Source organism: Sinohyriopsis cumingii, chromosome 6 (assembly GCF_028554795.1).
Source record: "Sinohyriopsis cumingii isolate HCF-2022 chromosome 6, ASM2855479v2, whole genome shotgun sequence".
Taxonomy (NCBI): domain Eukaryota; kingdom Metazoa; phylum Mollusca; class Bivalvia; order Unionida; family Unionidae; genus Sinohyriopsis; species Sinohyriopsis cumingii.
This window is the reverse complement of record NC_142966.1, coordinates 147,721,578-147,861,603: the sequence shown is the minus strand read 5'-3', so window position 1 is coordinate 147,861,603 and position 140,026 is coordinate 147,721,578. Positions and strand designations below refer to the sequence as shown.

The 140,026-nt window shown below is 37.8% G+C and overlaps 2 protein-coding genes, 1 long non-coding RNA gene and 1 pseudogene across 3 annotated transcripts; 1 reads left to right on the top strand and 3 right to left on the bottom strand.

Moving 5' to 3' along the window:
* Positions 1 to 76,209: 76,209 nt before the first annotated feature.
* Positions 76,210 to 84,290, top strand: LOC149798231 (uncharacterized). Its single transcript, XM_089963341.1, has 4 exons — positions 76,210 to 76,465; positions 76,856 to 76,936; positions 82,179 to 82,370; positions 82,934 to 84,290. Exons 1-4 carry the CDS (start codon positions 76,219 to 76,221, stop codon positions 83,056 to 83,058), a joined length of 645 nt encoding a protein of 214 aa, XP_089819467.1. The 5' UTR covers positions 76,210 to 76,218; the 3' UTR covers positions 83,059 to 84,290.
* Positions 84,291 to 84,720: 430 nt separating this feature from the next.
* LOC149798230 (uncharacterized) lies at positions 84,721 to 89,982 on the bottom strand (annotated as a pseudogene).
* A 7,168-nt stretch (positions 89,983 to 97,150) lies between these two features.
* LOC149798228 (vacuolar protein-sorting-associated protein 36-like) lies at positions 97,151 to 139,096 on the bottom strand. The gene is made up of 13 exons (XM_089963340.1): positions 138,813 to 139,096; positions 135,058 to 135,126; positions 133,845 to 133,915; positions 127,786 to 127,900; positions 123,419 to 123,499; positions 119,925 to 120,041; positions 117,483 to 117,560; positions 114,264 to 114,398; positions 110,588 to 110,653; positions 107,950 to 108,014; positions 106,022 to 106,106; positions 103,776 to 103,852; positions 97,151 to 97,618 (listed from the first exon to the last, which is right to left on the bottom strand). Exons 1-13 carry the CDS (start codon positions 138,906 to 138,908, stop codon positions 97,528 to 97,530), a joined length of 1,146 nt encoding a protein of 381 aa, XP_089819466.1. The 5' UTR covers positions 138,909 to 139,096; the 3' UTR covers positions 97,151 to 97,527.
* On the bottom strand, positions 100,750 to 103,768 carry LOC149798229 (uncharacterized). The gene is made up of 3 exons (XR_016421988.1): positions 102,806 to 103,768; positions 101,958 to 102,120; positions 100,750 to 101,246 (listed from the first exon to the last, which is right to left on the bottom strand). It is a non-coding gene; the product is annotated as an uncharacterized LOC149798229 (long non-coding RNA).
* Positions 139,097 to 140,026: the final 930 nt, after the last annotated feature.

Here is a 140,026-nt window from a genome sequence, read left to right as displayed (position 1 = left end):
TCTGGCAACTAGACATCACCCTATCTGAATATCATAATTTATGGTACAGATAAGGTGATGTCGTTGTGGTCAGATTTTAAACATCCGACTCCTGTGATGTTATGCAATCCACAGAAGCCATGTTCTATTTTATCACCCATGAATACTATGATGAAATGATTATCTTCCTATGAAGGTTTAAGCATCATTCGCAACAAGTTATGAATATTTTTAAATCCCTAAAACATTTCTAAAATCAGAAAAGAAACCACAACAAAAAATAAACTACAACAATAAAATTGTCAGTTTCAATCCCAAGCATGATCACTATGAATGCTATAACATATCCATTCCCACCAAAGAAACTTACAAGAGTGAACACCTGACATTACAGTGCCATATATACAAGCATTAATTACCATCATTAAATTAAAAGAAGGAATTAAGAAACATACGACGCAGCTTATGTGCCCTCAAAAGATAATTCAGAATAAATGTTATTTAGTAAACAATCTCAAATGCCTTTCGAGTTGAGAATAAGGAAACATGGTGGGATATAAACCGTGGAAAAATTAGTTGCCACATGTACTGTAGCTTGAGACCGCATATTCACAACAAAATCAAGCATTGTTTATTTGCAAATCGATTGCTAGTGCTACACACTGTAGAACATGATTTTTTGAAGTATTTCGGAGGACCAGTCCTTTTCACTTGATAATTGCAATGACAAGGATTATAAATAACTGTTAATTAGTCACACTGGCTTTCTTGCTTGTTTACTTAATGCTAACCTTTAGCTCTTGTGAAGTTTGGTTACAGTTGACCAGAATATGAAAAGATGGCACATCCTGGGGGAAAAATAAGGTGCTTCAAAGGGAGAAACAACGCGTCTTTTGAAAATGTCTTATTTATTGAACCCGGAAGCATAGTCAATATTTAATGAAAAGGAGGCTTATCAAAAGCCACAAAAAACCTCTTGATTTTACGTCGCAATCTCCTTATTTTATTTATTCAGTCTCCCTACTTGGCTTTTGAAAAGTTTAACAGTATCGTATTAACATCTTTTATGATGGTGATTTCACTATGGAAGTTGATAAAGAGAAGTGTAACAGTGGTTCAGTAGATTTAGTGAAATAAGCGATGTTGGTTTTGATAGTATTGTCAAAGATAGTATCAATAGAGCAGCAGAGAGGGTGAACAGACCATAGAATTCTGACAAAAAAAAAATAAAAACAAACAAATAAAATCATCTCGTAGAAAGGTCCAGATTTTTACAAATTAACGTTTCCTTGAGATGTTTTGTTTCTGTAATGGCCGATTATATTAAGAAAACCTCAGTTCGAAATAGTAGCTGAAAAATAAAGTATTCTACGTGTTTATTTATTTTTTTTGTTTATTTTTTTGACGACCAACGTTGGTAGGTACCCTCTCTGCTGCTATTAATTTATGTAAATTTACCACCATACCAAGTTTGATGAATATTTCTCAATGCGTTCTCGCTGTCGTTTCTCCTCATCTGTTTCATCTTTATTTGTTCTATGTTTCAAGTAATATTCAAGTTCTGATGGTGGTTTTTCTATTTTTGGATTTATATTCTTTCTGTGTTTATAATATATCATCAAACTTCTGTATCGATCTCCACCGCAATTTTTGCAAATCTGATATAATCCTCTAACGCCGTTGTTACATCCAACACAACTTCGTGGACCAGCATGAGGATTTTTCTTTATAAGATAATTATGTTTTTTGCAATATTCTCCATGACATTTTTTATCACATTTATTAATGGTTCCTTGACGCAGCCACGCACAGTTGTTCATTATGTGAATGATATCTTTTTAATTAAATTTATTAATTTATCCAAATATTTTATCAAGACCCACACGATATCTTGTTCTAGGATCGTGTAAATTTATTGTTATAAATCGGTGCGGAGTAGCTTGCGCTCGTGAAAAGAAATTTTTGAATTTAATTATATCCATGTCACCACCACACCAAGTTTGATGAATATTTCTAAGTGTGTGTGTGTCTACGCCATTAAACACAACTAAAATGTTGCAGTCGTCTCTAATCACCTTCAGAATTTGTGTGTATCGTTGAGTAACATAGATCACGTCTGTATTTTTATGTCTTCCTCGGGGAAAATATTCAGGCTGGATTTGATTGTTTATCTAGCATCACATCGTCGTATACAACTAAATTATTAATAAATCCGTCTATGGAATCTACGGATGGTGCTTCATCAATATCGGTTATAAACTCTATAACATCATTACCTTCATCCAGTAATCGCGCTTTTTCATTGAAATCTTTAAGTACATCATAACATCGTTGATCATCAGCGGATGGTGCTACTAAATACAATTTATCCCATTTCAACAATCTCATTATCAGATTAAGTAATAACTGCGTCTTACCCGATCCAGATGGTCCTATGATAATCATTCTGATGGAATTTGGTAACGCAGGGTGGTGTTTAACTGGCTCTCATTTTCTTGTTGCTGAGAAATCAATTATATCCATATATATTATGTCATGAATTTATATTGCTTACGTTGTAGAGTTAAAACTCCAACTACTGATTTAGCTACGGTTACAACAAAAAATAAAAAAATAGCGTATGGTGGAAAATGTTCTGTGTGCGGTAGAAAGAAATTTTCTTTTTTACCTAATAAGCGCGGTGGTGATATTGCTAATTTGATGTCAAAGTTTCCAGGTACTCCATGGGCTAAATACAACGGAGAAAAACATCTACCAGGTTATAATTATTGCAGTCTGGTACCAGACTTGATATCAGGCTCGATAATCAAGATCACCCAAAACCAGGCGAGGAACCAATAAATGCTATTGATCGAGCTTGTCACGCTCATGATGTAGCTTATAAAAGTAAAAATCTACAAGATAGACATATTGCAGATGTGAAATTAATTCATGCGTTAAATTCCATAAAAAATAAAAATATTAGAGAATCATTAGCTAATTGGTTAGTAAGATCCGCGATGAAAGGTAAATTAGCGCTTGGGGCTGGTAATTAATAATGGAATCGATTTATTATTCACCAAGAGGATACTGGAGAGGCAAAGCAGCAATTGGTAAACTTGCTGATGCAGAAGTGGTTAAACATTCTACTGCTAAAACGTGGTTATCCAAACAAGCAATATGGCAAATTTATCTACCACCACCGAAACGAATTCAGTACGCGTATTTCGATGTCAGTGTTCCTAATGAAGTTTATCAAGCTGATATTCTGTTTTTACTGCATGATACTGTGCGTAGAAAAACATACAAATACGCGTTAACCATAGTTGATGTTGCAAGTAGATATAAAGAAGCAGAGCCGCTATCAGCGAAAACATCATCTGAAGTAGCCGATGCGTTTGAACGAATTTATCAACGAGGACCATTACGATGGCCACAATTATTGCAGGTTGATCCTGGTAAGGAATTTCTTGGTCCAGTATCATCATTGATGAAACAACATAATACCAAAATACGACGAGGTCATACTGCAATTCATCGTGATCAGGCAATTGTTGAGCGATTTAATCGAACACTCGCTGAGCGGTTATTTGGATATCAATATGCGAGGGAATTTATTCAGGATACGAGATCTCGTGAATGGGTTGCAAGATTACCAAGCGTGATAGCTGCATTAAATAATGAGATTACACGAACAACCAACATGAAACCCATTAATGCAATTACAAAAAAAAATATACCAACACAACGAAAAGATGTTGAAAAACAAAAAATATTGGGTGATGTTACAGATAGATATTTATATGAGCCTGGTGAACTTGAAGGTGGTAAAGCGAGAGCGACTGATCCTATTTGGAGTGTTACCACACACAAAATATCCACCATGACAAGATCCTCAGGTAGACCTGCAATCTACAGATTAGATTCGGGTGCTCCTCAACGTGGATTTGTACGTGAACAACTACAAATAATTCCCGCGGATACACAACTACCACCGTGATCACTTAACTAGCACTAGCGCCTCTACGTCGATTACACTCAAGACAGGTCAGCATGGTATTTTCTCATGTATGACCGCGACTATTATCCTTTCTATCTACGGTAAATTGTCTTGAATCATTACTCGAATACCTCCACAGCATTATGCAATTGCAACTGGCGCAATGATTATTCTGCTGCTGTTTCAACTCAATAATAAATTCAACATCAAGATCAAAGTCACGTTTATTTTTTTTATCAGATTGTTTGTATCCGATTAATTATTTTCCTATTATATCATCATCGATGACGTTAAATTTATCAACGATTTCAGGAATTATAAATTCTACGTAATTGAGATATTTTTCTGACCCTCGATACCGCTAAATAAACTAAATTTGACCACTCGATGCGATCGTCTACAATCCAGACTCGTGTGTCAGAAATAGTTAATCCCTGAGACGAGTGGATCGTCATGGCGTATCCCAACACCCATGGAGATTTGTCAGCGCGTAATGCATCTTCGACCACACTGATATCAACGGCGACAATATCATTTAATACGAGATTCTGTTTTTCAGTCTGTCCTGGAATATCAACATTAATATTCTGTTTTCGTGTATCTGATGGTCTATAACACAACGGTACGGGTAATTCTGAGTATTTTTCTTTATGTAATTGAAATAACTGCTGTTGTAAATCGTGTCTGATTATTTTTCTGCTTGCTACTATCAGATCGCTGGGTCTCCATAAATTTAAAACATCACTCATTGAGGTCTCTGAGATCACTCCACGTATTATTTCACACTGAATTTTGTTTGATTGTAATCTGATTAATTTTTTAAACTCCTTTAAATTTGCATCGAGAGCTCTATGATCATCATTTATTTCTTCGTAATAATCAACGAAATTTTTAACCAATCATGTGGAGATGGTCCAACAAAAGGCGGCGGTTGACCATGATTGCCACACATTATTACAGCGGTATTTTTCGTCAACAACCAATCAAGAAACGTTTTTAATGTATCCAATGACACCGTACATATCTCGTCCCAAATAATTATTTTAGGTATATATTTTTCTCCCATTCGTTCAGGAGTCCATGTATCCCCGCGCCATCGAAAGAAACTATGATACGTACACGATTGTAATTGCTGCTGTTTCATCTCATGTGCAAGTCTATGTGTGGGTGTCAGCACGATCATATCTGAATTTCTAAAAACATTAATTGCTCGAGTCGTTTTGCCGCATCCACCAGGTCCATTGAGATATACTGTCTTATATCTAGTTATTGGATCACTCAATGATGGCGCTTTCGACATTTCTGATATTTTATTACCCTTACGATAAAAATCTCATTGGAACATCTGCTGATTCTGTGTAATTGTGTAATAATTCTTTTGTTATTCTCCACGAACCCCATCGTTCATCATTACTTGTAAATTTCATAACAGATTCTAAATATTTACTTGAAATATAAAACGAATCTGTTGCGACTCTGACTACGGTCTCAGGAAATCTATTAATCATCGATAATAAATTTATAGAAACATAAGCCAACATGGAAGATCTTAGATGAGTATACTGTGGGGAGACGTCATTTATGTAACTAACGATCGTACCCAATTTTGTTCCGTCGGATAAATAAACACTTTCTCGATTTACAAATATATTTCTCGCTGTTGTATCAGCGATTATAAAATCGTACTCGGCATCATCTAAAATTAATCGTGCGTGATGTCTTTTATGATCATATGCACCACCTTGAGTAAATTTACCTATAATTTTTCTACCGAGATCTTTTGCGGTTTTGAGTTTATTCTCGAGAATTTTAGGAATATCATCTTCGGAAACATCAGGATATTTTTCCTTAAACTCGCTAATAACTTCAGAATCTGACATGGGCAACCAAACTTTCGTCTGTGCATGATATGATATAATCGCCTCACTGACCACCAACGATGTCAGTATCGCACAATCTAGCATATATCGTAATAAAACTATAGGTGCCCAACGTTTTTCACAAAAATGTCTACCAAACCAAACATAACAAATCTTGTGAAGATTTTCGTTAAACTCGAATGATTCAATACAGGCGAATCCAGTCAGATCAAAATCAGGTAATGGTCCATTAATTGCCACTCGCGTCATCTCGTTTGTTGGGTGACCAAATCTTTTAAAGTATACAGAACAATCTCCGTATCCTAGAAAACTTCCCGGATAACATGCAACCATATCAACCGAAATAACATCATTGTAATTGTATTTGGTATTCCATAATCCGCCATGTCCGTATTCGACGCAACTTGCGCGTATGTCCTCGAGTAAATCAAATCGTGTTGGTTTCCATTAATTTTTTTCTCTGGCGAAATGAGCCGCAACAGATGGAACGGTAAAACAATTAGTAATTTGTCAGTACTTTCCGCGTGCTTGCACTCTAAAAACTTCTCCGCGAGATTTTTCATCTCGTCATGGAGGGATTCTGTTCGATATATTTCACCATTTGGTCTGACAAACTGATCAAATTCACCTTCCTCATTACTTTTAAATAACCATACCGATACAGGATCGTTTTTACTTATTTCGTTAATAAAATCAAACATACTCATATCTGAGGGGTAAAATCTAACAGTTCGATCACGTGGAAATATTGTTACTGCGCTAATCCATGCATGCGCGTTATGATCAATAATATTTATTGGAGCTCCTTTCGATTTATATTTCGATTCGTACAGTACCTCTCCCGTTATTGTCGCTACGGTTATTGGAAATTTTAATAGTTTTCCTAACTCAGCAACATCTTTTATTGTAGCACCGGTATCCTTAACTGAATCAGCCCACGAGTTTATTTTTTCACGCCTTAAATCAGTTAATCCATTTCCACGCATCGCGTTTGTAAAGTGTTCTATTACTCGTTCGGCTACACAATTTAACCTTGAAAATTTCATCGGCGCTAGTTTATCAACGTTGGGTTTTTTATTTATCTCATAGATTCCATAAATAACCGCTGTTACAGGATACGCTCGCTCATAATACGGTTTGTCAATACCCGTCAGTAGACCCGGTCTGGAAGTTTTACTTAATATGACAGTTTTATTATTGCCAAGGACAGGATCATATTTGTCATGGATAATCCAACTAACTGTTTCTGTTAATACAATAAATTTTACTCTGAAGAAATATTTTTGATTGCCCTCATATTCAGCGATGTAGTTAATGATAGTTGCCGCTCGCTTGTCATTCATTGTGGCGTCCGTGACAGTATTGCGTATAATCTTGAACGTTGACCATGTATGAGATGCACCATCCATGTAAAATTCTTTCTTGGCGTCGTGAATTTTTGAGATCAGACTTTTATTTTTCGGATCAACCAAATCTCGCACTGGCAAGTCTGGAGATAATCTGTCGAGGTTGAATTTATATTTAACAGGCCTAGTTTGGGATAATCTCTCAAACTCATTCATATAATTAAAACAAATATTTAAATAAAGAAAATCATATATATACAATGTCTCAATGCAAATGGTTGATGATCGGCTTAGTAAATCGATGCAACAAATCCTGCAGAAAGGAATTTTGTTGGATGCACTCACAAAACATACGACGAGGAAGTCTAGGACCAATACCATGTTTGCAGTGTGGTATTGGAGTGCGAGGAAAAACAGGATTATGTGGAAAGTGCGGTGGAAAATGGTTCAGAGAACTTAAAAGATATTATGACAAAAAAATAATAATGGTGAAAACGCTATAAAATCCGTGGAGGATTATATATCAAGATTTCAGACAAACAATGATTTAAACAAATAATATTATTGTATATATGGAGCAAAATATATTTGTCCCACATCCCACAATAACAAACTATGAATCAGATATTAATGGTGTCATCAGACACTGCAGGTTAAAAAAACCAGTTGGTTATATTAATAATCATGGTTATCTAATGTTCACATACGAGGGAGGAAAGAAACATTATCTGTGTCATAGATTCACGAATGAATGTCATAATGGGATGATCAATGACGGTCTTGTTATTGATCATATTGATGGGGATCCTCAAAACAATAATTTATCCAACCTTCGTGTTGTCACGCAAAGCGTGAACTCTGCATGTGGTAATACTGGAAGATGTAAGACAGTTTCTAGAAAGGCGGTAAATTCCACAAACACAGAAACTGGCGAAGTAAATATATTTCGTTCAATATCTTCTGCTGCGAAATATTTTGATATTCACCCGCATTCAGTACAAAAAGTAGCAGAAAATATATATAAAACCGCTTTCTCGAAAAAATATAAGCAGAAAATTATCTTCCGATATCAATAATTATCATTACCACCTCGAATTAATTTTTTTAATTTATGTCACAGAGTTTCTCCCATACACTACTTATTTTTGACTCATGAAAGGGAGGTAATTTTATGATCCTCGTATATGGTCATAATTATCTACGGTTTTTAACTTACAAAAATATGCAGTTCGTGTATTTTTCTGTTCTATTCGTGAAATATTTAGAATAACACAGCATATACATTACATCTAAACTACAGAAAACCGACATTTATATGCCAGCTTACTGAGTGTAGAATCCAGCGTCTAGTATGTATCGATCGTGGCGGGTTAATTTTAGATCTACAGTACAGGGATCCTGCATGTATTTACTCGATTACAGAAATACGTGTATATAGTGTTTGTAATTAAAAATCAGTTGCATTTTCCTTGTTCAGAGCAAAATATATTTGTATACGTATGTGTGTGCGTATGTGTGATTATGTATTTGTGTGCGTATGTGTGGTTACTTTTTTTTTATCGAGTAATATTAACAACTAAATACTCCCTTGACCATTGTTCATGGATACAGATTTACGAGTGGGAAATCTCGTAATATATATTTCTCCATAGAACAGATATAGAGAGGACTGAAAATCTCGTATAGTCATAGGAAGGATGAAAACATTTAACAGTTATATTATAGGAAGGATGAAAACATCTAACAGTTAGATGATCTATCATAAATGGCGTGGTATAGTAAATAGGAAATTCCTTAATCCAGCTTTTATAAATCTAACTTGTTTGGTGAAAACGTATTTCTTGAATTCAGAATTGTATTGGTTCCTTAGCTATATATTAACTTCCGAAACATATGTTTGTAACAAGATTCGATGGCTCAGTCAGTATGGTATTGGACTGTGACGCTCGCGGTCCAGAATCGAATCCCCATGGCTGACAATTTGTCGGTGGTGCGCATAATTGCGATTTTTATAATAATGGGGGAACCGCAAAACCCCCCGCTCAGCAAAATTCAACCACAATATTGACCGGTGGTTGATACATATTTTCGTATCACCCACGGGATTAATTATTGTGGGTGGGATTTTGCTGAGCGTATATGTTTGTACTGTCCTTCATTCACTGTATATATCCATTTCATTGTATATATACATTTCCTTAGTTAAGTTATATGTTTGTGCCGTCCAGTGCATAATCTGAGCTCGCTAATACACTCGATAGGGGCTCTTCATTCATTGTATATGTTGTGCTGTCCTTGAAACATCCCGACGAACTCGCTAAAGACTCAATAGGGGTTCTATAGGGATAAATTTTTTTTTTATTTTAAAGATTTATATATTACATAATGAACCATGAAAATATCAATGATGTAATTGTTGCTATTAAAAAATTGAAAAAAGATGGAATTAATATATCCGATGAACTAAATCCTGAAAAAAATAGTTTCTGATTTTGAGATTTTACAAGAACGTAAAAACCAGGGAACACACACACTATCATCTGAATACAAGCTCATGAAACGGATTCAGGCGGCAATGTTTCAGTCGCTAGCTACCGTAGAAGATAATCAGGTGAAGGAATTCGCTCCTCTCTCTGCCGCAGTAGAAAGAATTAGATCGCTGTTATCCCACGAGTACGAGGCAAACAAAACGATTAGTACTCGTATAAGACAATTAAGAAAAATTATGTTAGATCGTGAAACGATCCAAAGTAAGCCCGTTACTGGTGAAACGATCCAAAGTAACAATTCTGGTGAAAATGAAAATGAAAGTTTTGGTAACTGGGGTCCCTATCAACGCTGACCACGTGTAGATCTTTGATGGGCTAGAATTATGTAAAATGATCAAATTTTCAGAAGAAAAAAAATATTTTGAATAAAAACATTTTTTTTTCTGAAATATTTTTTTGCAAGGCTGATTAATTTGTACCAAACACACAATCTGATTAATTTGTACCAATCACCATATCAGTAATAAAAAATATTTTTATTTATTTTGAAATATTATTTTTTTTTAAGTTGATCGAATTTAATACAGCAGTAAGTCTGATCTCTGTTACAAATGTTCTTCTAACTGTTAAGAAATCCTCGTGTCCGTGTTTTCAAGTGTATAAAAACACCCACGTGCTGGTACATTACAAAATAATTAAGATTTCACATACAGATTTATCACAAGTTCTTCTCCACGTATGTCAATTAAGCGATTAAGGTGGTCTGTGAGCTTAAAATTTATTCGTGTTAACATATTATTGTGACACCGCAGATACACAGGATTAGTTGGTTCTTGCACGATTAAACTTCCGGGGGGAACTTGTGGTGTAAATGTGTATAAAATATATCCTTGTTGAGCCTGATTTGATCTTCCGAGATCTATTTGAAAGCTGCCATCGACTACGTCACAAACCAGATTGACCACGAATGTCGATGTTATATTAACGATTCCCGGAGATACGTGTCTCCCGCCGCCATGTGGATCATTATCATATCTAAGAACGGTTGGATATGGTGCTAGTTTTTTCCACGCATCGAGTATTTTAGGAAAAAACTCATCAATGACATCATTGACAGATTTTCTTAATTTATCTGGATTATAATCAGGAAATTTAAACGTTACAATGTCAGCTTCGGATATTTTGTACTTGGCTGCGAAAAATCTTCTATTATCGCCCGATGATTCAAAAACCAGGTTTATGATTCTATTATGAAAATATTCAATAGTATCAGCTATATTATTTAAAATTTCTACTCGTTGAATAATTTCTTCACGCGTAGATGTCACATCGGACAAATATTCATAAAAAAGCATAGGTAAATCAACCAGTTGTTCCTTATGATCTGAATTTATGATATGAATGACATTACTGATATTTATATCATAAAATGAATTACCACCATCAACGTTGTGTAGGAGCCAGTAGTACTCACCAGTTTTCTCGACACGAAATTGATCCCGTTTATCCCATACACGTTTTTCTATGTTCCACCAGAAACTTGTATAATTCATTTTAATATTATGATGAAAACTTTTCGATGATGTAAAATCATCCCGAGTTGGTTCTGGTAGTCCTTCATACACCGGGGGGGATTTCAGGCCAGCCTAGTACAGATCTGATTGAAGATTGATAAATATCAACGACGTAATCGGGAGAATGTATCTCAATCGTCGAGGACAGGGTCGGTTCATGAACATTAATTGATATTTTTGCTTCTTTTCCCGTTATTGATTTTATTCTACGCTGAAATTCATCATTGATTTGTTCGATCTCATAACTGCCAGTTGGTATTCCAACAACAACCCAGTCAGGTGTTCCATCGGGTTTATTTTTACTAGCAAATACAAGCGAATTATTTGCTGGTGTACCATGAAATGATTTTGATCTGATATTTGGCCAGCTGTAATATACCCGTAATTGTGCTAGTGCTATTTCTTTTACTGGAATTGCAGTAGGAAAATTAACACTAAATTCAGGATTAGACGAACTTACCGAGATCATCGTTATCTTTGGCGGAGTTGTGTTGGTCACGATCTGCTGGAGTAATTCTGTCATTATTAATACTTGTATCTTTAATACCGATACCCTCGTCGTATATTCTAGTCATCATTGAAAAGTCGAAATCAGATATAATTCCATCACTAAGACTCGCTGATAACAACGAGGATAATTTCGAGTATGCTACCGTCGCTGTGTGTAATTTTATTATGTAATCGGATAATTTTTCGTTCGTGCAAGTACATATTTATTTTGCGATGATATTAAGCACACCTGCAATAGTTGTTGCTGCTGAAATACAAATAGTTACAGCTGCTGGTGCCATCATTGTCACCGCTGATAATATGACACCGGTTCCAGCAACAACAGCGGATACTGAATAAACAATTACATCAACGATAACTAATCGTCGTCGATATTTTTGTACTTTTACTGTATATTGTTCGACTCGATCTTTTAGCGCCGCCTGCCATTCACGCGCTTGATTGTACCTGTATTGTGTACCGTCCATATATATTTTTATGCAGTAACCAATTGAGGTGTTTCAGCTACAAATTCCAAACACCACCAGTAAGATGTTGCGGTTAATTTCTCATCAGCTGCTTCCAGAATAAATATTTCTTCGGTTCCGCTATTTAATATAACAGATACAACCCCCGAAAACCTATCGGTTGAATGACACCATGGAAACGTTGTAAATATTTCAAATTTTGCAGCACTAAACACAGACAGCCTGTACACGCCAGTTACTGTTGCGGTATATTTGATAGTTTTATTTTGCAGTGACCATGTTGCAAAACCCGATGATACCGTGTATACGATGTTTGTGATATGTCCGGGAGTTATTCCAGCTGGAATTTTAATCAGACTGGTTTTATTGACAATCTCAGGAATTCCCGCTACAATGTTCTGCTGTGTTTGTTTGATCGTGTCTAGGTTAGTTTTGATATCAACGAGTTTTATATCAATGGCGTGCGGAGTGCCAAAGAATTTATCAATGGATTCGTCGGTTTTTTGAAAGTTTCTTCGAACTCTTGCAAAAGCGCCCACGTGAACATCATACTCGGCCCGCAGCGTGGATAGTTTTCCATCCACGTTGTCGACGTATTTTTTGTTGCTGCGTCTTCGTCAGATGTTGGATCTCTTAAAACTACTATTTTATTTCCGTTCATGCTGAGTTCACCCGTCATTATGTCGCCGGTGTTTTTCACGCGATTAGCAACGCTTCTTGCAATTTCATTTCTAATTGTTGCTAATGATACACTTGAATCTCTGATTTTGCCGCTGTCAGTAAACACGGGAATATTATCCGTAACTGCACCGAGTACTCGTCGAACTATATCATTCCATTTGATATTGCTCGTTTTTAGTTTACCATATCGATCTTGAAAAATAACAACCTCATCTGGGTCAACTCCAGCCAGGTTCATGATATCAGCGAGGTCATCTTTAATCGCATACTTCGACAGATCAACGTCGGATTTTTTTTTCTTACTGGTAGATGAAGATCTTCCGTAAATATCAACCATTATAATAAGACTTGTTGTTTAAAACGCTTTACGCGCAACGAATCGGTTACTTGTATAATCATGCACAACTTTATGTGGTGGTTTGGATGATTTTGATATAGCGTCGAGTACATTAATTACTTCACGGCCACATATTGGCGGATCTGTCATTGTTTGTGTGGGTAGCGTTGAATACCAAACTTTATAACCAGATGTTCTTGCGTGAAGTGGTGCAACATACTTGATAAATTCAACGGGTGGAGCTAACCCGTACGAATCAAAATAAACGATTCCACGTGGATCAACCGCGTATGATACCCAATGAGTACCGGGTCCTGAATTCGAAAAATTAAGATTAATAATACCTGTTTCGAGTTTGTTTGGTTGTTTCAGTAATTGATCTCGCATAAAAACACCTCTAAAGGCTTTTATTTTTAATTTTTTAGCAGCATCAAGTAAATCAAGATTTGATGCTGGAACGTCTAACGTGGAAGCCTTAGACCTTTTCCCCAACGAGATCCTGGCAATCTTAAGCCGCGTCCCTTTTTTTGTATCCATTTTCCTGTTGCTTTCTCTAGTGCCATTCCAGCAGCTGTTCCAACAGCACCTAACGCGCTGCTTTTGCTACGGCTGGAGCAGCAGCAGCTATTAACACTGGAATAGCCGCAAGAAGTGGAAATATACCACCTATTTTAACCATGTCTTTGATGGCGCTCGGAGAAAGATGAAATTGAACTCCAGTTTTTGATTCCAGGGCTTTATTGAAATGTTTAATCTGATTATTTGTCAACGATAATTTGTTTGGACCACCACTAATCTGATCTCGTTTTAGTGATATTTTAGTTCCGCATTTGTTGGCGGTTTTTGGTTGAAGCTTTTTTACCTGACCAGGAGTCAGAGTAACATTAACATGACTATACGACATTTTTATATAAATAATATTTTTCTGAATAATTAAAGATTTTCCACTGGTGCATCAACGACTCTCATTCGACCACTACCACCTTCAAGTAACATGGCTTTATCGCTAAGTATGACCGCGGTTGCTCTGTAATCAACACCACCTGTATTTAATGTTGCTTTGAGATGTATATCAACGACAAATTGTTTTGATAGATCAAGATGTTCTAATGAAAAATAATAAATCGGATATAAAGTTCTGAAATCATGTTGCGATATTTGCAATCCAGTATCAACATTTTGATCACGTCCCATGAATGACATTAAACGATGATATGCACGTCCTATACGATTTTGTTCATAATTTAGTTGTATATTCTCTGTTGGTTCTTGCTGCCCGTTTATCCGTAAGGAAATATCTGTGACACATAGTTTGTCAAATATCATATGAGAGTGAGTTTGTGAGTTTAAACGATTAGTTTCCTGAAAAGCAATAAAAATATGTCGTGGTGCAGAAACACCCTGTTGTGATGCTATATGCCATGTAAACTGACCGTTAACGTTAGTTTGTATGCTATCCGTGCTTGTTGTTAACCATGACAACAAGAATTTACCACCAGTGTCCATGAAAGAAATCAAATTTTGTTCTTCTGCGATCGTTGGAGTCATTACCGGCATCCATAGTGAAAGTTTCGATAATATTACTTTACCATCATCACCAGCGGGTCTCCACAGAACATCATCATCATCATTTTTTCTCACAAGAACAACCGTGTGTCTAGCTCCTAAAATAACCTTTCTAACATTTCTACAAAAACCAAAAATATGCGATAGTGGAATTGTACACGAAAATCTTCTATTGTCTTCTAGCAACATATTTCTGCGCGTTGCAAATCCCAAGTTGAAACCTGGATTAGCACCATGAACCACTGGCGCCACATCAGCATCAGCGTTATTGGCATGATTTCTTGGTCGTCTTATATTATACGGATCGCTTTCAGGGTTATTAGAATTATCTTTCACAAACATCATTGTGGGACCTGCTGATCTTGTATAATCATCAGAATATCTTGCTAGACCAATTATTGTTGTAGCAACGTCTACATCTTTCTGAATTGATTCGATATTTTTTCCATCAATCATATACGTGGCGCTATCAAATAATGCCATGATCCCGTTGTTGATAAAACCAGCTTTTACTGGTTCTAAGTAATTAGTATTATCCGTTTTTATAATTGTACCTTCTACCTCAATAAAAGCATCAGCGGGTAAAAAGTATCTACTTGTGTCATGAACTTGTAGTTCAATTCTTTCACGTTGATCTGGTACTCGTGCGTCATAAGAATAAAACTGATAATCACGCACCGATTCATCCTTAAGGACGGGTGCTTCCATGTCAAATGCTGTGTCGGATACGCGCTTGAACATTTTATTATAATTATTTTCGTCTAACACGTTGATTACCGCGTTCGGGAAATTCCACTTCCGGATATCAAACTTGAGATATTATTTCCAGATTCACCGAGTCCTTGATCTGCTAACGCTGCTAGTTTTTGATTTGCAGCTTGATTTATTATTTTACTGACATCTGCAGGCATCACCTCAGTACTTGGTAATTTTACTGGTGGTTGTCGTTTTCGTCGCAATAATCGTGCTAGTCTTTCTTTGATCGCCGAGAACGCCTTACCAGCAACATTGACAATTGCACCAGGAGCTTTATCACGAACAATATCAATAGCTTTCATCGATAATTGTTTTGCAACGGGTGCTACTTTGGGAGCTATCCTTCTAAATAATCCCTGAATAACATCACCAAGTCCATCTCCGTAAGTAGCTCTGTAGATTGGTAATCGTGAGTTTACCGCTCTGACCTGTACAGGTTTGCGATGATTATTATGTATGATCATCTTATTTTTATTTACCATTTATCTAACAACTAGTCATCAACAAGTTCATCGATAAGTTCTCGGTAAACTCCGATATCCATGATACCACCTTGAAATAATCGCCGACAAATATCAGCTGCTTCATTAATTATTTCTGGTGAATTATTTCCGGCACGTTTTCCTCCTATGAGAACCTCTAACCGTGACACGTCATTGATGATATTATCAGGACATAAACCAGATCCTGTTTTAGGTTCATCTTGAGGTGTTTTAAATACTGGTGGTTGCATTACCGGAGTAGGTACTTCAGTGGTGACCGGGGGGGTGTCAGGTGAGTCACTTCTTCGAAGTCCAGGTGGTGTATCTATCGGTGTAAATGTCATTTCCGGCGCAGGAATTATTTTACGTAAGGGTGGAGGAAGTTTCCGCCGGGAGGGTTGTTCTAGTCTCTTTCTGCGAAGTATTTCTACTTCTTTATAAAGAATTTTATATTTCGAATTATCATTTCTAGCTTGTCCTTTATTTGCATGTATGCGATATATCCATTTAAAAAATTATCATCTTTTGTTTTTTCATGAAGGGGGTTTAAAACAGCAGATTTGTCAGATATATAATCTAATATTTTTTCGGGTAATTTTTCTATTTCAGTATTTCTAATTTCTTCAACAACCCCTTCCTTAAATTTTGCAATTAATTTTATATTTTCCTTTACTGGCTTGAATTTAGGTGCATGTTCTTTTTGTACGTCGGCGAGTTCAGTACGAAGTTCTCCAATTTCTTCAAGTATTTTCTCACCAACAGGTGGAGGCTGAGCCGCAGCTATTCCCCTGGCTATACCAGGTGGAAGATCTCGTAAAATCTCCATTGTCTGTCTAGTTCCTCTTGCTATCTCCTCAGTCTGCGCTGCAGTTTGTTTTGATACCGGAAGAAGATCCTCTTTGATGACAGTTGTAACTTTCTTAGTAGCTGCAGTGACGGGCTTAAACAGTTTTTTAGTTTCTTCTTCATACTCAGCTTGTGCTTCTTGCTGCGCTTGTAGATTTTTTCTGAATGAGTCTCTGACAGGAAGAAATTTTTTAATTGCTTCTAATCGTTCTCGAGCTATTCTTGCACTATGAGATTCCGAATGTACCATTATTTTTTAATATAACAATCTTTTAATTGATATCAGCAGAAGAGGTGTAAATTTAATTAAAAAGATATCATTAATATAATGAACAACTGTGCGTGGCTGCGTCAAGGAACCACTAATAAATGTGATAAAAAATGTCGTGGAGAATATTGCAAAAAACATAATTATCTTATAAAGAAAAATCCTCATGCTGGTCCACGAAGTTGTGTTGGATGTAACAACGGCGTTAGAGGATTATATCAGATTTGCAAAAATTGCGGTGGAGATCGATACAGAAGTTTGATGATATATTATAGACACAGAAAGAATATAAATCCAAAAATAGAAAAACCACCATCAGAACTTGAATATTACTTGAAACATAGAACAAATAAAGATGAAACAGATGAGGAGAAACGACAGCGAGAACGCGTTGAGAAATATTCATCAAACTTGGTATGGTGGTAAATTTACATAAATTAATAGCAGCAGAGAGGGTACCTACCAACGTTGGTCGTCAAAAAAATAAACAAAAAAAATAAATAAACACGTAGAGTACTTTATTTTTCAGCTACTATTTCGAACTGAGGCTTTATTAGTATAATCGGCCATTATAGAAATAAAACACCTCAAGGAAACGTTAATTTGTAAAAATCTGGACCTTTCTACGAGATGATTTTATTTGTTTGTTTCTATTTTTTTTTTTTTTTTGTCGGAATTCTATGGTCTGTTCACCCTCTCTGCTGCTAATAGTAATGAATCATTATCCATTTCTGATGTTAGTGACTCTGATATTGATGTTCATTCCCATGATAGTGGCACTGATAATGTGCACTCTGATTTTTCTGATGTAAAGGGAAATTGTGAATTAAGTGAAATTCCTGAAAGCCAAAACAGCTTGAAAGATGAGTGATTTTGGTCAAGTAATCCGGAACATGTTGATATTAATCCATTCATTTTGAGATCCAGGCCTAACCATACCTTTGAAGTTAATCCTAATTCTGTTGAATATGCCCAACTGTTCCTGGAACAATCATTTTTTGAGGATTGTGCTGTACAAACAAATTTGTATGCACAACAAAAAGGGCCATATCAAAAATGCTTCCAATCCCTACATTGTTAAAGCCTTCAGAAGTTAAGGCCTGTGAACCGATTTGCCAAACTAAATCAGTATTTCCATATAAACGAAAATACCAATGAAATAAAACATGGCATGCCAGGTATGACCGACTGCATAAGATTTGGCCATCTCTAGATATGGTGAAGAAAACCTCTACAGAAATGTACAGCCCCAAGCAGAATCAGAGAGAAATATGGTGAAATATAAAGGTAATTCTTTTTACTTTCATTATTATGGTTTACATGTATGTGGCATTTTAAAGTTTCATTTGTGTACAAACACTTTCATTACAAACAGAAAAATATTATTCAAATACTACATATTTTGTTATCTATTTAACAATTAAATATCAATTAAATGAATCATTTATCATTATATTATATGATAAATTAAATATACATTTTCACTGTGTATTCTCTTGAGGTTGGACAAAAACCTAATACAGAGAGTTTCTAAATTACTTCACTGGGCGATATTCAATGAAACGATATACACCAAGGTTTTTTAAAATCCGGATGTTTTGTGATGCAAAAAGTGGATACTGCCATGCCTTGGACTTGTATTTGGGCAAGCATCATCCCAGTTGTGGACCCCATCTATCTTGAAAAGGAAACATCATCACATATACTTTGATAGGTAATAAAAAAATTTAAGGAAGGTTTTATAGATATTCATCATCAAAGTAAAACTTTGACTATTCACCTGTTATTGAAAATATTTATAAAACTACATGTAATATTTTGATTCAGAAATATGGTATTCAAAGTTCAGAATAAATTTAAAAACAATCTTATATTTTCTAGGTAAGTAGTGAATGGGGCCACCTTAGCATCAAGGGGAATTAGCATTACAGACCCCCCCCCCCGGCCACTCTAGCGTCAAGGGAAATTTAACATGGAGAAAAACCCTGGGCCACTCTAGCGTCAAGGGAAATTGAACATGGGAATAAATCGTGGGACTGTCTAGCGTCAAGGGGACTTGAATATGGAGAAAAACCCTGGGCCACTCTAGCGTTAAGGGGAATTGAATATGGAGAAAAATCGTGGGACTGTCTAGCGTCAAGGGAAATTGAATATGGGATTTTTTTAAAAAAAATAAAAAATAAAAAATTTTTTTAAAAAGGGGTAGGCAATTGAAAGTCATTCTCTTTTCGAGAAATGTGGGTGGCCCTGAAAAGGGCCTTTGGTTTTTCTTCTGCTTCTAATTTCTTCTTTTTCTCCACCAACTTCTTATTTTCTCTCCTACACTCTTTCTCTTCTTTTCTTTCTTTTTTTCTCCTCCTCTTCTTTCTTCTCCTCCTCTTCTTTCTTCCTCTTCTCATTTTCTTCTTCTTTTTCAATTTTTTCATTCCATGTTCTTATCCTTATCCTTTCCTCTTCATCCTCCTTCTCCTCCTTTATTTCTTTCATCACAGCACTTATCATTTCCTTTACTTTTCTTAAGTTGTTAATCTCCATCTTTACTCGATGGGGGCTATAAGAATAGTGATCTTCATTTAGTCTCACTAGCATTTGTTCCATCATGCCCAAATTGTCCAGGACGTCTTGCAATGTTTGCATTTTATCGAGGTGGTTTGAAGCCATCTTCTCTGTAGAATGGTTTGAACGACGAATACTGTGGGTTCTTATACCAAAAGCGCGAACGTGAAGTAAAACATCCCCCCTAAAACATAAAATTGATATTACCTAGATCATGACCTAACAACGCGCGGACGTGAAGGAAAACATCCCCCACTTTCTCATGTCATATAATATACTATCCACATACGTGAACCAGCAATAAACAAACCCCAAATGTACTATTTACACACCCAAATCATTAAAACAAAATCCATAATCTACTATCCACACAATCTTTCATTAGCCTTTTCAAAACCCAAACTATACTCTTCACATACGCTAAGAAACAATTAACAAGCCCATAATCTACTATTCACACAAACGTACGTGAGCGCTTACAAACACAAACACAAACACATACCCTCACACTAAAAAAGTCAGTGTTTATATTCACACTACTCTACATACACACATTGGCAAATTGATGGTTATTTCTTTTCTAGAGTATTGGGGTAGCCCTGAAAAGGGCTGTTTGTTTTTTTTGAACTTCATGGACACCTGGTTAATGATGGCACCTTCCAGGCCTGGCGCCACATACACATCTTGTTCTCCAGTTGCTTTTTACTTTTTTGGGGGAGAGAGCAGAGGGAGGATAAATAGCTTCAGAATCCCAATTTTCTGTCTCTGGGATTCTGAAATTTCTTCTTCTCTCCTTTTCCTCCTCTTCTTTCTTTCTTCTCTCCTCTTCCTCTTCTTTGTATCTTCTCTCCTCCTCTCCTTTGTTTCTTCTCTCCTCCTCCTCTCTCATCCTTCCCTCTTCCACAATGGCTTCCGCGGCCAGTTCGTTCAACAGGCGCCTGGCATATTCCAGATGCACATGAAGTTCCAACAGTTTCGCTAGTCTGGTGTTCATTCTGGTGTTGATCAATCAACAAGGATAGCTGGACTGCCGAACGAGTTTCAATTTATACTAAAAGTGCGGACGTGAAGGAAAACATCCCCCTAAAAACATAAAATTGATCTTACCTAGATCATGACCAGAACAACACGCGGACCTAAAAGAAACACTCACTCACTTTTTTTTATACTACCCATTACTATTCTAAAAAATTTCATTAATCACTTCAATATACTATTCAGATACGTAAATCAATCCAATCAAACCCCAAATCTACTCTTCCCACACGTCAAACAGCAAAAAAAAAAAAACAAAAAAAAAAAAACATGATCATAATCTACTATCCACACCAACGTACGTGAGCACTTACAAACACACAATCCTATACACAAACACATACCCTCACACTATAAAAAAAGAGTTAGTGTTTATATTCACACTACTCTACCTACACACATTGGCAAATTGATGGTTATTTCTTTACTTGAGTATTGGGGTAGCCCTGAAAAGGGCTGTTTTGTTTTTTTTTGCTATGGCAATCTTTTTTAGTTTCTAAGAATGCGACGTCCTCTGAGGATAGACTTTCTGACGATAGGTCTGCTTCTTCGGAAAGAGAAGAAGAACTCTTTGGTGTCGATACGGCAATCGACAAAGCCTCTGTCAGGTTCAGGTTCCTGTTGCTACTATTGTTGTTGTTGTTGTTGCTGCTGTTGCTGCTGTCTCTGAAGTCTGTACTTCTCTGTCCATTCTTCTTTCTCCCTGTTCACTTCTTCTCTGAAGAGCTCTTCTATCAGGTCTTCAGTGACTTTTAGCATTCTCACATTCTCTATCTCTTCTGGTTTCGGTATCAGACTGTGTCTGACCCTATGCAAATTCACGTAGGCTTCGTTGAGCTTAGCTAGTTTGGAGCACATCTTCGTAGGAGGATGAGTCGACAATGGATGGTTAGACTGGAAACTGCCCAGTTCTTAAAGTCAAAGCGCGGACGTGAAGGAAAACATCCCTCCACGGTTTTCGAGCCGCAACGTTCAATGAGTGACATGAGAGGGATAGTAAGAAATTAAAGAGCATCAATCAAACATTCTTATAGCCAAACAAAAGACAAAGGCATTTTTTTTTCAAAACACAACATTTTTTATTCAATAATCACTTGACACTAACCAACAACAACTCTAACATTTTTGAACAATAATCTAACATTATAACATCAAACATTTTTTTTCAATTTACAGTCTACTTTAAACAGGGCTGACAACGTTGTGAATGAAATTGTGATTTCCACTGTTGGAAGTCATTAGGCCATTGATGGACACTACGTTTCCTAGCTTGAGACAAAAGATAACCATAATGGTCACAGAACCATCGATCTACTTTCACATCGTTTCTAGAAGAAGAACGAGGATCAAAATGAGTCACTAAATGTTCTAAGGAATAGCCCAGGCTGCGATGATGCAGAAAATACACACAATATTGTCCACACACCAAGGAATCTGTGCTTTGTAATTTCACATTATTGAATCGGGTGGTCTGAGCATTTCTTCTCATAAAGTCAATAATATCGTCTTCCAAAGGTGGCAATCCATACGAATCGAAATATTCCACACATCCTTCTTGAGGAAAGTAGACGGCTACCCAGTGGGTTCCTGGGAGATGACTGTCGTCCGTGTTGATCACGTAAGCTAGATGGTCTTGAGGTTTGCGATGAGGGAGGTCATCTTTAGCACAGACGACAGGATTCCAAGAAGCCGTATACGAACTGTGGTTCAAAAGGTAATAAAGTTCCCAGGTATCCATTTGTGTGTGGTTTTTTTTTCTTCTTCACAGGTAATAATATGTCATCAATTCGATCCTGACTTTTTGCTTGAAAATGTCTGACAAATAACCTTTTCTTCGTTTCGTCTCCTCACTTTGATTCAGGAGAGCTTCGATACGATCGATCTCTTGAGTGGTTAATGGTGGACAAGAATGTTCACGCAAGTCTTTATACCACTGATGCAACACGTCTTCGTCCGAGATGAGACTCCAAGCTTCGTCCAGGTACTCGTCCAATTTTTCTTCTTGACTCAACAACAGGCATTTATCGTGTTGAATTTGACTGGGATGATCGTTTTGACATCCATAGCAATTTTTCTTGATCAATTCCGTCATTTTTTCCGCCAAGTGTTTGGCAAAAACAGGAGACTAAATGGGCTTCTTGTTCTGGCCATCTCGACTTCATCATGACAACTTCTTCGTCTTTGTCTTGAGATTCTCCTTCCACGGTCTCCTCACATTCCATCTCCAAAGTTTCTCCACTAGGTAAAGAGGGATAACAGTCTTCCATAGCTTCTAATAATCTAGAATGACTTCTCTCAAACTGTTGATTTCTATGGTATTATCGAATACTGCATACAGGATGACGTTCACTGTGTCGTCCAGTGGCTTTGCAAATTGAAGTTCCACACGAATCTGGCCGGATTTTATAGGGTAAAAATGTCCCTCGTCGCTGCCTTGGTCTGGAGTGAAATCAAAAGCCCACAAAGCATAGCCTCCTGCGTAATCTTCGTACGTAATGCCGTGACTGGTGTTGGTTCCTAACTGGCCGGTGGCTTCGTACAAGGACAAGTATGATCTCAAGTAATTCATCTTCGTGTCACTAAAGTCAGGTTCGAAAGGTCGGGTACACAAGGTCTTGCCATCGCGACTGACTTCGATTTTCTTCACCTCGAAGTGTTGAAAGTTGAAAGGATTTTTTTGAAGGCTCCGTTGAAGGCTTCATTCTCGACCATACCAAGGATTAAACGTTTGGGTAACTGTCCTTGAAACAGATGATCTTCGATCATGGAATGATGTCCAGTGGGAATGGTGAACGTTTTCACTTCCACGCGTCGTATGGGATACTTGGCGGTCGTTCTGCTCAACGTTTGACTGATGTCATTTCCCACTTTGGGTAACACTTCCACGCGTCGTACGTAGAGTTTGACGTCCTCGATTTTGCTTTTAGGATTGCCAGCAGTAGTATCAGCCAACAAATGGAAAGCGGCACTGCTACGATTCAGTCTCAAGCGGACATTTACCCCGTTCAGCAAATATTTCTCTTGCAACCACATGTCCAAATGCAAACGATCCATCAGTTCTAAACTCTTCTTATTTAAGATTTTGCTTCGTCTTTCCTCAAAGCCGTCATTGTCTTTCTCTATTATGTCAAACTTGGTCGCTTCGTCAGGTTCCCATAGCACACAGGCATTGAGATGAGTGTTCTTGGCATCTATTCCGTACGTCAAGAGATTTTCCAGGTAGGCACGGTAAGGGTAAGTATCCATGCTGCTGCTGACCAGTTTGTTATTCAAGTACAAGTCCACTGAGCTGAACAAGGAATGCATGAAATTGTTGACGGGAGCTATATTCTCAGTGTCTTCTACTGCACCATCATCTTTATCTAGAACTTTGATTTTCAAGTACAAGTAACTGCTATTCAGATCGATGTAATCTTCGGGCTGTCCCTTGATTTCAAACTCGATGGGAGCGGAATCGGTCAATGAGGAGACGGGAGGAAATTCCACCCATTGGGATTCTTGCATGGTCGTCATGGTGGGGGGCATGGCAAACAGATCCAGTTCCGACTTTGAACAGGCGCAAGACTCTCGGTGCATCATTTTTTTTATTGCTGTGTCTCAATAATCGAAAACGTCTAAGTCTCGAACGGTTCTTCTTTTCTTGGCCTTTCTCTCTTTAGACGTATGAAGTCTGGTGAAAGGCTGTTTTCTTCGTCGTCTCTTTCTGCCTTGTCCTTGCTGAATGCCTGACTCGTCGGCCCAAAAGGTCTTTGCCCGTTTGCAGCAAGACATTTTTGCCTGCCCTCATGAAGGCTTCTTTAGGGTTTTGTTTGTCGATGATGACATTTTGGAGAAATTCTTTGCCTTGTGTCAGTGCCGCATCTTTCAAGGCGTGCAATCCGCGTGTCACCATCGGTTTCAACACCGGAGCCACCGAACGAAAGGCGGATTTTAACATATCTCCTAAACCGTGTCCTCGCTGTCGAGCAACCCCTCGGTACACTGGATACATGACTTACGAGTCGTGAGAGAACCGTTTTCGAAAATGGAGTTTCACCGTGACTTTTCCTTTGGTGAATGGAATATTTTGTCCCAAATCTCCTTTTATAGCAATGTTGACCGTGTCCAAATACGACTTGCTGACAGGCAAATAGTGAGGATGTACAAATTCGCGGTGAACGTGGTAAGTGTTTCCACCTTCCTCGTCAGTGGCCGTGGCAGAATTTACTTTGAAAGGAATGACACGCAGTAATGTTACGGAGGTGTGTCCCACCACGTTGTACTCCACCACATCGGAGTACACGAACATCAAATTCAGTCCCTGGTTCAGTTCTACCGGGAAACGAAAATACTTTGTAAAATGCCCGTTGTTGTCAATGTCTGCTATGTGAATCTTTTTGGTCTGCTTATCCGTGACCAAATTGAGGTCTCCACCCAAAATGTCATACAATTCAGGGCAAAATTTAATACGTATACTTCTATCCTCACTTTCAAATCTGATGAGTAGACGGTGAGACAGTTTGTGGTACTCCATGGTGACACGTTTATTTAGTTTGGTCAGAACTTTGTCAAATGCTGCATAGAATTTGTCAGCGATGGCCTCCACCAGATGTTGACCACTAAAATAATGGCCTGAGTTAATTTTAAAGTGATAAACTTAAAGAGGAAGAGAAGGGTCACTGCTGTTACGGGGTAATGGCTCCTTCGCAAGAAATGATCTATGTTGAGGACTGTTCGTCATGTTTTGCTGCACTGTTGGGTCCAGAATCTCGACGTCAAAACTGTTTTGAGTTTCAGTGATGTTTTTGATTTGTGTTGGGTGAATCATTTCTACCAAAGCCACTTCCCAATGAGCTTCGTGATCTAAGGGGATGGCCTGAGGTAATTTGGCCGTGTAACAGCACAACGTGTTGTGGGGAAACACCTCCATGGAACTGTCACTGGGTAAGGTTAAGTAAAATTCGTTTTGGTGACTCATAATTCCAGAGTTCTGTGGCTGTCCGAGGGGTTAGTGGACGTCAGAGGCGTGTCTCCGCCCAAAATGGGGTTCTGGTTGTGGTTGGAGTGGTGACTGACACTGGCACTGCACACAAGGTTCCCGTGGTTCCCGTTGGAAGAGAATTTCAAGGAGGGATTGGGAAGCAGGTAACCGATGCAGCTGCTCAATAAAATGGTCCACAATTGTTTGTCTCCTTGTTGCAAACTCAAATTCGCAATGGCTGCACCGATGACACAATATACCACGAAGATTTGGCAGAAAAGACGATTTGCGTTTTAGGCACACGTTCTCCGCACCACACCCACAAAGGTTGTTTTTGTAAATCTTGTACAGAAGAACTAGGTGAAGGAGTGGTCGACGTAGCTGCGTCTGTGTGGAAGGGCATGATGGTCACTTCTTTTTATAGTCGATGACTTGCGAAGCGTCGATCCAAGAATCAAAACTGGGTGGATATCCTTTCCAACGTACTTTGACTTCTTTGACACGTCGTTTGCCCACTTTACGGGTTCTGCGTTCGAGAATGCTTTCGATGTCGTACACGTCGTCTTCTTTTTTGGTGACACGTTGTAACTCGGGCAAATAAAACGTTCCTTTGAGCACTTCTCCGTTCATGTCTTCCAATTTATAGACGGTAGGATGACGACCATGCACTCGTCCAGTGACGCGAAACAATTCGGTCGTCCAGTTAGGTAAGTAACCTTTGTCGAAAGTGCGTTTGATTTTGCCAATCCGCACCCAATCTCCTACGGCCAATTCTCCACTTTTCTTGGGGATAGCCCTCGTCGGGGACGTACCAAACAGGCGCTCAAACACCAGCACTTCGTTGTCGGGAGTCACTTCTTGCGGGGCACATCCGATGCTTCGATGGTAAGATTGGTTGTACGCTTGCACCAGGTGAGGTAAGATGTTGATGTACTTCAGAGTGTGGTGATGCGTAAAATATTTCCACATGCGTTCTTTCAATGTGCATTGAAAACGTTCCACGATGCTGGCTTTGGTTTCGGGATTCTCGGTGGTAAAAAAATGAATGTCACGTTTCTTTAATTCTTTTTGGAAAGCTTGGTTCAGAAATTCGGTGCCTTTGTCCGTTTGTCATCGAAGAGGGTGACGACTGCTTTGTTTCAACACCCGTTGCAGGGCTCGCACTAACTCGCTGCTCGATTTGGAAGTCAAGGGCACGACCCAGGCAAATTTGGAAAAGACGTCGATGACACAAAACAAATATTTGTAGCCACGATTGTAGCTGGCCAAATGAGAGACATCGGCTAAATCGGCTTGCCATTGATGATCGATGCCTTCCACTCGGGTGCGACTTCTGGCAAACTTGCGTCGAATGGGTTTGTGTAAAGTGTAGGTAGCTTGTTCTTGTAACCATCGTTGCACTTGAGGTAAACGGAGACTTTTCAGTCGCGTTTTGGCAGCACGATACAATTTTTGAACTCCTGCGTAACCTGCAGGATGGGAGGGATCGTAGTAAATGCTGGCTAAGACTTTTTCCATTTTTATTTGTTTTGTGTTGATTGGTGTGTTAATAAGACACCCACTCTTGGAGGATGCTACTCTTTTTCTCTTGGGGTATTTTCTTGGATTGCAATGCTTTGCGTGTGCGACCGGCAATAGGTGTTGACGAGGAGGATGTCTGAGCGGGGGATATAGGTTCTTCACTTCTGTCTTCACTTTCTTTTTCTCTTGTGATGAAGAAGGGGTGGCCATCATCTTTTTAATCCATCCAATTCTGGAGGTAGGTGATGTTGTTAACTTGCGTACTTTTTCTGGTGGAGTTTGAATCCCTTCTTCTTCTTCTTCTTCTCCTTTTTCTGTCTTGGTCACTGGTACTGGTACTGGTACTGGTGATGGTGCTGGACTTTTCATCAAGGTCTTAAAATCTTTCAGAGTGGGTAGAGCTGTTTCGTCTAAAGCTTTCTGGTGAAAGAGTTGCAGTCGTTGCAAGAGTTGACCGTACTTTTGCGATTTTTCTGTTTCGGACAAATCTTGGCGATCCATCAAGGACTGCAATTCGTGTTGTAACTGGGACATCTCGCTCAAATTGGGATTGGGAGGTAAATGCGGGGTGCGTTGTTCTTACCACCGATGGTATTCCATCCATCGTTTGTAAGGCACTAAAGCTAGTTTTCGTCCTTCCATGGGGTTGTCAGGGGTCGATTCTGAGATCTTGGGACTTCCGAGGGCCTTTTTATCTTGGTCCCACCAGTCCTCCCAACATGGTTCCCAAGACTCCTTTCAGCAAGGGACCTAACAAGAGAGGTAAAATACCTCCACGTTGGACCAACATCTTCTTTTTTTGAGGAATGGGAATTTTCTTTTGAACCATTTGGCGAAGAACGTGACGATGTTTGCTTAAGCATTGTTTCTGGTGTTTGGACAAAGGGATCGTGCCTTTCAAGACGTTCAAACAGCATTCACACACGGTATCGATGACCTCTTTGGAGGCCGATTGAATGAGTTTTTTTCGTAGAGGTGGAGAAGCTTTGGAAAGGACAGATAACATGTCCCCATGTTTGACTAAACGAGGAGGCAGTCCTTTCCTTTCCTTTCCTTGGGGCTGTTTAGAAGAGGGATGTTTTCTGGAGGGTGACATCTTTGAGTCTTCAGGAGTACGAAAAACACTGATACCCCCGACTTGGTCACAGGCCTTTTTTATACTGGAACGCGTCGCCACTGATTGTCTTTACGTCGTATCAGTTTGAGGACAGGCATGACACGTCGTGCAGGGGTACGCAACGAACTAAATCGAGCCAGTTCTTGCTTGGACAAATCCAGTAAACTTTGTAACATGCCCGATCCTTCTTGGACTTTGATTTTCGGAGAAGGTACTTTGTGATCAGCAGCCACTGCCACTAAATTGGAGGGTCCTGCCACTGGGGAAGTTCTTTTTGGGGTCATCAACGGAGAAGTTCTTGGCGTGATCAACGTCTCCAAGTACTCTTCAGTTCTTGGTGTCATTAATGGAGAAGTGGATGAACGTGAGGCTGCCGGAGACGCGGTCACCGCCGTGGCAGGCCGTGGTTTGCGAGTGTAAGGTTGCGTCCTGGCCGAAGAAGAAGTGCCTCTCTTTCGAGTAGTTTTCTTCTGTGGGCTTTTCTTTTTCTGGGGACTTTTTCTCTGTTTCTTTTTCTGGGGCTTCTTTTCTTTTTCCGGGGTGGTGGTGTCTGGTCAGAGGAGGGTCCCGCCACTGGAGAAGTTCTTCTTCTTCTTGGGGACCTGGTCTTTTTCTTTTTCTTCTTGGGGCTTCGTTGGACTTTATTCTTGGGTATAACTTTTGGGGCATTAGGATCCCATCTTAAGAGAGAGCGAATGATAACCCCTCCTAGAGTACCACTCCCTCCAGGTTTCAAAATGATTTGCTTTTTGGTTTGAGTGTCGATGCGGGGATCGGCCAGTTGGACCAAAGTGACTTTGTTTCGATCGAAAAAGCGTTTGGTTTGATGAGGAATCTGAATGATTCCTTGGAGTAATTGACGTGCCGTCACCGTGAACCATCGTAAGACTTCTTTGAGACTAGCTTCTAAGACACGAGCTCGTATTTGTGGATTTTTTTCTCGACTGATGCCATATAAGGCACGAATCAATTTGACGGGAAGATGCGACTGAAGGGACGTCATGTTCAAAATGTGTGTGAGACAGACGAAAAGGGTCTGAGGATTTTATATAATTTTTTGTGGAGTGAAATTAAATCGAGGACGGAGACGTGTACAGCACAGGCCCTCCGTCTTGGCACCAGTGGTGAAACAAGTGGGTACGAAATCGCAAATCCTCGGGGGTTGTCGGTTTCAAATCGACGAGTAAATAGGCGTGTGGCGTTTGAGTGGCATCGTCGTACGCCTTAGTCAGCCAAGGCGTTCCTAACTGTTTGGCTAAGACTTGCACTTGCGATTTATCTCGAGGGCTTTTAAACAAGACCACGTAATGCGCATTGAGACTGATGGTGCGATGGGCTTTACTTTGTTGAAACAAATTTTGGGTGATGTAAACGACACTGGCATTACGGTGATGCCCTTTGCGCGTGAACCACAGTTTAATTTCTTCTTCGTCTTCTCCTAACATGTCGTCGAAAATGACCAAATGGGTTAGACGGGAGTCAAAGACGATGCCGTCGTCTTCTTTAGGAATGCCTTCCACAAACACGATGGAATCGCCTTGACTTTCTCGCAAGAGGCTGTACGCCGATTGCCACTCTTTGTAACACCACACGATCCGTTGAGGTGGCCGATCGATCAAATGATGTTTACGTTCGATCAAACGTTATCAGCAGGGAGGGCGAATCTCACAAGGTTTTTTCGCCAGAAATCATCTCTATCAATAGTATTATAAATACTAAGACTTATTTTGGAAAACAAACCCTTTATTTTAGTAAACCCGACAATAAAGTTGTCTAATCATTAAAATAAAAGGTTTAATCATATAATCTAGTCTTGGAAACGTTATTGCTGTACCGATTACCAAGTAAAACCAACTTGCGTTAGCGCCCTCCCTGCTGCTCTCAACAAAATAACGTGTCAATTCCAACTCGATACCGTGTTCTGGGATCGTGTAAATTTATTGTCACAAACCCGTGTGGTTTTCGCTGTGCACGACTAAAGAAATTTTTGAATCTATTTAGGTCCATATCTCCGCTGCACCAAGTCTGATGAATATTTCGTAGCGTGTGTACGTCAACTCCATTGAACACCGCGAGAACGTTACAGTTATCTCTGATCACTTTTGGAATTTGTGTATAACGTTGAGTTACATAAATCACATCAGTGTTTTTATGACGACCACGAGAAAATATTCTCGCAGGGTTTGCTTGCTTATCTAGCATAACATCATCGTACACAACTAAGTTGTTAATTGACCCATCGATGTCATCTACGCCAGGCGCGTCATTGATATCAGTTATGAACTCAACTATGTCGTTATCGCTTCCTATGGCCGCTTTTGCACTCTCGTTGAAATCTTTTATCACATCATAGCATCGCTGATCGTCCACAGATGGTGCTACCAAATATAATTTATCCCATTTCATCCACTTCATTATCAAATTCAACAACAGCTGTGTTTTACCTGATCCGGACGGTCCTATGATGATCATCCTGATAGAGTTTGGTAGCACACTATTATGTTTCACGGGTTCTTTTGTCTTCGTCGCCGAAAAATCAGTAACTTCCATTTGTATACAAATAATTAGTATTGTGGATTTATATTGTGTGAAGTGCAAGGCACGAACCCCAACAAATGACTTAACAACAATTACGACAAAAATAATCGACAGGCGCTCACAGGAATATGTGTTAGATGTGACACAAAAAAATTTAGATTTCAAAAAAAAAGTTTAGCGGAGGCGACATCGCAGCCCAACTTGGAAAACTCCCTGGAGCTCCCTGGGCAAAATATCCCGGAGAAAAACATCTTCCCGGATACAACTACTGCGGCCCCGGAACCAGACTTGACATCAGACTTGACAGCGAAAATCAACCAAAAACTGGCGAGTATCCGATAAACGCTATCGATGCGGCTTGTCATGTTCATGATGTAGCTTATAAAAATCCTGATTTGCAGCAACGACATATCGCAGACGTAAAATTAATTCATTCACTAAACGCCATCAAAAATAAATCCCTCAGAGAGTCACTCGCTAACTGGTTAATAAGATCCGCAATGAAATCTAAACTAGTATTAGGTGCTAGTAATTAATAAAAATGCAAGCATCTCCAATGGAGGCGATTTATTATTCCCCGATCGGATACTGGAGAGGTAACGCAGCAATTAATAAACTCGCCAAGTCAGCGTCGGTAACAAGAGAAGTTGCCAAAAATTGGCTATCGAAACAGGCAATATGGCAAATTTATTTACCACCGCCCAAACAAATCAACTTCGCGCATTTCGATGTTAGTGTACCCAAAGAAGTTCATCAGGCTGACATACTATTTCTGCCACATGATGTTGTTCGTCGGAAAACATATAAATACGCGTCAACAGTGGTTGATGTTGCAAGTAGATACAAAGATGCGGAACCGTTAACAACTAAAACGGCGTCTGAGGTAGCCGATGCGTTTAAACGAATTTATCAGCGAGGACCTGGACCACAAGGTGGTCTACGATGGCCACATCTGCTACAAGTTGATCCTGGCAAAGAATTTCAAGGTGCAGTATCATCGCTGATGAAGCAACATAACGTTACCATACGACGAGGACACACTGAAATTCATCGTGATCAGGCAATCGTTGAGAGATTTAATCGAACACTTGCTGAGCGGTTATTTGGATATCAATACGCGAAAGAATTTATTCAAGATGCAAGATCGCGCGAATGGGTTGCAAGATTACCAAGTGTGATAACTGCGCTAAATAATGAAATAACTCGAACAACCAACATGAAACCTGCCATCGCGATCACGAAAAAAAATATACGACATGATTCTTTAACATTGGCAGCGCCGGCGCCAGTGTTGGGTAATGTTACAGTGAGATATTTATACGAACCAGGCGAACTTGAAGGTGGTAAACGAAGAGCGACTGATCGCATTTGGAGTGTTACCACACATAAGATATCCACCGTGACAAGTTCCACTGGCAGACCAGCAATCTATAGATTAGATTCAACTGCTCCTCAACGCGGATTCACCCGTGAGCAACTTCAGGTGATTCCCGATGATACACAATTACCGCCCAAATCACTGAAGTGATTTCGATCACTAAAATGATTCACTAGCTGCAGCGGCGCCCCTGCGTCTATTACACTCAAGACAGGTCAACATGATATTTTCACGTGTGTGGCCAAGGTTGCTATTTTTTCTGTCTAACGTAAACTGTCTTGGGTCATTTTTCGGATATCTCCATAACATTACACAATTGCAATTTACGCAGTGATTATTTTGTTAACGTCGTAGCGTAATTACGAATTCAACATCCAAACTAAACTCCCGATTATTTTTTTCGTCGCTGTGTTTGCAATCAGTTAATTTTTTTCTTATCGTGTCGATCAACACTGACTTATCGGCGGCCGATGCCGTTGACGTATCTAACACAATTCTCCCCAGCTGTGATATTCTTCGCACTCTTGACACGGCCAAGTAAACTAAATTTGACCACTCGATGCGATCATCAACGATCCAGACTTTTGTGTCTTCGATAGTTAATCCCTGCGCAGAATGAATTGTCATAGCGTATCCTAACATCCACGGGGTTTTATTCGCGGCAAGTGCAGCGTCGACAACATCGATATCAACTAACACAATATCATTTAACACTGGCTGCTGCTTTTCTGATTTCCCGGGGATATCAACATCAATATTTTGTAATCGTGTGTCTGTTGGTCTATAACATAACGGTACCGGCAGCGTTGGGAATTTTTCTTTCTGCAGCTGAAGTAATCGCTGTTGAAGTGCGTCTCTGACCACTTTTCTACTTGCCACTATGAGATCACTTGGGGTCCACGTTTCCAGGAAGTCTTTCATTGATGTCCTCGGAATCACCTTGCGCATAACCACGCACTGAGTTTTATTATTCTGCAACCTAATCAGCTTTTTAAACTTCTTTAGTCGATCATCAAGTGCTCTAATGTCGTCGTCAATTTCTTCGTAATAATCAACAAAATTCTTTAACCACTCATGCGGAGATTCACCTGTAAACGGCGGTGGTTGACCGTGATCACCGCACAGAATAACAGCAGTATTTTTTGTCAACAACCACTCAAGGAACCTTTTTATTGTATCCAACGGTACAGTGTCTGCTTCATCCCACATAATTATTCCAGGAATATATTTTGTGCCCATACGCTCAGGAGTCCACTCGCCGCCACTGTATTTGAAAAAGCTGTGATAAGTACAAGCGTTAACTCCGCGCTGTTTCATTTCCCTGGCAAGTCTGTGTGTGGGTGTTAACACTATCATGTCAGAGTTTCGAAACAGATTAATCACTCGAGTCGTCTTACCACAACCGCCTGGCCCATTCAGATAAACAGTTCTATGTCTTGCAACAGGATCGTGCACAGACGGTAACGTTGACACCGTCGAAGGTATTTCAGTCATATCACGATAAGTGTCTTTAATTTCAACATCAGCCGATCCACAGTATTCGTGTAATCGCTCATTCTTCACTCTCCAGCACCCCCAAGATGTCGATTCCCCAACGACGCTTTTTACTGACGTCAGGTATTTTTTTGATATATAAAATGAGTCCGTCGCAACTCTCACTGCGGTGCTGAGAAATCTGTTTACCATCGACAGCAAATTCACAGAAACATAAGACAACATCGATGATCTCAAGTGTGTAAACTGGCGTGATTCCCCGTCGAGGTAACTAACAATTGTTCCCAATTTTTTCCCGTCCGACAGCACCGCATCTTCGCGGTGACAAAATATATTTCTTGCGGCGGCGTCAGCTATTATAAAATTCAATTCGGCATCATCAAGGATTAATCTGCTGTGATGTATTTTGTGATCAAATGCTGCGCCCTGAGTAAACTTCCCTATTAACCTTCGTCCGAGATCTTTCGCTGCACTCTCTCTGCAGCTAATATAATCCTTGATCATTTTGGGAGTCCACCCCGTCATGAGCTCCTCATCAATAATTGGCGTTGGTAACCAAACTGTAGTTTGCCGGTGATAGCATATGATTGCTTCGCCGACAGTCAGCGATGTTAGTATTCCACTGTCGAGCATATATCGTAACAACACAATAACAGCCCAACCTTTCTCTGCAAGGTGTCGGCCGAACCACGCGTAGTTGATTGGATGTAATCCTGCAGCGAATCCAAATGATGTTACTCGGGCGAATCCTGTGAGGTCAAAATCGGGCAGCGGACCATTAATTGACACTCTGGTCATCAAACTAGTCGGGTGTCCAAATCGAGCAAAATATTTACTACACTCACCGTACCCGAGAAAGCTTCCTGGATAACACGCGGTCATATCTACGGATATCATGTCGCGTTAATCATACGGAATATTCCACAGCCCGCCGTGGCCGTATTCAACACAACTCAATTTGATATCCTCGAGGAATCTGTCGCTGGTTGGTTTCCACGAGTTTCGTTCTCTGGCGATGTGCGTGGCAACACTAGGAACAGTAAAACAGCGCGTCAGCAACTGATCTAACGAGTCGGCGGGAACTGAGTAGTTTTCCGCGAGTTTTCTCATATCACACTGCAACGACTCGGTTCTGTATACTTCTCCGTTTGGTCTTACAAACTGGTCGTATTCGGACTCCTCATCGCTTTTAAATAGCCACACCGACACAGGATCTGTTTTGCTTGCCTCATAAACACAGTCGAATATGTTTCCGTCGTAAAACCTTACAACACGGTCTCGCGGAAATATCCTAACTGATTCAGTCCAAGTATGACTGTTATGATCAATAATTGTTATTGGTGATGCGCGACGGTTGTACTTTGATTTGTATAATTCTTCTCCGGTCAGTGATTTCACAGTTATAGGAAATCCTAGTGATCGTTCCAGCGCGGCAACATCGGCTATTGATGCTCCGCTGTCGTTGACTCGGCTAGCCCACGCTGTTATCTTGGATTTTCTCGACGGCGTTAAATCGTTGCCTCGCGTGGCGTTGCTGAAATGTTCCATTACCCGTTCGGCTACACAGTTCAACGCGAAAATGCTCGCATTTCCAGCCATTCGCATCGGAGCGAGTTTATCAATTTTTGGTTTCTTCAGTGGATATATTCCGTAAACATCCGCAGATACAGGATACGCTCTGGCATAATATGGACTATCAATTCCAACGAGCATCCCTGGTCTGCTATGACGACTTAACAAAACTGTTTTCCCGTTGACAAGGACAGGATCGCGTTTATCGCGTATAATCCACTTCTCCTCGCCGATCTCGTCGACGACTCCGGTTATAAATTTTATTAGTATACTGTGATTGGTATCATCAAGATATTCAATGATGCTGCTCGCGCGCGCATCAGTCATTGTGCCGTCGATGACATCATCGGAAGTTTCCTCAAATAATTCCTAAAATAATTCCTCAAAAATATCATCAGAGCTCTCGCTGATAATTGTATAAGTCGAAAATACATGAGATGCACCGTCGGCACGAAATTCCTGTTTCGCGCGCTATTTAATGTTGTTAAATTTTTTCGTTGCGTATCGTCGGTCAACCTATCAAGATCAAACCGGCCCCGAGTTGGTCTTATCGATGACAATCTGTCAAATTCTTCCATATATAATAATAGGACAAATATTGTCAAATTAAAAAAAGCCAATTATATATGCCTGAAAACTATTGCAACTGGAAAATTGCTGGGACCAAAAAGCGTTGTCAACGAAAGTGTGTCGGTGAGTACTGTGCATCTCATAATCAAAATTTCAAACGAGGATCCAATGGCGGGGTTAACTGCGCTGCGTGTGGTGTTGCAATTCGCGGAAAAACAAAATTGTGCTCAGGTTGCGGCGGTAAAAGATTTCGAGAACTCGCCCGATATTATCGGCGCAAACACAATCGTGAATTCACGGAACAAGAGTACATCAACAGCCACCCGATCTATTATTTAGACAAACAAATACCATATAGTATAGACAAATGGAATTCAGAAGACACCCCATCTACAACCACTACGAATCTTCAGCAGACGGAACAGTTAGAAACTGCAAACTAAAAAAAACCGCTTGGAGATATTGGCAAACATGGTTATAAACATATTACGATCCGGAAATCCAGTCAAAGGAAAAATTATTATCTTCATAGGTTTGTTTTCGAGTGCCATCACGGTCCGATTCCCACTGGATTAGTTATCGACCACATTAACAGGAAAAACTGGATAATCGCGTAGAGAACTTGGGAGCTGTTACCCGGAGCGAAAACACTCGTAACACAGCAAGGGTTTTTCAAAAGCTTCCTCCGAGACCGGTCGTTGCCGTCATGGACTCAGATGAAATAGAATTCTCATCGATGCATTCCGCCGCTAAATATTTTGAGATAAATCCCGGTTCAATCCATCGAAATATTAATCTCGAGACAAAATTTGTTTATTCTAAAAAGTATGATGCTCTCTTATCTTTTTATGAACCGGTTTAAGTTTGACAGCATATTAGACAGACAAACACGCTATAGGTATAATGAACGAGGAAACAGTTGCAACACTTACCGAAGATATCAATGCTGTAAAGAAATTCGCGACATCAAGTGAAATTTTTAACTCAGCGTGGCTGCAGGATCAGTACGATAGCGTCTCAGAAGCTCGTGCACAAGGCTACAAAACTCATAAACGTGAGTACAGAACTATAAAAATGCTTAATAACGAGCTCAGATATAAAATTATTCCACAACACAAAGATCAAATTAAGACCTTCGTGCCGGTAGCTCGGACTATAAAAAGGATCCTTGACGACATCGGACAGATCTTCGAGCAAGAAAAACTCTCGAGGGTTCTTTCTGATAAACTCGATAAATTACTCATTGACGAATAATCAGCTCATCAACGAATAATAATTATTATTTCGATAATTTTCACAGTAAAATTTTTTTTACCGTCCGTCGAAACCCACGGTAAAAAAAAAAGATTGCCCGGAAACACCAGGGATTAACTTGATAACACGATTGTCATAATTCGTTCAATAAATTTAAGCGCTTCAATGCCGTGTATCGGTTGTCCGCTGGTGTTGTATTCATGGTAGTCTTCATGGGATCTATGGCGGCTCTTGTACCCGTACATGATTTTGAAGAAGAAAATTTTTTTACGATCTTTATACTCTTCTAGAAGACCATCGCGGGAAAACTTCAGCGGCAACGACAGCGGAGATATACGACATTGGGGGACTTTCCCCCAAATGGTGTCAGGAACAGGGATATATTTAATATTTTCAAACACCGACAAGTATTCGAATGAAGTAAGATTAGTTATCGTTTTGCAGCTGCGAAGTCGGGTCGGACAGCGATCGTCTATGAAACGTGAAAATCTCATCACGCTATATTTGCCTGAATATATGTGTTTAAATGTGATATCAAGGAATATTTCCGCCCGCGAGAATGTCATCTAACTGCGCCCTGGTCAAACACGAGTGAGCATAATTCAGAAGTTCGTCATCGCTGAAGAACACATGAGTGTAATCGTGGTCGCGCAGACGTTCGATATCGTCGCTGCTTAGTAACATCTTATCGGTGCCGGTGTTTCCTACGCGTATCCTGGTATCTTTCAGTTCGCGTGGGAAATGCAAAGCATTTTCATCATAAGTTCGTGTGAATGCAGCTCTGATCGCGTCGGCAAGTTCTTTTCGGTCGAGTATATGCACGCGAACATGCTGATAAAATCTTTCTGTCATTATATTTATTGTGTTTATTTAACATAATTTATCACGACGTTGCTGTTGTTGATTGAAATGTTAGCGTTTCTGGAAACGCTAGCGTTTCCCACGGGACTATCGTCGGAATCGCTGAAATCGCTGAAATCACTGGAATCGCTGGAAACACTTTGTGTTTCACACTCAGATTCGGATTCAGATTCGTAGTCACTAATAATAAAATCACTGCACGATGACATGTTATTATGTTATGGATATCGCTAATTGGACGATTTCACTAGCAAGTTTACACTAATTGTTTCCCCGCGCAGGTCCAACAGTCGCTGTTGCTGGTCAGTAACTTTAAAATTTATCCTTGTCAGCGTCAGATTATGACACCGCAGAAATACTGGATTGATTGGCTCTTGCACAATCAAAAATCCAGGCGGTTGTGTAGGAGTAAATGAATACAATATAAAACCCTGCTGGGTTTTATTTGATTCGCTCATGTTTATGCTGTATCTGCCATCGATGACATCACACACAAGATTGACCGCGACGACATCGGTGATATTCACTATGCCCGGAGAAATATGCCGGCCATCACCTGATGTGGAATTGTCGTGTCCCAACACAGCAGGTTCCGGGAATGATCGCTTGTGCGCGACAAGAATATTCTCAAAGGATTGATCCAACAGCGTGGATAACGACGTTAGCATCTCAGGAACGTTATATCCCGGAAATTTAAAATTTTGTAATTCAGCCTCTGTTATTTTAAATTCCTTCAAAAAATTTTGTTTATCCGGAGCATCAATTACCATCTGAACCAACCGCCGGTTAAGATATCTCATGTCGTCGATTAGTTGATTTATTATTTCAATGTGTTTTATGATTTTATCGCGTGGACTATACAGGTCAGAAATATGCTCCTGAAAGGATTGTTGCAGAAGTTTAAGCTGTTCTTTAAATAATTTGTTTATTTCATTGAAACGTTTTTCGATATCAGAAGGATATATGTAAAGACGAAGTGTTGCTAAAACACTAGCCAATAACCCTCCCACGCCGTCGCCGGAAGAAGTTTCCACAGGAGCAAAACTCCAAAATGGTCCACTATTTGGGTCGTTTATATTTCGATCGAAATAAAGTGCCGACCATTTTGGGCTTCTTATTTTTGACATATCGTTGTTGTGACGTGGGGGGGGGAGGCCATTTTTTGGCTTTTCTGAATCGTGACGTAGGCACATCGTCGTCGGGACGTGAGAAAATGTCATGATACGCCATAGTATCCGTGTAATAATCGGATTTTACAGGTTCTGGTAGACGCGGTTTTACATCAGGGGCGTCCGCTGGCCATCCTAGCACGGCTTTAATTGAACTGTTATAGATATCAACGGCGTAACCCGGTGTAGCAACCTCGATGACCGTTGACAGCGTTGGCTCGTGTGCTGTTATATTGATTTTTGATTCCTTTCCGGTGACACGTTTTATTTGACGCTGTATTTCTTTGTTGATTTCTTCTATCTGATAACTTCCAGTGGGTAACGCAATGACGTTCCAATCTGGGGTTCCATCAGCGTTATTCTGATACGAAAAAACAAATGAGTTATTCGGCGATTGTCCGTGAAATGATGTCGCCCTGATATTGGGCCAACTGTGATATACTCGTAATTGTGCCAGCGCGATTTCGGTAACTGGAATTGCAGTTGGAAAATTAATGCTGAACTCTGGTTGCGTCGACGATATTGATATCATTGTGGTCCTTACCGGAGTTGTATTCGCGGCTATGTCGAGCAACGCTTGTCGTTCCATCGTTATTTAACTTTATCGTTTTTAAATGAAAACCATTTGCGGGTTCAGTATTCGCTGTGCGCTCATAATCGCTGTACATGTTGGACATCAGCGTGAATTCGGAATCTGATATGTTATTGTCGTCTACGCTGGATGAGATCAACGAGGACAGTTTCGAGTAGGCGCTGTTGGCCGCGTTGGCTAGTTGTTGATACTCGTGCAATTTTGCTGTCGCGCACGAGGATATTTTTTTCGCGATGATATTGGCGACTCCCGCAATCGTCGTTGATGCTGAAATTGTGATTGTGATAGCGATTGCGGTCGTTACCGGTGTCAGCGCAGACAATATCACGCCCGTAGATGCAACTACCGCGGATACCGAATACACAGTTATATCTAGTGCAGTTACGCGGCGTTTATATTTTTTTATTTTTATTGCGCATCTGTCAATGGTGTTTTTCAACGTTGATTGCCACTCGCGTACCTGATCATACCGGTATTGCTGGGCACTTGATGACAGTGTTGTCGTTGACATTATTTAAAATCGCTGACGATTTTCAATTACGCGGTAACCAATTGAGGTGTTTCTGCGACGAATTCCAAACACCACCAGTAGGATGTTGCGGTTAATTTCTCGTCTGCGGCTTCAAGTATAAATATTTCTTCGGTTCCGCTGTTTAGTATTACGGTTACAACCCCGGAATACTTATCGGTGGAATGTCTCCAGGGATATGTTGTGAAGATTTCAAATTTAGCGGCTGAAAACACAGACAACCTGTACACGCCAGTGACTGTTGATGTGTATTTGATAGTATTATTTTGTCGGGACCATGTTGCGAATCCCGATGATACCGTGTATACGATGTTGGTGATATGCCCGGGGGTAACTCCAGTGGGGACTTTAATCAGACTGGTTTTGTTAACGATATCAGGAATACCCGATACGATATCTTGCTGTGTTTGTTTGATCGTGTCAATGTTGGTCTTGATATCAACGAGTTTCATGTCGATGACTGGAGGAGTCCCAAAGAACGCATCTCCCGTTTTTTGAAAGTTTCTTCGAAATCTTGTAAACGCGGTCACGTGAACATCATACTCTGCCCGCAACGTGTCTAGTTTACCACCAACGACGTCTACGTATTGTTTGTTTGCGGCATCTTCGGGAGATTCGGGATCTTTTAGCGCGGTTATTTTGTTGTTGTTCATGTTGAGTTCGCCCGTCATTGTGTCGCCGGATTTTATTACTCTGTCATTGATTAAACCAACAACAAGTCCGTATTGCGCGTCAACATATTGTTTATTTGTGGCGTCCTCGGGACCTATCGGATCCGCTAACACAGTTATTTTGTTGCCATTCATGCTGAGTTCACCTGTCATTGTATCACCGGTCTTCGCTACACGCCCCGCTGAGACTTTTCGTGCATCATCTCGCAGCATCGCAATTGATATCAAAGAGTCTCTGATTTTGCCGCCGTCAGCGAATACAACGATGTTGCCGGCGGTAGCTCCAGAAACTTTGACAATTATGTCACCCAACGGAACGTTACTAGCTTTTAGTTTGCCGTGTTTGTCCTGGAAAACAGCAACCTCATCTGGGTCGACTTGGGACAGATTTAAAAGATTATCAACGTCATCTTTGGTTGCATACTTCGATAAGTCAATATCCTCCTTTTTTCTTTGGTTCTGCTTGATCTTCCGTAAATGTCAACCATTATTTATTACCGCTGTTTTCAAATGTGGTGTATTCGTGCACGACTTTGTGAGGAGGAATCGCTGGATGTTTTGTTATCGCGGAAAGAACATATAATACTTCACGACCGCATATCGGAGGATCAATTAGTGTTTGTGTTGGCAGCGTTGACTGCCAAACTTGAATTGGAAGCCTTTGAATGTACCTGAGAAACTCAACTGGCGGTGCTAACCCGTACGAATCGAAATATACAATTCCACGTGGATCGATCGCGTAAGCAACCCAGTGAGTTCCAGGGCCCTCTTTGTTGTTAAGATTAATAATTCCTGTTTCTGCATTATTCGGCGTTGGCGGTAGTTCATCTCGCATAAATACACCTCTGAAATTTTTTATACGTAATTTTTTGACAACGTTGAGTAAATCAAAGTTAGAAGCCGGGAGCGTTTTTAAAATCGTTTTGGGTACCATGACGCCGGAGTTCCTGGGAGTCTGAGACCGAGGCCCGTTTTTTTATATCCTGGTATCGATGCTAATGCCCTTGCTACAGATGGTGATGATATAACCTCCGACATCTTTCTGGCTATAGCTGGACCCCAATTTCCAGATCGTGGCAGTCCAAGAACAGGTGCCATGCTAGCCATAAGTGCTGGTAAATTTCCACCTCGTCGTCTGTTGTATCCCTGTCCAAGTGCTTTCTTGAGGCCTATTCCTGCTGCGGTTCCAACTGCTCCCAACGTGGCCGCCTTTGCTGCGGCGGCTAACGCTGGTGCTGCTGCTGCGGCAATTATTGGAATGAGTGGAAATATTCCACCGGACTTAACCATATCTTTGATCGCGGCCGGAGAGAGATCAATTTGAACTCCAGTCCTACCCTGCTTCGCGCTATTGAAATGTTTTAGCTGAGTTTTAGTCAGCGACAGTTTGTTTGGGCCGCCCGCTAGCTGATCGTGTTTTAACGTTATTGATGTCCCACATGTGCTCGCGTTTTTCGATTGTAATTTCTTCACCTGACCAGGAGTCAGTGACACATTAACGTAACTGTATGACATTTTATTTAATACGATATTGATCTAATTGTTTACAAGTTTTCCACGGGCGCATCAACGACTATCATTCGGCCGCCAGTACCTTCAAGCAACATTGCCTTATCGGAAAGTATGACCGCAATGGCTCTGTAATTAGCTATAGCATCTGCTGCTAGTAGGTCTCTATTTACAGTAGCCCTGAAGTGAATATCAACGACAGACTGTCTGGCTAAATCAAGATGCTCCAGCGAGAAGTAATAGATTGGATAATGAGATATAAAATCCAATTGTGATATTTGCAAACCAGTGTCGATATTCAGATCACGCGCTAGATACTTTGTCAATCGATGATATGCACGTGCAACATGGTTGTTAGCGAAATTTAATTGTATATTTTCAGCTGGTTCTTGATGCCCGTTTATTTTCAGAGAAACGTCAGTGACACCAAGTTGATCAAAGATCATATGCGAACGTGTTTGATCACCTACTCGTCTAACATCCTGAAAAGCAATGAAAATATGTCGCGGCGCTGAAACTCCCTGCTGTGTTGCTATATTCCACGTGAATAAACCATTGACGGCACTTTGAATACTATATGTGGTTGTTGTAAGCCACGATAGCAGCTTTTTGCCACCTTGGTCCATGAAAGCAAGCAGTTGCCGTTCTTGGGTAATTGCAGGGGACATCACTGGCATCCACAGTGATAATTTTGATATTCTTACTTGACCAGGATCACCTACAGTTCGCCATATCGCATCGTTGTCGTCGGGTTTTCTAACAAGCACAACTATATGTTTTGCTCCGAAAATTACCTTTCTGACATCCTGGTAAAATCCAAAGATGTGGGACAACGGAATCGCACATGAAAATTTTCTACTATCACCCTTTAGCATTTGTCTGCGTGAAGCGAAACCTAAATTAAATTCTGCATTAGCACCATAAACCACCGGCCACACATCAGCGTCAGCGTTATCGGCAAAGTTTCTTGGTCGTCTAATATTGTACTGATCACTGTTAGGAAAATTAGAAGTGTCCTTGGCAAACATCATTGTCGGACCAGATGATCTTGTATAATCGTCGGAATATCTTGAACAGCAGGGAGGGCGAATCATACAAGGTTTTTCCGCCTGAAATCATCTCTATCAATAGTATTATAAATACTAAGTCTTATTTTGGAAAACAAACCCTTTATTTTGGCAACAATGACAATAAAGGTGTCTATTTACCAAAATAAAGGGTTTAAGCGTGTAATCAACTATTGGACACTTTATTGCTGTACCGATTACATAATAAAACCAACTTGGGTTAGCGCCCTCCCTGCTGCTCTTAACAAAATAACGTAACCACGGAATTAAAAATTCGGGTAAACAATAATGGCCAACATCGGAGAAGCACATTCCGCTAGACTAGCTCGAGAACGACTTGAAGCAATCAAAAAATTTATTCCTGTGCGAGATAGTGTCAGAGAAAAATTACAACAACGACAGCAAGCACACGAAGGTTTCGCAACGACCACAGGGGAATTATTTAAACCTATCACTGCAGTCACTGGAAAGGTTTTAACTGCTATCAAAGGACGAACTGAAGAAGAGGCTGCAATTGAGGGTGGAAAACCAGAGCAGGGTTTGCTTCAAGCAATAAAACAACTTAGTGAACAACAAGTAGCAGCCGCAGCTGATCCAGGTGCAGTAGGTCCACTTGCAACTGTCAAGGAAACATTTATTAAAAAATTTACCGAAGATGGTATTAACGAAATAAGAAATATTCCACTGAGTACCGTAGATGAGCTTCGGCAGTTTTCTGTTTGGATCGTCGACAATTATCGTCGCAGACATGAATTTCTAAAACCAGAAGCTGTCAAGGGCATGTCTCAAATTGAGTGGGCTGATTATGTGTATAAAATAAATCGAGATCTCCCCCGAATACCTAAAGGTGATGACACCTATAATTTTATAAGAACAGGAATAATTGGGTATAATAAAGAACTGAGAGATCAAGCAGAAAAAAGAAAAGAAGAGGAAAAAATCGCGAAAATACAAGCGAAGGAGGAGCGAAGGAAAGTTACAGCACAGAGACATCAACCACCGCCACCTGAACCACCTAAACGAAAGGGAAGACCTAAAAAAGAGAGACCAGCGCCGTCTTACTCTGATCTTCCGGAGGGGGATGTTTTTGAAGAATTGAAGTTGGAACCTAAAACTGGATCGGGTTTTATTGCTTGTCCTAATAATATCGTCGATGATGTATCTCGGTTAGAAGTCCTCATCGGAGGAAAACGTGCCGGAAATAACTCACCAGAAATAATTAATGAAGCGGCTGATATCTGTCAACGACTATTTCAGCGTGGTATCATGGATATCGGCATCTACCGTGAACTTGTTAATGAACTCGCAGATGGTTATTACAGCGACTAATAACACTGGACAACAAATTTTTACAAAAGTCATGTTACTGAAATAAAATTAGTCAATTCTTATCAATTTTTATGTGCTGAACACGAATATGACAGTCAAATTGCAAAATTGGCTCTAGTTTTTTTGTAATCTGCAAGAAATTAATGTTTACATAACGAAATGCATTCCAATAGTAAAAGGTCAACTGTAATAGCCTACCTATAAAAAATCAAGTCATTGACTACATCTTAGATTTCTTCGCCTGTCTCTTGTACAGCTGTTCGGGAGCATCTCTGAGGAGTGTCCAGCAGTAGTCAGCCAGCATTGTAGTGGACCATTTTCCCTGGTATCTTTGTTCCATTGTTGCGATATCTTGATGAAAACGTTCGCCGTGTTCATCACTAACAATACCACAGTTGCTAGGAAAGAAATCCAAATGGGAATGAAGGAAGTGAATCTTTAGAGACATATTGCAGCCAAGTTTCTTATACTTCATCAACATGTCTTCTACTAGTTCCTTATAGTTTTCTGCCCTAACATTTCCGAGGAAGTTTGTAGAAACTAGGCGAAAAGCATTCCATGCTTGTTTCGCGTCACCTTCCAGCAAGTTGTTGAACCGGTCATCTTTGAAAAGCTCTCGAATCTGAGGACCCACAAAAACTCCCTCTTTAATCTTTGCTTCGCTGAGTCGAGGGAATTTTTCATGCAGGTATCGGAATGCTGGCAAAGTCCGGTCAATGGCTTTCACGAAGTTCTTCATCAAACCTAGTTTGATGTGAAGGGGTGGTAGCAAGATTTTCTGAGCCTCAACCAGAGCTGGGTGTTGGATATTCTTCTCTCCAATGGCTACATTCTGCCTGTGAGTCCATTCCTTCCTCATGTAGTGCATTTCCCTTGCTCGGCTATCCCACTCGCATAAGAAACACATGTATTTTGTATATCCTTGCTGCAGTCCCATTAAAAGGGCAACTACCTTCAAATCACCACAGAGGTGCCAGCTGTACTTGTTATACTCAATGGAATTCAGTAGCTGCCTTAAGTTATCGTATGTCTCTTTCATGTGGACAGCATACGCTACTGGAATAGATGGAAGAATGTTTCCATTGTGCAAAAGCACAGCCTTGAGACTCAGTTTCGAAGAGTCCACAAATAGTCTCCATTCTTGTGGGTCATGAGTGATTTTTAAAGCATTCATGAGGCCCTCAATATCGGAACAGAATATCAGATTACTTTCCTTTCTGAAGAAAGGCTCCAATTGCTGGTGGCGCTTTCGATATGCAGTAATTGTGACATCTTCTTCTAGAAGATTCCATTGTTGGAGTCTTGATCCTAGCAATTCTGCCTTGTTCTTTGATAAGTCCAAATCACGAATCAGGTCATTTAGTTCTTCCTGTGTTATTCTGTGTGGGGTTGATGATGCACCACAGTGAAAATCTGGATCACTGCATGCTGATGGACCAGGAGAAGAACAGGTCGACTCACCTTTGTCTTCGTCAGATGAATCAAGAGAATATTCTGCTGGAGGTTCTGGAATAGGAAGTCCCTCACCATGTGGAACTGGTCTCAATGCAGACGGAATGTTTGGGTAGACTATTCTCGACTTCTTTCGCTTCGTTATTCCGCCGGAAAGAGGAGGAACCAAGCAGAAGTAACAGTCATTTAGGTGGTTGCTTGGCTCTCTCCACACCATTGGGACTGCAAACGGCATTGATGACCTTTTGCAATTCAACCACTGTGAAAGCTGTGTTGTACATGTAGCACAGCATATATGCGGAGCCCAAGGCTTGTCTTGGTCACCAACCTTGCATCCGAAGTAAAGATGATATGCCTTCTTCACTTGAGAATTGATACTTTTCTTCTGGTTGGCAAATGTCACTTCCCCACAAATATAGCAAAAATTGTCCGCGGTATTAACACACTTTCGAGGCATTACTGTTCTTTATTGTACGTAAATGGATAAAATAATAAGTTTTATGTAACAGTAGCTTGAACTGTCTCTCACAACGTCTAAAATATTTTAAATGCTGAACCTATCTGATTGGGCTTTATATAGTACACTGCTTACGTCAGCTTCAGCAGCCGCCTGGCATTAGTATAATAGGCCTACACATGTATAGTACACTGCTGACGTCAACTTACTTCAGCAGCCGCATGGCATTAGTATTGCATTGCATCAGAAAATGATGCAATCAACTGTGGATGATGTGAGCATGATGGTATTATGCAATGTTACATCATTATTCCGGATGTTGCTGCAGTCCTACTGGAGAAATTTACACAGTGAAACATAGAAAATGAGGTATATGAATATCTTCAAAACGAGAGCCAATACAAATTTTTCACGGTTATATTCGTGTTCGGCACACCAAAATACTACAGATTAGGGCCTTTTCAAGTCAGTAATGATTTCACTGTTGACCAGTGTAATTTTAGTTAGAGAGAACAACAATTAAATAAAATGATCATACACGATACTCGACCCGGCCCAGTCAGAGTAGTAAATTCACGATTACCGGTCTACAGAGCAACCTACGGAGATGGTCTCGGTGATGTTGTTACGGGTTTGTTTTCAAGGATGGCCCCTAAGGCGTTACCGATTGCGAAACAATTGGCGATGAAAGCGATTGATGTTGTCAAGGATAAAGCCCTTGGAGTTGTTGGTAATCTTGCCGGAAAAGCATTCACGTCAATCAAGGATAGACTGTCACGGTTAGCACGTAAACCAAAGGCGGTTAAACCACCACCAGTAAAATTACCGAGCACTGAACTTATGCCCGCGGATGTCAGTAAAGTAATAAATCAATCAGCGAATCAAAAACTTGCGGCGCTAGTAAACCAAATGCCCGAACAAATAAATACGAGCCTGATATCAGGAAGTGGTTTTCGTTTTAGACGACAATAATTTTATATAATGTTCAAACGTGTATCTGATCCAGCGTTCGACATGGATGCACCAACGCTTAAAGATGAATCTGTGCGCGATTATCAGTATTATTATTATGAAGCAATAGCAGCCAATCAGCGCGGACAAATTGAATTACAAGTGCATGATACAAGTAGATATTTCTTACCCGCTGAAGCATTCCTTGAAGTCACGGGTGAAGTTGTAACAGATGTTGTCGCTAATACACCATACGGAGCTAATTTTCGAGTTGGTCTTGTCAACAACGGCATCATGGCGCTATTCAGAAGTGCTTCATACAACATCGATGGAAAGGAAATTGAAACGATTCAGGATAACGCTGACGTTGCCACAACAATCGTGGGATTAGCACGATACTCAGATGATTACACTAGATCGGCTGGTCCGACTATGATGTTTGCTAAGGATAACGCTGATCATCCTGAACACAGATCTTATGAAATAAGACAACCAAACAACACTGCTGCTCCTCCTGTTGCTATTGATACAGTAGAAAATTTATCATTTCCCATTCCTAATTACAATCTTGGTTTTGCTGTACGTAAATCAATGTTATCGGGTAATCGCAGAAGATTTTCATGTGCAATTCCGCTGTGTCACATCTTTGGATTTTGCAGAGGTGTCAGAAAGGTTATTTTTGGAGCCAAACATACAGTTGTACTTGTTAGAAAAGGTGACGACAACGACGTTATCTGGCGAGAAGGTGATGATCCTGCTGCTAATCCTGGTAAAGTAATATTATCCAAGCTTGCGTTGTGGATGCCAGTAATGTCCCCATCGTTAGCTGAAGAGCAACGGTTACTCTCTTTCATGGACACAGGTGGTAAATCATTGATATCATGGTTGACAACATCTACAGATTCCATTCAGGGTGCCGGTGCTGGGCAATTCACGTGGCACATAGCATCACAGCAGGGGGTGTCAGCACCACGACATATTTTCGTAGCACTCCAGGCTAACGCAAGAGTAAATAGTCAAATACGTTCGCATATGATATTTGACAAACTTGCTGTCTCTGAAGTTTCGCTGCGAATAAACGGGCATCAAGAACCGTCCGAAGATGTACGTATAGATTTTGAAAATAATCAAGTTGCGCGTGCGTATCATCGTCTGATGACATTTATGGGACGTGATCAAAATATTGATACCGGCTTGCAGATATCACAGTTGGATTTCACAACGTTGTATCCGATTTATTACTTTTCGCTAGAACATCTTGATCTAACCAAACAATCTGTCGTTGACATACACTTCAAGGCTAACGTTGGTGAGTTTCCTGCTGGTGGTTTTAGAGCGATCGCTGTTATACTCTCTGATAAATCAATGCTACTTGAAGGTGTTGGTGGACGAATGAGAGTCATCGATGCTCCAGTGGAAAATATGTGACATTGCTAGCAGCACGTGTAAACAATTAGATCAACATCATATTAAATAAAATGACATACAGTTACGTTAATGTGTCACTGACTCCTGGTCAGGTGAAGAAATTACAATCGAAAAACGCGAGCACATGTGGGGTATCAATAACGTTAAAGCACGATCAGCTAGCGGGTGGTCCAAACAAGCTGTCGCTGACTAAAACTCAGCTAAAACATTTCAACAGCGCGAAGTAGGGCACGACTGGGGTTCGAATTGATCTCTCTCCGGCCGCGGTCAAAGATATGGTCAAAAAGACCGGCGGAATACTTCCATTTCTCCCAATAATTGCCGCCGCGTTAGCACTAGCAGCAGCCGCCGCGGCAAAGGCAGCCGCGTTAGGAGCAGTTGGAACCTCTGATGGAATGGCACTAAAGAAAGTAACCGGAAAAGGAATTTTACACAAGGAAACTCTAAAAAAGAAGACAAACAAGAACACAAAAACCAACAAGACGCCCCCGAAAGACAACTATGCCTCAGCCCAATCGTTTAAAACTTCCAGTGGAACAATACGGAGCGGGTCTAAGACTACCGGGAACTCCGGCGTCATGGTACCCAAAAAGGTTTTGAAAATACTTCCAGCATTGAAGCTTCCAGCTTCTAATTTTGATTTACTTAATGCTGCTAAACAATTACGCATAAAATCCTTCAAAGGTGTATTTATGCGAGATGAATTACCAGCAACACCGAATAATCCAGAAACAGGAATTATTAATCTTGACAAAAAAGAAAGCCCTGGGACTCATTGGGATGCTTACGCGATCGATCCGCGTGGAATTATCTATTTCGATTCGTACGGGCTAGCACCGCCAGTTGAATTTCTCAGGTACGTCCAAGGATTTCCAATTCCAGTTTGGCAGTCAACGTTACCAACACAAACATTAATTGATCCTCCGATATGTGGTCAAGAGGTTTTGAATGTTCTTGACGCGATAACAAAACATCCAGCGATTCCTCCTCATAAAGTCGTGCATGAATACACGTTGAAAAATCATCAATGATTTCCAAATTCAAACAACCCCATAACAGATAATGGTTGATATTTACGGAAGATCAAGCAGAACCAAGGAAGAAAAAAAAGATATCGATTTATCGAAGTATGCGACCAAAGATGACGTTGATAATCTTTTAACGTTAACCGGGATAGACCCAGATGAGGTTGTTATTTTTCAGGACAGACACGGCAAACTAAGAACCAGTAACATTAAGTGGAATGACATAATTCGCAGGGTTATTGGAGCTGTCACGGACAACATCGTTGTATTCACTGACAGCGGCAGAATCAGAGATTCGTCGATATCAATTGCGATGCTGCGAGATGATGCAGGAAAGTCGCAACGACGCGTGTAGCGAAGACCGGTGATACAATGACAGGTGAACTCAGCATGAATGGCAACAAAATAACTGTGTTAGCGGATCCGATAGGTCCCGAGGACGCCACAAATAAACAATATGTTGACGCGCAATACAGACTCGTTGTTGGCTTAGTCAATGACAGAGTAATAAAATCCGGTGACACAATGACAGGCGAACTCCGCATGAACGGCAACAAAATAACCGTTCTAAAAAATCCGGAAGGTCCCGAAGATGCCGCAAACAAACAATACGTAGACACCGTTGACGGTAAACTAGCCACGTTGCGGGCAGAGTATGATGTTCACGTGAGCGCGTTCACAAGATTTCGAAGAAACTATCAAAAAACTGGTGAGACCGTGGATAGGTTCTTTGGGACTCCTCCAGTCATCGATGTGAAACTCGTTGATATCAAAACCAACATTGACACGATCAAACAAACACAGCAGGATATCGCATCGGGTATTCCTGATATCGTTAACAAAACCAGTTTGATTAAAGTCCCCACTGGAGTTACCCCCGGGCATATCACCAACATCGTATACACGGTATCATCGGGATTCGCAACATGGTCCCGACAAAATAGCACTATCAAATACACAGCAACAGTCACTGGCGTGTATAGGCTGTCTGTGTTTTCCGCCGCTAAATTTGAAATCTTCACAACGTTTCCCTGGAGACATTCCACCGATAGGTATTCGGGGGTTTGCACTGTAATACTAAACAGCGGAACCGAAGAAATATTTATACTTCAAGCCGCAGACGAGAAATTAACCGCAACATCTTACTGGTGGTGTTTGGAATTCGTCGCAGAAACGCCTCAATTGGTTACCGCGTAATTGAATAATGAAATCAGCATCAACGACGACGTTGAAATCCGAAGGATTTCCAGATGCTCAGCAATACCGGTATGATCAGGTACGCGAATGGCAATCAACGTTGAAAAACACCATTGACAGATGCGCAACAAAAATAAAAAAATATAAACGCCGTGTGACCGCGCTGGACATAACAGTGTATTCGGTATCCGCGGTAGTTGCATCCACGGGTGTGCTATTATCTGCGCTGACACCAGTAACTGCTGCAATCGCTATCACAATCACAATTTCAGCATCAACGACGATTGCAGGAGTCGCCAACATCATCGCGAAAAAAATATCTTCGTGCGCGACAACAAAATTACACGAGTACATGTTAATGGCTAACGCGGCCAAGAGCGCCTACTCGAAATTGTCCTCGTTGATATCATCCAGTGTAGACGACAACAACATATCAGATTCTGAATTCACGCTGATGTCTGGCATTTACAACGACTACGAACGCGCGGTGAATACTGAAACCGCAAACGGTTTTCATTTGAAAACCAACAATAACAATAGCGATGGAGACACTTCAGCATCGAGCGCTGCTCGACATAGCAACAAATACAGCTCCGGTAAAAACATCAATGATATCAATATCGTCGACGCAACCAGAGTTCAGCATTAATTTTCCAACTGCAATTCCAGTTACCGAAATCGCGTTGGCACAATTACGAGTATATCACAGTTGGCCTAATATCAGGTCGACATCATTTCACGGACAATCGCCGAATAACTCATTTGTATTTTCATATCAGAATAGCGCTGATAAACCCCCAGATTGGCACGTTATTACGTTACCAACTGGGAGTTATCAGATAGAGGAAATCAACAGAAAAATACAGCGTCAAATAAAACGTGTCACTGGAAAAGAAGCAAAAATATCAATCACTGCACACGAGCCAACGCTGTCAACGATCATCGAGGTTGATACACCAGGTTACGCCGTTGATATTTATAACAGTTCAATCAGAACCGTGTTAGGGTGGCCAGCTGAAAAACCACCAACGATACCACACCCACCAGAACCTGTAAAATCAGATTATATCACCGACAAGGAATCGTCTCATGATCTCGGCGGGGAGTATATATTCCTTGTAGATCAACTAATCGCCGGAGAAAAATTATTAATAGATAGGAGTCGCAATCCTCCACATGATCACTTGTTGGTAATGTTTATTATCAACTACAAATCGATTCATGTTTATTCGCTAAATGAAATAGATTCTAAATTATTTACGCCTATTAAACAAGAACATAAAAAACAGCTGCAACTGTTACGAGGATATTTTCAAGAACATCTTCTTGATCCAACAAGGTCACGTGATAATATCATCAAAACCATAGAAGTATTAAATAAGCTTGCATCGGTTATGGAAATTATGAATATAAAAATAGTTCAAGCTTATTTAGATGATGATCATAACAGAACTGGACTCTCCCCCGCTGAGTCCAGAAAAGAGTTTGCAGCCAAATATGGTATAGCCGTATCAGAGATTCCTGAGTTTAAGTTTCCTGGCTATAACGTATCCGAATTGAGAAGATCAGTCTCTAATCTCATCGATCAATCCTTCAAGGATATTCTTGCCGCGTACGCGATCACTACCAGAACCTGCTATCCTAGAGTACAACAACAGCAAATCAAGTGATGGCAGGCACATCTCTCCGGGGATAGTAAATATCACCGACGTGGTCGCGGTCAATCTTGTGTGTGATGTCATCGATGGCAGCTACAGCATAGACACGACCGTGTCAAATCAAGCACAGCAGGGTTTTATACTGTACTCGTTCACACCCACACAACCGCCCGGGTTCTTGATCGTGCAGGAGCCAATCAATCCGGTATCGTTGCGGTGTCACAATCCAATGTTGACCAGAATAAATTTTAAAGTCACTGACCAACAACAGCGACTATTAGACCTGCGCGGGGAAACAATTAGTGTAAATTTGCTAGTGAAATCGTCCAATTAGCGACATGGTAACGTAATAACATGTCATCGTGCAACGATTACACCGACAGCGATTGTGAAACTACGGTTGAAACTGAGTTTGAAACACAAAGTGTTTCCAACGATTCCAGCGACTCCGATGATAGCCCCGTGGGAAACATCATCACGATAAACAACAGTCACGTCGTGATAAATTATGTTAAATAAACACGATAAATATAATGACTGAAGGATTTTATCAACATATTCACGTTGATATACTTGACCGAAAAGAGCTTGCTGACGCGATCAGAGCCGCATTTACACGAAATGAAAACGCGCTGCCATATCCGATGAGAGATACTCGGATACGGATAGGAAATAACGGCACCGACAAGATGTTGTTAAGCAGCGACGATATAAAACGTCTTCGCGACCACGCTTACATTTACGTGTTCTTCAGCGATGACGAGTTGTTGAATTATGCTTACTCGTGTCTGCGTCGGGAACAGTTAGTTGATATTCTCTCAGGAAATAACATATAAACAAATATATTTTGCCTAAATATAGTGATGAGATTTTCATACGTGTCCGCGAAATACCCCGAGGATATGAAAATTGTTACCGTGGGTCGCAAGTATAACTCAGTTTTTGACAAACTCTCTCAGCGTGGGCACGCTTCCGATGATCTCTCCGATGACGATCTGCGTCGGCTTTGTGCTATCGTCGGCGTGGAACCACCAGAGTGCTCACCGCCCAGCGACGACGAACTATTTATCGACTACAACAGCCCGCTGTGTTTCAGCGTCAGTGAATTATTTATGACCGTTTCCACAGGGATTTTCAAGTGGATTATCAAGAAACTAAATCCTGCCCTGGATACGACGTTGACGCGCTTAAATTTCTCGAGCGTGCTATGCTCGTGATAGTATACTCTGTGACCAGGGGAAGTTTTTGAGCATCTCGCGGTTAGCTATCTCACGGGTAAGCTCTTCAATGTGCGCACGAAACTCACTATTTTGTTGAAAAAGTGCCCTGTTGTACTCGCGATACTCGCTATTTTTTTTTATCAGTTTTTGGTTGGTTAATTTTTTTTTGGAAATTTTTTTCACCGCCGCTGACAGTTGTTGTTGTAACTGTTTCACCACAACATCTTGCGGGGTTCCCGGGGGAACACTCTTCGTCGACGCTCTTGGTCTGATCGAGTCGGGATTGTCTTGTCGCCATATTTCGTAGATTCTGCTGTAACCGATATGATAGGTTCTGGCAATCTCCGCGATCGGGGTAACGTTTCGTTGACGCTGAATTTGTTGAATTTGCTCCGGAATGAGATTAACTTTTACCATAGTATTTATTACCGTAAAAAAAAATTGCTAAAAAAAATTTATTGTGAAAATTATCGCGGTAATAAATACTACTCATCGTCGACGAGTAATTTATCGAGCTTATCAGACAACACCTTTGAGAGTTTTTCTTGTTCAAATATTTTTCCTATGTCGCCAAGGATCTTCTTGATAGTTCGAGCTATCGGCACGAAGACGTCGATTTGATCCTTGTGCTGAGGAATGATTTTATATCTGAGCTCGTTATTAAGCATCTTTATGGTTCTGTATTCACGCCGGTGAGTTTTGTAGCCTTGTTCGCGAGATTCCGAGATAGAATCGTACTGATCCTGTAGCCAGTCAACGTTGAAAATCTCACTCGATGACGTAAATTTTTTTATCGCGCTGATTTCATCGATAAGTGTTGCAACCATTGACTCATTCATTATATCTATAGCGGGTTTGTCTCTTTAATATGCTGTCAAGGTTAGGCAGGTTCATAGAAAGATAGCAGCGCATCATACTTTTTACTGTAAACAAATTTTGTAACTAAATTAATATTTCTATGGATTGAGGCCCGATTTATCTCAAAATATTTAGCGGCAGAATTCATCGACGGGAATTCGATTTCATCAGAGTCCATGACGGCAACGACTGACCTTCGAGGAAGCCTTTGAGCTGCTCTTGTTGAATTGTAAAGGTTTTCGCTCTGAGTAACAACTCTCAGGTTCTCTACGCGATTATCTAGTTTATTTCTATTTATATGATCGATAACTAATCCCGTGGGAATTGGGCCGTGGAAACACTCAAAAACAAACCTATGAATATGATAAGTTTTTTTCGCTGGATTTCCGGACTGTAACATATTTATAGCCATTTTTATTAATAACTCCAAGCGGTTTTTTTAGTTTGTGGTGTCTAACTGTTCCGTCTGAGGAAGATTCGTAGCAATCGTAGATTGGGTGTCTTCTGAATTCCATTTGTCTATGTTAGATGGCATTTGTTTGTTTAAATAGTAGATCGGATGGCTGTTGATGTATTCCTGTTCAGTCAACTCACGATTGTGTTTGCGCCGGTAATACCTGGCAAGTTCTCGAAATCTTTTACCACCACAACTTGAACACAATTTTGTTTTCCCATGCGTTGCAACGTCACAGACTAAACAGTTAACACCACCGTTGGATCCTCGCTTGAAATTCTGATTATGAGAAGCACAATATTCTCCAACACATTTTCGCTGGCACTGTTTTTTAGTTCCAGAGATTTTCCAGTTGCAATAGTTTTCAGGTATATATATATTTGACTTTTTTTTAATTAGACACTATTTGTCCTATTGTTATAGCATGGAAGATTTTGACACAATACCACCAACGAGATCATTTCCGGATCGGTTTGATCTCGACAGGTTAACCGGTGATACGCAGCGAAAAAAATTGACAACGTTAAATAGCATCATCAAACAGGCGAAACAAGAATTTCTTGCCAATGGAGCAAGTCACGTATTTTCAACCTATAAAGTTATCAGCGAAAGCTCTGATGATATCCTTGAGGAATTATTTGACGACGATATCATTGACGGCACAATGACTGATGCACGCGCCAGAGGCATCATTGAGCATCTCGATGATACCAATCATAGCGTGTTAATAAAATTTATAACCGGAGTCGTTGATGAGAACGGCGATGATAAATGGATTACCCGTGATAAACGCGATCCTGTTCTTGCCAACGGTAAAACAGTTTTGTTGAGTCGTAGTAGCAGACCAGGAATGTTAGTTGGAATTGATAACCCATACTATGTCAGAGCTTATCCTGTAACTGCGGCTGTCTATGGAATGTATCCGTTGAAGAAACCAGAAATTGGTAAACTTGCTCTGATGCGAATGGCTGCGACGACGACGTCATTGAATTGTGTATCTGAGCGGGTAATGGAACATTTCAGTAACGCCGCGCGAGGCAACGGTTTAACGCCGTCGAGAAAATCCAAGATAACAACGTGGGCCAATCGAGTCAACGACAACGGAGCAACAATAGCTGATGTTGCTGCGTTGGAACGTTTGCTGAGATTTCCTATAACTGTGAAGTCGCTGACCGGAGAATAACTATACAAATCAAAATACAACTGTTACGGATCGCCGATAACAATTATTGATCATAACAGTCACGCCTGGACAGAGTCAGTTAGGATATTTCCTCGAGATCGTGTTATAAGGTTTTACGACGGAAACATATTCGACTGTATTTATGAGGCAAGCAAAACAGATCCTGTGTCGGTGTGGCTATTTAAAAGCGATGAGGAGTCCGAGTATGATCAGTTTGTAAGACCAAACGGAGAAGTATATAGAACCGAGACGTTACAGCGTGATATGAGAAAACTCGCGGAAAACTACTCAGTTCCCGCCGACTCGTTAGATCAGTTGTTGACGCGCTGTTTCACTGTTCCTAGTGTTGCCGCGCACATAGCCAGAGAACGAAACTAGTGGAAACCAACCAGCGACAGATTCCTCGAGGATATCAAACTGAGTTGTGTTGAATACGGTCACGGCGGTCTTTGGAATATTCCGTATGATTACCGCGACATGATATCCGTAGATATGACCGCGTGTTACCCAGGAAGCTTTCTCGGGTACGGAGAGTGTAGTAAATATTTTGCTAGATTTGGTCACCCGACTAGTTTGATGACCAGAGTATCCATCGATGGTCCGCTGCCCGATTTTGATCTTACCGGGTTTGCCCGGATAACGTCATTTGGATTTGCTGCGGATTTGCACACGATCAACTATGTATGGTTTGGCCGACACTTCGCCAAGAAAGGTTGGGCGCCTATTGTGTTGTTACGATATATGATTGACAGCGGAATACTAACATCGCTGACTGTCGGCGAAGCAATCATATGCTATCATCGACAGACCAATGTTTGGTTGCCAACGCCGATCATCGATGAGAAGCTTATAGCGACATGGTCTCCTAAGTGGAGAAGTGATTACATTAAATGCAGAGAGAGCTCAGCTAAAGATCTCTCTAGGAGGTTAATAGGGAAGTTTACTCAGGGCGCAGCATTTGATCATAAAATACATCACAGCAGGTTAATCCTTGATGAGGCCGAACTTGACTTTGTGATAGCTGATGCCGCCGCGAGAAATATACTTTGTCACCGTGAGGATGCGTTGATGTCGAACGGAAAAAAATTGGGAACAATTGTTAGTTACCTTGACGGGGAATCACGACAGTTCACACACCTGAGATCTTCGATGCTGTCTTATGTTTCTATAAATTTGCTGTCGATGGTAAATAGATTTCCCAGCACCGCAGTGAGAGTTGCCACTGACTCATTTTATATATCAAAAAAATATATGACCTCGGTGAAAAGCGTCGTCGGGGAATCAACATCATGGGGATGCTGGCGAGTAAAAAATGAGCAATTACACGAGTATTGTGATTCAGCCGATGTTGACATCCAGGACAATTATCGTAGTAACACAAATATACCCGAGACGACGTCAATGTTACCGTCTGTGCACGATCCTGTTACCAGACACAGAACTGTTTATCTGAATGGACCAGGCGGTTGTGGTAAGACGACTCGAGTGATTAATCTGTTTCGAAACTCTGACATGATAGTGTTAACACCCACGCACAGACTTGCCAGGGAAATGAAACAGCGCGGCGTTAACGCTTGTACTTATCACAGCTTTTTCAAATACAGTGGCGGTACGTGGACTCCTGAGCGCATGGACACAAAATATATCCCTGAGAAAATTATGTGGGATGAAGCAGACACTGTACCGCTGGATACACCAAAAAGGTTCCTTGAGTGGTTGTTGACAAAAAATACTGCGGTTATTCTGTGCGGTGATCATGGCCAACCACCGCCGTTTACAGGTGAATCTCCGCATGATTGGTTGAAGAATTTTGTTGATTATTATGAAGAAATCAATGACGACATCAGAGCACTTGATGATCGACTAAAGAAGTTTAAGAAGCTGATCCAGCTACAGAATAATAAAACTCAGTGCATAGTTATGCGCAAAGTGATTCCAAGGACATCAATGAAAGACTTTCTGGAAACGTGGAATCCAAGTGATCTCATCGTGGCGAGCAGGAAAGCTGTAAGAGATGCACTTCAACAGTGATTACTTCAGTTACACAAGGAAAAATTTCCCATGGTGCCAGTGCCGTTATGTTACAGGCCAACAGATACGCGATTACAAAATATTGATGTTGTTATCCCTGGTAAGTCTGAGAAGCAGCAGTTAGTGTTAAACGATATTGTGTTAGTTGATATCGATGTTGTTGAAACTGCACTAACCGCTGATAAATCTCCATGGATGTTAGGATACGCTATGACGATTCACTCTTCACAGGGATTAACCATCGAGGACACGAAAGTCTGGATTGTTGATGATCGCATCGAGTGGTCCAATTTAGTTTACTTAGCTGTGTCAAGGGTACGAAGAATATCACAGCTGGGAAGAATTGTGTTAGATACGTCAACAGCATCGGCCGCCGATAAGTCAGTGTTGATCGACACGATAAGAAAAAAATTAACCAATTGCAAACACAGCGACAAAAAAAATAATCGGGAGTTTGATCCCAAACAAAGTTTGGATGTTGAATTTGTAGTCGAGCTGCGACGACAACAACGTAATCGCTGCGTGAATTGCAATTGTGTAATGTTATGGAAATATCCGAAAAATGACCCAAGACAGTTTACGTTAGACAGAAAAAATAGCAAACTTGGCCACACACGTGAAAATATCATGTTGACCTGTCTTGATTGTAATAGACGCAGAGGCGCCGCTGCAGCTATTTAAGTGTGGATCACTATAGTGATTGAATCACTTCAGTGATTTTGGTGGTAATTGTGTATCATCGGGAATCACCTGAAGTTGCTCACGGGTGAATCCGCGTTGAGGAGCAGTTGAATCCAACCTGTAGATTGCTGGTCTGCCAGTGGATCTTGTCACGGTGGATATGCTATGTGTGGTAACACTCCAAATGGGATCAGTCGCTCTTCGTTTACCACCTTCAAGTTCGCCTGGTTCGTATAAATATCTAACTGTAACATTACCCAACATTGGCTGTGTTGAAATATTATTTCGTTGTATTTGTATATATTTTTTTGTGATCGCGATGGCAGGTTTCATGTTGGTGGCTCGGGCGATCTCGTTATTTAGCGCAGTTATCACACTTGGTAATCTTGCAACCCATTCGCGCAATCTCGCATCTTGAATGAATTCTTTCGCGTATTGATATCCAAATAATCTTTCGGCGAGTGTTCGATTAAATCTCTCAACGATTGCCTGATCACGATGAATTTCAGTGTGTCCTCGTTGCGTACGACGATGTGATGCTGGATAAGCAAACAAACCCGGCAAGAATATTTTCCCGCGGTCGCCATAAAAACACTGATGTAATTTATGTAACTCAACGATATACACAAATTCCGAAAGTGATCAGAGACAATTGTAACGTCCTCGCGGTGTTCAACGGCGTTGACGCACACACGCTGAGAAATATTCACCAAACTTGGTGCAGCGGAGATATGGACCTCGTCAAATTCAGAAATTTCTTTAGTCGTGCACAGCAGCGCCCGCATGGGTTTGTGACAATAAATTTACACGACCCTCGAACACGGTATCGAGTTGGACTTGATACACTTTTCAGTTAACACAAGAATCGCCGAGAGCAGCAGGGAGGGCGCTAACCCAAGTTGGTTTTATTATGTAATCGGTACAGCAATAAAGTGTCCAATAGTTGATTACATGCTTAAACCCTTTATTTTGGTAAATAGACACCTTTATTGTCATTGTTGCCAAAATAAAGGGTTTGTTTTCCAAAATAAGACTTAGTATTTATAATACTATTGATAGAGATGATTTCAGGCAGAAAAACCTTGTATGATTCGCCCTCCCTGCTGCTTCTTGCTAAACCAATTATTGTTGTGGCAACATCGACATCATTCTGAATCGTTTCAATATTTTTTCCGTCAATCATGTAAATAGCGCTGTCAAACAACACCATAATTCCATTGTTAACAAAACTGACTTTAACACCGGCTCTGTAGTTTGTGCCATTGGTTCTTACAATTTCACCTTCTACCTCAATAAATGCTTCAGCGGGCAGGAAATATCTACTGGTATCCTGAACCTGAAGTTCAATTCGCCCCCGTCTGTTTGGTTCTCGTGCGTCATAAGAGTAATACTGATAATCATGCACTGATTCATTTTTAGTGACTGGCTCGGTAATGGCAAATGCTGGGTCGGGTTCATAGTTGTACATTTTATTGTAAAAGTTATCGTCTAAAATGAAGACCACTTCCCGCGACCAAACTCACATTTATTTGTTCAGGAATTTCGTTGACTAGCGCGGCTAGCCTTTGATTTGCAGCTTCATTTATTACTTTGCCGACATTCGCTGGCATATCAGCGGTGGCTGGTAACGATACCCGCGGAGGTTTTTTTCTGCACACCAGTCGTGATAGTTTGTCCTTGATCGCCGTGAATGCTTTACCGGCAGCGCTACCAGCAGCACCAATAGCGCGATCTTTAACAACATCAAAAGCTTTCATACCTAATTGTTTTATGATCGGTATTGCTTTAGGTGCCACTCCCGTAAATAAACTCGTAACAACATCGCCAAATCCATCTCCGTAAGTCATTCTGTATACCGGTAGTCTTGAATTTATCACTCTGACCATAGCTGGTCTGCGTTGAGAATTATGTACTATCATTATTTATTATTAATATTTCTCTAATCGTCGATTAACTCATCAATAAGTTCTCTGTAGACATGAACATCCATGATACCGCAGCGAAATAGTCGCTGACAGATATCAGCAGCTTCATTAATTATTTCCGGAGAGTTATTTCCGGCACGTTTTCCTCCGATGAGAACTTCCAACCGAGATACGTCATTGATAACGCTATCAGGACAGGGAATAAAACGAGACCTGGTTTTAGGTTCCAACTCCAATTCCTCAAAAACATCCCCCTCTGGAAGATCAGAGTAAGACGGCGCTGGTTTCTCTGCTTTAGGTCTTCCTTTTCGTTTAGGTGGTTCAGGTGGCGGTGATTGATCTCTCTCTGCGGTAACTTTCTTTCGCGTTTCCTTCGCTTGCATTTTCTCTTTTTTCGCTTGTTTTTCTGCTTTTTTTTCATCTTTTAATTTTTTATTATACCCAATTATACCCGTTTTTATGAAATTATAAGTATCATCACCTTTTAATATTCGGGAAGGCCTCGATTTATTTTATACACATATTAAGCCCACTCAGCTTGAGACATGCACTTGGCAGCTTCTGGTTTTAGAAATTCATGTCTGCAATGATAATTTTCGACGATCCAAACAGAAAACTTTTTAAGCTCATCTATGTTACTCAGTGGAATATTTCTTATTTCGTTGACTCCATCCTCTGTAAATTTGTTTATAAATGTTTCCTTGACAGTTGCAAGTGGACCTACTGCACCTGGATCAGCTGCGGCTGCTACTTGTTGTTCACTAAGTTGTTTTATTGCTTGAAGCAAACCCTGCTCTGGTTTTCCACCCTCAATTGCAGCCTCTTCTTCAGTTCGTCCTTTGATAGCAGTTAAAACCTTTCCAGTGACTGCAGTGATAGGTTTAAATAATTCCCCTGTGGTCGTTGCGAAACCTTCCTGAATTTGCTGTTGTTGTTGTAATTTTTCTCGGACACTATCTCGCACAGGAATAAATTTTTTGATTGCTTCTAGTCGTTCTCGAGCTAGTCTAGCAGAATGTGCTTCTCCGATGTTGGCCATTATTGTTAACCCGAATTTTTAATTCCACTGCTACGTTATTTTGTTGAGAGCAGCAGGGAGGGCACTAACCCAAGTTGGTTTTACTTGGTAATCGGTACAGCAATAACGTTTCCAAGACTAGATTATATGATTAAACCTTTTATTTTAATGATTAGACAACTTTATTGTCGGGTTTACTAAAATAAAGGGTTTGTTTTCTAAAATAAGTCTTAGTATTTATAATACTATTGATAGAGATGATTTCTGGCGAAAAAACCTTGTGAGATTCGCCCTCCCTGCTGCTACGTTTGACGAATTCGGTTTTGCCTGAACTGCTAGGTCCAGCAGTGGTGAAACAAGTGGGTACGAAATCGGTTAAAGAGATGGCGAAGATACAAAGCCTCCCAACTGGCACGATCTAAGTGTTCGTCGATGACTTTGACAGTAGAGGAAGAGGGAGCAGAGACAGCAGAGGTAGCCATAGTGTGAGAAATGTCATTTGTGACACGAAAACAAACAAGACGAGAGTTTATAGACTTTTTTTCAGAACACGTTTATTGAATGTTTTCAAACATGAATACGAAAGACAAAAATACATAAAAGCCAAAGGCTTAAGTACAAGAATAAAAGGCACATGATAACCATTAACGTGGAATAAACACAAGTGTCTGTACAACAACATGTTTTGGGTAATGTTCTAACCAGTTCTATAGTAGGGGGTAAGGTCAGACAAGTGTCCTCCCGAAAGGGCCTTTCAGGCCTGTCCACGACAGTCCCATCCTGGGTGACGGGTTCTTCTGGCACCGTCACTAACACGGGTTAAAAAGTAACTTTTTTCCTTGAACAACTCTCGTGCATACTGAGCCACTTCTTGGGTCCAAGCCTCAAAATCCCATTCTTTCCAGGCACGGACATCTGTCCAATGGGGGTGTAAATCACAAGCTACACACATATCGTCATACACGTCTTGGGTAGCTAAAAGTTGACGAATCTTTTTTTCCCGTAGAGGTCGAGAAGTATCCAGATGAAAACACAAGGCTTTGAACAAAAGGAGTTTTTCGTGACCATTTAAGGCCATGGGGGTGTGGTAAGTACTGATCGTAAAGAGTCCACAAAGAATCGGCTGGTAAACGAAATCCCAGAAAACAATTCACTAAGACACACACCACTTGTCGACCCAAATTGAATGGATACAGTTCTTGTAATAATCGATGGTAATGATCCACGGTTTGAATATGGTCATTGAGTTCCTTCCACGGAATCTGTTGGATTACATATGATAAAAACCTCGGCATGACAGCCTGTCCTTATATTCTCTTTTTTTCGGATGCAATACACGTACTTTCTAGCCAGATATCTTCGTTCTCCAGTAGGAAATTTAAATGCTCCAAACTGTAACCTAAACTTCAAACTTCGTTTAGGAGTTTCCTCTTCCGTTAAGTAGATTCCACGTAAAATATGTTTGTAATCCTTTAACTTGTCTTTCTCAATGCGTTGCACTAGGTGAATCTCGAAGTAACCAAAATTATGAACATGTCGATCATTGGCGACCTCAAAATTTTGAACAATGTCTGACCACTGAAACAATTTCTGACAAATCAGTTCTTTTATACCATTCAGGTACCAGTGGTTAAAGATCTGGTGACATAATGGATGCAATTGTTCTTTACGTTTGACTTGTATTTTCACCAGCTCTCGGTAAATCCTTTCTCTGAACTCCTCAGGCAAGCCCAAAATGTTCTCTTGTAAAGTATCCATAAGTATATACACTGTTTTTGGAATCCTTGGGTGGTGGCCAATAGCCTCGTTTACCTTTGTGCCTGATGTAATATCCACTCATAATCAGTCTTCTTATACTTTGAAACAAAGCATAATTTAAAAACGGTTCAATAACTTTGAGTTTGCGTTTCACTTGTATTTTGATCAGTTCTCAGTAAATGCGTTCTCTCAACTCCACAGGCAAGGCAGGAATGTTCTCATGTAAAGTATCCATGAACAGATTATGGTAAGTTACTTCAATGTCTTGGTCCCACAAAGGGTAAGTAATGACAATTCGGTGACCATCGAGCATGTTCTACGTAGGCCGAATCTTGCGGTTCCCAGTGGTGAAATGAATGTTCTCTAGCAAAGTACCCATGAATAGGTCATACTAAATCCTCTTTTGTCTGACACAAGAAATGTACTGTTTGCACAGACATGGTTTTAATTCATTGTCGAATCTAAATCGTTTCATCACCAATCTACACATTAAAATTCGTTCAGAAGTTTCCTCTTTCACTAAGTTGACATTGCGTAAAAGATGTTGGTAATTCGTTAACTCTTCCTCTGGAATTGGATCCAGTATGTTTACAATGTAAACCAAACCAATTCTTTTTATAACCAGGAGGTCGTTGATCAATGTCTGTCCAATGGAACAGTTTCAACTCAATCAGTCCTTGTATAGCATTCAGGTACCAGTGGTTCAAACACTGGTGATGTAACGGATGCAATTGTTCTTTACGTTTCACTTGTATTTTCACCAGCTCTCAGTAAATGCATTCTCTCAACTCCACAGGCAAAGCACGAATGTTCTTGTGTAAAGTATCCATGAACAGATTATGGTAAGTTACTTCAATGTCTCGGTCCCACAAAGGGTAAGTAATGACAATTCGGTGACCATCGAGCATGTTCTACGTAGGCCGAATCTTGCGGTTCCCAGTGGTGAAGTGACACACCGCAACTGAAGCACTTGACTTTATCTCCTTTGCCCAAGTAGAAAAATCCGGCTCTGGCTAATTCTTCGGGGGTCGGGCCTCCCAGATACTTAGGCCATTTTCCTTTGAACGATTGAAGACGATTTTCAAAGTCACAGTATTCCGACAAACGCACAGGAAACGAATATTCGTCTTTCACAGGTTCGTTTCGATGAGGGTTGGGTGACATGAACAGGAGTTTGCTCAGGGCTGGATGACATTCGTAGGGGGCTAGACGTGAAGGTGAACATTCCCCTTTAAAACGAAACCCAATAAAATGTCCAAGAGGACAAGCGGCATCACTTTCGCATCCCTCAGGTTTGACATGCACAGCATCACTTTCCATGATAGGGGTAGTGACACTAAAGTTCCCACGATGCTTTACGGCATCGCTAAGGTCACAACGTACAGCATCGTACCCATCGCAAGGCTCACAATCGCATTCCACTTCAGAAGCCTCACACTTGAATTGTGCCTTTCTAAACAACTTGTTCTGTGTTTCTCTGAAAGTATTCATCTTGTTCGCTCGGTCTTGGTAGTCCCAATGAACTATCGATCTTGCCTAGGGTTCCTTTTTATATACAGACCAATACCGACATGTCCATACGGTAAGGTGAAATGATTGGGAAGTCGAACTCGCTTCTGGTACACGATTTGATAGACTTTTTCCAAGGGTCGACTGACGATGTGGTGTGTGGGTAAACGTACAATCTTGTTCGGTTGATAGGTGGTCACTTTAAAGTTTCCATCCTCTCCCGATTGCAAGGCTTCTTTCAATACCCCAAAGTTGACCACTCGACTGGTACGATAATTCAGAGTCAGTCCTTTCACTTTGCATGTCGTGTGCACTTCTCCTTGTTTGTCCCGGTATTCATAGCCGTAATTTTTGGGACCGCCACTGACGAAACTTAGAATCTTGTCGTCAGGATGCTCGTCTGTCCAGGCTCCTAAACGGTCTCCTTCGATGTCAGGGTGCTGTTGACTCGGGTGATGGATGTAAATGCAACTGTCCATGTCAAAGTACAGGACGCGTTCCCCTAACAGTTCTAAAGCTTCGTACAATTTTAAGCGAGCATGAGCTGTCACGTAAGCCACAATGATGACATTTCCAAAAGGGTCGTCTTGTACAAAGTCCAGATCTTCTTTGTAATTGACCAAGATCAAATCCTCGCGAACAACGTCCACGTGTTTCATGTATTTGGTTTTGTCGTGAATCATCTGGAAGTAGCGGGAAGGTTCTGTCAAATATTCCGTCTTAGGTAAACACGGTTGTTGTGCCATTTTACCCTACAAGCAATTTAACATCACTTTGGCAAACGATCGCTTGCCTTCGTTTTTCTCGATGTGGTCTAAAGAGATGCCTTCTTGTTCATAGTATTTCTCTTTGAATTGTATTTGGTCTTCGGAAGTGTGACACCAGGAAGGATAGCCGCTGGCTTCTTGTTTCAGTTTCAAAAAGGCATCCACGTAGTCGGCGAAAATGCCTTTCTGACTGGGATCACCCTTGTGGTATTGTTGTGTCTTGGGAAAGTGGCAAATTTTGTACACTTCTAACAGTTGGTATCCCATGTCCAGAGCTTTGAACAATTCTACGCTGACCCAGGTTCCCGTCAAGGCCCGTTCTTCCTGGGTGTGATGGCAAGGCTGGTCTTGGTTGCACGTTTCGGCACAAGTACGGCACAAAGGAAACATCAGTTTGCCTTGGCAATGGTGAGGTAAGACGGGATGGTACAAGTCCGTGGGCGGCAAAACTTGCACTTGATCAGACCTTCGTATTGTCGAATGTTTTTCAGGTCGATGTGTTCCGTCAGCAATTGTGGGTGTCCTACAGGAAAGCGACAAGATTTGCACACATAGGGATACAGCGAACACACGTCCAAGTATTTGATTTCTTCTCCTTTCTCTTCGTCGGCTTGGTACAGCAAACAGGTGGCATTGGTCCTTCCTCCGTACAAACTATCCCTCGGGTTCAGCGGGTCCATGAACTGGTAACTTTCCACGAGGCGTTTAAACTCGGGATCGGTTTTCATACGGTGATCGTACTCGTGTTCCCACATTTCCACCACTTGGTATCCTTCCTGTTCCAACTTTAGGTGCTGCTGACAAGTGTCCTGGTACAAGTCTTCCATGGTTCGTTGTAAAAACTGATTTCTAGTGCCACGGTCAGGGTAACAAACGGGACATCCATGAAATAAGCAACCATTAAACTCGTACACGATCTTGGGGTTTTCTAAGTCCCAGCCATCGACCGAATACGTTCCGATGGTCTTTTTGCCCCCTCCGTTGCGGGCATGCTGAATCCACTTGTCTTCCTTGTCGCACAAGTAATGTAACCAGCGTAGGGCTTTGACTGAGTATTGACGTTTGACATAGTGGGTCATTTGAGGGCTGATGACAGCTACGGTGTTTTCAGGCATGAATCGTTGTCGATACACTAAGGAACACGCTTTGGCAATGGTGCAAGCTTCTTTCAAAGGATCGACCCCTCCGTGTTCCATGAACAGTTCTCGAAATTTTCCACAGCAACGCCATAAAATGTCCACGTCGGAACGACAATACTTTAGCATTTCTTCCTGAAAGTCGAAAGGGTCCGAGGCGTGAGCCTGGTACCAAGCGTCGAAAGCTTCTCGTTGTTCGGTACGCATGTTGTCGGGGTCGTAATAGTGAGCCTCAGGTAAATGGGGTAGAACGGCATGTTGATTAGCTTCTGCATTGAAAAAGTGTGGAAAGTACCCTTTAGCCATTTCTGTCATTCCAAACGTTTTAGGCATTCGACTCAAAGGCATGGCCAAATAGCTCATCGAATCTTTAAACTGTACTTGTCCCACTTGCATGAAAATGATTTTGGCTCCGTTCAAAGTCACTTTAGGACGCTCGGTGCCTTGTTCCGTATAGTATCTGAGAAGAAACTGTCCATCGTATCCGGAGAAATTGTGAGCCATCACCATGGATGACGATGACAATCTCCGTAACGTTCGATGTCCTCTTGGCTCCACGTCTTGTCAATGGGGTCTAAAACCCATTGGGCAAAATCGGCTAGCGTGTTTGGTCCCCGAAAATTTTTTTCACGTCCTCCAGGAATCTTGCTGCAGTGAGGGCAATGACTTAAGATAGGTTCTTGAATGCACTTCTCGCACGCTCAATGAGCCATGCAGAAATTAGGAATGTGAATGCCAGTCCCTTGCATGCATTCGAAATCGAAAAAGATGAAATTGCTTTTCTTCTTGTGACCATCCTCTTTCTCTGGTTGGAGTTGGTATTTTTGGACGTTTCAAGTCCACGATGTGATGACAAATGTGACATTTTTGTTTTCCTGAACATACGTGTGCCTTGGTACTATTGGTACGTATGCCTTGTCTACACGTAGGGCACAATCTCAGGAGTTGACAAGCACATTTCTTCTGTGAACCTTGCGTCTTCAGATGTTGTTGGTAACAGGTAGGGCTGACAAACGTGCGCAGACAAGTTGAACAAGGCACTGGTTCTTCGCTCAGACAGGGTGGAGAGGCCAAACATCCTGGGCATTTCGATCCACAATGTTTGTGTTGCTCTCGATTATTATAACCATGGTCACATTTCTCACAGTAATATCTGTATCCCAGGAATCCAGTAATAGTGGTAATGGTATCGAAATGGTCATCGTGATAATAGACATGAATGTATTTGCCGTCCTTAAAGTCTTGGCCTCGAAACAACAGAGGCCCACGCATTTCTTGAGGGTGCACTTTCAAGGTGTAGCGTGGAGCTAGGGCATCTTGCAATTTTTGCATCTCAGGAATGCCACAGGGTGTGTCTTTGGACAGTCCGGCTTGTTGTAACAGGAGTTCTGCTTCATTTCGTTGTTTGGCTCGATCGGATTGTTGAATAGTTCTCCAGGTTCTTTTCCATTCTACCATGTTGTTCTTATTGGCATAGGTTCATCCCACCACGACGGCACGGGCTAAACACATCTGGTCTTGAGGGTTGTTAATTCGGACGAGACTTATTTTGGTGTTGCGAAGGTCGTCCACCAATAACATCTTTTTGCGTCCAGTCCCTTGAGGAGGAGAGACGTGGGTCATGTCCAGTGTGGCTTTTCCATCGGTGATGTCAAACTGGTCATTAGATTGTTGTACGTGTTGAATCTTGTCCATGACTTTGGAAGCGGTCAATTCTGCAGGGGTGCTAAACTCGATCCAAACAGGGGATTTCAAACCGTCGTGTTGTATGGAAAGTCTCAAACGATCGTCGTCTTTGGGTTGACATTGTCGCTTGAGTGTGGTGAGCAAAGAATCCCACACCCCAGTGATGAACCCTTCTGCTTTCTCTAGCGGTACTTCAGCCTTGAAATCTTTAAACTTCACTGTGTATTTGTAAGCCGTGGTTCTAAATTTTCTAGAGGAGTGCTTTTCCGTCTCTCGAATGGAATAGTATTTTTCAGGGTTGACTAAGGGTGGTGAACTTGGTTTAGAGGGTTCGGATTCTGGTTCACTCATGTCCTCTTCAAAATCACTGGCATGAATTTGTGCTGAGATTTCAGCCCTGGTACGAGGCGATAGATCACGTTTCTGCCTCTTACTTTCTTCTTTCTTCTCAAATGAATAGGATCGTTTCATCTTGAGTGAAAAACGTCAAATGACTCAAGTTTAAACACCATAGACTAATTTATAGTCATGGCAGACCAGCGTATATAAAAGGGTGTGTGTCTTGTCCTTTCACTATTCATTTCACTCTCAAGCCGAGCACAACGATGGAAGAGACTAGCCAAATCGAACGTTTCGTCAGAGCTTTGCGAGGGGTCATTAGAAAATTCTCTTCAGACCAGCCCACGGACTACTCTCATTCCTTTCAAGATAAAAGTCAAGATACTTGCTATATCTGTCAGAAGAAAGGGCATTGGTCTTCAGAGTGTCCAGACCGTCAAAAAAGAAAAAAAGGGGCTAAAAAAGACAAAAGTAAAGATACCTGTTATTATTGTCAAGAAAAAGGACATTGGTCTCCAGATTGCCCAAAAAAGAAACAAGAGGAGTCAGAAGAAAAGAGGAATTCTTCAGAAGAAGAGAGGGATTCTTCAGAGGAAGAAGAGGAAGAAAGAAGACAATTCTATTTACAAGAGGCAAAGAAACAGGAGAAGAAAAGAAGAAGGGAAGAAAATGAAGAGAAAGAACAGGAAAAGACGGTGAAGAAATTCAAAAAACAGAGAGACTAAACAAAGAAACAGAAGAAGTCAATGAACTTTTTTTAAAGTGCTCTGTTGTGAATTGGATTGTAACTATGGATAAAAGAATAAATTAATTATATAAGGTAAGTGTCTTTGAGTTTTGATTTTAAAAATAAGAACATACACTCACGCACTCATATACACGTACTATAGGGGTAAAATGGGTTGTTTTTTTTCTCTTTTTTTTTTGAGTTATTGGCAATTGAAATTGTATTTCTTTTCGAGAAATGTGGGTGGCCCTGAAAAGGGCCTTTGGTTTTTTTTTTGGTGTAGGGAGTGAGTTTAAGCAATCAACTTTAACTGTCTTAAGCCTTTGCCACGGCCAAGGCCTACTTCTGGACTGCGTACTGTTGATGATGATGATTGGGTTGAAATGACTAAAGGTGGTACGGTAGGCTTAGTCACAGGGTTAACGTGTTTAGCTCGGGAAGGTCGTATTCTCTTCGGTCGTAATAAAGAAGTCTGATACATTTGTTTCAGACTTCTTAACTCTGCTAAAATGTCCAACAGTACTGTGACCGTTTGATTTTCACCCTCTTGTTTCTTTGCTGCTACTTCTTGTTGTTGTTGTTGTTTTTTTCTTACCTCTTCTTCTTGCTGCTGTTGCTGTAGGAGAAAAGCTTGTTCCGCTTCCTTTTGTCGTATAAATTTCTCCAATTCTTCTTTCTGTCTCTGTCTAAAATTCTCCACTTGCGGTAATGAAGAAGGTAACGAAGGTTCCGGAACAAATTCTTGCGAGGTAAGAAAATCCACAAAATCCCAATTTACCTCTTCTGAAAGCAAGTCCGGGTTCCCTTGGGCGGTCTCCACTGCTGGTGCACCCCAATAGATCGTTTTCTGAGTTTCCGTCATGTTGAATCACTGTCGCATAGATTGACTGCACACAGGCGCTAGCGAATCTATATAGACCACGTGACGTCACAGACTGCTCTCTTTGGATTGGATGCGGGCTGACTGAATTTTGTAACGCGTGTTCGGATTGGTGAATGAACTCAATCCGTTTCAATCCTTCCTCTACCTATAAATAAGCGCAGTTCACTGCATTGATTCACCTGTTCTCGTCGCTTCAAGATGTGGACCACAGTTGAATCATCCACCCTTGTGTCTTCCATGATGTTTAGGACGGACATGCTCATGTATGTCCGGTCTAAGTGGACTGTTGCCCATAGGACAGACACCAGTCTGTGGATACGTAGGATCTACGTAGAAAGACAAGGATGCCTCAAAAGAGTGCTGATTTACGGGCCAACAGTGAAACGCAGCCTAAGGACAAGAAGAAGACCAATGCGGTGCCCTTTATGTTAATGGATACATTAACATAAACCCAAAGGCCCTTTTCAGGGCCACCCACATTTCTCGAAAAGAGAATGACTTTCAATTGCCTACCCCTTTTTTAAAAAAATTTTTTATTTTTTTTAAAAAAAAATAAAAAAATCCCATATTCAATTTCCCTTGACGCTAGACAGTCCCATGATTTTTCTCCATATTCAATTCCCCTTGACGCTAGAGTGGCCCAGGGTTTTTCTCCATATTCAATTCCCCTTGACGCTAGACAGTCCCATGATTTATTCCCATGTTCAATTTCCCTTGACGCTAGAGTGGCCCAGGGTTTTTCTCGATGTTAAATTTCCCTTGACGCTAGAGTGGCCCAGGGGGGGTCTGTAATGCTAATTCCCCTTGACGCTAGGGTGGCCCCATTCACTACTTAGGTAATTAATTTTACTAAAACATCAGTACATGTACAGTTACTAAAATGAAATTGCTAAAATGTCCATTTGTTCTCAATATCAACAGAAAATCCCAGATGCTACAGTATGGGAAGATAAAAAGCAGGTACTTTGTTCTCTGTTCATTTTTAAACTTGTGTACTATATTAAACCAATTAATTGATAAAACAGTGTACTGAATGAAATATTCAAAGGAAAGAAAATAAGAACATTAATCAATGAGAAGTTATTTTATTTGCAGCACGTATTAATAGTTAAGTCATGATAGTTTTTGTAAAATGCTGCATGATGACACAATAACTAATTTGGAATAATTCTCTACCATTGATTATCTTTTAATCTGTTCTTAGTCATATTGTTAAAGTTACTAAATTGGACAGAATCAGTATCTTCTTAATACATATTTAAAAGTACAGTTTATTTTTAGTATGGTTTTACTTTACAGCTGAAGGTACATTTTCTGTCTTCTAACTCGGACCCATTCAGAAATGGATCAGACTTCCGTCGACTAGGAGATAGAAGCAGAGTTGAAGTTAGTCGCTCACTTTTAGTGAAAGCTTATCAGAAATACATAGGAGGCATTGACAGGAACAATCAGTTGAGAGCAAAGAACCAAGTGGGCAAGCCATCAAAGAAGTGGTGGCAGTATTTTTTTTTAATCTTATAAACTTGTGCATTGCAAATGCCTTGATTGTTATGAAGAAGACAACAGCATAGCCAACTGAAGAAGAGGTATACCCTCTTAGACTTCAGAACTGATGTTGCCAAATGGTTGATTAGCAATTTCTCATCCAGAACACATCAAATCCATGCATCAGTTCAAAAAGGAATTCACAGGGTTTCTAAGACTGCAAATCCAAGAAGATGCTAGTGGTGCACCAAGAGAGAAGAGGTGTAAAGAGACTGTTTATGGCTTTGTATTTGAAAATTGAGCAATTATTTTGCTGACTATTTTCAAGACTTGATGTATATGTGTGTGTGTGTGTATATATATATATATATATATATATATATATATATATATATATATATATATATGTGTGTGTGTGTGTGTGTATATATATATATATATATATATATATATATATATATATATATATGTGTGTGTGTGTGTGTGTGTATATATATATATATATATATATATATATATATATATATATATATATATATATATATATATAGTTACGTGTTTAGGCTCTTTCAAACAGTAACAAGAAAAATGTGGAGACAACAAGCATTGTAAAATTTAACAAATAATTTATTTCCCAAGAAAAACGGTAAAATTGAGAAAAAAGAACTTTCGGTTTTAGGTATCAAATCCAAAACTAATCCAAGAATAATACAATAATTAAAAAATAGAAGTCCTAGTAACAAAGTCCTAATGAAACTGAGTTCGAACCCCGATTAAATCCAAAATGGAAGGTGATGTATGCTGTTGTCAGCGTCGTACTGTAGAGTCAACAGTTCTTTGTTGACTCAGAAAATAATATTCCAGTGTTTGAATTCTGTGTAAATTTTGATAACTGTCCTTGTCCAAGAAATAATTTAGAGCACTAGTATTTACAGGGAAAACAAACTTGAAATCCAAATAAATTGAAGAAAACAAAACAATTAGCCCCAAAACTGGTCACAACATAAAACACTTTAACTTCTAAGTGTTAAGGCAATAATGGCTATTCTTTCTCAAAACATCAATAATAAATATAGCTACAATGCAAAGCAAATGCCTGGATGTAGGTCAGTCCTCTGGAAAAACCTAATTGATACTTGTTATTTGTCACATTCTCCAAGTATGGCCTCAATTTCACTTTATGAATCTTACTCTGAAAGAATTTTTTTAAAAATAAACAAAAAGGTTGTTTACCACAACTCTTACTGGTTCTTAATCAGGGTCATGAACTAGGTCATGATTAGATACAAAGTTTATGTTATTAGTTGTTTACTACTGAGTTAAATTTCTGGACAATGTCAAATCCAGTAAGTAAAATTACATTGCAATAATATGTAATGGAATAAACAAAATTTAAAACTATCAAACAATCAAACAAACAATTAAATCAAATATAAATTAAATGTGTGTGTGTGTGTGTGTGTTACATTCCACACTTCATTCACAATTGTTTTACTTCCCGTTCATAGTCTTTATTTATGATACCTATTTGAAGTTTTTCCACTTAATAAAGTTATTTGTGTTTGGAAATTTGTCTTTATTTACACAACGTTAATATCTGTTTGAGACCTGTAAATAAAATAACCATTACAAAAATTAGTCACATTATTTACTCGTGTTTAAATTCATTTCAGAAGGATTACCATGGTAACAGAACGTCCTAATTATCACAAATATGATTTGAGCAAAATATTTGTAAGAAATTTAAGGTAAAGCAGAGTTTCACACTTTGTATCAGAAAGATTTGAAAATAATCATATATTAGATTCTATATAGCCACAGTAATAGTTCCACTTTGATGTGCATGCCGAATAACCTAAAAATATGCATGATATAGAATATATTTCTAGATATTTAAATAAGAAAGCAATATATCATTACTATAGTGCCAATAATTATGAAAAAATGAAAAAGGCCAAATATTGTGTGTTTTGCTTATTGTAAAGACCATTTTTTTTATAGGTTTATGTTTGCCATGGTAACCAAGTAGAAAATGTTTGACAAAATAAAATAGAGTACTTCCACTTGGCAACTTGGATTTATTAACCCTATAAATGCAAGAATAAAGATTTTGCTCTGCGACATGAATAGGTAATATCTGCCTGAATTTTATACATAATAAGCAAATTTATGTGAAAATCAGACTGTTGAAGTGTTATGCCATAATGCAGTGGAGGTTTTTAAGGCACAAACCGTCTGTCTCTTCAGGTCCAATATTTTGGCGGAGTTATTGACATTGTACCGCTACTAATAGATCTCCACTATTAATCTTGAATGCCCAACTTCTCCAAACATTTTTTTAATAAGACATTCTTCTGTTTAAGGACCTGCTGAGTGAACTGCAGAGAGAAAGGACTTTTGCATGTACCCATAACTACTTGTTTTAGCTAATCTTGTTTCACATCTGGCTAAATCTTCAATTTTACCTATCAACTAGCAGTGCCATAAAATAAAATTAAAATCACCAATTTATTACCTCACATGGCTACAGGGTCAAGTGAGATTATGGTATAGCCATGCATGCATTGTTCATCATCCATCATTCAGTGTATATTAAGTCTTATCCATCAACAATTGCTTTTTTCAACTTCTAGAAATCACTGGACCTAGCGGAACCAAATTTGGAATAAAGTATCCTGCAAGTAGTAATGTGGGACACTATAGCAACAATGTGGGTTCAATGTTAAATTTGGTCATTTGCATTATGGCAACAATGGTACTTTTCACATTGTGGGGCACTATAGCAACATGGGGAATTTAACATAGGGAATGGATTGGGTCTGTATAGTGACAAGGGAAATGGAATATGGTGACTTCATGGTACTGGACATTGGCAATAAGTGGCTGACCTCAATCGGATGAAACAGGGAAAACGGGGGGAAGGAGCTATAATGCTTGGCAGGGCTAAACATATAACTTTATATAAAGCCTGGCATCGCAGGACATATAACTTCTGTATAGACATAGACAAAGAAACAAATACACAAAGAAACAAACAAACAAATACACAAATATGGCAAGAGAATAACTATCTTTTTAAGGCACTGGAATGGCTGTGAAAAGGGCCTTTGGGTTTCCTCTTCTTTTTTCTTTTAATTTCTTCTTTTTCTCCATCAACTTATTTCCTGTCCTACATTCTTCTTATTTTGCTTTCTCTTCTTTCTTCTTATCCTCCTCCTCTTCTTTTTTCCTCTTCTCATTCTCCTCTTCTTTTTCTATTTTTTCATTACAGGCTCTCATTCTCTGTTTATGCTCTTCTTCCTCCTCCTCCTTTTCTTGTTTCATCACCTCTCTCTCTGTCTTTGCTTGTTCTTCTTCTAATTGTTTATTTCCATAGCCCATTTCATACCGGATTTAACCGAATAACCTCCCGAGTATACTCCAGCCAATCAAACGCTGGTGGGTACATGTACATACCAAATTGGCGTCATTGTTGTTTAGAAATATTTCAGAGATAAAACGTGAAGAAATGCCAGCTACTTGTATCGTCAGAGGTTGCAAAAGTCGCTCCAATCAAGGATGTGGCATTAAATTCCATCGTCTGCCATGGAGAGATGATTTGCTGTGCAAACAGTGGCTCATACGAGCAGGAAAATCTGAACTTGAATTGAGCGGAAAACGAATGTCACAATTCAAGAATGCGAGAATGTGTTCGCTACATTTTAGTGCTGATGGTGAAGGAATATCTACTGCTTTACCATCCATAAATATTCCAGGTTTGTTAATACTAAAAAAATTCCTTATGTTGGTCAATGAAACGCAATTTATGTAATACGGTGTCATAGTATAAAAAAAAGGTATATAAATTATGTCGTACGCAAAATAAGATTGTTATATAATTTAGTATCGTAAATTATTTGGATATTGTGACTTTATTCAGTTGTGTCTAATCTAATAACGTCATATTAAAAATTTCTGTTAACCAGCTTAGTAATTTATATAATTAAGTAATTGCTAAAGTAGCCTATTTTTAAATTATTAATATTGGGAACATGATACACTGAAATCCCCTCCTTGGCATATTCTTACCTTCAGCCTACAGTTAACTGTGTATTTTTTAAGCTATATAACGTGTATAATATTCTTATGTCCTTTTTTAAATTCAGAATTTGAAAGACAAGAAGCTGTTGCAGGTTTACTACAGCTCACTGTATCACACATGGAGTCAAATCAGAGAAATGTTTATGGTTTGTATTATTCTTATATTTGTCAGTAGATGGTTCACACCTTGTTAATGTATGTGTCATTAGAGTTGATTTCTCACAAATTTGATTGTTAGTCTCTACTAATCACTAAGTGCTAGTAAATGTTGCAATGTGTAATGTAGTTTCAATCATTAAAATAATCGCAGTTATAATTTAAACAAAAGTCTCTCTTTTCCTAGGGACGGCAATGGTTTTTGAACCGTTTGTTATAAGCAGCTTGAAAACAGATATTATGGTAATAGCATGTTTGAGATGAATAATAAAGTTTATTTCAAAAGGATATCTGTAAAATTGATTGAGTTATGTCTTTTTTTATACCAGTATCCTCCGACATTTTTACGCACTCAAATTACAGAAAAACTTAAGAAGGACACTATTTTAAAAAAAATTGTATACATTATAAATTTAAACTGATCGTCTTACTGATAGGTTTAAACTATGTACTGACGAGTATAGCCCATTTAAATGTTGTTTTCCCGTTCCTATAGATCATATCAGTGTGGTGTTTTTACGTACAAAATGACGTAAATATAATTTTTGAAGTGCAAAAAGGAAAAGATAACTCGCTTCTTACAATATGAGTAAAAAACTAAAAAGTATAGAATTGCTTTCATTGCAAAGTACTAAAAATAAGTGTAAAAAGCATTTATTCATCCTTACTTACAATTATAATTATAATTCACTAAGTAAACCTAAGAGCAAAACTTTAATTGTTGTATTCCAAAAGAAAGATAGAAGTCTCAACACAATGCAAGAATATGAACTAAATAACTGCACTGATACAATTTACTAAATTGTTGCATTTTACTTGGAAAATATTGCGACAAAATAAATTATCAACTTCTAAATATCTAAATTGAATGTTACTTATCTACTGCATGAAGTGAATCTTCCTAAAGCAGAATAAAATCTAGAATTTGTCATTAAATATTAAGCACAGCTAGGAATTATGTCAAGGACTTGACTTAAAATCATAATAACAAAATTCATAAAACGTTTAAACAATAAACATTTATACAAATAATTCCACTTCACCGATAACTTGGCCATTCTGTTGTGAAAGAACAAGCATAACTGTAACAGGAACAGTAACAACTGTAATTACACTACACCTCTGGAACAATTTCCAGATGGCCGTTTCTGTAATCCTCTTTGAGAGTGTAAGTGTAGATGGCATTTGGGGAACTTTTATCCTGCAAATCACAATCATATACAATGTTGTAAAATTCAGGAAATCCTGCTACTACACTCAATAAATGCCCAGGCCACTTGCCCTCATTGAAGGTATGAATAACCTTCTTTCCAACAAGTAATGGAATTTCACATACAGGCGATTCCTCACTTGGGCTATCTGCGTCATCTTTAATTAACTGAATGAGGTTATTTTTCAGTTTTTCTACTGAGTATGCCTTACCCTTTTCGCTTATTTTGTACAGTTGTTTATCTTTTACAGTCTGTTTTAAGACTCTCTGCCTGAATCGTATTTGTGATGTTAGTGCCTTTCTTTTCTCTGTAATTTTTAGCTCTGCAAGGATGTGCTCAACATCATCTGGTCTTTGCCACAACCCATAATAAAGGATTGCATTTGTGTGCTTGGATTTTACTTACAGTGCTCTTTCATGTTTCTTTTCTAGAGCAAGTTGTTTATTTTGCAAACTCTCTCTTCGTTTTTCCACAATTTCTTTCAGCCTTTCTTTATATTTGGCTTGTATTTGTCTACCTTCTTTTCTACATTCTGATAGCATTTTATCTTTTTCCTCTCGTGGGTCGGTGGTTCTTTCCGGGGTTTTCCGGGTTCTTCCTCCACCATTAATACTGGCCGCCATGTATAGCCTATCGTGCTGAAAAATGGCGTTAAACCCCACAACAACAACAACAATTATCTTTTTCCGTTATTGGAAGTGACTCCAACCATTCAGAAGTTTTATTAAATACAAACATAAGAAAGGCCTCGTTAGAGATGGTGGTGGCATTTGGTCTGTAACGGAGAAAGAAGTCAAGTATTCCAAAAACACATTCAGGAACTTTGTTATGTGGTATAACTGACTGGGTGTGTTCTCTGATTGCGTCTGTTGGCTGAAAGTAACTTCCACCAGGCAGCTGTTCTTTCATAGCCTTTCTGAGAACACTTCAAAGTCCTTTGAAAGCCATTTGTGCAAGAGCACATGCATTGTCATCAATGCCATCACAGGGCTGAACAAGTTTGGCATAAATTTCGTATTTTTCAATTAGACTACTTTCAGATCGGTGGTCATTGCCATTAATGAAATCTGTAGATTCTTGACTAGCTCTGTCAGAGAAGGCTAGCAGTGCATGATAACTGTTATTCATGTCTAAAACATGAACATTAGTTTCAATCAATCTCCATAAAGGGGCTGTTATTAACTTTGATATGAGCCCCAGAACCTTACAGCTGGCAATTATGTATGGCTTGTTCACAAGCGACAACGTCAGTTTTTGAAGTCTGTTACATGTTCCATGTACAGTTTCAAAAAACTGCTTGATCTCTGATGGTGGTAAAAGGCTATTTGGCCCATTAAAATTATAACATTAAATCTATTTCCTCGAAAATTAACAAACATGCTTTTCTCATTTTGAGACTGGCAAAATGTTCTAAATGCACTATAGCAACCAATTTTCTCATCCACACCACAAGCAAAGCATTTTCCACAGAAACAGAGAAAAGAAATTGTTTTAGCATCAGAGCTAAACAGTTCACCAGATGATGTCTCTTCCTCATCTAAAGTGTCTGATGAAGATGTATCCTGCTCCTCTATTTTCTCAAACAGGGAGAGAATGGGAGAAAGGCATTCAGCAAAATTTACAAGTAAATGTAGTCCACAGAAAAAATTATTAACTTTAACTGTGGCAGTCTGTTCGCCCTCTATCATGTCATTCCAGTTACTTGAAAACGTAAGCATGACATCTCTCCTATATTGCTCTAACATTTCTGTAAAGCTAAATTTGTTTGGGCTCTGTCAGACATAAAATCTCTTATGTTGCATAGAATACTATTCCCAAGGGTTGTATTATTATTGTTTCTGTAAGATTCACACATATCAGAAATGTCATCTAATATGTTCCTAAAAATGTCCAGTGTAGTTCTGGCTGATTTGTCAGACATATCTCTCAGACCCAGAAAATACAAACTTTTGTTTTCATCACTTAACAAAAATGTTTGCTACGTCTGCCCAAATTTTCTTATTTCATCACTGTACAAGCATGTATTTTGTGCTGTACCAACAGTAGCTCCAAGCTACTTTTGTCCAATAGCAAGTTTTTCAGCTATTATATTATCCACAGTTCTCCTCGATGGAACTTCATTAGGAGTTCTGTTAGCAAGCTTTAAAACTTCTGTTATTACTGGACCTACATTAGCTGATGCAACATTATAACTGGTAATGTTCATAATGCATTGTCTTGTATTGGGTGTGTAACATTTTGTTACAGGATCGTATATGTCAATTACAGCATTATCTTGTAGAAGAGCTTGCAAATAATCTCTGTCCTCTGTTATATTTTTCAAGTCCTTCTTCAGCTATTATCTTTACTTTCGATATCACTTGCATTTTTTGATGCTGTTAACTTTTCATTTAACATTTTCACCTTCTCTTGCTCATGTTGTAACTGAATAGTTAATCTGATGTTGCTAAGCCTTAAATTTTCATTGTCAGTTTTCAACATTGAAAGCTTTTGCTTCTGACGAATTATTGTTTTTTGCAGTGCTCTGTTGTTTGCAACAGAAGCCGTCTTAATGGCATATCGCGATATGGTTCTCCTCAGTAGAGTGTTTTCATAACGAGCATCTCGTTTCTCTTTAGCAACGAAATGGAATTTCTGAAGCATTTTTTCTTTATCATTTATTAACTTTTTCATTCGAGATGATAGTTGCTGGGTCTTTGATTTGAATTTCTTTGAGTTTTTAATTTTTGAGAATGAGACCTTTTAAGACTTAAAATCTCATGCTGATGTTTTTCTATAGTCTCTCTAATTTCAACAGTTTTTTGTTCCTTCAATTACTCTGTTTGTTGTTCTGACTGTTGTTTGAACTGTGACAATTCAGTTGCTAAACTTGTACATGCTTGCTTGCAAGATGAAAGTTCCTCTTCATAAAGTTTTCCACTTGGAACTTTAGGTGCTGTCACAGTGTTAACTGGTACTGAAAATGCTTCATTTTCAAATTCATTCTTTGCCAACCCTTGTTTCCCTTTAAGTTTATTCTTGTATCGATACAGCTTTGCAGTTAGAACTTGTTTATTAATAGATGATGGATCAAGGTTAGGTATTTCTGCAAATTTGTTTATTAAATAATGTTCATCAGTTGTCTCTGATGTACTTTTATGAAAGAGGTCAATAGCTGTCTGAACATTTAAAGTTCTAATGTCTTTATTGGACTCCATCATCAAGGATACACATACACCAGCATGCAAAACACGAAAAAAATGAAAGAAACTCCGTACAAGATTTGTTAAATGTCTGATAAGTAATAACTATGAAACACAATTTTGCTTACTACCAAGATAATTTATCCCAGATTAAAATTGTACAAGACAAATTAATACTACTAATTGGCACGAATTGACGTGTGAGTGACCTTCTTATATATTTATAGCAGGCCAAATAAAACAGTTCAACAGAAGATAAACAAAAAAGAAATTGTTCTAAATCAATACTTTATTCTTTATTATTGATTAAATAATTGACTATCATATTTTGTGTACAGTGATTTTCAGCTTCTAATATTTGCATCTTCACATCGATCCATATACATTGTGAAATGAAAATGAGACTGAACAATTACATCAAACAGGGTCATACAAAAATTAATAATTGCACTTCATTACGTGGACGATTGCGGCAGTTTTTTCTCTATTCAGTATAACAAATGAATAATATTTATTAATATCTTGAATAGAACTGTGTAATCGGCCCATAAATTATTTTCATTAATATTTCTTCTCTCTAAGGTCATTTGTATTATCTGCACTGTGCACTTTTTAGGAAAAAAGTGTCATTATGCATGCTCCAGAGACTTTAGAAAATGTTCGGCACCTTTCAGAATCATGACAATATGTAGCCATTAGTAAAATTGCTGTAGAGTGTACCCACCCATTCGGATTTTTACACATTTCCATACCAAAAAGTTATGTACACATTTTGGTATGTTTGCTTTGGTTACCTCCCCTACCCTTTGCCTTTTACATTGAATAATTATATTTTACAGTTCATCAAATCAATCCAGATACCAGCACAGAGAAAACAGGAAATATACCAGAGGATGCAGAGGGTCCTAATCCAATTACTGAACCTCAATCAACTGTATACTCTAATGCCAGCATAGAGGGTACAGCAAATATACTCGACGCTGCTGAGGATATCATTCTAATGACCAAACTTCAAACAACTGCAAATGATGGTAACTTCAATATTAAATTTTCTACCTGTTATACATAAAAAAATGACATACTGATTAAAAAAATTTAAATGTGTATTTACATACTTTGCATGTTTGGTTTTTTTTAAGTAACAATGTTCACCAGTCATCCATTTTATAAATATATAAAAGCCTTCACATTCCATTGAATGATTAAAAAATGCTAAACAATTATAGCCATATTTTCCATTTTTTAACACACATGCTTTAATATTAAACAATCATTACTTATGAGGTGAAAACTGTATCTCCTTGCAAAATAGGAAATTTATATGGCCTTTTAAACTTTTTCTTATTTAATAGACTTGTAACTGTTTATGTCACTATCCTCGCTTTCATGTGTTTGAAAATATTTCTTCTAACAATCCCCCATTGTAAAAGATCAGAAAAAGACACTATTCTATTAAAAAAATTAGTGTTTTCATAATTATTTTCTAGGATATTACTTGGAAATGGGGGGGGGGGGCAAAGTTGATCAAATATTTGAAAAGCAAAAAAAAAACAGTTCCCCCACCCACTTGCAATCATTTTATTTCTTTTTACAGATGACATGATTATTTCTCAACAGTCCTTACTTACTCCACGATGGACCCCATCTCAAATAAAAAAAAGAAAATTATTCAGCGATGCTACATCACAAGTCACACCAAAGAAAACAAAGTTTCCATAGGAATACAAAGAACCCCCACCAAACAAAAGTAAACACAAGTAACCCCTAAGCAGAAGCGGTCGGCAAAATCTAGTACAGACATTAATATAGGTGCAGAGACACAAACTGAAACCCCCTGATAAGCCTGCATTTAACTAGGCTGATCTGGTTTACACTAGTCACATAAATCATTTTATTTGTGCTCTGGTGGCAAAAGACTAGTGTTAAAATGACTCATATTTCGTCTGTGTTTTAAAAAAAAACAGACATGATTTTTTTTTCGTTTTAAAGTGGGATTCTGCTTTTCTCCTGACTTGAATCAGATTTTTCTTGATATAGTCTGGTTTTTTATTATCTTCGATCCATTTTTAAAAAAGTGGTCTGTTCGGTCCCATTCTGTAACGACCCTTGTAATGTATTCATTCCATATATTAGTTAGAACACGACTCTCGTAAAGAGGATTCTGATTGGTCACAAGTTTAAATTCATCCAATGAAAGAGGATTCTGATTGGTCACAAGTTTAAATTCATCCAGTGAATCTTCGTATAATGAAAACTGATGGCAATGGAAAGAAGAAGTGTGCTTGCAAAAAATGTCATCCAGAGTTGTTGAGAGAGACCATGAAATGAGAAGTTTAGATAAAAGGTTTAAAATATGTATGGAAATGGCTGGAGTGAAAAGTCAACGGAAATTTAGTTGGTCAGTTTATAAGAAAACTGAATACTAGAGGACTGGCAATTTGTAACCTCTGCTCTACTGTAATCATGGTTGGAAGCGTTTGGTACAACACCTATAAAAGAAGCTGCATACGAAAAAATTGAAGCTCAGAAGCATCTGGAATAAGTGCAGTTAATTACTATAAGAAGAAAGATTCCTTGCATGAGAGAACAGATGTAGCTCTCTGTCAGAATATGCGCATATAATCATTTATGTCGGCAAGCAGCCAGATCCAACCTGTACTTTATTCAACAATATGTATTCGTCATTAAAATTTTTAACTGCTACATGTATTTGTATTTTGAGAGAATTCATAACTTGTTATCTCCAGGATGTATTATAAATGTATACTATTTGAGCTGACATTGTTACAATATTGTATTGTAAGAATCATTTCTATTAACACGTCATTAGCATGTGTCAATGTATACATTATTATGCCTTCATTAATCATATCAGCCGCATATCTCTTGTTCGCTTTTATGTACTTTTCACGATGACTTCTGTAACTATATACACGTACTGTTGAAACCAACTTGTTGACATGTTTTCATTTCCCTGTGAATAGCCCCATCCCCTTGGTAGCCTCAATAAGATGGGAACAGACTGACCAAAATCTAGTACAATTTAAGCACATGTACTTGAAGCATGTAAATAACAACTTTGCAACCATGTGATAATGCCACATTACAAGAGATTTTAAGACTCAAGGAGTCATTACATGTTTACCAAAGGAAAGAACTTAAGATTCTTTAACAGTTGGAGACCTATATCACTTTTAAATACTGACTACAAGATTGCTTCAGGAGTCATTGCAGCTAGGATCAAAATGGTTCTTCCATCAATAATAAGTGATACTCAGAAGGATTTATGACGGGTAGATTGGAGGAACTGCTAAATGATTTAGTAGGCGATCACGGTAATCTGATGCCGATTGAAATGATATAATAAAAAAAACATAAACGAGTTGTAATGATTTATTTAAATACTTTTCCTTTATATCCAAAATTCCAAAATCGCGGAAAGATGCTCTCAAAAACCATTTAGTACATAATAATTTTCTTAAGCAGGAGGATAAAATAATGAGCTTACAAAAACAAAATTCACTCAAGTTTATAAATATCTTAGCAACACGTTTGATTATAATGTGACCTTGGGATGGTTCCCCAACCCAGTGGTCAACCTGTTATGGAGATAATAAAAATAAAAAAAAGAGTCAAACACGTGATTATAGAGAATTTTCATAATAGCTGAAGATTTATTGCAATTAGTTTTCCTTGTACTTTTGTAAAATTTTGTCAGCCATATACTCGTCCAAAAAAGTCTCAAGTTTTGGCAAGAAATTGTCTACCCATTCTTGATTCAATTTGAATCTCTGACAATGAAAACTTCCAGAGTCTGGATGAAGCAAGGCCAAATCACAATACTTTACAAATGACCTACATACATACAATTGCAACTGAATTTGGTGATACCACGCATAATTAGGTTTTAATGCAAAAACTTGGACTGAAGTTCCATGTTGGCTTATTTTCATTGATTTTAATGGGTACCCAGGTTCTTTAACACTGTCACCAAAAGTTTTGTGGCTCTATTTTACTGCTACTTTGCATTCCACAATACCAACAAGAGTTATTTTCTTCAACTCCACCATCAGGCGATGCTGCAATGAACCCATGATCTTTATCTATAATTAAACCCAACTTTTTAATAGAAATGTTTGAACCCTCTTTAACTTTCTCAGCAACATACCGATTGATAACTGTTGGCTCCATATCTAATCCATATCTCATTGCTGCTGAGAAAAAAGTAGATGGCTCTAATATTGCACTACTTATTGTGTTGGGATTGGACTTCATGTACAAAAAGAAGTTACAAATACAGCTAACAATAGAACCAGTTATCCTCAATCGTCTCAAAGTAAACCAATCAACTTTGTACAAGAGTATTTTCTTGAATAAGTAGTTGTTCATCTTGGGTGACTTTTAAACAATTCTTTAACTCTTTGTTTTTGGTGATACTATCTGAATGAGATAAATCTGTGATATTTTTTAAAACTTTTTCCTCATAATCATATAATGGATTTACAGAGACCAGTGTTTCAACTGGATCGTCTTGACTTGCAACTTTATTTATTAAGAGCTGTTTACTGGGGTTGGATTCTTTACTACATTGCTCTAATTCACAGAGGAATGATTCTGCAAAAGCACTCTCAGTGTCGCAAACTTTATTAAGCTTATAAGCCTCCGGTTGTTCTCCTTTTAATGGTCGGTTCTTTTTTCTTTTTTTCCCATGCTGTTTTCTTGTAAAGTCTGTATCATAGATTGGAACTGCTGGAAGTTTAACTAGCCTCGGCTTATTCCAGGCCTAAAGTTTATCTAACAAGAAATGGAAAATTTTAGGTAACAGGCTAAAGAAAATGAAATGTTTTCTGCTACCATTGATGTTATTGTTATTTAATGTCTTTGTAAATTAAAGTACCAGTATTTATAGTACTATGTCTCAACTTGAAGATACACATACCAGTACGTGATGGAATGTCTTAGGAAGCACAAACACTGGGACAAAATCTTCAATTTCATAATACAGTGCAGCAGTACGTTTGCACGTACAGTTAGGACCAGACCCAGCTGGGCATGAGCAGCTAGCATGTATGATTTCACCCAATGAGTTCAGCATTAGAATCACTCTGTAGAATTGCTGTTTCATGTGTGCTAGAACCTCGGCAGAAACAATGGCCTTTTTTGCAATTTCATCTTGCTTCACTCTGATGTGCTGTAACAATAGAACACACATTTAAATGTTTTTGTGGATGACAATAAACATACAAACATGTTAATTACGAGGGACAAAAATAAACTTTGCATGTTTCAGGTTATTTCCCCCACATAAAAAAATGTTTTGTTATTGGGTAAGCTCCTTCCTACAAAACAATTTAAAACAATATATGTGATAGTTTCAAAGTTAAGCACAGCCCGATATATGTCCAGGGATCTTCCTGGGCTTCGCCAATGTCGCAAATTGCGATTTTTTTTCCTTATTGGCGACAAAAATATCCCATCTGGCGATTTTTTTGGCGACATACTTTTTGGTTATTTAATTTGTACATACAATCATGGATTTGGACTGAATAAATTTAAAGCCAGAACGAAAGGAAGCCATAAACTTGACTAAGCAATGCATTGGAATCAATCTGTTACACAAACGATCCTTTGTTCTTATTGACAACCCTATCTTTACAGTGCATTGTTACATCATAATCTGCTTATGCTGACATCTGGGCTGAGTACTGTATGCTGCCATACAGTCAATCATGCTACCGCACTATACCTACAACTGACCGACTTCTGAAGACGCGAATAGAACAGATACAATTTTGTATGGCTAATCCTTCTGTTTTTTGGTTTTTTTTATACATATACCAATACAATAGTTTTGCTGAACCTTCATAGAAAACTGATAACCTTTGAAGTACCGACTACTGTGTATAAATACAAAGCAAATGGAAAAAATCTCAATCACAATTACATCTGTCGCCAGTGCAGCATTTTACTCATTGATCTTTTTCTTTTGTCATCAGTCCCGTGTTACGGCTGCAGAGACTTAAACTCCGCAACAAGAAATAGCAACAAAAAAAAAAACAGTTTTGCATAATTAATAATAATTATTTATTTCTCAAAATACAGGAGTGAAAGAATCCCTAAATTGGGTGTGAATTTACGCTTATATATACGGTCCTATATTGCCAGGTGTTGACTCGTGTAAGTTTCATTCGTGGGAATGGAGATCCTATTTTTCTTGTCGAGAAAATTTATACAGCATTCAGTGATCATTCTTGGGATTTAGGAAGCAATTCGCTACAAGCTTTGTGAAGCTAGCCATAAGGGGGGGGGGGGGCTGCTGAGAGACTACTGGTGTCACCTGTCAGCACTGAGGACTGTGAACGTGGTTTCAGTAAGATGAACCTCATAAAAACTGACATCAGAAATAAGCTCTGCATCTCATCTCTCGAGAATTTAATGAGAATCAGCATGTACAGATGTGAAAAATTAGACTTTGAAACTGCATTCAACAAGTGGGCAGCCCTAAAATCGCGACGGATCTTCATGTAACACTTTGTAACATTTTGTTAATGCTTGTTGTAATTAAAGTATTAACTAATCCATCTTTTGTAATTTTCATTGCCTGTTACATTAATAGACTAAATTAACACTTGGAAAAATGTACACTACTTTTTTTGGCGACACTTTTTGAAAATTGGCGACAAAATATTGAGGTTGGCGATTATTTTGGCGACAGCTTTTTAAAAGCCAGGACCATCCCTGTATGTACTTCGATGCAATACATTGCCATCATTTGTATACCTGTATTTACAATGTAAATAATGGGGGGGGGACAACTTGAAACAAGCTTATATTCTAATATCCTAAACATATCCATTATATAAAAAAATCTATTTAAATCCAATTAACTATACATACTTCACATAAAATGTGTTACATGTATTAGTAGTGCGACTTGAGAAATAGTTTTGTACTTGTCAGTGAACGTCAATGAGATCGAATACCGGCGACACCAATATTCAGCTTTTTCCAAATCCAGCAAGTGGAGCTAATTAAATGATTGAAATTTACATGTAAATTATCCACAGACTTTCAAAAACAAATCTGATAAATTCATATGAAACGCAGTTTATTACAGTGACGTTTCGGATGCACAGAAATAGTTTGAACAACTTGCTCTTTGATTGTCAGGATTAAATTTGTTTACTTCGACACCGTTTCCTTACTTACATGTACATGTCCAGATTAAACAGCTCAAAGCTACTCTCTCGTTTGGCTTTGAAATCGGCCCTGATTTCCAGAAAATAAGGCAGGATGGTTTCAATATTAAATTTCGTCAGTATCTGCGGCAGCATCACTGTTGAATAGGCATTTTTCAACTCGATAAACGATGTTTAAGAAGTTAGAGAAATTGATGCTGATGCTGAAGCGTCTGCCATATTTTGCCCACCACCTATTGAGTGGCTATTGTGGTCAGTTGACCACCCGCCACGTGATCAAAATTCTGAGCAAATTATGAAGTTCACCAAAGTCTCCATGAAATGGGCTATTTTGAGTGTGTGGGCTATACGCGCCATCCTCCATTCTAATAAAAAGATTCCTCCACCATGCCCAGATCATCTACTGCCTCTTGCAACGTCTTCATTTTATCCATTGTGTTAAAAGCATTTTTTCATTAGTGTTGAATGGTGCAAATGACAAATGCTTCACTTTAGGTCCCAAGCACAGACGTAAAGGAAAACATTCCCTCTCATGAACTACCCATATCACCTACCAAACTACCCATAATAATGAGAGTGCTAACCTGAAATAAATTTTTATACAAAACAACACACTAATACCAAACTTTTTGGTTTTTGTGTTTATGGATAAAGGTTTTTTTGTTAAGTGAAAAAGAGGAATACATTTTTTGTGAAGAAAAAAACAAATATACATATACACACACAAATGTACGCGTGCACAAACACAAAAACATGCACGCACATGAACATACACACAGACATAAACATACACATGCATTGATACATCAGTAAAGGAGTTAGTGTTTTTATAGTCAAACTACTTAACACAATTTGGCAATTGATCAGTCTCTCTTTTCTAGAGATCTGGGTATCCCTGAGAAGGGCCGTTTTTTTTAAAACTCCAAATGCTCCTCTTAATGAGTGCACCTTCCTGGTCTGGCACCACAGACACAATGGCGGCTTCAGTCATTCTCCCAGTTCAGTCTTGCTCTTGGGAAGGCAGAGGGGGGGTTGGATGATTTCACTATCAAGTCTTCACTTTGAGAGATAGTGAAGACTTGTTCCCCATCTTCTATGCCAGACATGGGGATGATGATGTCTCTGTGGCTCTCGCTGTCTTACTAACTCTTCTTCCTAGTTTTCCATCTGGGTAACCACAGGTCTTGGTACTGGTGGTAGTGTTTGTGGTACTGGTAGCGGCTGTGGTGTTGGTAGTGACTGTCGAGGTGTCCACACCTCAGGCTTGACCTCACACAGAGGTATGAGGTGAAGCAGGATCCTTTTCTTTCTTTTTCTTCTCCTTCTCCTCTTCTTCTTCAAGCCTGGCACTTTCCTGGATTGCTTCCATGGCCAGTTCGTCCAGGAGGCATCTGGCATACCCCAGGTGCATTTGGAGTTCAAGCAATTTGCTTATTCTGCTCATGTTGTTGTAGTTGTCTCATTGATGATGGGTAGCCAGACTGATGAATGTTCAGCTTTATATCCTTAAAGCAAGAACGTGAAGAATAACATACTTCTTACACAAAAACTAACAAATCCCATACCATTATGAAGAACATGGTATGCACGGACCTAAAAGAAACACTTTTTACCTACAGTAACTAACTACAAACACACACATAGACTATGTTACAAATCAGGGAAACGAAATGTTTATAGACACACTTCTAGTTTTTGAACGTACAAACAAACGCAAAGACAGACAAATAGTTTGGAAATTTCACTAATATCTCTTTTCTAGATGGTTGGTGTAGCCCTGAAAAGGCTTGTTTTGTTGGGGAGTTATGCCAATATCTTATCATCTGAGATTGTGTCCCTGTTTGGCTTCAGGCTTTCCAACAGGATAGGGTCTGCTTCTGCGGAAAGAGAACTCTTTCATGGCCACTCGGCAGTCTACAAAACCTCTGTCTGGATCCTGCTGTTGCTGCTGCTCTCTCTGCTTATGAAGTATATACTTCTCTGTCGATTCTTCTTGCTCCTTGATTTTCTCTTGAAACACTTCTATCAGGTCTTGGCTCACTTTTAACATCTTGACATTCTCTATCTCAGGCTTGGGTATTGAGTTTTGCCTGAAACGATGTAAATTCATGTAGGCTTTGTTCAGCTTGGCTAGTCTTTAACACATTTTCATAGGTGCAGGAGTCAACAATGGATGGTCAGACTGGAGACCATCCCGTTTTATACGACTCGAGCGCGGACACCACATAAAACATCCCTGTTGTTTTTTGGTTGGAATGCTATAGCTTAGCTTATGGCGAGGGATAAAGAGAAGTCAAAGAGCATGTATAGTGATAACAAAATTTTCACAACAAACCACTAACACCTTTTTTTCCAAACATAACATTTTTTAATTTAAACCACAAATAACCAACACATCATATAACAATTTTTATTCAAACAAACTATTTTTTACAAGGTTGACAACATTGTGAAGTTAAGTTAGACTTCCATGGATGGGCCACTGATGAACACTACTTTTCGTAGCTAAAGCCATCGATCTACTTTTTCATCATTTCTAGAAGAGTCACGATCAAAATAAGTCACTATGTGTTCTAAGGGATATCCAAAACTGCATTGATGAAGAAAATTCTGACAATATTGTCCACTCACCATAGAATCTTTGCCTTGTAATCTCACATTATTGAATCATGTCGTCTGGATATTTCTTCCCATAAAGTCGATGTCATCCTCCAGGCAGTAATCCATACTAATCAAAATACTCCATACAATCATCTTTGGGAAAGTAGATAGCTAACCAGTGGGTTCCTGGGAGATGACTGTCGTCCATGTTGATGACATAAGCTTGAGATATTGAGGTTAGCAATGAGGTAGTTCATCTTTAGCGCACACGACAGGATTCCAAGAAGCAGCGTACGATTTGTTGTTCAAGAGGAAATAAAGTTCTCAGGTAATGACAAGTCATCAATTCAATCCTGACTCTTTGCTTGAAAATCTCTGACAAGTAACCATTTCTTCATCTTGTCTCCACACTCTGGGCCAAGAGAGATTTGATGTGATGGATTTCTAGAGCAGTCAATGGTGGGGAGGAATGAACACGAAATTCTTTATACCACTGATGCAACACTACTTCCAGGCAGGCTCAGTAAGGGTAAATGTCCATGCTGTGCTGACTAATTTGTTATTTGTACAAATTAGCTTCACGGAACAAGGAATGCATGAAATTGTTGGTGGGAGCTACTCCAGCAGTGTTTCTTGGATGTCACTGTTTCGGTCACTTTGACTTTCAAGTACAAATAACTGCTATTCAGATTGATGTAATCTTCAGGCTGTCCTTTGATTTCAAATTTGATGGGAGCTGAATACGTCAAAGAGGAGATGGGATGAAATTCAATTCATTGGGATTCTTGCATCATCATCATGGTGGGTGGCATGGCAAACAGATCCAGTTCCAACTTGGAACAGGCACAAGACTGACAGTGCATCATTTTTCTCTCTGTTTTTTTAACAATCAAAAACATCTAATTCCCGGATGGTTCTTCTTTTCCTGGTCTTTCTAGCTCTGGGGGTGTGAAGTTCTCTGGAGAGGTGTCTTTGTCTTTGTCTCTCTCTGCCTCGTCTTTGCTGTGGCACCAGGGAAACCGGAATACCTGACTCAGCAGCGTCCAGGGCATTTTTAGGAGATTCTCGCCGACCCTAAATTTCTTTGCCCGTTTGAAGCAAGACATTTTTGCCTGCTCTTAAGAAAACTTCTTTGGGGTTTTGATTGTCGATGATGATAATTTGGAGAAATTCTTTGCCTTGCGTCAATGCGGCATCACCATCGGGGGCCACAGAATGAAACGCCAATTTCAACATACATGTATCTCCTAAACCATGTTCTCGCTGTCATGCGACTCATCGGTACACGATATATGACTTACAAGTCGTTAGAGAATAGTTTTTGAAAATGGAGTTTCACTGTGACTTTCACATTGGTGAATGGAATATTTTGTCCCAGATCTTCTTTAATAGTTATGTTGACAGTGTCAAAATACGACATACAGACAGGCAAATAGTGAGGATGTATAAATTTGCAATGAACATGATAGGTGTTCCATCTTCCTCGTCAGCGTTCATGGCAGAATCCCACTACGTTGTACTTGTCCACATTGGAGTACACAAAGATCAAATCGAATCCTTGGTTCAGTTCTACCAGGTAACAAAACCACTTTGCAAAACTCAAGTTGTTGCTAACAACTGCTAATAAGCCTTTTTTTCTCTATTTTCTTCCTCATCTCCATGTCCCCACCTAACATCTCAAACAATTCAGGACAAAATAAAAAGGTCAACACTTTGCTCTCCTGAGATTAGCAGGCGATGAGCCTCTTTATGTTACTCAATGGTGTCACTTCGATTGAGCCTCTCCAGGGCTTTGCCAAACACGACATTAAACCTGGCAGCAATCGCGTTCACCAGATGTTGACCACTTAAGTAATAGCCTGGGGTAATTTTCAAGTCATAGGTGGTCAGATTAGTTTTGGCGCACTTTTTTCATAGTATAATTTACATTTGGATCCAAGTAGTCTTGCACTTGTTTCTCACAAACTTCGACCTGAATAGTATTTTCATTTTCGACGATGTTTATGATATGTGTAGGGTGAATGATTTCCCAATGGGCTTCGTGATCCAGTTGAATGGCCTGAGGTAATTTGGTAATTTGGCCATGAAACAGCATAATGTGCTTTTGGAAACACATCCATGGAACTGTCACTGGGTAATGTTAAGTAAAATTGGTTATTCATAATTCTAGAGTTCTGCTGTCTGAGGGGTCACTGGATGTCAGAGGAATGTCGAAAAGAGGTTTGTGGTTGTTTGGGTGGTGACTGTTGGGAAGGTGACTAACATTGGGCGGGCACAAGACTCCCGTTATTGCCGTTAGAGGAGTATTTCAGGGAAGGATTGGGAAGGAGGTAACCGATGCAACTGCTCAGTAAAATGGTCCACAATTGTTTGTATCCTTGTTGCAAACTCAGATTGGCAATGGCAGAACTGATGACACAATACACCACAAAGATTTGGCAGAAAAAGACGATTTGCGTTTTAGGCATACGTTCTCCACACCACACCTACAAGGGTTGCTTTTGTAGATCTTGCACAGAAGAACTGGGTGGAGTAGTCACTTTGGGGTCTTGAAGAAAGAAGCCTTGCAATCTGGAGAGGATCAAGATATTAAAGTGACAACCTACCAACCTTACAAGATTGTATGTTTAGACACACAACAAATCATCAGTCCACCCTTGTAAAAAGTGTATCAAATTGTGTACCAGAAGCCAGTGCAGCTTCCCAACAATTCACTTTGCTGTATGGATATACTGGTATGTATAAAAAATGGTTCCAAGAGGATAGCCACCAGCAAGAAGGATGACTTTGACACAGCAAGAATCGAGAGACCCACTTTTCCTGTCTTCTTGCCTGACTCTTGTGATTGTGCCAGTCGATTGGAAACGTTTAAAAAAATGGCCAATGGATAGGGAAGGATTACCTTGAATGTTTTAGCTAGAACAGGATTTGTCTACTTGGGTCCTGAGACTGGATTGGGATACGAAGTACAGTGTTTCAGTTGTGGTCTGAAGTTGGGTATGGATCTATGTATCTATAAAGATTCAGCTATGCTGAAACATACTCTACGGTCTCCGCACTGTCCTTACATTTCCATGGCCTTTCCACCCATCACACTACGGTACATTTATGACGGTACCTTATTCTGTTGTTTCTAACAACACTCTGTAATATGGCAATAATTTCTACACTGTAATATGGCAATAATTTCTACACTGTAATATGGCAATAATTTCTACACACATGAAGTAGACCCACTTTTTACTTTAGTCCCTTGCTAATTAATAGTTTTAGATTTTACAACAAAACTAAACACATTTTACCTTTTGACTATAATACATGATCACAAATATTTAGATTGCAAGAAAATAAAAGTTACAATTTTATTAAAAGTACTGGCACCAGCAAAACTAAAGGAGATGATAAAACAGAGTCAGGATGAACAGATTAGTTGTGTAGTAAAGAATCCATATATCAGAATGACATCTTTTTTCATCAATTTCATCATTAGTTAATGACACTGCTTCAAAATGTTGTGTACTAGATAATAGTAATCCAATTTGTAATACAAATACCAAATGATGGCTTCGAACTAAGTGCCAAAAGGTCTGCAGAAAATATCACCATGATCAAAATATACATAGGAAGAACCAAACATAAACAGGACAAATGATATCCATCTTGCTTTGAGTTTACACAGATCAGTCAGTCTCTTATGTTTAATGTCATTGAAGTTTTGTACATAGAGAGCATGTACTTCATTTGGTAAAATATCTGCATGATATGAAAGTTTGTCTCGTTATTCTTTTGTTGCCATTGTGGTTCTGCCAGCTAGAGATCTACACACACTTAATTATATTGTATGGGGATTCTCTGATGTTTCCTATGAGCATTAATCTGTTGACTGTTTCTGAAATTAACATGATCCTCCTCCACTGTGTAAGAATTGTATTCGGTGCTGAGAACTCCTTTAATTGCCTGCTGTCCGAAATGCATATGATAACTAGCTTGGATTAGTTAGTGTTCTTTATGGTTGTGCAATTTTCAACATCTCACAGGTATGGCCCTAAGGATATTCTCTCTTGGATATATCTGTTCCAAAAAAAATAGTTTTCACTAACATGAACTCTGCCAAAGATTCAGTGCTTTGCTGCCTCTTATGCCAGATTTTTTCTCTTCCATAATGCTGTATTAGGGTTTTAAGTCCAACATTCCCATAGTCTGCTTGTTCAGACATGGGTATCTTGAAAAAATTATAAAAGCATTCCATCCAACATCTACATCAGACTCGCACTCAACATCAATTTTACATGCTAGTATTTCCAGTGACATTTTTCCAATGTCTAACAGACTGATATGCATGAAATTCATTGTCATCATAGCTATCACCAGTCAGAATTTACCGACTGAAAATGTCATCTGCAAACCCTGTTGCGATTCAGCCATTTTTGTTTCCTGTGTGGCCGCTATTTGTAACATGGATTTGTAAAACTTTCATGATGAAAGTAAGGTTAAAACTACCAGAAAATGCTTGTTCCACAGTCCAGTGAACCAATCAAATTTAGTTTAACAACCATTCATGTTGAACCGAAGTATCCAGCTATTTTAAAGTTTGCCTTCCTAAATCTGGGTGTCACATCAAGTGCTGCAAGACCACTACTGGCAGTGTGAATTACATCATGAAATGCACTTTTAAAGTTGAATAAAAATTGCATACTGTACAAAGCACGTTTTATATCCACGATGTTGACGTAATTTGCAGAACACGTATCACTGCTTTCAAAGTATGCGAATTTGTACAAATTACTTGCACTTGCGTGTGCTGGCGTCATTTTCTGACCCAACATTTTATTCACATCAGACCACTAGGAGGGTTTATTTGGTTAGACACAATTTTAAATATATATTCGTTTTTTTCTGACAACCCCACCAGTGATTTCTCATTTTCTTAACACAACCTACAACATAAGTGATTTTCCTAACCAACCTTCCACTGTCAGAATCAAAATAGTTTGAAACTTAACCGCCTACAGAGGTTTTTTTAAAGTGCCATCCTGGGGGTGGGGGTGGATATATGTTTTACTGGAACAGCCCTAAGGTATAAAAGCTATAAGTACTTTATAAAAACCTTGTAAATGCAATTAAGCACACATCATGTGCATAGACAAATTAATTTTGGTAGGCTTATTTGTAGTATTTGTTTCTTCAGGCCAATAAAGGAATGATTCCATTATTTACACACATTTTTTAAAAACCTTTTGGAATTCTTTGACAAAAACCTTAAAAACATTTACGTAGACATGCCAAATATGGCAGATTTGTCTGAAGCCTCTTGCATATGACTTGATTGACCTTCAAGCCAATATGTCAGTTATTCTCAACATCTTGATTTTTTTTAATTAGACATAACTGGTCTGCAGTGTGTTTACAAACACAAATATTTGTCTAAGATTGTAGCCTCAATATCCCTCTTTAGGACCAAAGTTAAATTTATCCTAAATTTTACAAAGCTAATGCTTTTTGTCTGTTACTTAAATGCACCGTTTTGATGGAATGAGAAGACTAAACTTAAGACCTTAATACAATCATGGTCTTTTATATTACTCTTCTAACAAAATTTTATTTTATTTAACTTGCTAAAATATTAGTTTCTTTCTGTCAAGTACTAGTATCACAGAATGATATTATCATGGTCGGAATTGGAGGAGGGAGAGAAGACATTATGTTTTTGCATTAAAAAACAAATCCCTTTTAGTTACCAATATTACTCAGTTTATGAATGATCATTTTCAGTTTCTTCTAAATTAAGACACCTACATGGAGACTTGAAAATGATGTATACAAATTTTCAGACAGCAAGATTCTGAGCTTTAGTTAAGCACTATAGGTAAGTTTGTGGATTTTATTAGGACTGTTGCATGTGTTTAAAGTTGAACAGGCCAATCAAAATTATAATATCTATCCTCAATTATGTTCAAGTCAAAGTAAGGCTTGCTGCTTTTAGATGACAGAGGAAGATGAAACAGGCTATATGAAGAACATAATGGGGGGTTTTTTTGTTCATTTTATTATGTGTATGAGGTACATAAAAAATTAAAAGGACTTTCAATAATGATCTTTGTCATTCCAGCAACTTTATCCATCAAGAAGACAGCTTGAAGGTTTTCTTTTCTTTCTGATGGAAATGAAAAGACTGTGTTCCACGTCATTACTGAGAAGACTGCATTGTTCCATGTCCTATGCTTTCACCAGTAGAAGTTTTCTGAAGATTTACAATACTTCAACCTTTCCGATGATTCAAAACCTTCCCAGTGTCCTCAATATTTTTCCTACTGTCAAGAAGGACTCGGTTTGTCAGCACTAATCCACTCATACAGAGCACATGGTAGAATAGTGGCACAAGAAACTCTCATTTTGTTACAAAATAATTTGGATAAAACCTAAGACCTTCCACTGTTTCATCTCTACAAGCTTTGCTCATTTTCTCCGTAAGTAATAACCTGAAATGGAAAACAAGAAGTGAGACAGGTGAATATATTTTATACAAACAATGCTATTACAGTAAAACACCACTTCTATAGATCATCTCCCATAGGAACATATTAATTTATACAACGTCATAACCTTCAGAGACACACCATCGGTCTTGAGAGACCATTTTTTGTTGGCAGAAGGGGTGGTCTATCGAGTCAAGATTGACTTCATTTAGAATTTCAACAATGTCATAAGTATGGTTCATTTTGCACCATCTGTCTTGAGACCATTTTTTGGCTGGCAGAAGGAGTGGTCTCATGAGTCAAGATTAACTGCATTTAAAATTTCAAAAGTGTCATAGGTATGGTTCATTTTGCATCCAACATATTCTGAAAAACAGATGGTATCAGATTAATGATACAATACTGAGCTCTGGAACATAAATGCAGTTTTTGGAATGGGTACAGAACTAATTTTAAGTAAGTCATACTTACAACTAATGCATTTCTTACTTATTCTGTGATGCAAAGTCCCATCCAAGAAAAATAATTCTTCCTCTAGTTACTAATTGGAGACCCAGAATTGCTATCGAAGGGATGAGACCTCTGAAAAGCATCTCCAACTCAAGCAGTGCAGCCCTCAAAAAGGTCCATCAAGACCTTAGACATCTCCAAAGTGGTACCCCTTCAGAGGTGGAGAAGCTCCACTGAGAATGCCACTTACAAGGAAAGCAAGCCTCTGTTGAAGATGCTGATTCCTCTTTCAGGAGAATGAAAGACGAAGCCAAAAAGACATTAGCAATGGAGTTGATTGTCACTAGCATTTGACCCTTAAGCTATCTTGGACCTCCAAGGGAGACAACCTGCAGGTTTTAGCTGATATCCCTACTGGGCGAACACCAGAGTTCAATGGTGGGGTGTAGTGGTGAGGGCTTCAGGGACCATAGTAAGGAATTAACTTGATAACTGGCAACAGAAAACAGCAGCTGGAGCATAGAAGATGGAATGGACCACCCCTTCTGCTGCCTGTCTGATTCTTGGGCCCAAGTAAAGCACTAGCTTCCTAACCACAGCCCCAGAAGGTTTTCGGCACCAGTCTGGTGGAAGGAGGCAGTAAATGGAGCTAAAATCCTTATCAAATGCCCAGAGCTTCTCCTCCTCCAACACCTGAGTTGATAGGTTGAAGGAGCAACAGACCTGAATGAAAGTGAAGCACCTGCCACTGGAACAAAGAATTTTTTCCACATTGTAAATTTTGTAAAAACCAATTTGATATATTTATTGTTCCATGATTGATATCTTTATTCTATGATAATGCAGTAAAGCAACTTTAAATTAGTAGAAATAATGTGTACACTTATTTAAGAATTATGCCCCTTGCTTTATTATCCCATTTTTAACTCCAAATTATTAAATCTTAACAATGCCGTGTATAATACTCCTACCATCAAATAGCTTTTAAATAAGTTTACTTGCTTCAACAACTTATCAGACCCTGCCAACCCTAACAAGACCTTATCAATAAGGCACATGATATTTTTCTTTAAGAAAGACCAATTTTAATTAAGATGTAATGTCATGCACTGATATTTTCAAGTTGGAAAACATGCATTTAGAAAGTTCTGAAAAATTTCAGATAATGATGCAGTGATTTTAAACTTTATGCTAAACTAAAAAGTTTACTTAGTGCATAACTACATCCAGTTTTCACAAACTGCAGTTTCAAGTCGTATGGAGCTTCTTGCTATCTCTCAACTTGACTTAAACTCTGACAATTTTTCTTTCTTCAATTTCATGTGGTGACGGCAATCGCCTGCCCTGCCACAAGATACACTCAAATCAACACATGATGTCCAATAAACATAAATGTTACCTTTAAAGTGCCACAACAGTGTATCTACATTTATTCAGTTTATTTCTTGGTAAAAGAGATTATATATTCAAAATATGAATGTAAAAAATCCGAGTGAAAAATTTTAAGTAATAAATGTGTGGGAGCCTACCTAATATCACGTTTGCACCTGTTTGCGATCACAACCGAAGGCAACCGCTGACCACTTCCGGTATTTAGTGAAAACAAAGCGTGACGTCACATTATGAACACTTGTTGTACACAAAGGCTCACCCAAATTAATCCGTACCAGTTTGAACCCTATATTTCCAATACCAAACAATCCGAAGTTGCAGATGAAGATGACGAAGAAGAAAGACAAGATAGATTGACGGACAATTCATGGGGGTTTTCTGAATATGTCTACGGCCTAAGTTACAATAAATATGTGTATCCGACGATATTGACAGTCTCCTGTTCCTTTACAAATTTGGATTTTTTCCTCACCTGTAATAAAGGCTGCACAAGTGTATAGCATTTCATGGGTAGAGATGTATCTATATATTGATAAGTAAAAGGTACATCGGATCACAGTTGTAAGCTTTGAAAACCCGTGAACAAGTTGATATGATTTAGAAGTACTTAAGATTTAAGATGTCTGCTTTTTTTCACAACTATTGAAATAGGCAGGATATTACCCTCATGACATTAAAATTGAATTCATATTCTGTACGCTGTATTATAAGTTAAAATTTCGAATTTCTCATATGTATGCTAATAGCTGATTTTGATAAACTATGAAATAAACCTTTTTTGTCTGTGGTAAGCATCTTTGCAACTTCTATTTTCTTTCATATCTAATTTAATTTTACAGTGCTGTACTAAACGTTTTATCTGTTCCTGACTTTAGTCAGTTTGTATCATTGTACTGTGCTATTGATGTGTTCATAAATGAGATTAAATTTGACAAGCACAACACAATGCATTAAAGAAGAAAACTCTATTTTACGTGTAAATGTGGACATTGTTTGGTAATGCCTACAGCAAGGGAATGTGTATGTTGTTGTGACATAGAGAAGGTCACAAGTATCTGCAATGAATACCAGGGGATACGGTGTATAGCACACCATCCAGGGTTCACTGCAGTTTGTCTCGACATCCATGTTTTAAAAGTTGCATACTACCCATGTTCTGGAGGCCTACACTGTCTAACCTTTATACCAGTGATACTGATGAATCATGCCAAAAAACAACACATATACATGTACAAATATTGTTTTATTTCATTTTTTGTGTCGCAAAATAAGATGGTCATATATGTATGAATGTGTGTATGTATGTATGTATGTATGTATGTATGTATGCACAGATTATACTGGAATCATTAAACTTTATTGATATACAAAATAATGATAAATACTAAAACTTTTGATTTCCAAAATTGATCTAATGCATAAAGCATATTTTATTTCAACTCAATTTTCAAATTATTATTTCAGAAGACATCGGTATACAGCATATAGACAATTTGCTCTGTGGTGTTGGCACTTCTTGGGCAAGGAAGTGAGGGTCATCATTCTATCATGTGTTCTTCAGAGGATCCGTACTGCCTTTCCTGATCAAAACCTGAACTACACTGCCTTTCATGAGGCTGACAGCAATTAAACCTGCTAGGAAGATTTTGAGTAACAATATCCTTGTCAGGCCTCTCATACAGACTACATAATGGTGGTGATACATCTACCATAAGTTTTACTCCTTCATGATTCATGTGAGACACCTGTCCAATTGTGAATGCTGTTTTCATCAGACATTTGACATAATCTGCAAATTAAATTTAATATGCATTGTATTGTACAAGCCAAAAACTGCAACCTTTTGTTGAAGTTAATACATGAATTAAAAGTATTTGTCTTTACAATTGTTTGCATATTTTTATTATTTTACCACAGGGAAAATTCATGACCTTTAAAATTAAAGGAGTGTCAACTGTAACAAATATTTTGCCTTTACTGTTTGAATTTAATAATTTTAAAAAAATAATATAGGTACATACACTTGGTACAACAGTATTTATATTTCTAAGTGATATATGCCTTTATGTTCATTAATTACTAATGTATATTCTTGCCATATGTTGAGTCGACAAGGATTTTCATGACAAGTGTATTCTTCTTTCTTGTACTTTGGATACAGTACTTTATATCTGGCTCTCACATCCTTAGTGCATGCTTTCTCTCTTTGGCTGTTTTCATTAAAATGCAATGCAGCTAGCTAAAGACTATTTCAAGGTAAATAAAGATGCAAAATACAGTATATCATTCTATCAGAATACAGATAATTTATTTTTATAGATACTTTATTTGCAAACATTCCAAAACACTAAAAACTGTTATATAATTTTACATTGTAGGATATCAAAAGATCAGATCTTGATATCTATGATTTAATTTGAATATGAATATACTGGACTATAAATAAAACACTGAAAAACCTGAATCAGAATTTTTGTGTGTGCAATAATTGAAGATTTACCTTGAAAGCATTCCATGATAGGAGAAACTAGTCATCTTTGGTGCAAAATAATTGATCACAGAGTTGTATCCCTGAAGTTTATTGTCCAGATGACAGCATTGGTACATATTTTTTCATCTGTCTGCTGTCACAATCTCTTCAAGCTTGTCAAATACTTTAGATCCTATAAGTTATAAAATATATCCACCAAAGCTTGGTTTTATGCTATCTTGCATGAAAATTAAAGTGTGCACTAACAAAAATGTATCTAAATTCAATAAATTACTAGACCAATACAGTTAAATCAAAGTCACATACCTATATGACATGTGCTCCATAAGATGCTTATGCATACCAAATATCATTGATCAATAAGAAATAAATCTACTAATTGAAAAACTTGATGGACTTAAATGATTGTTGCCAAGATACGACTGAAAAATTGTTGAACATGACAACACCACCACCACTGAAAAAAATCATAAGACAATACTGTAAAATTTCAACTACATTTTGTGTTATTCAGATTTTTATTCATTGCAGATGGGAATAAACCTCGTCACGTTTGTAAATACCTATATGTAATCTGATTCACACATTTGTCCAACAATGAAAAATATATGTAGGCCTTCAAAATCTACCAGCAGAAAAATTTTTCTATTCACATGGTCAAACAAAGTTGAAGGCAACATGAAAATTGTGACCATTTATCCACTGGTTTATATCTCAGTTCTTGATTGATTAGATATTTAATGCATTTGTTTTGAAAACTATGAAAAAACGTTCTATAGGGTAGAAATGGAAATGTTGCAGTGACTGATCTGTTGAATATCATATATATAATATGGTACATGTCATTAAAAACTCACCCTTGCAACTTCTCTCTTTGAATAGCCCCTTCTTACTTTCTTTGGTGGTGACACTTAACAAGTTACTAACTCTGATGGTGACAACATTTCAAGCCTACATGCTTTGGTGTTGAAGTTTCTGATACATTTGCAGTTACCTTGGCTTGGTTGTCAGTTTCCTTCACTCAGTGGAATGACGGAGCAGCAGCATCACTGAGTTTGACTTTCTTTTGATGCCCTACCCATATGCTCAACATCAAATTTATACATAAATGGGAAGCATTCTGGTGTGAACTGAAAGGAGTAGAGCCTAGAGGGCAGAAAACTCAGTTGGACCATCCCAGTTTCTTCTTTTGATTGTTACAAAATCTGTCCACCTGCGACGAAGTGCTTGGTCTTTCGGAAAGGAGTGCATGGAAAACCCATCAGCATTTGAATTCCAACAATTTACTGTAACACACCTGACCCCGCTGCCCTTGCTTGTACCTCCACGATCTCCTCTTGGCATGACTGTGATGATAAAACTTTTCAAACTAGCTAATATGGAACGGAACAAGTGCTTTGTTTATGTTTCAACAGAAACGGAAGTAATTTGTGTGTTAAAAATATGACATCAGACGATCTACACACTCCGGAAATTACCGAGCAATAAAATTGGTCCGATGTATATTATTTTCGAAAACACACCCGAGCGTATTTCTCAGTTATTATGGCGAATTTTTTCATCGTTTTTTTTTATACTGCTTCCAGACTTGATTTTCTATTCAAATAATATTGAATTGTATTTACTTTATATACACTGGTATGGCACTTTAAATGCTTTTTTCCCCCAGAAATTATGAATTTTCCTTTTTTCTTCTTCTGTGCTGAAGATTTAAACTTTTTAAGAAGCTTATTCTCCCTTTCATTCTGAACATGTATCATTTATTGGACACCCATATCGCCAGGAGAATTACAACAGGTATATCATCAGATGGTATGTGTTTATTACCTTTCTTTAGCTAGTATAACAGATAACCCTAACTGCTGCGCCAGTTCTTCTGCTGTCAAGGATTCCTTATCCTCAAGCTGTCAAATAAATTTTAGACTCAAAATTAAAATGCAGTTCAATTAAACCAAACAATGTAATCTTAACTGAAATTAAAATGTGTTTTAATTAAATAACTTCAAATCTGAAAGACTAACTTATCTCAACTGATATATTAGCTTTTAAAACAGAAAGCAAAGATCAGCTGCAGACCTAGCTACAAAGGCTTAACAAGGTCACTGGAACCTTAAATGTACGCCACAGAAACCTCTTAAAATAATTTATCTCATTTTTCTAAGTATAGCTTATACATATTAAGGTTTTGAGACAGTACAGGAAAGAACAAAACTGATGCTAACTATGAGTATGGCATAGGATCTCGTACTTTCGTAAATGTCATCTAAAACAGACAGTGTCTAAAAAAATCAACAATACTGCCTTTTTGTCAAAGCCATTTTTTCATTCAGCTATCAGAAAAAATAACTTGTTTGTGTTTTGGATTTTATACATTGAAGCTATTATAACTGGTGGTAGAAGAACCTTGGAAAACCCTAGTAAAAACCACTGCCCCATGGTAAGCTACTGGCAAGCATTCTCACATATCCACACTGGCTGAGCTCTGTTTTGAACCCAAACAGACTGAGGTGAGATGGTTAAAAAAAAAACTTGAATGCTGATCTAAATCTAATAAATTTTATCACTGAACTGAATCTAGGGTGTGGATGGATGTACTCAAACAGATTAACTCCCCTAGTTTCTAATTTATCCCAGAAGCTTACTAGTTTAAGAAACCTATAAGAAGATGAGAGAAATTCAGTAATGTGAGCAGGTATGCAGTTTATACATGTGCAGGCGACCTCTGTACAATCCCAGACCTGCTGAATCGAGCTAATGTTGCAAATTATGCCTAGGGCTGAGGTAGTAATGTCACAGACAGGATTTGGTGTGTTGTGTGGTTTAACTCCATTTTTCAGCACACAATAGGCTATACATGGCGGCCAGTATTAATGGTGGAGGAAGAACCTGGAAAGAACCACCGACCCAAGAGAAGCTACTGGCAAGCTTTCTCACATAAGCACATTAGCCGAATCTGAGACTCGACCCCACGCAGGATTTGGTTACTGTCTGGGTAGCAACCAGTGGCCCAATGAAATTCAGCTCTCCCCATTGTTGAGACCATATTACATAAATAAAAGCTGGAGAAAGCAGGCTGGGGATGCCAGTAAACTGAATGAACTATGTCTTGAATAAAGACATTCCATTTGAAAGCCAGGCTCCCGCAGATTGATTCTACTAGCCACAAATTTCTTTGCTACAATATTCACCAAATCATGGAGGTCACTGATCCAGGATCTGTCCCATCTGAGAGGGGAAACCCTGCCCCTCATTTTCTAGCTTAGTTTTGGTATTGTAACAGCTGGAGAGTAGGCATATAGCTGTATCCCCTGCCAGTTGATTGGAATGGTACTGATAGCCCATGCCACTGTATTTGGGAATGAAGAGATGAAAGTGGGCAGTTTGTTGTTCCACCTCATTGCAAATAGGTCTAAGGCCTCATGGAAAGCAAACTGGATGGAAGATGGACAGATGAGACCACTCTGTCTGTAACAATTGGATGGACAGACCAGGAGTAGCTAGTGAGTTTTACTGATTGATACAACATGGATGATATTGACATGGGAAAAGACTCCATGAATATGAATAAATTCACAAGCAAAGACATGAATGCTGTATACACCATCTACATCAGCCATCTGAATTACTACAACGAAAATAAATGTTGGATGGTCAAAACTGATTATAAATTGCAATGAATTCTTTAGAGGCATTGCTAATAGTTGCACATTAAAGTTTAAATTAGTAAATATCAGGGATACAGGTGGCCACCTAGTGGGGAGTTATTCTGTAACATGGACAGACATATTTTCCTCTTTCAGGGAGGATTGGATTCAGAAGTAGCCAAAGTCATTTCCTAATGTAATGTGAACGGAATATGCCTGACAAAGAAATATGTACAGTTTCACTCAGACCAAATTTGGCTCCAGCATTATGAAACAAAGCAAATGCCTGAAAGGACAAAAATTCTGGATCCCACAACAACAAATGCATAATGAATGGAAAAGAACTATTTATGCTTTGCATATTTATCAACATTTATCAATTAAGAGATAAGTAAAAATGAGTCTAAAACAATAGCCTAAGTTACATACTAAGGCTTGTGTCTGTTTTACAACCTCCTCTTCACTGTGTGACAGTAGCTGCAGAACCATTACTCCACTGTCAAATGTTTTTAACCTGAGGTAAAGAAAAGTATATTAACTATCCATCTTGTACAGGATATAACCTCATTATTGTGTACATGTTTCTTGATTGTCCATTATTTCCTTCACGAGGAGAAAATATACTATCAGTTTTATTATACTGTAGTTTTGAAACATACTTTCCCACTATTTCCTGCATTTATAAATGTTAGAAACACTTAGCGTGAGATGTTGAAAAACACTGTATGAGATACTGAAAGACATGGGACGAGATGCATTGCAGTCACTCTTTTGTTGATTGATCATTATTAAAAGGATCTACACTGATGATAGGTACAACATTTCCTTCTACATGGATAATAGGTACAACATTTCAGTCTACAAGGATGATAGATACAACATTTCAGTCTACTTTGATGATAGGTACAACATTTCAGTCTACATGGATGATAGGTACAACATTTCAATATACATGGATAATAGGTACAACATTTCAATTGACATGGATGATAGGTACAACATTTCTGTCTAAATGGATAATAGGTACAACATTTCAAATCGACATGGATGATAGGTACAACATTTCAATTGACATGGATGTTAGGTACAACATTTCAGTCTACATGGATGATAGGTACAACATTTCAGTCTACATGGATAATAGGTACAACATTTCAGTCTACAAGGATGATAGGTACAACATTTCAGTCTACATGGATGATAGGTACAACATTTCAGTCTACATGGATAATAGGTACAACATTTCAGTCTACAAGGATGATAGGTACAACATTTCAGTCTACATGGATGATAGGTACAACATTTCAGTCTACATGGATGATAGGTACAACATTTCAGTCTACATGGATAATAGGTACAACATTTCAGTCTACATGGATAATAGGTACAACATTTCAATTGACATGGATGATAGGCACAACATTTCTGTCTAAATGGATAATAGGTACAACATTTCTGTCCATATGGATGATAGGTACAACATTTCAGTCTACATGGATGATAGGTACAGCATTTCAGTCTACATGGATGATAGGTACAACATTTCAGTCTACATGGATGATAGGTACAACATTTCAGTCTACATGGATGATAGGTACAACATTTCAGTCTACATGGATGATAGGTACAACATTTCAGAAGTCACAAGAAACTTGCATTGGTTTTTTAAGGTAAGCACACTCATGAAACTGGTAAACTGGTGTTGCATGTATCAAGATGAATCCATATACCAAGTAACATGACTCTGTGGCCAACTGTACATTAAAAAATGACCACATAGATGAAGCATAAAAAATATTAATGCTGAGATTAATTAAGACGTGTGGATGAATAACAGATGGGCAGGCATATAGACACCAAAGTCATCAACATGTTAAGCTTCCACCAAGCCTGAACAAAAATCCAAGAAATATGACAATCTATGGATCTAGGTTCCTGTCCAACATATTTTTGCTATTTCTAATCCTTGAAATAGTATTGATTTCTTCAAATATACATCACACTACAGCCAACCTACCATAAACAGCCACTGTTTTGTGGCCTCTTAAACCAAATTATTGTAAATGTAAACTTTGATTAGGCAGTCCAGTATATGAAGAGTCCACTTTATCCCTGGTGACTGCCTAATACAGGTCTGAATGTATTACCTATGTGCCAGATCATTCCAATGGGAAAATGTATGATACATGTTGTTGAATGTAAGAACACACTGTATATAAACTGATGAGTCTATGTTTTATCTACTGTGACAAATGGTTGACTTTTTATCTGATGAATGAAAGGATGATAAAATTCCCAATGGAATATTAAAATTCAAATAATCTGAATGATACCAAATGTAGTATTAGAATACAAACCTTACAGGCAACTTTAAAAATTCGAACATTTCACAAGCGTTCAATAAATCTTCTGGAGAAAGCAGCTGAAAAAAATTAGGAGACATCAAACTGACATGTTAACATTCTTCTGCAAGGTAAATACAGTAAGTGTGTGTGTGAGTTGGATTTTTAACGTAGCTTTTAACAAAATTCAGTCATATCACTACGATGTCTGCAGTGTGGCAGTTTATAGTGATGTCTAGCACTGGGGCATCATGCTGCAGACATGTAGCATGATGTCACACCCAGTCACATTATCCTGACACCAGGCCGACCAGTACTAACACTAACTTTTTAATGCTGAGCACCAAGCAAGGCAGCTGTAGTACCATTTTTATAAGTCTTTGGTTAAATACCCATAAGCTTACAATGTGAGAAAAAGTATGATTCATGTTCTACATTCAATTATCACCGAGTTCAATAACATTCTATTTTTGTGTGTGCTAAATATGGTGAATGCCAAACATTTCCATGACCTAAGAATCCCAACACCCAATACCCTTTGAGAAAAATATATTAGACAAATAAGGGATACTGTCAGATACCATGCTACTCACAGATTCTTTCAGGTTATATTGCATATATAAAATTTACAGTCTTGTAGGAGTGGTGTTACCCAATGAAAAAGGAGACAACCAACTCTAGGCAAACGGATCGATACTCATTATAGTGGCTACTAAACAAACGGATCGATACTCATTATAGTGGCTACTAAACAAACGGATCGATACTCATTATAGTGGCTACTAAACAAATGATGAGTAGATCACAAATCTAAAGTCAAAACAAAATCATGCCAAGCTGGTTATTCAAAATGCACCCCTCTGTTCAACTGTTAGTTTGCATGCAAATGGATCTTTGTGTCTTCTTTGATTCAGATCTCTGCATTTATGTCAAATGTAAGTAATTACCAACTTACCTAATAAATGTAATCACTTCAGTAAGCCTTATGCTCAAAAGTGTAACAAAGTGAGATTTTGTATAATCTTTTATCCTTGCTTGAAATTCCATCATTTTTTTCAAATGACAAATCAACAAAATCATGTACATAAAAACATGCATTTTTTAAACGAACTAAGCACATTTTAAGTGATTCACTGTATCTTTTTTAATATCTGTCAGAATGTTGGAATCAGAGGACAATAACTACATAGTATTTACTTACAATTTTTCTTACACCAATGGTAAGTTACCACATAAACAACTCGAGTGTAACGGCAAACAACACAGACCCTTATACCCTAAGTTGTCTAATCTACTGATTACGTACAAGGAACTGCATATACCTCAAACATGATATGGGCATCTTAATGCCAACAGAAGGGCAATAAATTGTCAATTTTTAGAAGAAGAAAAAATTATTTAATTTTTTGTTGTAGTTTGTTCAATACAATGAATGTACAGTAATACCTGCCTTGAGTGATATCTTTTAAGTGACAACCGGTCATTTATGAGCACAATTATAAAGCATAGATCAATTTTGTTACATAAATGAATAGTCACCTGCAGAACGTGACTAGTGACCATGACAAAATATGTTTCAACACTGCTATTAATGCATGCATTACAAAAAACTGAGATCAACACCAATGAATATCAAAGTCATGTGAATACCCATATATGTGTACAGTCAGTTCAAAGGATTGTATTGTTGTTGTTTTTTGTGAAGACATGCACAAACACTGAAGTCATACTGAGAAACCTTAATAAAGGCTTCAATATAGTGGTTGAAATGCATGGTTTGTCTTTTGCAGTTAATCCTTTTCTCTCCAATACAAGTAAATGAGAACTGTTTTCCGGATTCAACTGTAATTGTTAAAGAGTTGTGTTGTTTATGGGTTTTTTTTATGTTCCAATTATTATAACTCCCACACCAAGCCTTCTTCTGTTCACCCTGGTGCACATGCTTACAAGTTTAGTTAACAGTGGCAGAATCTCCAATAAAAAGGAGATAAATTCTAACACTGTAGGAATATAACCTTAGTTCGTTTTGTGAATAATATACTAATACATGTACAAGTGATCTTCATATATAATTGTGATTCATGTTTTATGATCAATGTATATCTTTACTGCTACATACAATTTTTTAATAAAGTCATGCCATACTTTACAAGAAATTTTGATAAAGATTACACTTTAGGTACAGTGATTGTGGTTAATTTTTCATTCTGAAATGTGCTAATTTGGACCTTGGTAACCAATCCTTTTGTACAAACCATTTTATGAGCGACTGTCCATCTTGAGAGGCTGCTTTTTTGTTGGCAGAAAGGGTAATCTCTCATGACAAGATTAACTGTATTAGACTTTTCAGCTTAAGGTTCTAAAAGCAAATTCAACACTGCTCTCATGTTTATGGTGTACATAAAAGTGCGAGCTTTTCATATACAAGTGTGAATGCAGCAAATATACTAACATATAACATGGAATGTTCCACGGCCAGATGGAGAGTTTTCAATCCATTTTGCCCACTAACAAGTTCAGGAATTACTGCTCCTTGAAACTTCATCAACATGAAGACATAAACTGAATGCTTTGAGAAATCACAAGCAAAGTCTGACAAGTAATATGTCTACATACACCACTTCATCCATACCCACCATTCCAATTTACTGACCTCCATTCCTCTAGCCCTGTTGACTCTACAGTAAACATCTGAAAGGGTCATTATGCCACCACATTCCTGGAAAAGATACAATCATGTACTGGCAATTCATTTCTAGCTGAAGGTATTGTGCAGACAAAAATAACATTTTTTTCTTCAAATTCTTGGAGATGCATTTTCTAAAACACCATTTATAAAATTACCATCTTTTTGAGGTCTTTAAATTCAAGGTTTGAAGCCAATAAAAAATCCATAAAATTGGTCTGGCATTTTGCAGTACACCAGTACATGAAAGTTATTTAGTGCCAAGGCAACTACAGTGCTTTACCTTGGGACACACCATAGCAACTGATCTAACTTTAAGATACTTTTGCATACTTTCAGCAAGTTCAGCTCACTCATGAAATCCATACCAATTAAAATCTCATTTCTATAAGAGTCATAGTTAATCCTGTATGTATGGTCACCTTTACATGGTATTCACCTGGTCATAATGCCCGTTCTTGTTTTCCCCCATTAACATAAATGGCATGTGTGTAACTGTTATGTATATTTGATTTAATTTATATTTGATTTAATTTAATTGTTTGTAAGTATTAAAATCTTTTTATTTTTAATTTCATTACATGCTGAAGTAATGTAATTTTGTTTACTAGGAATATGATATTTTCCAGAAAATTCAGTTTGACCCGACTCTTTTTATAAACACCTAATAATAGAAACACTGTTTCTATTTTTGACTTAGTTTCCGACCTTGATTCAGAAATCACAGAGACAAGCAAACAACTATATATTTTTATTTTATTCTCGGAGTAAAATGATTGGGTTTTTATCAAGGTCATACTGGGAGTACGTGATTTTAAATGTAAACAGTCTCTATTTTGCAATTCTGGTTTTTCTGAAATTGTGCAGTATTTAGATTTAATAGTGATATTTTGAGAGATTTTTCTCACTTTGGGTTTTTATCTTGGACACTGGAAAAGTGTCTGTGACCAGTTTGGAGTTATATTTTAATTTTTATTCAAATTATTTGGATTATAAAAGAATAATTCTTTTTCCAGGAAATACAGGAGTGCTCATACTGAATTCTTGGACAAAGACATTTTTAAAATTTTTATTCAGAAATATAAACACTGGAATATTGTTTGTGTATCAGCAAAGTACTGTAGACACATCTATACTATAAAGAATACAGAATATGGCATCACCTTCCATTTTGGATTTTTCGTCAGGACTCAAACTTGAATTCATTAAAACATTTCATTACTAGGATTTCTAAAATTTAATATGTGGATTATTCTTAGATTATTTTTGGATTTGATTCTTAGAACCATATGTTCTTATTTTTTCATTTTTACAGTGTTTTTTCCAGAGAAATAAATTATTTGTTAAATTTTTCAAAGCTTGTTGTTTTCACTCTTTCTTTTGTTACTGTTTATTAGAACCTAAACACGTAACAGTAACTGTCACCTGCTTCTGCAGTCAGCAGCCAGGTGCTTCCTAACCAAGCAATAATTTCTCCCTTCCTTTGGCATTCACTGAGTGTATCTACACTGACTACTCAGTTTATGCCAATAAACTTTCATTTCACCAGGAAGGCATTGTTTAGCTAAAGAAATATCAAGTAAATCAATGTGAATGAATTTTTTTCTCTTTCTTTCACTAATCATACTCCAGTCACTGTGTTAATTTATTTCAAAGTGTCAGTATGTCAAATCTGAAAGTAAGACAATTTTTATTATTAGGGTTGAGGGTCAACATAATTTATTTACTGGCTGGTGGAAAAAAAGGTCCTATAATCAAAACAAAAATGGAAGTAATCTTTTCTGCCAGTGTGACAGGTTTAGTTTGATATCCTCATCTATCTGCCACTGAATAAACGCAATTTTTTATCAATAACGTTCGTCTTTAAGAAGAGATACGAGATACATGTCTCGCGTAATTCAATATTTAAAACTTGTCTGTTAAAGGCAGACAAAGCTTCAGTTTATGAGTCAACAAGGATTAAACATACACAGCTCTTGGGACTCCCTTTTTATCACAAGCCTCTCATATATACTGATAGTCTTTTGATCTTGGCTAATCAACATATTGTTTTTGCAACATAAACTGCTGTTTCAAGGCCTAATTTATTCAAGTGGCGGACCAAAAAATTAGTCCTCTGCCATGTGGGTGGGCATTTAGAATCATGCACAAATTGCTTGTGCCTAATCACAAAACTAATAATGATTACCAAGTAATGGGTACCACTGTCACTTTCTTCCAGAACTAAATTGAATTTCAAAATATAATGTCCTGTGACACCTGTGCAAGTATGAGATTTTCTTTTAATGATACCCAGTGATATGTAGCAAAATGAAGAAAATACGAGTTTTAAGGATGAAATATTGAGTATCTGACTTTGGAGAAATATATACTTTTACATACCTAAATACTATAGCAATCTAAAAGTGTTTGTGCTGAATATCTGTCCCCAAGTAAATGTCATGATATAGACAAGTAAGAGAAAAGAACCTTGTCAGCAACTGCCAATAAAGCAATAGTGGAAGATAATAGACTCCTTTATGAAATATGCAACAAAAAAATGGAGAATTTTTTCAGTTTGAAAGAATTACTGATTTCACATCCACAAGAAAAAACCTGCATGGCCAATTTACAAAGGCTATAAATCTTTGAACATTTCCCCAATGTTTGCACAACAAAAAACAATGCATGGCCAATACAGGCTATAAATAAGTGAACACTTTCCAATGTTTCAGACTCTTTGCATTGACTTGACCTTTCTTTTTCAGAAATCTGTCTGCAGTAATAAAAGAGTATAAGCAGTTTTACTATAAATTATTCAATAGAAAAAACAAGTCACAACCATATCCTTCAACATCCAATTTCTCCAAGAGTTCATAAAGTAAACAGTGATGTTATATTGATGCAATCATAATGTATATCACTCATCTTGAGTGGCTCAGTACGCATCCTTAAAATGGCTTCAAAAATAGAATGCACAATTGTTCTACTTATCAGAGTTGTTCAAGAGACGTCTGGTTGAGAGAGATACATCTTGTACATCTGGTACAACAATCTTTCAACTTGATTCCACTTTTGCCCTTTTTTTAACACATGATAAGCTATATGTGGCAGTTTGTATAACAAATGGAGGAAGAACCCTGGTAAAAAAACCACCAACCCATGGAAGCTACTGGCAAACTTTATCCCACACTGACTGAGCCTGAGACTTGAACCCACCTGAAAGAGATAATGATCTAGATAAATCAGTACCTCTCTCTATCAATCTAAACCTCTTTAAAGCATGGATGGATAGAGGTTCAAATCACAAAGATTTTCAAGGATTTCAGGAGACACTACAATACTATGTTGATAGTACCTAGCAAAAGCTTAAAACTGAGAAACTTCCAGTTCACTGATAGCTGCCTAGAACAGCTAATGAGTAGAGCTTCTTCCTACAGTTTATTTTCCTAATAATAATGAATGTCTTCACAGGAGAAATAAGAGAATCCGGTCACACAGGTTCCAATATTGTGCCTCTGTACTGATTTACAAAAGGTTTAGGAAATGTTTTTAATGCAGAATCTAAATGGTAATGCTGCTGCCAAGACAGCAGGTGAAAATGTTACACTTATATCTCACCATATTTATACAAGTAAGACATTATAAAGGGTGGGGGGCTTACTTGTAAAGGCTTTTCTAGCACAGCTGCCAGCTGCCTGGCTAACTCTGTAAAATATTTGTCTCCACTGCCATGTGTTTCCCGAGTTACAGGATCGGCTATTCCCATGCTCAAAAGATAGGACTTAAACTTCACAGTCTGAAACAAAAATAATATCAGTTACCATTTTAGTTTGGTTTTGTGTTTTATGGCAACATGCTGCCCAGTTATCTGGATGTAAATGTCCAATGTATATGTGCATGAAGAAGAATAAAGAAAGGAGACACAAAATCATATTTCCTTAAGCTGAACTGTGAAAACTCAAAGTATCCCCCCGAGTTAAACATTTTGTTTGATTATTTTTCTTTTGAAATTTTTGAGGCTACTGAAGGGAGATAAATATCATCAAGGAGTCATACAGGGAGTGAGATCTTCCAAGTTCTTGCCTACTAATTCTGAGCTGATGGATGTGATTTCTCATTCTACACAAACAAGTGATTAGATATTTTCTCTAATTCCAGTGATCAAAAACAAGCTGACTTCATCAAAATGAATTTAGCCTTAAAAATACAGTGATAGGACACTCAAGTGACAACCAAAATAATCCTTTGTGGGGACATGTTCTTTTCAATAGGGGTTTATGTCGAAGTAAAATTAAAAGGGAATAAAAAAATGACTTTTGATTCATAGAGAAAAAAAAAATTGACTTTTTATGAATCACTGTTCCAATCAAAGCACAAGGTAGGATAAAGGCCTGTTTTGGTCCCTTCCCAGACTGTGACCAAATCAGGATGAGTAATAAATATGCATGCATTTTTAGTCTCTGACCACCATCAGATGGGTAAATAAAATATGATTCCATTCCCTTTAAATAGGCATACACTTTTTGTCTCTGACTATCCCCCATCAGTTAACCACCTATCTCAAATCTTCCCTTTCCACATAAATATAATGTATATAGATCAAACTGAGTGATTAAACTAAAGATATTAATGTATTTTCTTAAGCATTTAATGATTGACTGCTTGACTGAACATCCTCCTTATGATAATGATCACAACCTTAATATTCTATTTATCTCATATTTTAAAGAATTGTGATATCTCTTTATAATGCTGCAATGTGGACTTGTTGAATTTTATGCCAGTGTGTAAAGAATTCTGATTATTCTGATGTTGCTACATGACCTTACCAAGTGTAATGTCACAGTGTGTAAAGAATTTGGATTACTCTGATGTTGCTATGTGACCTTGCCAAGTGTAATGTCGAGGTGTGCAAAGAATTTGGATTACTCTGATGTTGCTATGTGACCTTGCCAAGTGTAATGTCAAGGTGTGTAAAGAATTTGGATTATTCTGATGTTGATATGTGACCTTGCCAAGTGTAATGTCGTGGTGTGTAAAGAATTTGGATTACTCTGATGTTGCTATGTGACCTTACCAAGTGTAATGTCGTGGTGTGTAAAGAATTTGGATTACTCTGATGTTGCTATGTGACCTTACCAAGTTTAACGTCATAGTTTGTAAAGTAATTAGATTATTATGTTCTTATGTGACCTTGCTAAGTGTTATCTTACAAAGTGTAAAGAATCTAGATTATTATGTTCTTATCAGGGTTAGTAGCAAATTTGTTTCAAAATTTTCAAGGTTCAAAATTGCATTTTTCAAGGTGCATTATTACATTAATTGTAAAGGATACATAAATGAAATTGTATGTAGACACAAGTTAATACTTACTATTACTCCACACAAGGAACATTTCTTGCAAATTTATTTTAAAAAAAACAAAAATACAACATGAAGTCAATAGTATGATCATTGATATCTTTCCCATTAATATTAAACATCCTACATCTGGGCATTAGAATAATGTAGTCACTGAACAAAGTTCATTTTATTCTCTCTACACTACACTATTTACAAAGTCCAAAATATTTTAGAGTGAATTTTTCAGTTCTTGTATCTTGTCATCAAGCTGTTTTTCAAGAGCCTCAAGTTCATAGATTTTGTCCTTTTCACTTTTCCTCAAATTATTGTGATGTCATGATAAAGGAAATATTCCCATGGATCTTTGCTTTCAATGCATAGTCATCAGCAGCAGCTGTCACTGTTTCAGTGTCTTTTTCAGTTCCTGCCTTTTTTTTTCACTCATCCCCATAAACAAAAAAAGTAAAGATATTTGTTTTGTTTTTTGTTATATTATTGCTTATTCAAAAACAGCATATGGATATTTTAAACCATTTCATATTAGATATATTAATATTTCTCTCAGCTTAGCTGTATTCTATATTTTTAGATTTACTGTGTTCATTGCAATTATAGTCTGTCCTATTTTTTCCACTCAATCCCAAATAGAACTGGATTGAACTAATTTCATAAATAAGACTATATACAGTTTCTATTTTAAAACTTGAATCTCTGTGTTCACAGACATACCTCTTTCATCAAAAATGATTTCATGCTGAAGGCTTCTTGTTTTGCCTGTATTAAGTGTCATTACAAGAGCTTGTTTTTTTTTCTCCAGCTGTATGTGACAATGGACCACTCTCTCCCATTGCACATAAATCAATATCCTTCTGGCATAATTTGCATTTTTCAAAGCTCTCAGAGAAAGATATCACAATCCAAACTTTATATTTTTCTTCATATAGCCACCGAAGTTGGAATTGGATGCCAGCTATGTCGAAACATATGATTCAAATTTAAACCAATGCAACAACTGGGCTTTGTACAATCAGAAGTTCAAAATGTATGATTGTGCAGTGGCCAGTTGTGGAAAAATGTACATTCTGGCACAAACTTAGCGTGAGACTGTTTTTTATTTTCTTTCCCCTTTTCTTTTTATTTAATTCTGTAGAACTAAAAGTATTTATTAATTCCTTCTGGTTTCAAGAAAATCAAGGCTTTTCAAGGTACCCAGACAATATTTTTAATTTTCAAGGTGTTTTCAAGGCCTTGAGGGAACAATTCATTTTTCAAGGCTTTTCAAGGTCAATTATGGACACTGTCTTATGTGACTTTGCTAAGTGTTATCTTACAGAGTGTAAAGAATCTAGATTATAATGTCTTATGTGACTTTGTCAAGCATTTTGTCAAACTGTTGGAATTTAGATTACTCTATGATGTTGGAATGTGGCATTGCTAAGTGTCATGACACTGTAGCATACAACTGTTTTGTGATGATTTAAAAAAAGATAAATTATGATTAAAAAACACAAAAAGATGAAAACTAGATAATACAAACCTCATCCTCTGTTATATCACCCTGCTTTTCCCTAATTTTTGTTGATATTGTTTTTGACAATTGCACCATTTCTTTAGCCTGAAAATATATATTCATTCACATATGGAAATATCAAAGTCAATGATGTTGATGACCTAAGGTTTCCAGAACTTATTATGTTACCATTCTAATACCAGTTTTAAGTACAGTAAAACCTGTCCAAATGGTCACCTTTATTCAGTGGTCACCTGTTCACAACAGCCATTCTAATTTCCCCCCTGTGAAATATATATAAATATAAATGTCTTGAATATAACGGTCACCTGCCATCCACAGAGGGTGGTCAGGAGTTTCTTAACCAAACAATGGTTTCTGTCTTAAGGGGTCACTAGAACGTACATACATTGTGCAAACTTAATTTTTTGCTTCACAAGAAAGATATTGTTCAGATGAAGAAATATTGTGTGAAATGGTAATTAACTCGCTTGTACTTTATAACTCCAGTTATGCTGACAGTTTAACTCAAAAGTGTGTCAATATAAGAATTTCAAAAGTAAGGCAGTTTTTATTATTAAAGTAGAGGGTCGAAGCAATTCATTTGCTGGAAGGTGGGGTAAATACTTGTGTTATCATAGCAAAATGGAAGTCACTTTCTGCAGAGTGACAGGTGTAGTTAAATATTTTCATCAATTTGCCTGGGAATTCAAGCTATATATATGAAGAAAAATATTTCATCTTTGAGAATAGATACAAGTTACAGCCCTTTTCATTAGGGTCAGGGATTATTCAATATTCAAAATGTGTCTTTGAAGGCAGGTGAAGTTTTGTTCATGGATTAAAATGGGTAGACATTCTGTACATCACAAGTTTCTCACATAAGCCAACTGTCTTTTGATTCTGGTTAGTTCAGCAACTGATTAATTGGCATAATTCTTTATAATGTGAACAAACTAAGATGGGTGTATATTTTTTAGTTGGTGATGATTTCATTTCCAGGATGGAATAAAGCGAGTAGGATACAGCAATCATGTGTGGAAATTTGGGAGAGAACAACATATACTTGTACCCATGATTTTTCAGTGCAATGCACATAAAACAATCTTGATAATGTAATAATAATAATAATGACAATATTCAGAGCATAGTATTTGTTCAAAATTCAGTTTTAAGACATGAATCTGTGTACACTGGTCACCTGTGTGTAATGGGCTGTTTTGCATTTTCTCTTGAGTGGTTGCTTTCAACAGGTCTGGCTGTAGCTGTAAACTGAAACTAGTCTCCTCCTCCATCCCCAGTTAGAAAATTTACTTGATCAATAGAATTTTTCACTTGCCATTTTGTGTTAAGCAAAAGAATTTTCAATCCCACTGTTGTATATATTCAAAAAGAATACTTTTCTATACAAAAATTAAAAGAAAACATTATATGGTAAAGATTCTGTATTTTTAACTACCATGTACTTTTTAATTCACTACTGTCATGGGTACCAGCTGTTTTCTTATTTGGGATTTTCTGCTAACTAAAACCACAAGTTTTAAGATACAAAGAACAAAAATATTTCAGTGAAAACAATAGTACCCCTTCAATAACCTATGAATTTAGGTACTAACAAAACGTCATTTTTTTGCAAACTCATGAATGTAGGTACCATGAAAATGTCATTTTTGGCAAACCCATGAAGTTAGGTACCAAGAAAATGTCATTTCTGGCACACCTATGAATTTAGGTACCATGAAAATGTCATTTTTGGCAAACCCATGAATTTAGGTACCAAGAAAATGTCATTTTTGGCAAACCCATGAATTTTGGTACCATGAAAATGTCATTTTTGGCAAACCCAAGAATTTAGGTACCACAAAAATGTCATTTTTGGCAAAATCATGAATTTAGGTACCAAGAAAATGTCATTTTTGGCAAACCCATGAATTTAGGTACCAACAAAATGTCATTTTGGACAATACCATGAAATTATATACCAACAAAATGTAATTTTTGGCAAAACCATGAAACTTGATACCCATAATAGCAATTTATTTAGTAAATTATGTTTCTCCAATAATACTTACCTCATCATACTACACTAGGATAACTTTCATAGCCCTCCTGGAAAGATGAAGTGTATTTTTGTCTATATGGTATACAGACCAAGGGAAGCAAATCTAACAGATTAACTCACCTTCCTACCTGCATTGTGGGCAAGGGTGGAAGGGATTTGTAACGTGATCAGGTTTGGAGTTCTGGTGCATTATGTGGCAGTAGATCAGGGTCTATGTTGCTTGTAGTTGGGGTCGACTTAACAAGCAAGTATATATTGTACTATTCATGTCATCAGATTTCTACAGTTGTTATTACTGATAATCATGTTGCACAGGTTGCAACACATAGATAAATCCATGCTAAATTTTCCTTGCACAGATTATTTTATTTAGCCTTCCAATAAATGGGCACAAGGTTAATGGCTACCTTTTCCATTAACATCCGCAGATCCTTGAAAGACTGTGATATATTCATGTCCATGTCCCTCTGTTTGTGCTGAATGGATCTTTCTATCCCCATAATCCCTGGCCGATTGCGTGCTCCCTATGAAAAGCATTAAGACATATAATTATGCACCAATTTCAAATCAAACATTGGACATTTTTATCAAAAGCAATATTTTGTTTAGGCATTGATTTTAGATCTTGGTTGCATATGTTATAGTAAGTGCATTGCCCTTGCACTCAAGAATCTGCTGGTAACTAATTTCTGATCCAAGTTCAATCCCCTGATTAAAACATGCAAAATTAAGTGGTCATTTCAGGCCCCCAAGGAATATTTTTCAACACTTCTGGAATTGTATGGGACACATAGTCTTAAAATTACTGGGTAAAATATAGTGATTTTACAGGAAGATCATAAAAGGAATAATGTTAAATTGAATATCGCATCATTGAGATGTTGAACACTTAAATTACCCGACATGATAACATAATGCATTGAAATAATAATTTGAATAAATAATCAGTACTGCCATTTCTTTGCTTTATATGTCTGTCCTAAAAGGTCTGTTATCTCTGCCTTATTGGGAGCTCTTCAAAGTACATGCATAGGACAAGAGACCCAAGTTAAGTTTCAGGTAGTACAGCATGCTAAAATGATTATATATATATGATTTATGAATGTTTAAGACCATAATCTTTCCAGAGTTTGTAAATTACTCAAATTATTCATTCTAATATTTAAACAAAAGGGTTAAAGATGCTTTTTTATAAGACTGGAACAATAAATTCCAAAATTCTGAAAGAATGTCTCTGTATAAACATATTAATATTGAGTTTGACAATGTAGATCACTGCAAATTCTTATGTCACCATAAACACAGACATAGATCAGTTCTTCTCATATTTGTGAACTGAAACTGGGAGACAAGAAAACAGAATCAATAGTTGTGAAAATATTTTATTATGTATTTCTTATTGAGATAATGAAGTATTATCAGTGTTCCAAAAGTTATATTAAGTGACAATCAAAAACTGGATACAGCATCTGTTATCAAACTAAATGGCACGTTTGCAAAGGCAACACAAAATTCATGTTTGGATGTTGACATAAACAAAAATCTCAAAAAAACTCAAAATCATTCAAATCTGTTGTTGAAAGATGTCTGATATAATTGCTCTGTGATGTTTCTACATTACTCTACCCCAAAAGTATCAGCAGGCATAAAATGTATTAATAAAAACAAATATCTCTCCAATTTTATCAAATAACCTGATATATTAAGACAAAATACACAATTTGAAGCATGATATGTACAAGCTAAATTTTTAAAACTTTGCTGTCCCAAAATTATTGTAAAATTTAGTAACTTCTTCTTATCTGTGTTATAATTCAGTTGGTAATTGATTTGGCACAGAATGAAGAAATTCCATGCTAATCTCATAAAATTAAGTAATAAAAAGAAAATTATGCTTTCAGTGTTATTTGTTATTTTGATTTTTTAACGTAGCTTTAACAATTTTTCAGTCATATTGTTAAGATGTCTGCAGTATGACAGTTTATAGCGATGTATGGGGTATCATGCTGCAAACATGTATCATGATACCAGGCCAACCAGTCCTAACACTAACCTCTTAATGCTGAACGCCTAGCGAGGCAGCTGTTAGTACCATTTTTAAAAAGTCTTTGGTAAGACTCAGCCGGAGTTCAAACTCGCAACCTCCTGCATCCAAGGCAGATGCTCTAACCACTAGGCCACCAGAGTTGTTTTTAGTAGATAAATGGAAATATTTACTTGTCAACTGGAAACATTTTGTATTGTCACTCATGGCTTTGACACTTAAGACAATACAATGTTTCCACTTCACTTATTAATAATTTCTGTTTATCAATTTAAAAAATGTAGATATCCTCTTTGCATGCAACATAACAACCATGGTAGTGAAGATAAGTATTTTTCTTCTTTTAGTGTGCCCAGTATATACTAACTTAAATGTAAACTTAATTAAAAAAACACTTCTGAAACAAGCCTTCTCTGCAGTCAATTGTTAAAGTCTAATAATAAGAAAACAGTAAGTACATTTGTTTATTAAGTGTTTAAAATAAGAGATATTCCAGGAAAGGATAGTGGTCAAAAAGTGAACAAAACATGCAAAAGTTTACAGTCCTTCTTAGAGCTTATGAAAAACTGTCCTTGGAGCTCTTTATAAAGCAATTTGACGTAGCAAATAAAAGGCAAGGAGGTCAGGAATAAACATCCACCATTGCACATACTTAATTGCAAGACAATAGCCAGGGTATTGTACCAAGTGCTTTGAAGACTGCTGTGAGGCAGCCCACTGTGCTAATCTGCATAGGAAAAGTTCACAAAAAGTGGAACATCCCAATTCATTGTAAGTTATAGCTAAATCAAAGAGATGACAGCTTTGTGGTCAAGAACAAAAGTTATTACACATCACTGACATGTATGAGAATGTATAAGCAATCTGTATTAAAAATTATTGGTAAGTTTATGAACAGCGGCTATGTTTCTTTCAAGCTGCAAAACAATATCTCGACATTAATCATACTGGAGTGTATAACATCTGCTGAAGTAGCAGCAATACCTTTATGAAACATATTCAACATGCTGAACTGAATATTCACATTTGTTCTTTTTATTATTATTATTCATTATCCTAATTTGTTAAAATAAGATTTTGTCTTAAATTATACACCTGACTTTTGGAGGCAACTACATCAATTTACTGGACAACAAGAAAAATCTGCTGGTTAAGTGAACCTTTCTTGTATTATTTTCATCTATCTTTTAGTGTAGCATGTTAAATGCTACACTCCACAGGTTCATACTCTTTCAGAATATATCACTACCATAAGGGTGTTCAGACCCATCATCTTCCCACATTAGTACACAAACATATTAAATGGATGTTACATTCTTTTTAGAATCAGATTAAAATCCAATCATAAATGAGGTTCAAAGAACCAGACTATGTAAGATGCATCTGATGCTCTTAGTTCTGATGTTATTGGTATATTGTGATGTCTCCTGCATGCTACCTAGTAACGTTGTCAGTGCTATGTCCAACTTTTGCAACTAATGAATTCCTGACTTTTTCCTCCTACATCTTCACAGTCTACACTAAAGCCAATGTAGATAAAAGGATGCAGAAAATGCATTATAAATTTTACGTTTTTTTGAAGTCATATTTTGCCATACCATTTTTCAGCAAGATAGGCTATACCTGGTAGCCAGTATAACTGGTGGAGGGAGAACCCAGTTAAACCCTGGGAAAAACAATGACCCACGAGAAGCTAATGACAAGCTTTCTCAAGTTCCTACATTAGTTGAGTACTTTAGACTACTTGGCCACTTGGGCCCCCCACTGTAAATGAGTATGGTTAAATACTGCAAAATTGCACCCAAAAATGGAGCAAACATTTTTAGATTTACGCAGGCATATCTGCACAGTACTTACCCCGCCTGAAACTGGATCTGCAGGAGGTACAATCTTCTCCCATCTTCTCTCCCGCAGCTGCTCCATAAAGTATCTGTAAAACTGAAAAACAGAAACTGTCAGTGAAAATTCACCTTATTACTAAACATTATGAACCAACCAATGCTTCACAAATGAACTAAAATTCGTAACAGATATCATTTTATTCTGGAATCAACATCAAATACTAAATTCCAACATTTTGTTTAGTATATCTATAACACATGCTAACAGGGCAAGTCATGAATGAATGACTAATTGTACAGGGCTAGTCATATTGCTTCTAATATGGCTAAGAGTACATTTGGCTTAGCAATGCATGCATAACTAACCCTACTAATTGAAAAAGGTTTGAGGTATCATGCAGGGATGGTCCTGGCTTTTAAAAAGCTGTCGCCAAAAAAATCGCCAACCTCAATATTTTGTCGCCAATTTTCAAAAAGTGTCGCCAAAAAAGTAGTGTACATTTTTCCAAGTGTTAATTTAGTCTATTAATGTAATAGGCAATGAAAATTACAAAAGATGGATTAGTTAATACTTTAATTACAACAAGCATTAACAAAATGTTACAAAGTGTTACATGAAGATCCGTCGCGATTTTAGGGCTGCCCACTTGTTGAATGCAGTTTCAAAGTCTAATTTTTCACATCTGTACATGCTAATTCTCATTAAATTCTCGAGAGATGAGATGCAGAGCTTATTTCTGATGTCAGTTTTTATGAGGTTCATCTTACTGAATCCATGTTCACAGTCCTCAGTGCTGACATGTGACACCAGTAGCCTCTCAGCAGCCCCCCCCCCTTTTATGGCTAGCTTCACAAAGCTTGTAGCGAATTGCTTCCTAAATCCCAAGAATGATCACTGAATGCTGTATAAAGTTTCTCGACAAGAAAAAAAGGATCTCCATTCCCACGAATGAAACTTACACGAGTCAACACCTGGCAATATTGGACCATATATATAAGCGTAAATTCACACCCAGTTTAGGGATTCTTTCACTCCTGTATTTTGAGAAATAAATAATTATTATTAATTATGCAAAACTGTTTTTTTTTTTGCTATTTCTTGTTGCGGAGTTTAAGTCTCTGCAGCCGTAACACGGGACTGATGGCAAAAGGAAAAGATCAATGAGTAAAATGCTGCACTGGCGACAGATGTAATTGTGATTGAGATTTTTTCCATTTGCTTTGTATGTATACACAGTAGTCGGTACTTCAAAGGTTATCAGTTTTCTATGAAGGTTCAGCAAAACTATTGTATTGGTATATGTATAAAAAAAAAACAGAAGGATTAGCCATACAATTAATTGTATCTGTTCTATTCGCGTCTTCAGAAGTCGGTCAGTTGTAGGTATAGTGCGGTAGCATGATTGACTGTATCGCAGCATACAGTACTCAGCCCAGATGTCAGCGTAAGCAGATTATGATGTAACAATGCACTGTAAAGATAGGGTTGTCAATAAGAACAAAGGATCGTTTGCGTAACAGATTGATTCCAATGCATTGCTTAGTCAAGTTTGTGGCTTCCTTTCGTTCTGGCTTTAAATTTATTCAGTCAAATCCATGATTGTATGTACAAATTAAATAACCAAAAAGTATGTCGCCAAAAAAAATCGCCAGATGGGATATTTTTGTCGCCAATAAGGAAAAAAAATCGCAATTTGCGACATTGGCGAAGCCCAGGACGATCCCTGGGTATGCAATATGAAACGCTGAAAATCTTATTTTAATTTTTGAAAATTGTGTAAAACTCATGTTAAAGTTTGTCATTAAAATACTGTTTCTGCCTCTATCATACACACATGGTTCTATGGGTGGTAAAACAAAAGTACTGTATTAAAGGCCAGCTACCACACACTGTATATGGATGAAATCTACTGCTTTTGAGAATTAAAAGAAATAATAATGATAGTTGTATGCATTCTATCCACAGAGTATAGAAATGACACAGAACTACTAAGGATGTCCTCATCTAAGTGGCAAGGAAACTCTGAGAAAAAGGCCCATTATGGAGAATTGATACTGAGACAAAGTACTTGCCGGCCTATAAGACAATACTTTTTGACAAGAAAATCTTATACTCCAAATCGACTCATATATGGATTATGTCATCCAAATCGTTTTATCGTATGTCACATAAGTTTTTCTATGCAAAAATTTTTTTCAGTAGGTACGAAAAATAATGTGTAAAATATATTTCATTTTGGGGATGTAGGGTCATGTATGAAAAAATATATGACCCTATATCAAGTAGGATTTTAAACAATTACATGATTGTCAGTATTAAAAATTAACATACATCAGATGAATTGTGTTAAAGTAGCATGCACTACAGTAGTAACATACATTGTTTAAATTTCATTACATATGTGTGCATTAGAATTGACAAGTTAGAAGATGAATAACCATGACAATGACAGATATTCCATCACATTTTTCTTCTTGCACCTCATGATCAAATAAAAATTATGCCCCATTATGAAAGGAAAGAGACAGAGAGATGTCTTGAAGATTCTAATCTGTATATTTTACTTATCTGATGACTGTGATCTAACTCATGAACATGTGCATTACTATCTTCCATTATCTATCAATACCACTGGGTAAGCAATTTCTTTAGGTTTTCGTTACCACTTCCAATGTTTAAAAAAAAATCACATGGTTTTGTAGAGGTATCTGCATGCTAATTAAATATGCTACAGATGTAGTCAGGTTTTCCAAGCTAACACCTGTCTGAAGTCAAGATTTGGCAGACCAGATCAGATTAGTGAGGCTACCAATAGGTAAATGAGGCTACCCATGGGTATTATGATTATGGTACTGTATAATGAAACGAAATGCTGGTTACTCATGTAAATTTCTCAACCAATGACATCTTTTGAACTTGCCCTATCACTGTCAGCAATTTAAAGTATGAGCAAAGATTTAAAAAACAACTGAAGCCTAAGTACTGGAAGAGTACATGCACTTTACAAAAATCTTATTTGTTGGGAATGGGGAGGTCATTGTACATGTCAAGAAAATTAGACAGCATGCAGAATGGTCATTGATTTAACCTAAATGGAGTCTATATGGACATATATAGTGTGAATATTTAAACCACGAAGGAGTATGGTATGTGTTTTCTAAGTTTACATTTACTATTTAATTTATTAATGTTTTCTCTCTTTGACAAATGCTTCAGCTAAACAGGGGCAGTAAGATACAAACAAAAAACGTGAAGAGCTGAATTATCTCTCTCTCTCATTTCAGGCAAAAATATTTTATTTTGATCACAAGGTGCAAAAAGAAAAATGTAATGGAATACACATGCCTCTCTCACTCTGTATCTCTCTTAAAAAAAGAACTGTGGTAAAAGCATTTTAGCATTAATGGTGCAATTTCCCTATTGCTAGTAATCTGAAATAGCATACAGTGATACCTTGAAAATTTATGAAACCAGAAGTTACTATAGTTTAATTCCACACAGCATCACAAATTTTATCCTAATTGTAACTCAATAAATTTTAGGACAGCAGCATTGTATGTAGCTAAAAGTAAATAATATATTTAAATACTTTGCATGAAACAAATAAGTTACTTTTAGTTACATTTAATGATCCTGATCTGAAAGGTTACTGATTTACAGATTGGATAAAATTTGTGATGCTGCGTGGAACAAAGTGAAAAAGACGAAAATGAGTTATTGATCTGGCCTAGTCTTATACTCCGCATCAACTTATACAGGGATGAAAGATGGAAAATTTACCAAATTTGCTTATTTGAGTTATACTCAGCATTGACTTATAGGCCAGCAAATACGATAATCATAAGGAATATTAAAATCTAATGATAAAAATGACATTCAAACAGAATCCTGAGTTTTGTATCTTTAGACCAGATGATAGTTTGGGATCTTCATCATGTTCTGGTAAACGTGTGCAAAAACCTGAGATGGCAAACTTATTTTCAAAGTCTGAAGATGGTAAAGTTATCTGTAAAGTCTAAAGATGGTAAAGTTATTTGTAAAGTCTAAAGATGGCAAACATATTTGCAAAGTCTAAAGATGGTAAATCATATCAACACATTCTTAAGCTATCCAACAAAAAAAACAGGATTCCCAAAATATAGTCTTTATTAAAGGCAGAAAAAAAAATGTTACAAGATTAAAAGTCATAATTAGCATGTTTAGCATTTTTTTATATTATTGTTTTTACAGGTGAAGCAATTCACATGATCTGGCCTTGGAAGACTACAGTGGAACCTGCTTAAAACAGTTTCTGAGTATTAGCCCAGTCCAGCTGCAATCTTCAGTCCCATCATGTCTAGATTCAGCAAGTTCCAGTGTATGTTAAAGTAGTTCTAACTTACCTCCACCTCCCCAGAATTCCTAAAGGAAAGTCTAACATAATCATGTTGACTTGATGCAACCGGTCCTGGAGCTTTACCAGAATTTGCTTTCTGAAGATGAACTGCAATTTTGGCACTGGAAAATATTATAGCACAATTCAATCAAGTGTAAAAAGAAACTTGTATAAAAATACTGGCGAGAAAGAATCTTTTTTAATCATAGATTATAATTCTCAGTAACCATATGATCATAATAACATTAGGAATAAGTTCATCTACTTCTGTAAACCTACCTCCCATAAGGATGAAAATTTCATCTTTTATCATAAAAATAGTGTCTATGGGAATTATTTCAAGATACTCTGTCAATTACACACTTACCCCACAACAGCCCACTTTGCTAGGTAGGTAACTGTATAATGGATTCTCTTTAGTTTATGCTGATGGTACATCAATTAGGACGTGTATTTGCCGAAGTGTGGAAAGACTTCCTGTTATGTGACCATGTAAATATTCTCAGAGAAACAATTTTCAATAAATCAAACAAACGCATTAACATTAGGAGAATAGGTAGGAGGAGAAGAAAATGCAAGAGCACCCAACCTTAGTCAGCCTTTGTGTGAGAGATAAAACCACTGTGCTGATAAGAAGCAGTGTAACTAAGGGTGAATTGGTAGCGACACATGATTACCAAGAACACTTAAGAGTCAGGAGAAACTTTGGCCATTTTGTTACTAAGTTCTGAGTGAAACCAGTGAAAGCTTCAAATCAATGCATGTGGTGAATTTCTACTGGCTTTAACAATGGCCATGGACATCTGGGCAACCAACAAATAGCCCATCAGATTCAGTTCTCTTTTCTGTAAGGCTAATTCATGGAGATAAAAGCTAGAGAAATTTAATTGTTCCTCAATAATGTCTTGATTCAAACAGCTGCTTTCAAATGTGAGGCCCAAAGAGATGGCTCTAATCTCATATCGGACATGTTTCTGAGGTGTATCTGATCCCACGAGCTCTAAATAAGCTGAGCAAATTACCCACTTGAGTCAAGAGGACAAAGACTTGGGAGACATTGCTGGCAATTACAAATGTTTTTGGTGTTTAACAGGTAGTTTCTGAAAGCTATCTGAGTCATTAAATCTTTTTGTCCATTTAAAAATATCTATGAGCAATTTCTTAATTCAATTTAAACAACATAGTCTTCAAAGTTTACAACATTATCACAGCAAAGTTGATACCACTGATACCTTTAGAAGTCTTATATACTTACTTTATTTCAAAGAAGTCTGATTGGATAACTAAATGTGCTTATGGTGTCCTAAATGTGCTTAAGGATAAATAAATGTGCTTATGGTGTCCTACATGTGCTTCTGGTGTCCTAAATGTGCTTGTGGTGTCCTAAATGTGCTTAATGATAAATGTGATTGCGGTGTCCCAAATGTGCTTAAGGATAACTAAATGTGTTTATGGTGTCCTAAATGTGTTTATGGTGTCCTAAATGTGCTTAATGAAAAATAAATGTGCTTAAGGACAACTAAATGTGTTTATGGTGTCCTAAATGTGTTTATGGTGTCCTAAATGTGTTTATGGTGTCCTAAATGTGCTTCATGAAAAAAAAATGTGCTTAAGGACAACTAAATGTGCTTGTGGTGTACTAGGCTTGGAGGAGAATAAAATGAGTTTTCTCTCCCCTTTATTAGTCTATTTTTGGAACTGTGACAACTGTTGCTATCTAATCTGCTGCTGTGAGCAAATGGAATGCTGTTGATCTGAGTTCTTCTATTTGTCTTTCTGGTAAAATCTGTCCTACCTTTGGGACTTAGACTGGTATGGGTAAAATCTGTCCTACCTTTGGGACATAGACTGGTACAGGCAAAAGGTGGGAGAGGTAAGATCAGATAAAGAGGCAATTTTTGTGTAGCCTACATCTTTAGGTCCCTGAAATTGTCTCCAAACTTCAGGAACAAAATCAAAAGGTAATCACTGTAGTGTGATAAGATGTCACTGAAGACAAACAAAGGAAAGCAGTCGATCTATCAAATTCAAGGTTGCCTGAGTTCACAAGGCATTTGCCAAAGTGTCATGTGCTGCCCTGTCAGTCTGAAGAATGCAAGTCAAGTCAAACAAAGATGAAATTTCTATATTTCTTACCAGCTTCAATAATGTCTAGAAAACTTCACAATCTATTTTATAGAAAGCAGGGTAGATATTTACTTCCACTATATCTACTATATCCATGTTCTGTCCATGGTAGATGTCCAAGTGTGTTTTGTACCAGTGGGTGAACAATGAAGATAGCAGCTCCCTTTATGTAAAGTGGCTATGGAATTACTGGTTCCCAAATCTTGTTTTGCAAATGATTGGTAACCTTGATTGCAGGAACTGATAGCAGGAGGGATGGTCATCCTTATCATGTCCATCATAACCTCTGACTCCTGATTCAAAGATGGCAGTGGAGGGTGCTTGGTCAAAACATAATTCTACAGATCTCTTTGCTCATAGTTTTTAAAGCTAAAGGCAGTCTTGTCTAAAGTGGGATCTGGATTCTGAAGCTCATGGAGGTTGTCAATGTACTTGATTGGGGAATTGTCCTTGTCCAGCAAACCTTCCATGTCCACATAAATCAAACCTGATGGAAATGAAGAAGTGGCATTATCAAATAGTTTGTTCTGTCATCTGTCCACAGGATAAGCAACAGAATGCAGAACTATCTGTACTGATGGGTGGACAACTGGTAGGAATCAAAATGTTGAAGGACTTGGCATGCTTGGATGGATGAACTTGACAGCTTCCCTCCACAGATTGAACAGTCAGCCAGTTTGTGGCCCCTCACATTCTTAGAACTGACCTCTGATCAAAAGTAGTAAATGATGGCTAGTCAAGCATCTGGACAGACTGGCCAGGAGCCAGGATGTCTGCAGGGAGCATAGTCAAATGGTGCAGAGTACAGAAAATCTGGCAAGGCCAGCAGAGAACCTCATGTGCCTAGACCTACAGGAACTTTCACTATATCAAAATGCTAACAGTAAGACCATAAAAATTGCATGGTCAGTGACTAAGCCCAATGTGGTGGAAATACGTGCAAAATTACTGATGAAATTGAAAAAAAGTTATCACTGCCAGCAGCAACAATAAATCAGTAAACAACATTAACTTTGTTGATTGATGGTTGAACAAACATAATTATTATGTTGTTAAGTATCAAACAAATGCTTAAACTCAAGAATATACGGTATAATCTAGCCAAGGGGAGGTAATTATAATATTATCTTGCAAGAGTTACTTTGCAAAGATAATATTTTCATTGTAAACATTCCCTTGCATCTATAATTTGCAGCTAATTCAAATCCTGAATTCATGTGGCACATATACACACTTTTATATTCCACCTGTGATCCTGTGATTGGCTCCATCTTTAGTCCAAACTAAAACCACTAGTTTACAACAATATCTGGGTAAACCAAGGTGGCTGAACAAGAACACAACCAAATAAGGATTTAATAGCTTTTCTGGGTCTCAGAAAACCTAGTTTCTGGGCTCTTGTTAGCAGCATTATAATGAGTCCAGTGTGTAATGATGCACAAGAATTGTCAAACTCATTTTCCTATATTATTATGGGTCAGTGTAACAGCAATTTGACACAAAATGATTTAAAATTTGTCTACCAGCAAATATTAGTTAAAACTGATTATTCCTTTGAAGAAACATATTCCTATTTTATATTTCAAGTTCTAATATATTTTTGTGGTTGCATTATAACTATATAATCAGAAACTCGTTATTAACATTAATGTATCAGGGGAGTATTACTGGTAATTTAGCCTAAAAACAAATACCATATTGTTTGAACTCGAGTTCAATTAGGGGATCAATCAAAACCTAATTCTAACACATGCCTATAGCTTAACACCTGTATACCATTACTGCTTGAATAAAAATCATTTGTTAAAGAGAACTAAGTCTTCACTGTTATATGAGCTTGAATGATTTAAAAACCTGATTGCACTCTCGTTTTAAGTAAAGATGATTCATAATGATGTGTTTCACGCAATATTCATATAGATGTATTGGGCAATTGTTTTTCAAATGATACAATTCTTATTTCACAATCTGCCAATAAATTCATAAGAGCCCCATGAAGGAATTTCAAGGAATTCAAGACAAGACCATTTGTTCATAATAACTAATGAGCACTGAAACCATCTCTGGTATTAAAGATCAGTATGATTTTACATTAGCTGCTATGGCAACCATTTAGAATGTAAGATCAGCACCATTTTCATTTAGAAAGAAAAAAAAACAGACACCATTTGAAGACATTTGGTGAAAACCCCAGGCCAATATGACCATCAATTCAGAGGAATTTGTGATAAGATTTTCAATCTGTTCATTGTGGTACTATGGGATACATATGTCACCATTTCCATTCAGGACAGACTAGATATAATACAATGTCTTTTGGTGAAAACTTTCTATAAATATTACCATCAATTCTGGAGGATCAGCAACAACAGGACTTTCAAGATGGCCAATGTGTGTGTGTGGTTTGGATTTTTAACGTAGCTTTAACAATTTTTCAGTCATATTGCTACGATGTCTGCAGTGTGACACTTTATAGTGATGTCTAGCACTGGGGCATCATGCCACAGACATTTAGCATGATGTCCCACCGAATCACATTATCCTGACACCAAGCCAACCAGTCTTAACACTAACCTCTTAATGCTGAGCGCCAAGTGAGGCAGCTGTTAGTACCATTTTTGTAAGTCTTTGGAATGACTCAGCCGGGGATCGAACCCATGACCTCCCACATCCAAGGCAGACGCTCTAACCACTAGGCCACCAGAGCGGTTAAGATGGCCAATATGATGGTCATATTTGATTTCGTCTTGACACAATTTTCATATAGGACCAATTTAATTATTCTGATGACATGACTTTCCATTAATAGTAGCAGTGACAAGAAGATTTTCAAGGTGGCTACCATGGTTTATTACAAGTGGGCACAACTCAAAACCTATTTTCAATGGGGGGATCACCAACAAACCTTACAGCAAAATGGAAATTGCTCATATGCATGAAAGGGATGACTTCTTGCCCACAAAGCAATCTGGTGTATTTTATATTCATTTATGATCATCAAATATAGTAGTGACTTTTACAGTTCAACTGCACATACCATATGTATTTTTACTAATAAGTCTGATCCAACTGCATAGACCTAGATCTACTGTCACATAATGTGCCGACAGAAAAGAGTCTATGTTGTCTGCAGTTGGTGCAATTACATATGGTATCCAATCAGATTGTTGTTCCTTTCGTACAGTGGGATGGAAGCTATAATAATAATAATAATAATAATAACAACAATAATGCTTTATTTATAGAGGGTGACTCATTAGTCAAGGACTATTCTCCCTTGAGGCCCTCTTAAGGACAGTATCACAATACACATTATATGAAGATAGCAATATAATTGTCATCAAGACAATGCCTAAGTTATTTCAGACTTCTTTGAAATAAAGTAAATATATAAGACCTCTAAAGGTATCAACTTTGCCGTGATAATGTTGTAAACTTGGAAAACTGTTGTTTAAATTGAATTAGGAAATTGCTCATAGATATTTTTTCAATGGTCAAAAAGGCAAATACGTCATGCATAGAATCAAACAAACCTTTTCTAGACATGTGCACTGAATACTCAAGATAATTCTTCATTTGATACATGAATTTGATTCTGAATCACTAATGTCTCATTCTGACAGGAAACCATCATATGTTGGTTATACAGTGTCAATTACTCCAATGTCTCCCAACCCCTCTGCAGTTGATGAGGACAACATGAGTCTATGGAGTCACGGTGAGTTGCAATTACCCATATGCCACAACATCTCAATGCAAAGCAAACATGAAGGTGATTAAATGCCCTACAGTGATGGGCAGAGAAACAAAAGTTCACACAAGATGCACACTAGGTGGGGGAGGAGGGAGGATATGTACTCATATCAACTGTAAATGCTTGCCTTAAAAACAAACGCTTCAAATTCATGACACTGCAGACAGAAAAGAAAACAAACTGACCTTTTGGCAAAACCTGATGGTTGTTCCTCAATCAGAACCACAAGAGACAAAGGTACTGCAAGAACTCTTGACTGCAAACAAGAAATGTAGATGTCATAAGACGAGCAACGCTTGCTTTACTGACACATAAGATTTTTATACTTAAGATGACTTTGTTTAATATAGTTCATGTCAGTAGCAATTACTCCTTTCTTTGAGATGGTACTGCTGTACTTCTCTAGCTGGTATCCTCATATAAATGCACACAAGTATAAAATATTGGTCACTGTGTTCTTTTGATATTATAATATAGTACTCTTCAGTGTGTTTGCACATGTCAAATATCATGATCGTACAAGACTGACAGAGAAACTCACCTAACATGAAAAGTGCATGATCACCTGAATTCGAAAAGCATATCAGTGACTGCTTTTGGTATGGCAAGTTCTATTCAGGATATGTGCATGTCTATTATCAAGACCAACCAAGCTTGAGTCTTACAGAAAATGATATCAATGTAAAAAAAAAAAAAAAGAAATATACATGATCATTGGAGCATGAAAAGTGCTATAAAGTGACCTACTTCTCCTATAGTGGTGGAGTACTTCTCTGAAATGATGCACAGATCAATATTCATGACAAAGAGCAACAATATTTCAGAAACTGACATAAATGTAAAATGTGTACGTCATAAATGAAGCATTAAATATCAAGGTTACCTACACACTATATGAAGATGTAGTACTTTTCAAAAGCACCCCTGAACTTTGCGCAAGCTAATGAAAAATATCAAAATACTGTACATTATCTTAATGGCAACAATAATTCTGTATAACGCAAACAAAAACTTTAATATACAATTCAGGTGGATATTTTCATCATAAAAATTGCATTCTTATTTGATTCTTACTGAACCCTATATTACAGACATTTTGTTGCAAAATTAAGTTATCTTGTCAAATTTCATCAATAACAATGCACTGGCAGATCTAGGTTTATACAGTTTTGTTAGGACAAATTAACAAATAACACAGACCTTGATCTGCCATCTCTTAATGCACCTGCAGATTAAAGATAGTATCTGTACATTCATGATATGGTAAAAAAAAGTCACAGCTAATTATATTGTCAAAATAATCCAGAGAAGAGCTGGCTTCAAAATACCCTGGCAATTTTCTTCTAACCCTCTACTATGTTACTTCAAAAATTAATGACAATGGAATCCAATGCTTACTCTATTTAAAGGATCCTTCCAAATCAGTCTGTGTGTTGTAAGCATCACCAGCCCATCATTAAATGACGTCTGTGAAAGGAAGAGAGTCAAGATTATTTCTTTCTGCATAATTCGCTTTTCTTGAATAAAAATACCCAATGTATTATGTTCAATGAAATGATGGATGTTCTAAACATTCAAAATATAAAATATTAAAATGACAGAATAGGTAGTTACTACATACCAGTATAAACATGGCTTACCTCCAAGTGACCACTGTATCAAAAGTTGGGCATGAGATCTCGTTAAATTTGCTTGCATTACCTCCCTTTATCATCAAAAAACTATAACTATGTAAATAAGAATATATATGGTGAACATGACATTATGCACCTACCTACTGTTTATAGATCATCTATTAAGGCACTAGTAGAGCATGACTGGAGATTACTGGTTAAGGAATATCGTCATGAACTAAATTTACTGTGCAAAAAAAGTCTTTCTTTATTTCCTACATACCTGTATAAACATGGCTTACCTCCAAGTGGCACTCACCAGTTATTATGTACTCTTGAGAGAGTGATGTATGTAAGGTGAAGTTGTTTGCATTAAAAACATGCAGAATGGAGAGAATGTTGGCATACCTCTATGCTACATTTATGTAATGTGGGTGATATTTCTTTGGACATTGTACTCTTTGAAATTGTACATGATCTAAGCACACCGCTAACTAAAATGACTGCTCCCTTATGCTAAAAAAATCAGCCTGAATTAGTATAAAGTACACTATGCATATCAGCTATTAAAATAGGGAAAACAAATTTTGCCAGACTAGACAATACCAGCTTCTGAAAGTGCAATGAATGAATTACCAAATATATAAAATGTAATAAAAAGTTATCAGCTCTTTGGTTAAGGTTAACTTTGTCATGAACTAAATTTCCGTGCAAAAAAGTCTTTCTTTATTTCCTTATTAGACATGCAATGAACTTGGCTACTGACCTTCAGATCCCCAAATCTACATGTGTCTATATTACCCTAACAAGAAACCATCCACAACATTTTGTCAGGAACTTAACATGGAATAAACGTTATTGTGCAAAACCCATTTTTCTTTGAGTTAAAAAGTGCCCTACCCACTGATCTATTCATTCATGCCTTCTATACTTCTCTTTCTTACCTAAAGTGTATGTCTTTCACATATTTTGGTCATAGCATGTGGTTTGGAACTCAAGTTATTATGTGAAAACCATCATACTTCTTCCAATCAGTGACCCTGACCTTTGACCATATGAGCTCAAAATCAACAGACTTCTTTTTTCACCAAAGAGTAAGTCATCTACTAACTTTAATCTCCAAAAATATGACCACAGTGTCCTCAAGGAGTTGCAATCTTTACCAACAGTGATAAAGACATGCTAAAAAAAAGTGATAATAATTATAGTCTGTTTTATTTTTAAATTTTTGAGCAATAATTAAACAAGTGAAGTGGGTAGACTCCTGTATGACTCAAGAACAGTTTACCTTACAATGCAAATCCACTGCAAGCCTATACTTTTGTCCAACAGTATGTTTTATTCATTATCTTTCTTGATGATAGTAAGATCATTCTCTAGTTTGAAGTATAAAAACCATGATAAACTCTAAGATAAACCAACAATATATAACAAGGTACAATCATATCACAAGGTAGAAGTATACAATCCAATGGCCAGAACAAGTAGAACAGATTAAAGGCTGGAATAGAACATGATCGAAAGAAAGTATACATGCTATTACAGATTTCAAAATAGGGTTTAGATTGGATGCAAACAGAAATATAACCCTAAAATTCTTAACACAATCATCCATTCATGAACATAATCTAAGAGTTAGAGTGCTACAAGGTACAAGGTAAGACTGTGACAGTCATATTCAAAATATGTAATAGACTGAATATGGCTTTATTTGATAAATTATCATTATATAAAACAAAAGTTATGAAAACATCCAACTTTTGAAACGAAATGCCCCAACCAGGAATCACTTAAATAAAGCTGTCAAAGCTCATAAATGATAAAGTTTGCTTTTATGACCAACAAATTCTGTACAACATTCTCAACATGCAAGTAGCTTTGGTTCACATAATTTAGGATGGGTTGTATATCTAGTGGGAGGTCATTCCGTGCCCTGGACCCCAACCACATAAAAAAATTAGTCTGATATATGTTTGAATTATTTTTATGTATGTATGGTGTCATGTTATGTGACATTTTGATTTGTTACATGTATAACTACTTGTGTTAACTGTTGATCTAAAAAGAAAGAAAGTGTATTATTTTAATTCAACGAAAAAATACATTTAGCCATGATCATTAGATGTCTACACTTGTGGCAACCAAACTATCATATCAAAATTTTCAAGTGAGATCTATAACTGGATATTTGGTTACTTAGCTACAATGCAGTAGCCATAACAAATCAATGAAGGATTTACTAATATTAGCATTAGGTATTACTAAGCTATATATGCTTTTAAAGGGGAAAAGGTCAAAACATATCCAAAGAAAAATGTACCCAAGTCAAAATGTCCCCAAATTAAAACATGACCCACGCTCACTTTAAATAATGACATAATTTTAGTGTATTGTGTTTCATACGACAGTGTTCAGCCTGGTGAGCAATGGAAATCGGCAGAGGCAAAGTACGTTTTGACTTGGTTATGTTTCAGTTTGGGTATGTTTTGACTGTAAACCCTTTTAAAGCTGTATAGACATGACTTTACCCATCCCCCATGCACCTCCACACCAAAATAAAAAGCCACATAGACAACCTTATGATATAAATTTTATAGTATTCACCCATTTGTTTGTAACCCCACTAATAATTTTAAGAACAAAAGGATCAAGGATTTAAAAAGTTCACAAAACTTAGTCATTTTGTTCATTAATTTATAATTTATAACCTTATTGTCGCCAAGGTCCTCAAACATTGTCAACTTCTTGGCGTTTCAAATCAAACAGTAGTTTCTTTAGTAACATGCTCACAAGTATATGCATGGGCAAGTCTATGTTTTCAAGATACAGATAAGATTGTAGTTCACTATCTTTGATAATCTCAATAATTCCATCAATTTTGGTGTTAGCCTGGAGTGCTATGGTATCGCTCTGGTTTTAAAGTTAATGATCAGTGAACATGTAAATAAAGACACATACCATCAAGATACTGTACACGTCTATTTTGCTATTCTTTGCTATTCATTAAAATACATGTAATTTACAGTTTAAATAAAATCAGAACAAAAATATCGGGTGATGTGTCTTATGTTGTAGGACTATATGTATGCTTATTTATATTGAGAGCATTTTGTCTGAAACGCAAATAAGTTGACAGTGTTAAGGACCCCCGGCAACAATCAGGTTAGAAAATATAAATGGATGAAGAAAATGACTAAGCGTTGCGCAATTTTTATATAGCATAGATGCTTTTCGATTATAAAACCGGTGTGGTACAAAACAAACGGGAGGTTGTATCACAGGAATTTGACGTTTTATCAATGAAGTAAGGCGAAATCTCTGATAACATGAAATCACCTTATCAGTAATATAAATGAACAGTACAGTATATTACCGATAAGGTGATTTCATGTTGTCAGAGATTTCGCCGTACTTTATTGATAAAACGCCAGGCTAGTGTGGTTGTATAAACAAATCTCAGGTTTCTCGGGAGGGAACCAGCGGCTTGTGTTAAGAGTCTACACAATATGCAAAAGAAGTAAGTTTGCAAAATATTCTTACTTTATCTGGTCCATCGTACAGAGCAACTCCAGTCTGGCTGATAACATTTGATTCTCCTGGTTGAAGGGAAAAGTCGACCCACTCTAACCTATCCATTTTTTGGTCACAATATCACCAGTCAAGATCACGTAGACGCCTGGTGGATAGTGAACCAACTCACAAAAGATCCCACAGGTATAACGTGCACTAAAAGAGAGAGAGAGAGATGCTAAACATGTTCCGTGAGGCTTCGTCATAAAAGAATGCTGAGCATGTCGAGTAATAAACGTTACTCTAATCTTGCAAACCTTACTGGACAAATATTCAGGAAATAAACAAATACACCTTTATGACTGGTCAAAACATAACAATGAGGGTTCAGTTCAACAGACCGCTCGCCTACTTGTTTATAGGGCCTGCTATGGGCAGCCGTCGCCGCCAAAATTACATTAATCAAATGATGTAATATGAAATAAAATGATTCAACCCAGCAAATGAAACGATAAATCCAGATTCCAAATGCTGTGGTGTAACATGAAATGATTTAAAGAACAAAACCGAATGATGAATTTAGATTCTAAATGACGTGTTATTAAACGAAATTAACCCAACAAATGGCATGATGATTTCAGATTCCAACTAATGTTGTGTAATATGAAATTGTGTAGCGTGAAATGAAATGATTGAACCCCCAAAATGAAATAATGAATTCTGATTCCAAATAACGTAGTGTTAAATGAAATGACTTAGTAAGTATGAAATTAAATGATTTAAATAACAAAACAAAATGATGGTATCTGCTTCCAAATTACGTGGTATTAAATATAATGATGTAGTCTAAAATGAAATGATTTAACTCAACAAATGGAATCATGAATTTAAATTCCAAATGATTGGGTATTAAATAAAATGATTTAAACAAGAAAACGAAATTATGAATTCTGATTCCAAATGACGTTTTATTAATCGAATTTACATAGCATAAAATCAAATGATTTAAACCAAAACAGACATGATGAATTCAGAGTCCAAATGACGTGTGATATTAAATAAAATGATTTAAAGAAGAACATGGAATGATGAAATCTGTTTCCAAATGACGTGGTATTAGATAAAATGGTGTAGTCTAACATTAAATAATTTAATCCAAAAATGAAATGATTTATTTAGATTTCAAATGATTTGGTATTGAATAAAATGGTCTGAAGAACTGAATGGAATAATGCATTCAGTTT

Bases quoted from the DNA above. Each gene is read 5' to 3' on its own strand.
- LOC149798231 (XM_089963341.1), top strand. From the start codon at position 76,219: ATGCCAGCTACTTGTATCGTCAGAGGTTGCAAAAGTCGCTCCAATCAA. The intron at 76,466-76,855 runs GTTTGTTAATAC...TTTTAAATTCAG, and splicing joins ACCATCCATAAATATTCCAG to AATTTGAAAGACAAGAAGCT. The intron at 76,937-82,178 runs GTTTGTATTATT...TATATTTTACAG, and splicing joins AAATCAGAGAAATGTTTATG to TTCATCAAATCAATCCAGAT.
- LOC149798228 (XM_089963340.1), bottom strand. From the start codon at position 138,908: ATGGATAGGTTAGAGTGGGTCGACTTTTCCCTTCAACCAGGAGAATCA. The intron at 120,042-123,418 runs GTAAGTACTGTG...TGCTTTTCATAG, and splicing joins CAGATCCAGTTTCAGGCGGG to GGAGCACGCAATCGGCCAGG. The intron at 106,107-107,949 runs GTTTGTATTCTA...TCTTTACCTCAG, and splicing joins TTTTTAAAGTTGCCTGTAAG to GTTAAAAACATTTGACAGTG.